The 144,179-nt window shown below is 43.6% G+C and overlaps 1 protein-coding gene across 1 annotated transcript; it reads left to right on the top strand.

The window, feature by feature from the left end:
- Positions 1-9,821: 9,821 nt before the first annotated feature.
- On the top strand, positions 9,822-100,981 carry DHX8 (DEAH-box helicase 8). Its single transcript, XM_073608225.1, has 24 exons — positions 9,822-9,954; positions 13,205-13,337; positions 20,116-20,201; positions 33,350-33,422; positions 34,980-35,062; positions 37,186-37,295; positions 37,494-37,901; positions 38,005-38,149; positions 41,842-42,045; positions 44,532-44,619; positions 49,238-49,335; positions 49,442-49,589; positions 50,570-50,751; positions 54,873-55,067; positions 62,613-62,798; positions 64,171-64,381; positions 65,374-65,555; positions 66,626-66,766; positions 71,639-71,794; positions 82,841-82,978; positions 85,328-85,456; positions 87,510-87,706; positions 95,226-95,405; positions 99,656-100,981. Exons 2-24 carry the CDS (start codon positions 13,229-13,231, stop codon positions 99,873-99,875), a joined length of 3,669 nt encoding a protein of 1,222 aa, XP_073464326.1. The 5' UTR covers positions 9,822-9,954; positions 13,205-13,228; the 3' UTR covers positions 99,876-100,981.
- Positions 100,982-144,179: the final 43,198 nt, after the last annotated feature.

Raw genomic sequence — 144,179 nt, forward strand, 5'->3', positions numbered from 1 at the left:
AATACCTAGGGGCAAGATCAGACTTGCACACCTTTCCCACCGAAAATCCTCTTGGTTACTGGGTCTTGAGGATGAATCACTGGCCAGAGTATGCAATTGAGCTACTGGCTTGTCCTGCATCCAGCGTTCTTTCGGAACGCACATTCAGTGCTGCTGGAGGCTTTGTAACCGATCACAGGGTGCGCTTGTCCACCGAATCGGTCGATCGGCTGACCTTCATAAAAATGAATCAGTCTTGGATCACCAGCTACCAAGCACCTGATGCTGATGTAACCGAATAATTTTTTTTTTAATGTGGGATCCCTTCAAGACTGTCTATGCTGATGCTGAGTGACTATCCTGTTATGCTGAGTGACAATCCTTTTCCCCCTTAATTTTCATGCTGATAGTTTGTAAGAACATTTTTGGTTCTGGGCACCGCCACCAGTGGCTAAGGCCCAATTTTTCTGCCCCTGTTTAACAGGGGCGTGTAATTACAATTTTTGATGCAATTCTTTGCAGCAGGGCTCATTCCTGTGCTCCAACTATAGTATCTGTGAGGGGTTGCAGTGTTGTGGCACCAGCACCAGTGCCCAAGGCCCAATTTTTCAGCCCCTGTTTAACAGGGGTGTGTAATTACAATTTTTGATGCAATACTTTGCAGCAGGGCTCATTCCTGCGCTCCAACTATAGTATCTGTGAAGGGTTGCAGTGTTGAGGCACCAGTGTCTAAGGCCCAATTTTTCTGCCCCTGTTCAACAGGGACATGAAATTACAATTCTTGATCTAATATTTCACAGAAGGACCCATTCCTGCGCCCACCAAGAGTAAATGTGAGGGCTTACAGTGTTGTGGCAACAACACCACCACCACCAAAGGCCCAATTTTTCTGCCCCTGTTCAACAGGGACATGTAATTACAATTCTTGATATAATATTTCACAGCAGGGCCCGTTCAAGCTCCCACCAAGAGTAACTGTGAGGACTTACAGTGTTGTGGCACCAGCACCACCACCACCAAAGTCCCAATTTTTCTACTGCATGCATATAATTATATTTCTACATGGGGATTATTGGTGGAATATTGTTTATAAATAAACATAGCAACATTTTTAACCCATTTATGATGAGAATTTGCATATAATTATATTTCTACATGGGGATCATGGGTGGAATCAGGGGCGTAACTAGAAATAGCAGGACCCCATAGCAAAATGTTGTATGGTGCCCCCCTGCAAACAGCCCCCCCCCCCACAGCTGTCCTAGTGTCAATGCAGCGTGACCTGTGCCACATACAGCGTGACCTGTGCCCAATGCAGCATGACCTGTGCCTAATACAACGTGACCTGTGCCCAATACAGCATGACCTGTGCCCCATACAGCATGACCTGTGCCCAATACAGCCTGGTCTGCCTGTGCCCCATACAGCCCCACCTATGCAGAGGAAGAGGCAAGCCACCCGGATCAGCAGAGAGCGGGATTGCCCGCTGTAATAGCTTTCATTTGAATTTCCTGTCTTCCCGGGGCTCATCGTCACATAGCCCCACCTCTTGGCCCGACGCCTTTGATGACGTCACATGTCCCGCATTGGATCGGCGTTCTGTCTATCAAAGGCACCAGGCCAAAAGGTGGAGCTATGTGACGTGAGCCCCAGGAACACTGAAAGTTCTAATGAAAGCTCTTACATCGGGCAATTCAGCTCTCTGCTGATACGGACAGCTCGCCTCTTTCTTTCCTCTCTCTTCCCCTGGCTGGGAGACTGTGCCGGCGGTGCTCTTATCCTCACTGGGCCCCACTCGGCTGCGGGCCCCATAGCGCCCGCATGGGTCGCTATGGTGGTAGTTACGCCCCTGCTCCGGCAGACAGGTTCCCCGATAATCGTTAGGCGCACATCCTCCATTGCAGATGTCCATCCTGACCTGCAGAGGAGATCAGAGAGGTGCTCGTCTGCTGCTGGCATTATCCGGGCTCTGCACATTGCAGGAGATCCACAGAGCTCAGCATAAGAGAAGGAGCCGTAGGAGGGGAGTACCCACTGAACCTGGAACCTCAGGCAGTGCTCAAGTGGTCAGTCCACAGGCAGGGAAAAACTAGTTGTAGAGAGAGACGGCCCGGGGGACACCAACTGGGGGATATCCCCTCTCATTCCCACACACAAGTCAGGCAAATTAGGCAGCCACGAGGCCCCTGGGAGTGAGAGGCCTAAGGCAACTGCCTAATTTGCCTACTTAGAGACCTGCCTCTGCCGGAGCAGCATTCTCACCAGATGGAGATGGTGAAGAATTGGGAAGCTTCAGTGGAAATCAAGCCAGCATTCCAGCCAGCGGAGGTGACGTTTGCAGCCTTGTGTGTCAAGCTAGGGACAGAGCAGGCCAGCGTGGGTGAAGCTTCTGAGGTATCTTGAGTGCCAAGCTGGGGGCCCAGCAGAGAAGCGGGGATGATGCTTGAGGAAGATACTACAGTGAAGATTTGAGGAGCTCAAGGAATTCGATGGCAGTGAATCAGTGGATCTAGTGAGAGACTGGGAGCTCAGTGAGATGAAGAACTACAAGGAGTGATTGTAGTAAAAGAGAAAGGAACTTTTATGTTTGTGTTAGGAACTGTTAAAGACTGTTGCCATAGGAGACAGCATTCCTGCACATGCAGATGTGGCGTCTTGCTGGGTGCCTTTCCCTGCATGGCTGTCCTCCTATTGAAGTCTCAGAGTCTGCCAATTGATCTTGCAACTACCTAAAGGTGTCCTGGCCCTAACGCTCTTTCCCCCAAAAAGATTGGTAAGATAAATCAACTTTCTTTTGCATTCAAGAAGTGTCTGGCTTCCAATAACTTTAACTACTCTGCACCCACCATGCCTCACAACCCACCACATACAGAAGGATTTCAGCTATCTCTGGCCCTGGAGGTTCTCACTACACCGAAGGACGCCTGGGACATTGCTACATGTGGATAGCGTTTTAGTGGTAAAATGAGGAAGACTAACCTAATTGTGAATTTTTACGATGGATATAATCTGAGGTGTCTTGCAGGGTATATGTATAGATAAAAAAACAAAAAAACACAAGGGTTAAAAGGAGGGTAGTCCTTGCTTGGGGGTTTTGTATAACAATGTCTTGGAACCCCGAAGCTTTCCAGAGAATGGGTCCAAAATATTATAGGCAATGGTTTGAACATCAGGGTTATGCACACCGGTGTTATGGAGCAGTCAGTTTGACCATCGGTATAGACAAGTCTGTTTAAGGTACAAGACTAGGAAGGTGGTATAAATTGCGGGCAAAGTCATGAGAGGATTCTCGGGTCCATGGGTAGATCATTGGCTTTAGGGGGTTGATATGACGAATAGTCCCTAAAATGAGTGGTTCAGTCATACAACTATGACTTGGGTTGTATGTGGGCAATGGGGCATGAGAAGCGGTACTGGGGTAAGGGCGGAACAGGTAAAACAGGTAAGAATGTACTTATCTGGACTCTGGAGCCATCAGTGTGCCTGATCAGCGATCCCAGTGGGCTCTTCGGGTTTGTGGTAATGGTGTAGGGCGGCCACCATGCTGTAGACCCACAGAGGGATGTGACTTCAGAACATGATTGCTGTCGGCGGTATCTTTGCTCCTGGGTTTCCATGGGTTCAATTTTGGGTTGTGCAGGCCTTGTAGAGGGTGGGTGGAATTCCGCATACCCTTCTGGCACTTCCATTAGAGGTACATCTAGGGTTTCACAGAAGTGTCCCAAGTCTTCTGGGACTTTGAGTAGTGCGGTGCGGCCTTGAGAGGAAGCTGACAGGCAGAAGGGGAATTTCCACTTGTAATGGATTCCCCTCGTGCGAAGAACCTCTAGCAGTGGACAGAGTTCCTTGTGTTGCTGGAGTGTGATATGTGAAAGATCTTGAAATAATCGTATCTCACTGCCGTTGAAGGAAAGCTGGGTCTTGTTGTAAGCTTTTCTGAAGATTTCTTCCTTTAGTTTGTGGTCAATTATGCAGCAGACTACTGTACATCTCTGGGTGGATCAGATTCCCTTACTTCTCTTATTTTTAGGTTTTTTTTTTTTTTACATCTTCAAACTAAAAACTAAAACGTATTCTAAAACAATAAGGTACAGTACATGTGTGGCTGCAGGGCAGGGAAAGCCTCCATCGCCTAAATGGCTGTCCATTTGACGGCTTCATGGTGGGATAAACTGGACCTGAACTGTCCCTGATTTCAAGAGAGTATCCCTCATTCGCAAAAAAAGTCCCCCTGTCCCTCTTTCCTCCTCCTTTGTCTCTCATTTTGGTCTGATTTATATAGTTCTATATAAAATGCACTTTTTATCTTTAAAAAGTGTTTCCCAATGCTAAAACTTTCATCCAATGTCTAAATTGCTACCTTTGTAAATTTAAAAAGCCAGTATAAAGGAATAGTAGTGGTAAATAAAAGCACTTGTGGGTTTAACTAATAATTTTTTGGGTTTAATTCTCCTTTAAGGCGGTGTGGCAGGGGGATGTGTCCTATGCCTACATACTTTTGCTAATAGGTGTTCCTTCTTCCCATCTCAAAAAGTTGGGAGGTATGCATAGATGACTAGCAGCCATCTTGGGTCAGGCTGAGCCCATTGAAGGCTGCCAGGCTTGGCGCTCATTTCGCATGTGGGTAGTGTAGGGACAGGTCACCCATCGGACAGGGACAGTGGTTAGCGGCAGGGAGAGGTTCTAGATGAGTAAGGAAAGGACAGGGATACGCCATCCATCCTGAACACCCCCCTATTTGGGTATGAACTGGCCAGGTCACATTCCACCCCTCAAAACAGACGCTGTCGGCACAAAAAGACCTGCTCTGTGTCACTTTGCTACTGCTATCTGTGAGTGTTCCCGGTCGGGTGCCTTCCCGCTGAGCTGCTTATAACTGCTGAACCTCTACATCAATATAAATCCTGTTCTTTGCAACTGCATCCGCACCACGCTGTACCTCCCCACATACACACACTCCACCCTATGCACGTTTCATCCCATCTGTGTTATGCTGATGAGTCTTTTGTAGTGATATTTCCTACAATAATAAATGGTGTATTTAATACCACACTATGAAGTTTTGTGATGTGTTTTCTCCTGAATATTATTGAGCTTTGCAGACCCATATTGGCATCTTTAACCACTTCAATACCGGGCACTTTCACCTCCTTCCTGCCCAGTCCAATTTTCAGCTTTCAGCGCTGTCACACTTTGAATGACAATTGTGCGGTATTGCTACACTATACCCAAATTACATTTTTGTAATTTTTTCACACAAATAGAGATTTTGATTTGTGGTATTTGACCACTTGCCGACCGGCTCACGCCGATATACGTTGGCAGAATGGCATGGCTGCGCAAAACAACATATGGGTATGTTGTTCCTTTTAAGAGCTGACGGAGGCGCGCGCGCCGGCGGCACAGCGGGGGACCAGATGCGTGTGGCCGGCGGGCGCGATCGCCGCCAGCCACGCGCGGGCATGAGAGCCAGTACGGGGATTTGTATGTGTGAACACACAAATCCCTGTTCTGTCAGGGGAGAGGAGACATATTGTGTGTTCCTAGTAAGTAGGAACAACAATATGTCTCCTGCCCCAGTCAATCCTATCCCCATACAGTTACAAACACTAACTAGGGAACACATTTAACCCCTTGATCACCCCCTAGTGTCAACCCCTTCCCTGCCAGTGACATTTAAACAGTAAATAGCACTTATCGCTGTAAAAATGTCAATGGTCCCAAAAATGTGTCAAAAGTGTCCGATCTGTTGCAGTACCACTAAAAATCGCAGATCGCCGCCATTACTAGTAAAAAATAAAAATAAATGCCATAAAAATGCCATAAATCTTTCCCATAATTTGCAGATGCTATAACTTGCGCAAACCAATCAATATACGCTTATTGCGATTTTTTTTTAACCAAAAATATGCAGAAGAATATATATTGGCCTAAACTGAAGAAGAAATTTGTTTTTTAAAAACATTTTTGGGGATATTTATTATAGCAAAAAGTAAAAAAAAAAAAAATATATATATATATATATATATATATATATATATATATATATATATATATATATATATATATATAATTTTAAATTGTTGCTCTTTTTTGTTTATAGCGCAATAACTAAAAACCGCAGAGGTGATCAAATACCACCAAAAGAAAGCTCTATTTGTAGGAAAAAAAGGATGCGGTGCGCCCCCCCCTTACCTCAGAGGTCACGTGTCCTAGTGTGTCCGGGGAGAGTGGGAGGAGCGGCAGTGCAGAGGGCTGGAGAGGCGGAGTTCCGATCTCAGCCGAGAGACAGGGGGAACAGATTTCGACGGGGAAACCATTCTCGGCACAACACCGGCCATATGGCTAGAACCCCCGCCCCTTTCCATAGCAGACTGGCAGCGGGGCGGGGGGTAAGCGGGGCGAGGGACATTTCCCGGGACACCACAAATTCGGGAATGGAGTCCAAGTCCCGGGAATGTCCCAGGAAATCCGGGACAGTTGGCAACTATGGCATGGGTGTGAACACTCAAGCAATGTGATTCAGGTGCGGGGGTAAAAAAGGGTCCTGCACCATTTTGGTGCGAATGTATTGCGATTTTAGCCATACAAAATGTATGGCTGAAATCAAACCGCACAGACATCGCATGTGATGTGCACAGGAATGCACAAAAATTCCTGTGTGAATCACATTCAGTGTTTTCCATGCACCAGTGTGTAAATCTAGGCTGAATGTGGGGTCTATTGCTCTGAAAAGCAGTTCTAGATGCAGGTGGAGGAACAATTAACTAGTTGACCAGCCATCGCAGTTATACTGCGGCAAATTGGCTCAGCTGTGCGAATTGACGTATTTGTGTGTCTTTTCCAGCGCGCACCCGCCACGGAAGCCCGCCCGCGGGTCCGGTGGACTCGATGTCCACTGGCCACCCACAATCACAGGAAAGAGAGCCAGAACGGGGATCTGTCAATGTGAACCCACATCCTCTATAGTGCTCCCCAAAAAGTGTCACTTGGGGTCAGATTTGTCCGCCACAATGTCGCAGTTACGCTAAAATCGCAGATCGCCGCCATTACCAGTGAAAACAATAAAATTTAAAAAAAGTCCCTAAATCTTTCCCCTATTTTGTAGACTCTATAACATTTACGCAAACTAATCAATATACGCTTATTGCGATTTTTTTTTTTTATCAGGAATATGTAGCAGAATATATATTGGCCTGATGAATAAATTTGTTTTTTTTTATATTTTTTTGTTGGATATGTATTATAGCAAAAAGTAAAAAATATTGTTTTATTTTCAAAATTGGCGCTCTTTTTTTGTTTATAGCACAATAAATAAAAAACGCAGAGATACCACCAAAAGAAAGCTCTATTTGTGGGAAAAAAAGGACATCAATTTTGTTTGGGTACAGTGTCACACCACCACGCAATTATTAGTTAAAACTACGCAGTGCCGTATCGCAAAAAATGGCCTGGTCAGGAAGGGGGTAAAATCTTCCAGGGCTGAAGTGGTTAATGGATTATCTTTCACACATCTGAAACATTTCAGACGTGTTGTAAACACCATAGGGGCATTTGTGGTGTGTTTGCAGTGTGTTTATCATCTATGGAAGCACTTGGGGTGTTGTAAAACCTGGTAAATGACACATATCAGGCCAACCATGTGAACAATACTGGGTGCTGATATTTTGACAGGCGATGGTGGAGCTTCAAAAACATTGATGAAAGGCCTGCTTTTCAAGTTAGTGCAGTGGTGGAACTACCAGGGTCACAAAGGTCGCACTTGTGACCAGGCTCTGGTGTTCCGCCACTGTGGGGGGGCCCCAGGATGCAGGGCCAAAACTAGGGAGAGGCACTTAGAGGGACGCCGTGGTCCCCATGATCCAGGGGATCCACGCCCTGTCACCAGGGCCGGTACCAGCATAATCTTGCTTAGTCAGCCAAGACAGTCAGGGGCAGTAAAATCTGAATCCCTCCAACCAAAACTGAGATGTGAGTGTTAGGTGAACAGGAGAAGGAGGAGGCGGGTCCTCTTTCAGGACTGTTGGTGACTGATGAGGGCCCCTCTCCTCTGCTCCATCCTGATCCTCACTACCCCTTTGGTAACCTGAGAGAGCCATGGACTGCAATCCCTGGGGACACATGAAAGCCGACACCTCCCGAGGGTGACATCACAGCCCCTGACCCCCTGGCTAGGTGATCAGTGATATGGGGCACCACCCTTATCCTCTTCTTCCTGAGCTGCTAAATGGGCACCCTTCCAGGGGCCCCTCCTGCCTTCCCTGGGCCCCACCAGGTGAGCCCTACTGCATCACATCACTCCATGTGAGTCCAGAGCTGGGGGAAGAGATTGGGAGGGTGAAAATCGGGATGACAATCTAAAGTGATAGGGAGAAGGAGAGAAGAGAGAGGGAGAGAAGGATCATTATGAGGAGGAGGATGACAGTAAGGAGGATAATGGAGATGATAGAAGGAGAGTAAGAAAGTGATGGTGAGGATGATGATAAGGAAGGGGGTGACAGTGATGGGGATGATAATAATGGATTGTGAGGACAGAGATGACAGGGATCATGTATAGTATTGGGAGACGTGGGAAAAGTGAAGGTGAGGGTGATGATTATGGAAGAAGAGCAAACAATGCGACGATAATGATAATGATGGTGAGGATGGTGATGACAGTAGAGAGGATAATGATGAGGATGATGAGGAAAGGTATGACAATGATAATGTAATGGAAAAAATATTGGTGAGGATGATTGCATAGAAGAAAAATGCTAGGGATGAGTATAATGATGGTGAGGATGACGATGACAGTATACAGGATACAATAAGGATAATAACAATGATGATGGTGATGTCAGTAAAGAGGATAATGATGAGGACAGGGATGACAATGACAATGTAATGGAGAAAGTGATGGTGAGGAGGACGATGGCACAGAAAGTAATGCTAGGGGTGAGTATGATGATGGTGAGGATGATGATGACAGTATACGGGATACAATAAGGATGGTAACAATGATAATGGGAAGGATGATGATGACAGTATACGGGATACAATAAGGATGATAACAATGATGCTGGGAAGGATGATGATGACAGTATACGGGATACAATAAGGATGATAACAATGATGCTGGGAAGGATGATGATGACAGTATACGGGATAGAATAAGGATGATAACAATGATGCTGGGAAGGATGATGATGACAGTATACGGGATACAATAAGGATGATAACAACACCCCCATCTAATCATTCTCTGCAGCTATTACCTTTTGTACCACCCCCTCCCTTTAGAATGTAAGCTCTACGAGCCGGGCCCTCCTGTTCCTTCTGTATTGTACTGTAATTGTGTTTCCCCCTCTACATTGTAAAGTGCTGCGTAAACTGTTGGCGCTATATAAATCGTGAATAATAATAATAATAAATAATAATAACAATGATGATAGAGAGGATGATGATGACAGTAAAGGATAAAAATGAGGATAAATATAATGATGCTGAAGATGATGATGACATTGGATGAGAAAGGGAGGGATGATGATGATGATAATGTTGGTGAAGGTTCTAGGTACTCCTCTGCACTAATACAAGCTTAGCCCACTTCAGTGCAGTGAATGCAGATGACAATGACGTCACACACATCTTTATTATATACATGGTATATGTCTCTCTTCTAGTTGGGTCATTGTTAGTCCGTATATCCCACTCCTATGTCTAATGTTTTATCCTCTCACGTCCACATTTTCTATATGACAAGTACTCTACCTCGAACCACACCCCCGATCTCACAGCCCCTCCCCTCGTTACGCCCACTCCCCCCCTTCCCCAGCGGCTTGGAACGCAACACCCATGGACTCTACGACACTTCCTGCCAGTGAAACGCAGCATCACTTCCGCCGGATGGAGAACGGCTGCCCTGCTGTTGATATACGGGACCTTTTACATCGGGTGGTTCCGGGAAGGAGGGATTTACCGGGGTTTTGTTTCTAGGTATTGTATACAGTTTTTTTTATACGGCTGGTGTATAAGTATCATATAGATCAGTAAGGAAGGATACAGAATATGAGGGTGTTTCATATAGGAGGGGTATGGGGTGTGATATAGGACAGGTGAGAGGAGTACGGGATATGATATAGGAGAGGTGAGAGGAGTATGGGGTGTGATATAGGACAGGTGAGAGGAGTACGGGGTATGGGGTGTGATATAGGACAGGTGAGAGGAGTACGGGGTATGGGGTGTGATATAGGACAGGTGAGAGGAGTACGGGATATGGGGTGTGATATAGGACAGGTGAGAGGAGTACGGGGTATGGGGTGTGATATAGGACAGGTGAGAGGAGTATGGGGTGTGATATAGGACGGGTGAGAGGAGTACGGGATATGGGGTGTGATATAGGACAGGTGAGAGGAGTACGGGGTATGGGGTGTGATATAGGACAGGTGAGAGGAGTATGGGGTGTGATATAGGACGGGTGAGAGGAGTACGGGGTATGGGGTGTGATATAGGACAGGTGAGAGGCGTATGGGGTGTGATATAGGACAGGTGAGAGGCGTATGGGGTGTGATATAGGACAGGTGAGAGGCGTATGGGGTGTGATATAGGACGGGTGAGAGGAGTACGGGGTATGGGGTGTGATATAGGACAGGTGAGAGGAGTATGGGGTGTGATATAGGACGGGTGAGAGGAGTACGGGGTATGGGGTGTGATATAGGACAGGTGAGAGGCGTATGGGGTGTGATATAGGACGGGTGAGAGGAGTATGGGGTGTGATATAGGACGGGTGAGAGGAGTACGGGGTATGGGGTGTGATATAGGACAGGTGAGAGGAGTATGGGGTGTGATATAGGACGGGTGAGAGGAGTACGGGGTATGGGGTGTGATATAGGACGGGTGAGAGGAGTACGGGATATGGAGTGTGATATAGGACAGGTGAAAGGAGTACGGGATATGGGGTGTGATATAGGACGGGTGAGAGGAGTACGGGATATGGAGTGTGATATAGGACAGGTGAAAGGAGTACGGGATATGGGGTGTGATATAGGACGGGTGAGAGGAGTACGGGATATGGAGTGTGATATAGGACAGGTGAGAGGAGTACGGGATATGGAGTGTGATATAGGACAGGTGAGAGGAGTACGGGATATGGAGTGTGATATAGGACAGGTGAGAGGAGTACGGGATATGGGGTGTGATATAGGACAGGTGAGAGGAGTACGGGATATGGAGTGTGATATAGGATGGGTGAGAGGAGTTCCTGTTCACCGTTTCAGGTCCAATTTCAGTCTGAATTTTTGGCTGAATTCGGACTTGAAACGTACCAGAAGACGTACAGGACTCCAGTGCAGTTCACTCCGGAGATGTGTGAATCGGCTCCATAGAGAGACGCTCTCAATCTCCTGACATGTAAATTGGATGCGGAGACACCCGTCTAAAACCCCTTTCACACTGGGGGGCGCTTTTCAGGCGTTTTTGTGCTAAAAATAGTGCCTAAAAAAACGCCTCTCAAGCCTCCCCAGTGTGTACACACCGCTCCTAAACCACCCCTGCCATTGAAATCAATGGGCAGCACTGCCGAAGCACCTGCAAAGCTTGGATTCATTAAATGAGTTTACTAAAAATGTAAATATTGCAGAATATACAGCCTCATGCTACATAACTAAGCTTCATTTCATACTGAATAAACTAAATTATTATTGTATCTTAAATTTTTAATTCCAAAGCATTTTATTGAAATACATTTGATAAAAAAAAAAACTTTTTTTTTTTTTTATTATTTAAAAATAAAAATCCTGGATTTTTATCCACTCTGGATGAAACAAACCATTTAACACTTGCAGGGGAGATTAAAATGATCAACTTTATTTAATCATGCAAAACCTTTATCCCAAAAAAATCCGTTTTCCATAGCTGACTGACTATAAGGTACTAGCTTGAGTTTGGCTTCATTTTGTTAGTGTAATTAAATCTGCTAATGCATCCAACACTCCCATCCCCAAGACTGACAATGCTGCGGTCTGCTGTGCCTCCTATTCTCATTCCTCCAGAGTTGTCTCACTAATGCAGCAGGTTTTTTTACTAGCCAGATCACCAGGTGAAAACAGAGGGGGGGGGGGGGAGGCAAAGAAAACAAATGCAGCCACCTCATCTACTGATTGGTAAGCTGCAATATAAAACATTTTTTGGGTTTAAAGGGAAAGTCTTCCTTTCATAACATGGTACATCCGTATTCAGGGTGTCACATGTTACTAAATCAGCAGCCCCAAAACCCTCCGAGCCCCTGTTGTGACAGCGGATAGAGAATCTTCTCACTGCATCTGCTGTTACAATTTAAAAAAAAATCATGGCTGCGTGGCGCTCCACCCCCAGCCATATCGTTCATTTAGGCCGGGTTCATACTGGTATGACAAATGCTCCAACATTGGGAGCACATGTCACATGACGTGTATAAATCAATGGTTCCCTATGAGAGCCGTCTTAACTGGTCCGACTTTGAAAAAGGTTCCTGTACTACTTTGGTCCGACTTTAGCCCATTGAATATCATTGAAGTCAGATCCTTGTCCTAACCTTCCGACTTGTGACATCCGACATGGTGATTACAGCAGCAGTAAAAGGATTTTCACACTGGGATTGTTTTGATTGGTCAAAGGACAAGTCGGACGATCTCAAAGTCAGAGCAAAATCTTATCTTGTTCATTCAAGTCTGATGGAAGTAGGACCAATATAGGACAGATGTCAGGGCAAAGTAGGATGACAGTTGTATAGGGCTGGGCGATTTTCTGCAATTTAGAAAAAAAAAAAACTTGATTCATGATTCGAATCGAGTTTTTTTTTTTTTGGACACCGCGCCGGTCCTGAGGAGCTGCGGGCAGGAGTTTTTAGGCGAGGCGTCTGGCCTCACGGACTAGGCCGGAGCCGTGGCCTCACCTAAAAACTCCTGCCCGCAGCTCCTCAGGACCGGCGTGGTGTCCAAAAAAAAAAAAAATCTAAAAAAATCGATTTGCTTAAATTTTGAATCGATTTGACCTCTCAACTCGATTCAAGATTTAGGTCGATTTTTTTTTTTTTTTTCCCCAGCCCTAGTGTCGTACTAATGTGAACCCAACCATTGTGGCTGCTGGCTTGTAGTTCTCAATGAACTATGTGGGTGCTGGTGCGCTGATTAACAATATCTTTATTTCTTGTTTACTATTGTAACTATTGTTCTAGTTTTTATAATTGTTATTATTATTACTATTGTAGGACTGTCCTGTCTGAGTAATAAACATGGCAGATGTGGCACTGGAGGAACTGCGAAAACTTGAGTACCTTTCTTTGGTGTCAAAGGTTTGCACGGAGCTGGATAACCATTTAAGCATTAATGACAAAGATTTAGGTAAGCAATGTCAAATATTTATCAGATTGTAGAGAAGCTTAAAGGTAGTATGATGTTTTCTAATGTGGTCTAGTCATGCTTTTGTAATGCTGACATTAAAGGTAAAAAAATATATCCTCCTCCTCCAAAAATAACCCATACACATCCACTACTTAATGGGGCCTGTAATCTATTTTTCTTGAAATGGTTTACTCATTTCTCTTTTGAGATTTTTCCCCACCCCCTCTTCCCTCACTTGTTTGGAACGAGCCGTGCATTGCCCTATTTACACTACACATCCCATAGTACATCTCATGAGTGAGCAAGAGATGGTGGCTACTTTCCTACATACAGTGGGGCCATGGAGAACAAACATAGTCTCCTCCTTCTAATAGGAAATCAGATTATGCCAGCAAAAAGGAGAAAAAAGGGTTTTGGAGGAAGCTGAGTGATAACCAGTTCCTGCCTGGCCTATAGACAACTGACGGCCGGGACATTTTTATGACATCCCACCAGACACAGCGGATGACTGATCAGTGTACAGGTCACTGCTGGTACCATGTGATCTTTGTGACCAGTCACAGCAGATCATATAACAGTTGTACACAATGAATGGCTGTGATTCATGCCGTTCATTGTGTCCAATTGCATTGATGACTGGGATTGGTCACAGTGATCGCATAGTACAGATGTACCAATCCACAGCCCATCTGTACCAAAAAATAATTGCTTAGAACCGTGAAATTCATTTGTATAAGCAATCATGATGTGTGGAGAAAAAAAAAAAATACTGTTCGAAAAAACGAAAGTGAAAAAAAAAAAATAATGCAGATCACCAATTTTTAGATGTGGTGGCTTCATTCGTTTTAATTTTTGTATGTATGTATGTGTATCTATCTATCTATCTATCTATCTATCTATCTATCTATCTATCTATCTATCTATCTATCTATCTATCTATCTATCTATCTCTCTTAATTTTAAGAGGGAGGTTTCAGGGTAAAAAAAAAAAACTTACATTTTGAATAAAGAACTTTGAAGCAAAATAAGGATCAGTGCCCATCTGTAGCTTCACCATTGCCCATCAATGCAGCCTCACCAGTGTACGGAGATTAGATTACACAATGCGTGGATCTCCCATTTACTTGGCGGCCTCTGTAATACGAAGTCCCGGCTCCTATGATGGACAGGACACCGCCGAGTAAATGGGAGATCAAGGTTGTAATCCAGCGGCCTTTCCCTCTCCGAGGCAGTCCAATGGAAATCTCACACACATGATTTGTAACCGATTTCCAGGGGGAAAAAGTGCATGTTATACACCGATAAATACAGTATATATATATTTTTCACCTGGTGATCCAGCTAGTAAGTCTGTTATTTCCACCCCATTTAACAGATGACGTGACAGTTAGAGGGTTAAGACAAACCATTTAAAGCTGAACCAACTAATGTTTTGTAAAACGTTTACATTCAAGGCATGCTTTGAATGATGACCGTTAAAGTTGCTAGGGTGCTTAGGTCAGGTCTTAACCAAGCCATGAAATGGCTGGTGTCATGGCTGATCACATGTGCATCACCCTGGTAATTACAAATCAACCAAGAGTCTAAGATGGCAACTTCTTTTGGCTGTAAAAAATTGGAGGGTTTAGTTCCACCTTAACACTGACAGGAGTGCTTACAATGATTAGCTTTTATTTGTTTGTTTTGTTCCAAAATGAAAAAACTGCAACTGTTTAAAAAGTTTAATTTGTTAGTGAAATCTCTCCCTAGATCGACAATGCTGCTTTCCAAAGGCGTCTCAATTGCCATCCATAGTAGAGATACCCTAGAGCAGGAAGTGCTCTTGCACACAGGTATAAGGGGGGTAGGGGGCAGTAAAAACAGATGGCTAAGCTGAGATTTTATCACCCCCCATCCCCCCAACAAAATCTGCCCACTTGAACGCTAGCATTACAGCCTAACAGGAATGTATACATGCCAAAGCCTTGCCAAACTCTGGTTGCAGAGATCAGTGGGGCCCCCGCTGCAACCGCAATCCAAATGCTTGGCTCGCAGTCGTGGCTTGAGCACATTCAACAAGTACTTTTCCAGACTGCGGAGGACAGATCTGGGTCTTATTTATGGCTTTGTAAAGGGGCAATGCTGTGTTTACCAGATTTTTCCTGAACACTAGGGAGGGTGCCTCTGCCTTCTCCCCCACTAGTAACGCCCAGGCAGGATGATTCATGTAGTCTGGAGGGCTTAGGGTATATGTCTGTGACAGAGCACTGATGCTAGACTTGTGTTGCTAAGAATCACATAGATCAGAAGTACAGCAGCTAGCAATAACAATCAGATTACTTACAGTTAGAGGTCAACCAATATGGTTTTTTCTCTGGCCAATGCCGATATTTAGAAATTGCAGTGGCCGACGACTGATTATATGATGCCGATATTTTTTTTATTTTTTTGGGCTGATATGTTAGGCCGATTTTTCTATTTTTTTAAATTTTTTTTCTTCATCTCATAAAATCTAACAGTTAGACCCCTTTCACACTGGGGCGTTTTTCAGGCGCTTTTGGGCTAAAAATAGCGCCTGTAAAGTGCCTGCAAAACGGCTCCCCTGCAGTCTCAGTGTGATATCCCGAGTGCTTTCACACTGAGGCGATGCGCTGGCAGGATGTAAAAAAAAAGTCCTGCAAGCAGCATCTTTGGAGCGGTGTATACCGCTCCTCCACCACTCCTGCCCATTGAAATGAATGCGCACCGCTGCTGAAGCGCCTGCAAAGCGATTCGGCAGCGGTGCTTCACGGGCGCATATAACCCCTTCCTCAGCCGCTAGCTGGGTTAGTGGCCCTCGCTAGCAGCCGAATAGCTCCGCTAAAATGAAGGTAAAGCACCGCTAAAACTAGCAGCGTTTTACTGTCAATGCCTGCCCGCTCCAGTGTGAAAGCAGCCTTAAGTAATAAGTAAAACAGAAAATTTCTTGCATTTAAACATTTATTGAACAAAACAAACCTCTAATCGGTTCACTTGTATGTATAATTTAGATTAAAAAAAAACAAAAAACTATCTTACATATTAAATACACAAAAACAGGTAATGAAAACTTTTGGACGAAAAAAAAAAATGGGCTAACTTTACTGTTTTTAGTTTTTTTTTTTAATTCATTGGTGTATTTATTTCCAAAAAAATTGCGTTTGAAAGACCTCTGCGCAAATACCATGTGACATAAAATATTGCAACAACCGCTATTTCATTCCCTAGGGTCTCTTTTAAAAAAAAATATATATAATTTTTGGGGGTTCTAAGTGATTTTCTAGCAGAAAATACAGGATTTTTACTTGTAAGCAACAAGTGTCAGAAAAGATTTATTCTTTAAATGGTTAAACTGAGAACTCCTACACAAGGAGTTCAGTCCATTGATAAGTATAAACATTGTATCTCTTTAGCTTCTTTTCTCAGACTTGGCAGGCTGTCTAGAGAGGGGAAACAAGTCATTGATTTCTATTACAGAAGTCATTTGCAAGTCGCGCTGAAGTTATAATCAGCCTTTTTTTATCAGCACAATCGGCCGATCCCGATTAATTAAACGCCAAATATCGGCCGATATATCGGTCGACCTTTTACTTACAGTGCATCCGAAAGTATTCACAACGCTTCACTTTTTCCACATTTTATGTTACAGCCTTATTCCAAAATGGATTTAATTCATATTTTTTATTCAAAGTTCTACAAACCATACCCATAATGACAATTTGAAAGAAGTTTGTTTGAAATATTTGCAAATTTATTAGAAAAAAAAAATCCCATGTACATAAGTATTTACAGCCTTTGCTCAATACTTTGTTGAAGCACCTTTGACACCAATTACAGCCTCAAGTCTTTTTGAGTATGATGCTACAAGCTTGGCGCACCTATTTTTGGGCCTTTTTTCCCATCCTTCTTTGCAGGACCTCTCAAGCTCTATCAGGTTTGATGGGGAGTGTCGGTTCACAGCCATTTTCAGATCTCACCAGAGATGTTCAATCAGATTCAAGTCTGGGCTATGGCTGGGCCAGTCAAGGACATTCACAGAGTTGTCCCGTAGCCACTACTTTGTTATCTTGGCTGTGTGCTTAGGGTCGTTGTCCTGTTGGAAGATAACCCTTTGCCCCAGTCTGAGGTCCAGAGCACTCTGGAGCAGGTTTTCATCAAGGATGTCTTTGTACATTGCTGCGTTCATCTTTCCCTCGATCCTGACTAGTCTCCCAGTGCCTGCTGCTAAAAAACATCTCCACAGCTTGATGCTGCCACCACCATGCTTTAATGTAGGGATGGTATGGGTCAGGTGGTAAGTGGTACTTTGTTTCCTCCAGACATGACGCTTGCCATTCAGGCCAAAGAGTTCAATCTTTGTTTCATCAGACCAGAAAATTTTGTTTTCTCATGGTCTGAGAGTCCTTCAGGTGCCTTTTGGCAAACTCCAGGCAGGCTGCCATGTGCCTTTTACTGAGGAGTGGTTCACCAATCAGGCCTGTATGGTATAGTGGCCAGACGGAAAGTACTGCAGAGATGGTGGTTCTTCTAAAAGGTTCTCCTCTTTCCACAGAGTAATGCTGGAGCTCTGTCAGAGTGACCATCGTGTTCTTGGTCACCTCCCTGACTAAGACCCTTCTCCCCCGATTGCTCAGTATGGCCGGGAGGCCTGCTCTAGGAAGAGTCCTGGTGGTTAAAAACTTCTTCCATTTACGGATGATGGAGGCCACTGTGCTCATTGGGACCTTCAATGCTGTTGAAATGTTTCTGTACCTTTCCCCCGATCTGTGCCTCCATACAATCCTGTCTCTGAGGTCTACAGACAATTCCTTGACCTTTATGGCTTGGTTTGTGCTCTGACATGCACTGTTAACTGTGGGACTTTATATAGACAAGTGTGTGCCTTTCCAAATCATGTCCAATCAACTGAATTTACCACAGGTGGACACCAATCAAAACAATGTAAAGCTGGAAGTGGCCGGCCGGAAATGACATCACCGCCTGTGGTCACCACAGGCGGTGATGTCCTGGAATTTTTGATTTTTATACAATAAATATACAGAATTACGCTATATAGCTTCTTTTCCCATTTGTACCCATCCCTGGAGGTTCATTGAGGACAGCACCTTTTGTAGCTGGAGTTACAGCCTGTGGGATCACAGAGCCCAGCAGTCCTCATAACGTTTGCACACTTCACGGGATTCTGGGATTTCTGATGGCTCAGTGAGGACAACGCAAGCCACAGTGACACTGGGACTACTAAACCCAGCCACCCTCTCAAAGCGCATCCGACTTGTGTTATGGGAGTCCTGGATCTCTGGTGAGTGAGAGGGCACACAGAGGGGAGCACGGATTTTGCACTGATGTTTGTCTTGGCACTTTATACTGCACATCCGATTAAGTTGAAGCTGCACTGGAAAAACCTCCTTGGATTCACAAGAACTTTATATATTTGTGCACTGGAATTTATGGACTTTATATATTTTATATTTGATATGAGTTTTTATGATTTTTATATTTGTAATAAATTTGCAAAGGTTTCAAAATGTCTTTTCACATTGTCATTATGGGGTATTGTTTGTAGAATTTTGAGGAGAATAATGAATTTAATCAGTTTTGGAATAAGGCTGTAACAAAATTGTGAAAAAAAGTGAAGCTCTGTGAATTATTTTCCGGATGCATTGTAATCCTGGAACGTTACATCAGGATTAGGACACTTCTCTGGTAAATAACAGGCGAGGCTGGAGTTGTGTTTTTAGATTATTTTTGTAAGAATCCAGAAAACAATATGGAGAGGGAAGATTCATGATCTGGATGTCAGAAAGTCTGTAACACCAAAGGCTTGGTGTGATCCAAGAGTCTTTTTATGCTTTTGGTGTAATGAGCAGGTGCCACTATCAAGCAGAGTTGTACCTGGATCCAGCTTTCATCAAGAACTGTTATACACGTTTGGGCTTACGGCCCCTGTCACACTGGTGGACCGATCGGGTCCGCCTGTCAGTTTGTCAAGCGGACCCGATTGGATCATCCATAGCTCTCCACGGAGCCGCGGATGTCCACTGACATCCCCACCATATCCGATCAAATCCTGTCTGCTAAAAACAGTTGATCGGATCGAATGACAGTCGAAAGAAAATGAGCAGGCAGTCCATTTCCATCTGACTGCCCCACAGAGAACAGCAGTCTGTGTCTGCTCTGCATAGCGAAGTGGACACAGACCTGTCATCCGCCTGCTTAGCGGGAATCGGCGGAGAGATCCCCCACTAAACAGGTGGATCTGCTTGATGGAGTCCACCCCATCTAAAAGGGGCCTTTACCTGAAGGTTATGCAGGAAGTTGTTCTTCGCTAGTAAGAGATATTGTCTTGCTCTCTAGCTGTTCCTGAGAAATTGGTTGATAACTGGTACTTTTTCAAGGCATTCTTCAGTACAGCTCATATACTGTATACAATTTGTTTGGTTTTGTAGCTTCCATCTCTCACTACTTGGGACCTGAGACATGAAAAGAAGGGATTTTATACTGTTCTCAGTATAGTGTTACCTTTTTTTAGGAAGTAGCTGTCCTTGAAGATTCCTAGCAGGGGTATCCGTAATACAGAAACACACTTTTTATTTTTTATGCTGGTTAAGTTATTGAAATCCATGCATGGCCTCATTTGATTGAATCCAGTACAACAGCTCAGATTTAGATTTTATTTAGTTACACTTTACAATACATCACTATAATTTCTCTGGTCAGCAGAAACTTGTATTTTTTTATTTGTCAAGTTCAAGATTCTTAGCTATAATTTTTTTGCTTGCAGCTGAATTCATCATTGACCTTGCAGAGAAGTTTCCTTCACATGACACTTTTAAATCTGCTCTGGAAAAGAATGGTGCAGAATTTGCAGTAAGTGCTTTGATTACGTTGTCTCTGTCTATCTAACTACCTAATGTAGAACTAAAGGCAAAACTTGTTTTTTTTTTTAGTTTTGATTAGAGTAAGGGAGGGTTATAATCCCTGTCAGTTTTTTATGCCATCTGTGTCCCATTGAGTAGATTTAACTTCACTTCCTGTTCCATAACCAAAACAGGAAGTGAGGAGAAACCCCTTGTGGCCCCCCCAGGTCACCAGAATTAGTGTCCCTATAGGAGATTTCCCCTTTATAACTGTTCTAGGCACAACCCAAAATGTTGTGTTTTTTTTTTTTTTTTCTGTTACTTTTACTTTCAATGATCATGGTAAACGGGATAAATAGAGAGGGTCATTCTCTCTAATAAGGGCACAGGCAGCAATAAAAACTGACGGGGGTTATAATTGCCTATTAAAAAAAAAGAAGCTTTGCCTTTTAGTTAAACTGTAAAATGTATGGAAGACCTAGCAAAGAACGTCTTATTTGCTACATTTTGGTCTCTTAAGGTCTGATTCACACTAATGCGATTTCAGATGTGACTTGAGCTGCTCAGAATCGCATGACAAGGTAAAGCGATTTTGGAAGAGGTTTCTTTACTACTCTGTTGCGATTCCAGTGTGATTTTTGGCACCAAAGAATATGCAAACCTTATCAAGGTTGTATCCAAGTAGCACTACATAATTACAATGAAAGTTGGATCAAAATCGTATTGCAGCAGTGTGAACATAGCCTAAATACAGTATATCTTTGAAAAAGTTGTAAAATTTTGTTTGAAATGTGCAGAAAGATCTTTTGATCCTGCTGAAAATCTTGTGATTTCCTGTACTCTCTGAATGTGCTCTATTCTCAGTTACATTGTTCACAGCTTTATCTCTATGCTATAGAATACCTCTCCCTCTCCTTTTCTCCAAACCATAGGGGGAGGAGTTTTGTAGCCATGTTAGAGTAACAATGCTGCTCCTGCATAGCTACAAGTGAGCGTCCTCACCCTAGGAAAGGAATTGTGTTACTAGCAGGATAACCAGGTGGAGAAAAAAAAAAACCCTGAAAAAGAAACTACTGCAGCCACTTAATCTGCAGTATATAAAATGTTTGTTCTTGGATTCAGAAATACCCTAAAATCATTGTAGGTCATGCTTTTGCTTACATATTATACAAGAGCGTATAGCATCTGTCAGTCACTGGCTCTCTGCCCTGCCCACCAGCTCCCCCCCCCCCCACCGGAGCTCTGAGCTTGGAGGGGGTGGGAGTGGCCGGCTCACGCTCTCAGCAGCTTGATGAGAAGCTGAGGCAGGTGCCGGTCCAGGCATGTGGGTGGATCCCGACCATATGGCTGCTATTTTTTTCTGGCTATGTGATGTCAGCTGTCTGCTGAAAACCGGTCACAGAAGTGCAAAATCTGCACACCTGTGATTCACAGGAGAAGTACAGCCAAATGAGCTTTGGCTGTACTTCTCTAATGCATTCTTTGCATTAAGGTCATAAACCTTCCATGTTTAGCTCCCCTAAGTTCACTTTTTTTTTTCTAAATTTCAGCTTCCCAATGTACCAATAAATGATTAATGTACCCTTTTTTTGAAGAAAAGAAAAAGCTTTCTATAATATCCTTCACCAGCCCTTACTTTTAGCATCCAGATTGTTGTATGATAAACTTCTCAATTACTTCCTGAACTGATCTTAGGGCGTGAAAACTGGTAAGGCTACTTTCACTTGTGTTGGGGGAGTCGGCAGTAAAGCGCCGATATTTTTAGCGGCGCTTTACAGTTGTTTTTGCGGAGGCTTTCGGGCGAAAAAGGGTTAAAACCGCCCGCAAAGTGCCGCTGCAGCGGCGCTATGCCGGCGGTTTGGCGGCGCTGCCCATTGATTTCAATGGGCAGAGGCACTTTAGGAGGGGTGTATACACTGCTCCAAAGATGCGGCTTGCAGGACTTTTTTTACCATCCTGCCAACGCACCGCTCCAGTGTGAAAGTCCTCGGACTTTCACACTGGAGTGAGGGGAAGAGGCTCTTTACATGCACTTTGCAGGTGCTATTTTTAGAGTTCTAGCGCCTGTAAAGCGCCTCAGTGTGAAAGTAGCCACAGGAAGGAGTCGACACACTGACTGCATTAGCACACACCCTGCAGCTGTCCTATTCTTCCAGGAGATTGCTCCCACCCACCTCTGTGCACAGATACAATCAATGTTACGACCCCTTTTACACTGAGGCGTTTTTCAGGCGCTTTAGCTCTAAAAATCGTGCCTGTAAAGCACCTGAAAGAAGCCTCAGCTGCAAACCCAGTGTGAAAGCCTGAGTACTTTCACATTGGAGCGGTGCGCTGGCAGGGCGTCAGAAAAAGTCCTGCAAGCAGCTTCTTTGCAGCGCATTAGGAGCGGTGAACTCACCGCTCCTAAAGCGCCCCTGCCCCTTTGAAAACAATGGGGCAGCGCTGCTATACTGCTGGCAAAACGCCGCTGCAGTGGCGTTTTGCGGGCGGATCCTTTTTGGTCGCTAGCGGGCGTTAAAACCGCCCCACAAGCGGCTGCATAGCGCCGCTAAAATGACGGTAAAGCGGCGCTAAAAATAGCGCCGCTTTACCGCTGATGCCCGGGGCGGCACAGTGTGAAAGGGCTCTTAGGTGCAACATTCTCACTGAATACACAGCCTTAGATCTACCGTCAAGTACGTAGTGCATGGGCCTGCCTGCTTAGATACAGAGTGATTGGATAGATAGGCGTGTCCTCCAATTTATATATTTTTGGAAAATCTAAAAGATTGTACAATCAGATTGTATAGTGTATGGCCATCTTTATACACCTAATTGTTAATGGCACCCCAAACGCAGAAGCAAACACATTTTGGAACATGAAAAAATGAGAGACACATGCAGCAAAACGCACTGTAAAAAGGTGCAAACTGCAACACGCCAAAATTTCCCATGAGCTGAAGTCAATGGGCTGCACTAGGCTCGTTTTTCCCACAACAAGCAAAAAATTGCGAACTCCCACTACGCTAGGTGTGAATGGGGCCTAAAAGTGAAATTGATGTGTTTTACTAGGGCCGAAACAACTAATCGATTAATTGATTTATGAAAATAGTTGTCAACTATTTTCATAATCGATTAATCAGCCAGCATACAGAATGCATTATTTGTTTACATATCAGGAAATACAGTGCAGCACACATACAGCTCATTACACCGTTCATACATGTCAGTAAGTGCCTGAGAACTTGTGAATGTGTGAGGAGCAATGCCTCATGGGACATGTAGTCCTGGGCAGGAAGTGAGTGGTTCTAAAGGCAGAAGTTTTTTTACCTTGCTATAGGGGCATTCTATACTACACAGCTTGCTATTAGGGCACTCTGAAGACAGGAGGAGGTCCCCAGAAGCGTCAGTGGGGGACCCCAGAAGAGGCGAATCAGGGCTGCTCTGTGCAAAACCATTATACAGAGCAGAGAAGTATAACATGTTTGTTTACAAAAAAAAAATCACTTTAACCGCTTCTGCACCAGCTGCCGCTGTTTTACTGCGGCAGGTTGGCTCCCCTGCGTGAAATCACGTTATTGTACATGATCTTGCGGGGCCCGGATAGCAGGTGCTCGTGCACGCACCCACTGCACAGCAGGGGGTGCTGATGCTCGTGGTCACCGGTCGCGATGATCGCTGGACACGACCGATCGTGAGCTGGAGACACAGAACAGGGATGAGTGTGTGTAAACGCACACTTCCCTACCGGCGACCACGAGCATCAGCACCCCCTGCTGTGCAGCAGGTGCGCGCCTGAGCACCTGCTATCCGGGCCCCACGAGATCATGTACAATAACATGATTTCGCGCAGGGGAGCCAACCTGCCGCAGTAAAACAGCGGCAGCTGGTGCAGAAGCGGTTAAAGTGATTTTTTTTTTTTTTTTTTTACACAAACATGTTATACTTCTCTGCTATGTATAATGGTTTTGCACAGAGCAGCCCTGATTCGCCTCTTCTGGGGTCCCCCACTGACGCTTCTGGGGACCTCCTCCTGCCTTCAGAGTGCCCTAATAGCAAGCTGTATAGTATAGTATGCCCCTATAGCAAGGTAAAAAAAACTTCTGCCTTTAGAACCACTCACTTCCTGACAGGAGGGACAGATCGTGTGTTCCTATTAGCTAGGAACCATGATCTGTCACTTCCTGTAGTTAGTCCCTCCCCCTTCATTTAGAATCACCCCCCCAGGTTACACAGTTAACCCCTTCACCGCCCCCTTGCATTAACCCCTTCACTGCCAGTGACATTTTTACAGTAATCAATGCATTTTTAATTGCACTGATCGCTGTATTAATGCCAATGGTTCCAAAAATGTGTAAAAAAGATTGTTGCCATTACAAGTAAAAAAAAATAAATAAATAAATAAAAATGCTATAAATCTATCCCCTATTTTGTAGACGCTATAACTTGCGCTAACCAATCAATATACGCTTATTGCCATTTTTAAATATTTTTGGTAAAAAAAAAAAAAATGTAGAAGAATACATATCAGCCTAAACTGAGGACAAAAAATGTTTTTTTATATATTTTTGGGGGATATTTATTATAGCAAAATGTAAAAAAAAGCTTTTTTTATTTATTTATTTATTTATTTTTCAAAATTGTGCTCCTTCTTTTTTTTTTTTTTTTTTTTTTTTTTTTTATTTATAGAGGTGCAGAGGTGATCAAATACCACCAAAAGAGAGCTCTATTTGTGGGAAAAAAAGGACGTCAATTTTGTTTGGGTACAACGTCGCATGACTGCGCAATTGTCAGTTAAAGCGACGCAGTGCCGAATCACAAAGTGCTCTGGTCAGGAAGGGGGTAAAATCTTTCGGGGCTGAAGTGGTTAAAGATTGTGTGCAGGGAAGATCAGCATCTGCACCCAGAGAAGGTGGAGGCTGATAGACTGGAGGTATTAGAAGGCATTACAATTACATTTAAAGTAAAAGTTTACCACTATTGCACGTTATATTAAAAATGATCATATCCATGGAAAAAAGTCTCAAATATTTTATAATAAAGTAGTACTAAAAGCTATTACTTTTACTGTTTCACTGTATAAATGGACCCCTTACATCAGTGATTATCTGCTCTTTTTGTACTATAAAGGGCTTTTTTTTTTTTTTAACCCCATTATGACAGGTGGTCCAAACAAAAGCATGCTGCTGCTACTAAACATCTTAGACCTTGTTCACACCTATGCGTTTTTAGTGCTTTTTGCAGAAACGCACTAAAGTTCATATACCATGGTTTCCTATGGGACACGTTCACATCTATGCTTTTTTCAGCCGCTGCATATTTGGAAAGGGTGAAGGACATTTCCAATGCAAAACCTGTGCTTTTTTTTTTTTTTTTTTTTTGGTTCAATAGACTTCAATGGAGAAGCTGCAGAAAAGCATGTAGTGCATTTTTGCAGCAGTTTTTTATTTTTTATTCTGCCCAACAACAAGTTGGCCAAAAAAGAAAAGCATAAAAAATGCAAATCGCAGCAAAATCGTGCATGAAAAAAGCACTGTAGAAACGGATCAAAAGCAAACTGCATAGGTGTGAACCGAGCCTTATGCTGGCCATACATGTATCGGTTTTTGGACAAGAATATTCATAGGAAAAATCTTTGTATGTTCGCTGAATGAAAGAATGTAATTTTGAGAATTTCACTTGCTTTTAACCACTTCCCACCCGGCCACTGCACATATACAGCCGGGTGGGCGCTCTCTCCTTCTGAGTGGACGTTCAGGAACGTCCCTCAGAAGGAGTGGGATCGCGCGTGCCCGCGCAGCGGCGCGATCCCGATGCGCTCGTGTCACCCGGACATGGCGCATCTCCGATCGCCAGGAGGGCTCTGCGATTGGCCCTCCTGATCACATGACGGCCGTGTCGAATCACAGCCGTCATGTGATGTAAACACAGAGCCGGTTGCTAGTCAATCTACTCTGCTCTCCTCACACGGAAGTTGTCAGTGAGGAGAGGAGAGCGGATCGCTGCAGCCGGCTGGTGATCAGCGAGTATGAGCTGTTTTTTACAGCTTTTTACTTACTGATCACCAGTCTAGTGACCCCACACGATGTAAAAATACAAAACAAACACTAAGTAAACACACAATGTCCCCAAAACACATGTCCCCACATAAGTCCCAGTAAAATAACATGTCCCAATGATTATCTGCACACATATGTCACCTGCGCACATCTGTACATGATCATTTGCGCACGTGTCCGTGATCACACGAACCAATTATTATACACTTAACGGGATTTTTTTTACCAAAAACATGTAGCAGAATATGTTTTGGCTTAAATTTATGACAAAATTTGATTTTATTGGATTTGTTTTAAAATAGAAGAAAATATTGTTTTTTTTTTTTTTCCAAATTTCCGCTCTTTTTTCGCTTATATCGCAAAAAATAAAAAACAGAGTCGTGAATAAATACCACCAAAAGAAAGCTCTATTTGTGTGAACAAAATGATAAAAATTTAATTTGGGTACAGCGTAGCATGACCGTGCAATTGTCATTGAAAATGTGAGAGCGCTGAAAGCTGAAAATTGGGCTGGGAAGGAGGGGGGCGAAAGTGCCCAGTATTGAGGTGCTTAACATTCCGTTTTAAAATGAATGTAATTTCTGACTGAAAACCACATACACTGTCTGAGAATTCCTTTTGACCAAGAAGTTTTCTTTTCTGCTCCTTCGAATTTTCCCATCGCTGTGGTCAAAAACGTTGATTTGACCCCACTAACAATTAGAAAATCAAACGAACGTTCTTAAAATTACTTTTTTTTTTGAAGGAAGACATTGTTTTTGTATGGCCAGCATATAATATATTACAGTTCTGTATGAAAATCGGCAACAGCCTTTCATTTTTTTTTTTTTTTTTTTCTTTAGATAAAAAAATTTGATCTGAATCTGATATTTACCAGATTCAACCTCTAATAGTATATACATTATATCTCTTCTGTCTGTTATTCTCAGAGTGGTTGCTCCCTAACCATATAGTTGGTTATTTATATTTACCACTGCATATAGACATTTAAAGAGGAAGTAAACCCTGATGGGTTTTACTTCCTCTTTTGCTCGCTGCAAAGCCTGCAAATGAAAAGCATAATGGGCTAGTATGCATCGCATACTAGCCCATTATGTGCCACTTACCTGAAAAAGAATACAGCGATCTCCCCTGTGTAGGCAGCGTCCATCTTCTGGCCCCTCTTCCTTCAGGGCCGCAGACTCCGGCTCTGTGAATCGCCGGAGCCACATGACGTCACTCACGCGCATGCACAAGGGAGCCGCAATTAACGGCACAGGCTAGGCAAGAAACCACACTTAGTTTAGTTTCTTCCCCGCGCATGCGCCGTTGGAATTTTCGGCAGACTACAAGTGAAATATCTCCTAAACGGCACACGTTTAGGAGATTTTTCCACTACCTATAGGTAAGCCTTATTCTAGGCTTAGCTGCAGGTAGAAGTCCAAAAAGTGGGTTTTCAACCACTTTTTAAGAATAAATTGACTTTTTTTTTTTTTTAACTTTTCATATTAACTAAATTATACACTACACTTTTTAAGGTTATTAGTCAAAATAATAATCGGCCAGCTAATCGATTATGAAAATAATCGTTAGTTGCAGCCCTAGTGTTTACACAAGAACAATGAGGCTCCTTTGAAATCTGTGCATTTCAGAACTCATGGCAAGCTGCACAGAAACGCACTGCATTGTGTTGTCAACACATGTTAAAGTTTTATTAAACGCGCAACATTAAAATCAGTCTGTATATGCAGTAAAGCATGCTTGTTATATTCACTGTGGAACCTCAGGGGTTAATCCTCTGCACTGTGTAAAAAGGCTGTTTGATCCTGTCTTCTCTGATCCTCCCCTTCTTCTACTGTCCCTAAACCATTTCCTGATAGTACAGAGCCCTGGGGGCACTCTGCACATGCTCAGTTTGGTGTGTATTGCTAGAGAGTTTATTTTTTTTTCTTGGGAGGGTGCATGTGATTGGCACAGGGCCAATCAGCACTATCTGCACAGAGGGTCAGGAGTCATGCAGCCTCATAGGACAGTCAGAGGAGCATGAAATCTCCTCCTACAAGCTTTAACCAGACCCTGATAGTCACTGAAGAAGACTGTTATATACTGCTAATGAGAAAGGGTATTTACTAAAAGAATAGCATTTCCGTGTTCTGTGGGAGACCAGATTAAGTGAATGCAGGTTCTTGTGCGTGCATTTTCCATGCGACAAACACACAGCACATGCAGCAAAAAGTGGTAAAAACCCACCATGCTCAGCTCCATAAAAAATTCTTGAAATGATTTGGGACAATTGTCACACATGGGGCAGCCCATTCAAGTGATAAAGGAAAATGTTCCAAAGTGCCACAAAAAACGCATGCAGGGATGTGAACAGGGCCTGACAGCTGAGTGTCTCTGTCCTCCTATGTACTTGTATAAAGCTGGCCATGCACTATGCAATCTAATTTTACAATCTCTGTACAATTTCCTTTTAGCTTTACCAGAACTATGGAATAGGAACAATCCATTCAATTTGTATCAAATCAGACAGGCCCTTGCACTACATATTTGATGGGATATCTAAAGGGGATTGTACAATCAGATTGTACAGACACTTGGTAGAAAATGAGAGGTGGTATAGTAATGAGGGAGGTGTGGTCCAGACAGGTGAACATGCCCTCTTCTGTGATGTAGCAGTCATCCAATCAAGCATTTTTGAAACGCTCAAGTTGTAAAGCGCTGTGTAAACTGTTGGCGCTATATATTCTCTCTCGTTTCTGCGGCTGACAGCAAGATCGTGTCCTCTGCCTGTATAATCGTGCAGGAGAAAGTGTTAGTGACTGCACTGATTACTTCCAGGCAAGAAACGCTTAAAATTGAGGAATCCGCTGGGACAGCTGATGAAATGCCTGTCTCCTTTGGTGCACACAGGTTGGAGAAGTCTGTTGGTGTATTCCCTTAACCCCCCATATTTTGATCAATTTAATTAAAAACATTGGGAATGTCTGATGCGTCCTTTTGTGGTTTTGAAGCACTTTGCGGTATGTTACTCCTTTGAGGAAACCCTTTTGAAGAAGTGGGTCCTCCTATTTCGACATTGAATAAAGTAACTACTTCCTTGAACCGCACACTGTATATGTACGGCGGCAAGGTGGCTCTCCTGGGCTGGATCACGTACCTGTACATGATCCTGCACTTCCGGGTCTGGGGCATGCATACTGTGATTGGGAACCAATCAGCGAGTCCGGTGGACACGCTGTCCTCTAGGACCTGCCGATAGTTTAGGACGCAGAACGCCGGTCTGCCTATGTATGTGCCCCACGGCACTCCTGGCTCCTATTCTCAAGTGCCCCCACGGAGAGCCGCATTCCATGAGGCCACTCGTGTGGGTGTGCTCCTGAGTCCTGCTGCATCCATTGACACAGACAACAGGACTCGGGGCGATCATCCCTGTCGCTGGAATGATTGGGCTCAGGTAAGAAAAAGGGCGGCTGCTGCAGCACAGGTTTTTCACCTTAATGCATCGAATGCATTAAGGTGAAAAACCATGAGGTATTGCAGTCCCTTTTTATCCCTTCATCGCCCCTGTTGTTAACCCCTTTCCTATCAGTGTCATTAGTACAGTGACCGTGCATTTTTTTTTTTTTTTTTTTTTTTTTTTTAGCACTGATCACTGTATTGGTGTCACTGGTCCCCAAAAAGTGTCACTTTGTAGATGCTATAACTTTTGCGCAAACCGATCAGTATACAGTTTTTTTTTTTTTTTTTGTTACCCAAAATATGTAGCAGAATACATATTGGTGAAGAAATTTTAGGTATTTATTTATTTTTGATATGTTTTATAGCAGAAAGTTAAAGAATTTTTCAAAATTGTCAGTCTTTTTTTGTTTATAGCGCAAAGACAAACGCGGAGGTGACAAAATACCACCAAAAGAAAGCTCTATTTGTGGGAAAAGGACATACATTTTATTTGGTACAGCGTTGCACGACTGCGCAATTGTCAGTTAAAATAACTCAGTGCCATATTGCAAAAAGTGGCCTGGTCATGAGGGGGGGTAAACCTTCCAGGGCTAAAGAGGTTAAAGATCCTGCGGACCGCAGGGCAGAATCGGCCACAGCTCTGGTGTTTTCAAATGTTTACCAGAAGCCTCCCTTTGAGAGTATTTGGGATTTCCCCTGCCTTCCCTTTCAAAAAGTTGCCTTCTTAAGCTGGTTACACATAATACAATTTTCTTGTACAATTTTCCTTTAGATTTACCAAAACTATATAATTTGAGGTCAAACCTAAATACTTTTTTAAATTGTATGTAATCAGGCAGGCCCATACACTACATAGTTGAAGGTAAATCTAAAGGAAATTGAGCAAAAAAAAAAAGTATAATGTGTAGCTATCTTTAGTCACCATCACTGCTGCGAGTTGAGTGTCTGAGCTGGCGGCTTGACCTTGTAGGTCTTCCTGTTTGGTTCTTCGCAGGGATAAGGTGGTTCTCCATCTGTGTTCTTTCTTCCAAAAGCAGTGTTGAATTTTTCACTTTAATGAGGACATTGTTACTCACCATAAAATCCCCTTTGCTGTGTTAGTTGACAGACAAAGCACCTACCCCTTTGTTCAAGTTTTTACTTCTGACACTACATTGTTACCAACTGGATTGCCTATAGCAGAGGTGGTTTTATACCAGAGGGGACTGCCCATAGGAGGCGCTGTTTTCTCTCTGTCTAGTGTCCTACTCCTGTAGGTGGTGCTATAAAACTTTTTGGTGAAGAATCAGATAAGCTGTGTTTATCAATCAACTCGGAAAAAGGGATTTTATGGTGAGTAACAAAAATCCAGTTGTGTTTTCTCCTGGAGTTTGGCTTTAAAGCGTATTGTAAACCTGTTTTGCTTTCGTGACCAAAAAACTTTTTGCGATACGGCACTGCGTCGCTTTAACTGACAATTGTGTGGTCGTGCGATGTTGTACCCAAACAAAATTGATGTCCCTTTTTTCACACAAATAGAGCTTTCTTTTGGTGGTATTTGATCAGCTCTGCAGTTTTTATTTTTTGCACTATAAACAAAAAAATACTGACAATTTTGAAAAAAAACCCCAATAATATATATATATATATATATATATATATATATATATATATATATATATATATATATATATATATATATATATATAATAATATATTTTTATAATTTTTTTTCTCAGTTTAGGCCGATATGTATTCTTCTACATATTTTTGGTAAAAAATATGTGGCCAGTATATTGATTGGTTTGCGCAAAAGTTATAGCGTCTACAAAATAGGGGATAGCGTTTTTATTAATTTTTTTCTAATTATTATTATTAGTAATGGCGGCGATCTGCGATTTTTGGGGGAAGGGAAAGGGATCACTGCTCCCAGGTGGAAACGTGGATATAGAACTCTCCTCGGAAATGGAACACCAGGTGCTGACTAACCATATAGCAACATAAGGCAAAAAGGAACTTCTGGACAGCCACACTCCGGAATATAGCCTTTATTAGTAAAAAGTCCAACAAATACAAGCCACAGCAAAAAATGGGACAAACGATCTGATGCGTTTCACACTTAACAGTGCTTAGTCACAGCATCTATGACTTTTACGATCTGCGATATTTTTATCGTGACTGCAACATGGTGGACACTTTTGACACCATTTTGTGACTATTGTCATTTATACAGCGATCAGTGCTATAAAAATGCACTGATTACTGTGTAAATTACACTGGCAGGGAAGGGGTTAAACACTAGGGGGCGATCAAGGGCTTAAGTGTGTCCTAGGGAGTGATTCTAACTGTGGGGGGGATGGGCTTCCACTGACATGACAGCGATCACTGCTCCCGATGACAGGGAGCAGTAGATCTCTGTCATGTCACTAGGTAGAACGGCGAAATGCCTTGTTTACAAAGGCATCTCCCCGTTCTTCCACTCTGTGTCACGCGATCACGGGCCTCCGGTGGACATCAAGCCCACAATGCCGCGATTTAAAGGGGACGTACCCATATGCCCATTTGCCCAGCCGTGCCAGTCTGCCGACGTACATCGTCGTGTGCTGGTCGGTTAGTGGTTAAAAAGGTTCTTGCTGTAGAAGTCAAGGGAACCTAGACCTCTGTAGTATATCAATGCTTTTACTAAACAGAAAAGCCGCACATACAACTGCACAAAACACAATTCATAGTTACAAAATATGCCTACAACATGCACAAGCCAATTATCCTTTCTAGCAAAATAAGCATGTACAATATATATGCAATAAGTAAACTAAACGGTTATAACTCAACTTAGAGATGGACTCAAGATGTAATGTCCTTCTCAAAACCTCTGTTTCCTCCAAAGTCTCCAGCACATGTCCTTGTTCTTTGTGTTCAAAATCAACTCTGTTCTTTGTCTCTCCCATGCCTGTTCAAAAGTGCTAGGCTCCTCCCCCATACTTCCTGTAACCTGACTTAAACTAGTTTGACTTCTTCATTTACATATCAGTGGGGAGAGCCTTTGCTTTTAACAACACCTGGTCTTAAAATCCAACTCCATATTAGTGCTATAAAATCACTACAAATAGCCATGGCAACACAAAACCCAACATTGCATATTCCTGATATGTGCCTGCTGTACCATGTACTTGTATGAAAACGTATTCTGTTCTCTTTGTATTGTTTCCTGTTATGTGAAATCCCTGGTTTTCCTGCCAGTCCCTCTGCTTTCTTATTAAAAACTGACCACACTAATCAGTAGAGCACACCTTGGTCGGTTCTCTCGTTATGGTGGGAATTCGTGCTCTCCTCCAATGATCAGACTTGTCCTGAGACCCCCCCTCCCTTCACAGCCTTTCACTGGGAAGATTAGTGTGCTGCAGTTTATCCTCCCCCAGCTCTTATGCAGCTGAGAACAGAGAATATGTGATCACTTCTAAAAAAGGGGGGAAAAGGTATTTATTAGGTTTTTTATATTTATACACAAATGTTTTGCCTTACATTTCTTTTTTCACCTGAAAGGGTTGTTTTACAAGGTGAGGGTTTGCAATCACTGCAAAGACCCACTCAATGGACTTCAATAAAAGATTTTATGCCAAGTACAAAAATCCAATTTTACAGTTCTTAGTAAATTTTATATTACTGATTTGATTGTTCACCAATATCTTTCTTTTGACAGGATTCTCTTATTGGTAATTTACTGAGGTTGATCCAGACAATGAGGTGTCCAACAAAGCCATCTACAAGTAAAGGTGTGTATGACTTCTAATACAAAGATTTAGAATGTGGACGTTTCACTTGTCGCACTCTTACTCTCGTCACCCCCACATGTCACTTTCTTCTGTAGCAAAACCTACTGATGTATCTCTTGTCAAATGATGGCCATCAATTCTGGTTTCTAAATTTAACTTTGGGATGGAAATCATGTTTTAAGGGGCTGTATGAGGTGGGCAAAATTCCATAGAAAAAAAGATTTCCATATGGAAATCCCTAAACATCATAATAAACTAGATTTTTTTTTACAGTAGGACTCCTTTCCCCGTCTTTCCTGCAAAGATATGCCCTAATAATAAAACTTTTTCTTGTGTATGCAATTGCTAGGGCTTGTGATCCAGGCTTTCATTACACTCTTACATGTAAGGCTTCATCATGACACAAGTCTGAGCTTTGTCCTGACGTGTTGTGACCAGCACAAATGAAATGGCACCTTTTAAGAGGGTATTGTGGATTTTTAAATTTTTTTTTTCCTTTGTTTAACATTTATTAGGCGCTAACATTTAAGGTGCAGGTTACCCCACAAAATTAGATGAAATATGTGTTTGTACATACATATAGTGCTCTCCTTCCTTCCTTTCTTTCTTTCTTTTTTTTTTTTTTTTTTTTTTCAATTTAGCCTTGGTAAACCTGGTGATGCTGTTTCAGACTGACCAAGACAAACACAGAAGCAGATCTTTGTTTGACCTTGGCCAAGTATCATCCATGGGAAGACTTCTGGGAGTTACAGGATGCTGTGCCTACACACAGCATACCTATATCTCCTGTTGGTGGTTGTGTGGCCATGCCCCACTCCCAGCTCTTCCTGGAACAGTAAGAGGAAGAGGATGTTTCCCCATCTGTGGCTTACATCACACAGTGGGTGGATAGTTTAGTGTGCAGAAGCCGCGTGGTCAGTTAAACTAAATGAGCCATGTATTTCTATTTGCTAATTAAGATGGCCTTTTAATGCAGTGTGTTCACAAATACTTTAACATGGATTTATTTATATTGTAATATACTTTTGATTATTGGGCAAGATTTATATAGCTCTGTTTGTGCAGTGCTTTAAGAATAAAGAGGCACATACACTTTAGAATACAATTCACGACGGCTCATGAAAACTTAGTCTAAAAGGAATGAGGAAGTAATAACTATGAGAGGATGAGTGATGGAGTAAGTAAAAGTTCCATTTTTAGGAAGAGGTGGGGTTAGGCTTTCTGGAAGAGATGAGTTTTCAGGGATCAGGTAAAGGTGGACAGAGTAGGATATAGCTGGAGAGATTGGGGTAGGAAGTTCATTGAGATGAGGGAGTCTGTAGAGGAGTCCTAGAGGTGAACATGAAAGGAGATGACAAGTCAGCTAAGGAGGAGGTCTTGGGAGAAGCAAAGAGGGTGGTTTGATCGATTTTATTTTTGAGGTTGGTGATGTAGCTCAAGGCAGAGTTGTGGACGGTTTTGCATTATGTTAGTTTTATATAGAAATCTCTAAAAATCTGGAAATTAGGCTTACAATATCTTCTATTGTAGTTAAAATGTTTTTGTTTTTACACACAGACACTGTTAAGGTAAAAAACGAGAAAGAGAAGATAAAAGAATTATTTCCAGCACTTTGCAGACCAGACAATCCAAATGTTCGAGTAAGTAATGACATTTGTGCTTTTGAACTCTAAAACTAGTTCTAATAAATATACTGTATGTGAAACTGGAAACCGGCAAACACAGTTAAAATATAGTACTAAGAATAAATTATATTCATTCTTAGTACTACTTATTATTATTGATTTTTTTTTTTTTTCAATTTTAATTTCAATAGATTTTTATTGAAAAGTTTCTTAAAGAACAGAGTTGCATTCTTTCACTTCGCCCCCCTGCTGGAGGCAATCTATTTCACATACTTTGGGAATGTACTAAAATATCTAGCTTCTGGGTGAATGTCTCCCATATTATTTATGCTGTTACGAATGTGCCTCTATTACTCACTCTGGAACTAGCCATCCTAAACATTGGTGTTGATGATCTTCCTCGCCACTTAGAAAATATTGCCCCCCATATCTTGTTAGCGGCCAGACTTGTAATAATTTGCCACTGGAAATCAAATTAACCTCCTCCTCCAGTAGAAGTGGTCACCCTAACGCACCGCTATGATCATCATGGGAGTTTCCACAACGACTGGAACTTCGGGGAGAGGAGAACAGTGCCACAGCTTGCTGGAGAGACAGGGTGGATTTGATTTAAATCAAGTCGATTTTAATCACGATTTAAATCCCTAGTAAAGAGGCTTGATTTAAATCCACAAGAAAAAAAGGTGTACTATAACAGGGGTGTACTAAACCTAGGTTGGACTTTGAAGGCATAAGAAACAACGAAGAGGCATGAGAATAAACACTATTTATTGAAAAATACACAACATGAATAGAACAGTACAGTAAAAATCACGTATACTTGTACATAATGTGCAGTGAGCCCTTGTGTATCTACGCGTTTCACCGTTAGGCTTCTTCAGGATACAGTCAAGGTTCTACAGATAGCAAATAAAGAGAACAGATCTCACTGTCTGAAAATAGAACATACAGTGGGGACGGAAAGTATTCAGACCCCCTTAAATTTTTCACTCTTTGTTATATTGCTGCCATTTGCTAAAATCATTTAAGTTCATTTTTTTTCCTCATTAATGTACACACAGCACCCCATATTGACAGAAAAACACAGAATTTTTGACATTTTTGCAGATTTATTAAAAAAGAAAAACTGAAATATCACATGGTCCTAAGTCTTCAGACCCTTTACTGTGACACTCATATATTTAACTCAGGTGCTGTCCATTTCTTCTGATCATCCTTGAGATGGTTCTACACCAGTGGTTCTCAACTCCTGTCCTCAGGACCCACTAACAGGCCAGATTTTAAGTATTACCTTGGGGAGATGCAGACTACAATACTGCAATCACTGAGCAGCAAAATGATATCACCTGTGATGTATTTCAGTTATCTTGCAAATCTGGCCTGTTAGTGGGTCCTGAGGACAGCAGTTGAGAACCACTGTTCTACACCTTCATTTGAGTCCAGCTGTGTTTGATTATACTGATTGGACTTGATTAGGAAAGCCACACACCTGTCTATATAAGACCTTACAGCTCACAGTGCATGTCAGAGCAAATGAGAATCATGAGGTCAAAGAAACTGCCTGAAGGTCTGGATGGATGGTGTACTGAGCTGTATGTGTGCTGTATTGTGTATACTGACATGTATGTGTGCTGCACTGTATTTTCTGATATGTAAACATAAAAATAATGCTTTCTGCATGCAGAGCAACTAATCTATTATGAAAATAGTTGACCACTATTTTCATAATCGATTATGTAGATTCGTTTTTTCAGCCCTAGTATTCTTTAATTTACGAGCATGTGTGGTCTTGGTCTTGCGATTTTTTTTTTTTTTTTTTTTTTTTTAATTTTTGTACAAATACCATACTAATTGCACAAAAATCATTTGTTCTGGTAAGGTACGAGAGAACTTTCCGTGTTTGTCCCTTCTGGTATTTTCACATGAACGGTCATGATCGTGTCTCGAAAGCTGTGTACTAACAATCAGATTATCTGACGATTGCTCTGAAAGCTACCTTTTTGTTCCATTTTCTCATTGTGTGTTTTAAGCATTAGTGTAACACTTACAAATCTTTTGGAAGATGGGAACCATTTGATATGTGTTTTCATCTGTGCATTTAACTGATTTACTGGAGTTGTCCTTTTAATGTCTTTTAGACCATGCTTGATCCAGAGGATCTGAAGGTGGCAGCAGATACCTTGAAAGAACTTGAAGCTCTAATGCCTAGTGCAAACCGCCAAGACAAGGAAAAAAGTAGTAAACACAAGTATGTATCACTACTTTAAATATAATTGCATTTACAATATATGAGAAGGCATCTGAGTAATTTTTAGTTTTTTAATGGATCTAAAATACTTTTAATATGACTTTGTACTTCTCAATATGCAGGCTGTGACTTTTTAGTTTTTACCTTTTTGATTTTATGTAATGGTTGCCAGAAACTTTAGTGTTGTGTCATTATTAGAAATAAGAAGAAAAGGAGTCGCAGCCGAGACAGAGGTCGGAAGAGTCGCAGTCGCAGCCGAGACAGAGGTCGGAGGAGTCGTAGCAGAGACAGAAGACGGAAAAGCCGCAGTCACAGTAGAGACAGAGGAAGGAAGAACCGCAGTTGCAGCCGAGACAGAGGTCAGAAAAGAAAAGATAGATCCCTTTCCAGATCCAGAGACAGAAAAAGGGTGAAAAGTCCACACAGGTCAAGGAGTCGAAGCCCCATCAAGAGCCGGGAGCAACACTCTGAAAGGTTTAATGATCGTTGGAGGGAGAAACCTGTGGACAGACCCCCCCCTGAGGAGCCAGCCATTGGTGATATCTACAATGGCAAAGTCACCAGCATTATGCAGTTTGGTTGTTTTGTTCAACTGGAAGGCCTAAGGTAACTGATTATCTGAGCTAGGGCTGTAGCACCTGTTTAGTTTTTGGAAGCTCTTCTAAAGTACTTTTACCTCATGGTTATAATTTTACTGTTTTGTCCACAGAAAACGTTGGGAAGGGTTGGTACACATATCCGAGCTGAGGAGGGAAGGTCGTGTGGCTAATGTTGCTGATGTTGTAAGCAAAGGTCAGAGAGTGAAAGTCAAGGTACTTTCCTTCACTGGATGCAAAACTAGCCTCAGTATGAAGGTATGGCTAAAAATAAACCTCATTGTGTTTTATTGTATTTATAACCCAGACATTGTACTACGCTTTAACTGTTCTATGGATATTGGCCTTGATGAATACTCATTTTCTACTTTATATTACGTAATAAAGATTATTCCTATAGTATCAACAACAGGAGTGTGTGTGCGTGTGTATGTATGTGTGTTTTGAAGGGAAAAAAGTATTTGATCCCCTGCTGATTTTGTACATTTGCCCACTGATAAAGAAATGATCAGTGTATAATTTTAATGGTGGGTTTATCAGAGAGAGACAGAACAAAAATATCCAGAAAAACGCATTTAAAAAAAGTTATAAATTGGTTTGCATTACTTCCTGGTCAGACTATAGATCATGACACAGGAAGGAGTTGATCAGCTGACCTCAGGCCAAAATCACCAGGGTATATAAACTTTTGATCTGAGTCATTTGGGTAGTTTCTGTTGTGATTATGATTGATTTAAAAAGAGTAAAAACAGTTGATTGATAATAAATGGCTTTAGCCAAACACTAACCATGAGTGAAAAATGTTTTTGTGTTATCATTCATATTCACTGAAAAATGGCCACAAAATGGCCACAAAATCATAAATTCTGCCAGGGTATGTAAACTTATGAGCACAGCTGTGTATGTATGATAGATATATATATATATATATATATATATATATATATATATATCTATCTATATATCTATATCTATCCCCCCCCCCCCCCCCCCCATAATGCATAAGTGTTTATGGTGCCAATGGATTGTTTTTCTTAATCTGTGAATACTGTAGAATAAATTCCTTTTCCTGTGCTTTGTTATTATATATGCTCTAAATGAGCCCAGCTTTTGACTAGCAATAAAAATGATAAAGAAACCTCCTCTTGTGGGTTCCCCGCCTGCGCTCTTGGCTCCTCCTCTTCTCAGAGTGCTCCCATAGCTTGCTTCTGAGCCAGGCTTTGTGCGGCTTGCCCCTGCTTTCTTCTCACAGGCATTGACTGCTAGCAGAAGGAGCCAATAGCTCCTACTGCTGCTGAAAAAACCTTCTCTGTGAAGCAGACCCCCACCCCCCCCCCCCAATACTTACCTGAGCCCCATCGTGATCCAGCGATGTGCATGAGAGACTCTGCTCCCCGGGGACTCTCCCTCCTAATTTTCTGAGAGCAACCGGAGCAGCCAGTGAGCCAATGAGGAGAGAGGCGGGGTGGATGAATGGACACGCAGAGGCATGGCTCGGGACCAAGCTTGCTTGGGTGCCCCCATTTGTAAGCAGCTTGCTCTGGGGGCACTGGGCAGGAGGGAGGGGCCAGGAGAACCAGTGGTAAACCTGAGAAGAGGAGGGTCGGGCTGCTCAAAAAAAACAAATTTATCAGTTTAGGCCAATATGTATTCTTCTACATATTTTTGGTATAAAAAAAAAATTGCAATAAGTGTATATTGATTGGTTTGTGCAAAAGTTATAGCGTCTACAAAATAGGGGATAGATTTATGGCATTTTTATTATTATTTTTTATTTTACTAGTAATGGCGGTGATCAGCGATTTTTAGCGGACTGTGACATTGCGTCAGACCGATCGGACACTTGACACTTTTTTGGGACCATTGACATTTATACAGCGATCAGAGCTAAAAAATAACCACTGATTACTGTAAAAATGTCACTGGCAGGGAAGAGGTTAAATGTGTTCCCTGGCAGGTGTTTCTAAGACCCCTTTCACACTGTGCTGTCAGCGGTTTAGCGCTGCTTTTCCGTCGTTTTAGCGGCGCTATTCGGCCAGTTTTAACACCCCCCCCCCCGCTAGCGGCCGAAAAGGGGTTAAATCCACCCGCAAAATGCCGCCGGTATCGCAGCGCTGCCCCATTGATTTCAATGGGGAGCAGCGGTGGAGGAGCGGTGAGTTCACCACTCCAAAGAAGCTGCTGGCAGGACTTTTTCTGACGCCCTGCCAGTACACCGCTTTCACACTGGAGTGAATGGAGCAGCTGTTTTAGGGCGGTTTGCAGGCGCTATTTTTAACGCTATAGCGCCTGCAAAATGCTCCAGTGTGAAAGGGGTGTAACTGTATGGGGGTTGGGCTGCCTGGGATTAGAGAGAGACCGCTGTTCCTAATCTCTAGGAACAGCAGATATCTCTCTACCGTCAGAACGGGGATCTGTCTGTTTACATTGACAGATCCCTGTTCTGGCTCTCTGTGGAGAGATCGCGGGTGGCCGGCAGACATCACGGCCACCAGCCACGCGCATCGGCGCGCACCTGCTGAATATCTAAAGGGCCACCATTACAGCTATGGCGAATTGCCCAGTAGAGCCAACCTGCCATCGTATTATGATGGTGGCTGGTTGGCAAGCAGTTAATGCAGAGAATGCATTATGGCAAAATGTTTTACCTGTACAATGACTTTAAAGTGGTTGTAAACCTTAGATATGATATATGAACAAAGCATATCCTCTTATAGTGTGTACCTGTCTCAATCCAGAGGACGAAGTGTCATTTCTGTCTGCTGCCTTTTTCCTCTATCAGCATGAGTCACTTCTTCTGATAAGTTTTCTTGACACCAAGAGGTAAAAAGGGTGAGGGAGGGAGCTACAGCACACAGCCTGAGATTGACAGCATCAGTTCTGTTCCTGTGTGAAAGGGGGGGGGGGTTGTCCCGTCATTTCCCTTCCCGTTCTGTCCCGTTCCGTCCCGTCCCATCCCTTCCCGTTTCCTTCCCTCCCCCCCCCCTCCCCTTCTCTTCCTTCCAATCAGCTCTCACTGAGTTCCGAAGAGTAACTTCAGCTCCCTACCCCCTACTTTCTGGAAGCTCAGACCAGCTGTATAAATTCTGCACTTTTAAATGGATGTAGATGAGAGAGGGCTGCAGATAAACGGGTACAATTTCTGTAGGATGACTTGTATCACCTGAGGCCAGTTACTTCACTGGGTATATATTTGTAAAGGTTTACAACCACTTTAAGGGACATGAGTCACATCGATCTGTTCCTATGACCCACACTTTTTTTTTTGGTTTTTTACAAACCTGGAGCATGCTGGGAGTAGGAGGGGGTTAAACTAGGTTTTGTTTGCCAGTGTCCAATCTCCTGAAAGCAGCAGTGTAACCCATGGTCTCTGAATTACTTCACCATGCATCCCTTAATGAACTCCAAGAAAAGGATTTTACCAAGTCAAATAGTCAAAAACACTGCTGTTTAATCTGTGAAGCCTCCAGCCTGCAAGTGACATTGGCTATGTCATAGCCAATGGGCATTAGGGGCTTAGGCAGCCTGGAATGAGCCACCGGAAGTGTGAGATTGTTGGTTGGTTGGGGGGGGGGGGTGTATGAGGGGAAAATGGAGGTTTTAAAGGCTTGTGGATATTACTAAAGATTGTATATCTATATGTGGTTTCTATATGATCTGCTCGCTTGGAGGAAATTTGTGCTTTACTTTTAACTATGAAGTCTAGGATTAATAAAAATAAACAATATATTAGCCACAATGATGTGAAAAAAAAAAGACGGGACAAATTTTGATTTTCAAAGTTGATACGACTTCTCTTAAAATAAATTTCGCTGAAGTGGCAAAAAAAAAAAAAAAAAAAAAAGATTGTTGGTTGGAAGGGTTAGACAGACTGAGAAATTTGAGTGCTTTTTGCAGGTCTTTTTTGTTACATATACATCATCCATATTATACTTTCACTTGTAACACAGGATGTGGATCAGGATACAGGGGAAGACTTAAATCCCAACAGACGGAGAAACTTTGTAGGTGAGAACAATGAAGAGGCTTTACTGAGGAATCCAGACAGACCCAGTCACATTTCTTTAGTAAATGCTCCTGAAGTAGAAGATGATACCTTGGAAAGAAAACGTCTCACCAAGATTTCTGACCCAGAAAAGTGGGAAATTAAACAGGTATGCACTTTTCAAAATGACATTCTCTTATTTTTCCCCACCTTGCGGAGGAAACTTTATTGCAACGAATATAGTGTATATACAGAATAATATAGTAGCGCAGCTTGGAAAGTAAACGTACTTTATTATCATATCATATATCGCGTTTGAAAGACAGGATATATTACAGGTTATTCAAGACCTATTAGTATTCAACATGACAGAACTATGGAAGAAAGATTTTTTTTTTTTTTTTGCCAGGGGTTCTGTATTCATCACATCCCCTGGCCTATAAAACACAGGAGTGCAATTCGTTTTGCAATTTCGTGACCCGTTTTCAGCGGAGAGCGGTCTGAAGTCCGATCTCCGCTGACGTCACTGCCATCAGTCGAGGCAGTGCATCGTCCTGACTTCCCAAGTCTGGATCCGCCAGCTGCCTTGATTGATAGCAGTCTCAGTGAGCCGCTGAGACGGCCGCTCCCTGCCCCTCCACAGCTCAGTGCTCCAGTGAGCATGGAGAAGCAGAGAGGAGAGGCGCTTGACTGCAAGTGGCTGTGGGCAATGGCTGCCAGAACTATAATCTTTCTATCTGTACGCTGCCGCCCAAAAATGGGGGAAAAAAAGTTCCAGGGCACAGTGGGCCCCCTTTCCTCAGGGGTGCAATGCACCCTCTGCACACATGGATGATACGTCATTGACAAGGACGAGGAAAGGAGAGAGCACGAGAATGGTAGGAAAGAGAAAAAGGAAACTATGAGAAAAATTAAAAAGGGAAAGCAAGGGGGAAAAAAATAGGGGGGAGGGAAACAAACCTGAAAGATTCTCCAAGTTTTGTCACAATTCTGTGTACATCTTAGAAAAGGTTTGAAACTCAACACTTCATTCAGTAATGGTTTTTGAGGGATACTCCTCCTGATTGGCTGAGACACTGCCGTGGCGCTATTGGCTCCCGATGCTGTCAGTCAGCCAATCTGGAGAAAGAGGGTGGGGCCAGGTCAGTGGTCTGTGTCTGAATGGATACACGGAGCTCTGACTCAAGTCGGGTGCCCCCATAGAAAGCTGCTGGCTGAGGGGGCACTCGATGGGAGGGGGGGCCAGGAGAAGCAAAGAGGGACCCGAGAAGAGGAGGATCAGGGCTGCTCTGTGCCAACTGCACAGAGGAGGTGTATAATAACATGTTTGTTGTTTTAAAAAAAAAAAAAAAAAAAAGACTTTACAATCACTTTAATGTTTTGTCATACCATGAGACAGTATAAAGGGAAAATTAGAACACATTCAACTATGTACAGTTTGAATCTTAGATTATCAATAAGCACTTTCCATTTGTGGTCCTCTTGCTAAGGAGAGAAAAATGCTCCATTGCAAAAATAACCGAGAGCAGGTTATAGAGAGCCACCTACCTCAAATGTTGTATTGGGCTGGGCAACCTCCAAATTCATAAATTACTTTCCTTAGCTTTTAAGGTATTGTTAATTAACTAAAATGCCACTGTGGGAGGGGCGAGCCTGCAGTCAGGTCTAAGTGATGTCTTTTTTGGCTGTATAAAGAGTTTTGAGCCAGAAAACCTTAGTATACCGGTGTTCAGTAATACCCAGTAGGCAGATTTTGGGGCCTAGTCCAACTGGGGAATCACTTGGCTCGTGAAAGAATTCCACTATTTGTTTGCAATATCTGTGGATTTCTGAGCATGCCTGGATTAGACAAGAGAAGGTCCTTGGGAGTTGTTAACACTTGAGGGTTATATTGTGGTTTATACTTGGACTACAGTGAATTGGAGCTAGGCCCCATGTTATCTCTACAATTGAGTAGGCTTATCGGAGCTCTTCAAGGAGTCCAATTTAATAGCTAAAAAAAGCCTCTTCCAAATTATCATCCAAGGGGCCTACATCCATTTTCCAGGAGGTTTTCATAACATATGCTGGCTTTTGCACTTGAGCATCAAGCAGATGCTGGTAAATTTCAGAAAACTGATGGTGAGCCAGGTAGAGAGTTGAAGACTGGGCAATGCAGAAAGTCCCCTAGTGCGCCAAGGAATTGGGTTTGGGCTCTCTGCTCCTCCAGTTCTCATTGGGCAAAAGAGGAGGCAGGCGGTGCTTGGCTACAGCTCTCGGCTGCACGCTGAGTACCAGAGCCAGCCTCAGTCTGGTTGCTAACTTTCTAGAGCCTGGAGTGACTCCCCCACATTAGCTGCTATAGTTTATAATCTTCGGTCAGCTGATTCTGGGTCACAGGAAGTGCACTCCTATGTCCTACAACAGAAGTGTGGCCATAAAACTATTTATAAGCAGATTTTTAAAATTGCTGCCGTTCCTGAAGTGCTTCTTGAACATATTATGTGTCTTTTTGCTCATCTTTGCCTTCTTTCTACAAACTACTGCACCTTAAACTTCTTATGCAAAGCATGCTGCATCAACAACATTTTAACATGTGCAAGTGTTAGAATGATCTAGTCTGTAGCTTCCTTTTTTTTTAGTTCAGTAGTGATCACTTAATTTCTTTTTCTTCAGATGATTGCAGCCAATGTCCTTTCCAAAGAGGAGTTTCCTGATTTTGATGAGGAAACTGGTATCTTGCCCAAGGTGGATGATGAAGAAGGTAAGTCATTGGTAAAAACTTGCCTTAAAGTGGAATTCGAGTGATATAAATAAAAAAAAAAAGCCTTCGCGCTACCAAAGTGTGTCACAAAAAAACTAAATAGATAGTAATAAATGATATGAATATCAAACGTGTAAATAAGGTGAGGTGCAATGTGTATGCTGTCAGCAGCAAAATCTAATAGTGTCACAAACACATATACAAAATGTAGATAAACAGTGATCTCGCACAACAGTCAATTGGTGCTATGTGAATAATAAACAATGTATACCTAAAGCAAATGTGTACCTATAGGTAATGGATAAAAACATAAATAAAAAAGCATAAATGGTGCAATAAACAAAGTAGTGGGACAATGAAATAGTAATAACTAATAAGTTCGTATAGCATGTAAGTCCTCCTCTTATTGGGTAATCAGCTCGTTTGAATAAGTCCCAAAATGCTGTGATGGTTTATATATAATAACCAACAAAATGGAGAAAAGAAGAAAAATATGAGATATCCGCGAATGAGCTCACAGAAATCTCACCTCTAATCCATGGATAATCAGCGTTGAAGTAGGTGGACACTGGTCTGCTATGTGAGATGATCACCAGGGGGTGCTCCGTCTCTGTTTGGCTGATAACCATACAGGTATCTTGTATCTGGATCACTGTCTCCTATGCTGAGCCTCTAAAGTCCAGTTTGTATATACGGGTTCCGGCTTATCTAGCCCCGTACTCCTTTTTTGATGCTATTGCGGATGTGACCCTAGCCAAGTAATTTTTCTATGTTTTCAGAGAATAATCATTGGGTAGCACTCTCTGGTCTGTGTATCAGCTTAGGGGCCATGCTCTCACACCTGTGTGTTTAAGTAATCTTCTCCTTAAACTTAAACTAAAGATTACTTAAACACACAGGTGTGAGAGCATGGTCCCTAAGCTGATACACAGACCAGAGAGTGCTACCCAATGATTATTCTCTGAAAACATAGAAAAATTACTTGGCTAGGGTCACATCCGCAATAGCATCAAAAAAGGAGTACGGGGCTAGATAAGCCGGAACCCGTATATACAAACTGGACTTTAGAGGCTCAGCATAGGAGACAGTGATCCAGATACAAGATACCTGTATGGTTATCAGCCAAACAGAGACGGAGCACCCCCTGGTGATCATCATCTCACATAGCAGACCAGTGTCCACCTACTTCAATGCTGATTATCCATGAATTAGAGGTGAGATTTCTGTGAGCTCATTCGCGGATATCTCATATTTTTCTTCTTTTCTCCATTTTGTTGGTTATTTATATATAAACCATCACCGCATTTTGGGACTTATTCAAGCGAGCTGATTACCCAATAAGAAGAGGACTTACATGCTATATGAACTTTTATTAGTTATCACTATTTCATTGTCCCACTACTTTGTTTATTGCACCATTTATGTTTTTTTATTTATGTTTTTATCCATTACCTATAGGTATAGCACTAATTGACTGTTGCGCGAGATCACTGTTTATCTACAAAGTGGAATTCGAAGCACCACCTAACTAATCTTAAAATCGTCCCCTCCTAACACGTGTTCTGACTAACCTGTATAAGAAAGACCTGTACACTTACCTATTTTCAGGTTGCTATGGTCATGTGATCTCCCCTGTGTCAGCCAGCATGGCTGCAGGGGAGAGTAGAGGTCATTTTAACAACTGCCAATAATGTTCAGAGCGGGGACATCATCCATAGGCTTACTATTGCTCATCATTGCTGGCACTCCCACTCTCCCCTGAAGCTGTGCTAGCTGACACAGGGAAGCTGAATCACGCGACTGATCCAGAGCAGCCTTAAAATAAGTAAGCATAGAGATTTTTAAGATCAGTTAGGTGGTGCCTGGAATTCCACTTTAAGGTGCACTGTTCTAGGGCAAGGGTTGAACCTCTTGCCCACTATGACCAGGTGCTCCAATAAGCACTTACTGCTGGGTTCTTGTGTTGGAATCCTGGTCGCTCTTTTCATGTCTAATGCCGCGTACACACGGTCGGACTTTATGGCAGACTTTGCCCAGCGGACTTTTCGACTGACTTTCTGAATGAACGGACTTGCCTACACACAATCCACCAAAGTTTGTTGAATTCGTACGTGATGACGTACGACCGGACTAAAACAAGGAAGTTCATAGCCAGTAGCCAATAGCTGCCTTAGCGTGGCTTTTTGTCCGTCGAACTAGCATACAGATGAGCGGACTTTTCGACTGGACTCGATTTCGACGGATTGATTTGAAACATGTTTCAAATCTAAGTCCGTCCAACTTTTGAGAAAACAAAGTCCGCTGGAGCCCACACACGATCGAATTGTCCGACGAAATCCCAACCGCCGGGCAAAGTCTGCCGTAAAGTCTGCTTGTGTGTACGCGGCATTATAAGGCTGTTTTATTTTTGGCCAGTGAAGCTCAACCTTCACAGTTATGGGACTTAAAATATATCTAATACCAAAACTGTTTTAGATAGGGTTGTCCCGATACCACTTTTTAAAACCGAGTACAAGTACCGATACTTTTTTTCAAGTACTTGCCAATACCGATACTTTTTTTTTTTTTTTTTTTTTTTAATGTCATGTGACAGTTTTTTTTGTAAATAAGTACTTTTTTTCCTTCACTGATGTGTGCTAATGATACTGCACTGATGGGGCACTGATAGGCTGCACTGAGGTGGCACTGATAGGCTGCACTAATATGCAGCACGGATTGGGTGGCACTGATGAGGCAGCACTGATAAGGAGGCCCTAATATGCGGCACTGTTGGGCACTGATAGGATTAGGTGGCACTGATATGTAGCACTGATAGGTGGCACTGATTAAGCAGCACTGATAGGTGCCACTGACTTATGGGCACTGATAGGTGGCACGCACTGATGGGTGGCACTGACTGGCTGGCACTGAGTGATATGCACTGATAGGTGGCACTGATTATGCAGCACTGATAGGTGGCACACACTGATGGCTGGGCACTGATGGGTTGCACTGACTGTCTGGCACTGACAGATACCACTGAGTGATGAGCACTGATATGTGGCACTGATTATGCAGCACTGATGAGCACTGATAGGTGACACACACTGATGGCTGGTCACTGATACGTGGCACTGACTGATAGGTGGCACGCAATAATGGGCACTGATACGTGGCACGCACTGATGGCTGGCATTGACTGAGGCACACTGATAGATGGCACTGATGAGCAGTGCACTAATAGGTGGCACTGATTATGCAGCACCGATGAGCACTGATAGGAGGCACACACTGTTGGCTGGGCAGTGGCACTGAAAGGTGGCACTGACTGATGGGCACTGATAGGTGGCATGCACCGATAGGTGGCACGCACTAATGGGCACTGATAGGTGGCACGCACTGATAGGTGGCACGCACTGATGGCTGGCAGTGGCACTGGCTGGATGGGCACTAACAGATATCACTGATTGATGGCTGGCACTTATGGGCATGAGAGGATTTACTTTTCTATGCTGCCTCTGCGACGCCTATCTTGGTACACCTTGCACTCGGCCTCAAAAAAGTAGCAGCGGACATCTTGTTACACCCAGCCCATATAGTTAAGCCTGAACTATATGGGCTGGGTGTAACAAGATGTCCGCTGCTGGTAGGGTGTACCAAAATGGGCGTCGGGATTTTTAAGCACTGACGACGGTGTAACGACAACACGGAGCGTCACTTCCATTACCGAATGTGACGGCTCCGGTCGCCGAGCCCTGCACTCTGCACTACCTGCTTGAGGACTCGGAGGACCTGCTCAGCTCTCTGCTCCACCCTCCGCCTGCTGACTCCACCAGCTGAGTTCCTGTCTCTCCCATTCCAAGGTATCGGCTAAGGCATCGGGAGCATTTGTGCGAGTACAAGTACTTGCGCAAATGCTCGGTATCGGGAAAACCCTAGTTATAGATTTGGATAGAGTAGTAAAGACTTAAATACCACCTTGTTTTTTTTTTGTTTTTTTGTTTTTTTTAAGCTGGCTCTGTCACATGAGGTGATGAGAAATCCTCTGTTATCACTAGAACAGGTGTCCCGACTGGAAGATTTAACCTGCCTCATGGTGACAAGCACAACTTTCTGGCCACTAGGATAAGTAGAGACAGTGACCCTTCCCAGCAGGAACACACAGGGTTTTAGCTTTCAAACTGTCCAAAAAAAAAAATCCAATTATGTTAACCTTTATTTTCTTAAATGGTAATTAGATTTGTTAATCATAGTATATATTGTCAGCACACCAACAGATCTTAGAGATATTGTCTGAATGATTATTTAGGTGATCACATCACAGCAAGGTGTAAAGTTTCAGCATGTTCTCGCATCCCTGACAAAAGGGGTAAGGGGTCCTGCTTTGGCCAAGTGTTGCGGCTTAATTATGTGACCATCTAAATGTTTAGACAATTTTCCAAAGATTTGTTGGTGTGCTGGCGATATAAGCTTTGGTCTAAGATGTTACCTGTTGCCACAGCACCTGTTTACTTTTGGCTATTTCCAGGAACCTATGCGATGGGAATATTACACATGATTCATAGATTTCTTAAAATACATATCTTTTACTAAATTCTACCCATACTTTAAGTGTTTGTACCTGTTTTGTGTTGATCAGATGAGGATCTGGAAATTGAATTGGTGGAAGAGGAGCCTCCTTTCCTCAGAGGACATACGAAACAGAGCATGGACATGAGCCCTATCAAAATAGTGAAGGTAAAGATGCATTGGAGAATTTGGAGAAGTATGTTGCCAAATTCACAGGATTACTCACAATACACTAATAAAACCATTTTGTTATTTTTCTGATCTTTTTTTGTAGAACCCTGATGGTTCTCTTTCTCAAGCAGCTATGATGCAGAGTGCTTTAGCTAAAGAAAGAAGAGAAGTCAAACAAGCACAAAGGGAAGCTGAAATGGATTCTATCCCCATGGGACTGAACAAACACTGGGTAGACCCCTTGCCTGATGGTGGGTTTTCTGTTCTGCATGCCTAATTGTGAAATTATAACTTTAACCACTTGCTGACCACCCATCGCAGTTATGGGAACACAGTTAACCCCTTGATTGCCCCTGATGTTAACCCCTTCCCTGCCAGTGTCATTAGTACAATGTCAATGCATATTTTAAGCACTGATTACTGTAGTAATGTCACTGGTTCCCAAAAAAGTGTAAAAAATGCCAGGTGTCCGATCTGTCTGCCGACATGTTGCAGTCCTGCTAAAAATCACCGATCACCGCCATTAATAGTGAAAAATAAAAAAAAATGCCATAAATCTATCTTCTATGTTGTAGACGCTATAACTTTTGCGCAAACCAATCAATATACACTTAATGGGATTTTTTTTTTTACCAAAAATATGTAGCAGAATACATATTGGCCTAAACTGATGAATAAATTTGTTTACATTTTTTTTTTTTTTTTGGAAATGTTTTATAGCAGAAAGTAAATTGTTTTTTTTCCTTTCAAAATTGTCGCTTTTTTTTTTGGTTTATAGCGAAAAAAAATTAAAACCGCAGAGGTGATCAAATACCACCAAAAGAAATCTCTATTTGTGGGGAAAAAGACATAAATTTTGTTTGGGTACAATGTCGCACGACGTCGCAATTGTCAGTTAAAGTGACGCAGTGCCCTATCGCAAAAAATGGCCTGGTCATTAAGGGGGTAAATCCTTCCGGGGCTGAAGTTTTTTTTAAAAAAAAATTATAATTTGAGCAGTGGTCCTCCTTTATGTATCTGGGTTTTCACTTGATGGTAATGACGGTGAAATCTGAAGCGTGATGGTTTCATTACAACTGAAGAGGAACTGTTTATTTGGAAAATGGTAGCGTGAGCCATACTTTGCTTTAGTTTCCCACCTGCTGCTGTACTTTCCCTTAAAAAGTTTGGATTGTGTTTTTAGTTATGTTTTTAATATCTGAGTTTCATACGATTGTGTTTCATTTCACAGTTGATGGCCGACAGATTGCTGCTAACATGAGGGGTATTGGAATGATGCCGAATGATATTCCAGAATGGAAAAAGCATGCATTTGGTGGCAACAAGGCCTCCTATGGAAAGAAGACTCAGATGTCAATTATTGAACAGAGGGAGAGTCTCCCCATTTATAAGCTGAAAGACCAGCTGGTGCAGGTAAAAAGTCATAACAAGCTATAATGTTTCTGTGTTTCTTTCAGGAGTCTGTTTTGGATAAATGATGATCTTGGGGTACAGGGCACTAAACAAGCCCTTTTGTCTGTTAAGACTCTTCCCCCCCACCTTTTTTCCATTTTTTTTTTAGTTCCCTAGTGCTACAGTATTAATGCCCTGCTAGAAGGTAGTCTAGATCTAATTGCTTGAGTTTCCCTACTATATTGCTACGTTAAAATGTATGTAAACCCAAACAATGAATTTTCTTATTTTATGCCATTTTGCCCTGTTAAATATACCATTGGAAATGTTTTGTTATATGTGTTTGAAAAAAAAATGGCAGCTAAATGGGTATTTCTCTCTACTGCACTTTTTTATTTTTTGCCTTGGCATATACTTTCCATTTTTAAAATGACTAAATAAGGTACAAGAGAATATGAAAACACTGCGCTCTAATAGCAAAAATTAAAATATATGTGAGCCAGCAGCTGCATACATTGTGACAAACAATAACTGGTAACTGGGAAAAAAATGCAGTGCTAAGAAGTATTATGAAGTTAAGGTGTAGTGAAACAATTAAGTAAGAGATGCTGTACTAAACAGTAAAGCATATGTGCAAAAACCATAAGTGAAATGAAATGAACAAATACAGTATAAAGTGTCCACATATGGTAAATGGATGATTCCAAACTCAAATTAATAAGAGGAACTGGTATGGACCAAAAAATGATGTGAAACTAGAAAATAAAGTCAATGGTGCACGGTGTGGATCTGTGACTGTGAGTCAACAACGGGGTACAGAACTTCCGTAGCTGTAAACCAACATCTTGATATGGGGCATCAGAATGAAAACATCAGGAAGTAAGATAAGATGGGTACTCTTACCAGATGACGTGGACTCCACTGTCATATGACATGGAGTCAATGGTGCATGGAGCCAAACCTAGGCTGGAAAACGAACCAAAAGGGCGATCTCCCCTTCCTTACGCTGCTTAGATTTTATTTCAATTGTGATCACTTTTATCCATTTTTTGTATGGTATTTTTAGAAATAAAAATCCCTGGTTTACCTGCACTATGCAGAAGCTTTTTATTTTTTATTTGCATATTACCCCGATGCAAGAAACTGCCTTCCAGTAGCCCTACTTCCATCACGGGGTCTGGATCAAATCTGTCCCTGGCTTCTCCTTGGAACACATCCTTAAGGTCTATTGGCTGATATCCAGTTGGCGGCCCTTCCTGATGTTTCTTCACCCCACCAGAGAAGTCGAGAAGTGAGACAGAGGTTCCACCGTTCCGGATATCGTTTTCCAGCCTAGGTTTGGCTCCATGCACCATTGACTCCATGTCATATGACAGTGGAGTCCACGTCATCTGGTAAGAGTACCCATCTTATCTTCCTGATGTTTTCATTCTGATGCCCCATATCAAGATGTTGGTTTACAGCTACGGAAGTTCTGTACCCCGTTGTTGACTCAGTCACAGATCCACACCGTGCACCATTGATTTTATTTTCTAGTTTCACATCATTTTTTGGTCCATACCAGTTCCTCTTATTAATTTGAGTTTGGAATCATCCATTTACCATATGTGGACACTTTATACTGTGTTCGTTCATTTCATTTCACTTATGGTTTTTGCACATATGCTTTACTGTTTAGTACAGCATCTCTTACTTAATTGTTTCACTACACCGTAACTTCCTAATACTTCTTAGTGCTGCATTTTTTTCCCAGTTAAAATGACTAAAGACTAAATGAAACACAATTGTTTTTAGAGTAGAGTTTTTGGCACCCAAAGAGCAGCAGATTTACCAGATTGAAGTCTTTGTTCCAATCAACATCCGGAGATGGCTGTCTCCACAGAATTGGACCAACCTATGAAATGGTCATCCAATTTGTATGCCCTGGTGGTAGCATATACCAATTATTTGGAAGAAACCAGAAGTCTAGCTGTGGCAAGAGAGGTAGATCGGATCCTGTGCAGGGCATAACTTAATGTTTCAGCCTTGTCTTCCATGTGCACTCTAGGTGTGAACAACATACTGGACTGATTTTGTATTTTTTTTTCCAGGTACAGGAGTCCTCTAGCAAAAGCCGTGGATGGCTTTCTGGCTCAGTGTAATCCAAACAACCTGATCAAAGCCTTTCATCCCCAGAAACCTTCTCCCCTGTCTCCCTTCTAGCTTGTCATTCCATTCACCTCTGAGGGATCTAAATCTGGTTCTCTCTGCACTTCATAAACTGCTGCACGTTTATAATCATAAACTGTTTAAAAGATAAATTCACCTTTTGAAGAAAAATAGTAAATTTTGCAGGTGAAAAAATGTGCATTTATAATTTTTTTTTCCCTAAGGGGCCTGCAGAGCATTGCACCTGCAATCAGCAGATCGCGGGTGCAATGTCAGGCACCTGCAGACTCTCAGGATAGCTCTCTGCCATGCCTCCAATTCAGGCAGGCAGTTACCTGAGAGCAGGAAGATCAATGAACTATGAGAGTGCTCACCAGTGTCCTCATAGTTCATTGAGAACTATAAGCCATCAGCTGCAATGGCTGATGATACTTAGTCTATTTATTCACAGGAAACTGTGAATGAATATCACAACCATGGAAGCGGAGCCCCACACAGCCTTGCTATTTTCAAATTGTGACAGAGGATCCCCCACCCACTGTCACAGGGAGAGGAGGATTGGGATGAGGGGTTGCGTGCTGAACATGTTACACCCTAAATACGGGTGTAATGTTTTTAGAAAGGTGAACTTAGCCTTTAAACCCATTAGAGACATTCCTCTCTCTATGCTTGCCTACAAGGTAGTGTTTCTTGCTGCCATCACCTCTGCAAGGGTAGTGTTTGAGCTGGTGGCCTAATTCTGCAAGGAACCCTTTCTGGTTCTGCATAGGGACAAGGTGGTGTTGAAGCCCAGGACTTCCTTGTTGTCAAAGTTTGTTTTCTGCCTCTCACCTCAGTCGGGACCTCATTCTTCCTTTCATTTGTTTGGCTTTAATTCAGCAAAAGGACATTTTATTCCATTACCTGGATCAGCTACTGCTTCTTTCTGGAAGACTTATAACTTTTATGTAATCCCCAATGTACCCTGTAAGGTTGCACCAGCTTCAAATTGCACCATCTCTAGTTGGCTTAGGCAGACCATTATCCAGGCTTATGGTCTATAGCAGAGGTCTCCAAACTATGGCCCTTCAGTTGTTCAGGAACTACAATTCCCATCATGCCTTGTCATGTCTGTGAATGACAGACTTTCCAATGCCTCATGGGATGTGTAGTTCCGCAACAGCTGGAGGGCTGTATTTTGGAGATCCCTGGTCTATAGGATTGGGTTCCAGCTTTTCCTGCTAGATCCTTGAGTGCCTCTTGGACTTTCTAGCATCAAGCAACTATTTTACCAGATTTTCAAAGCTGTCAACTGGCCTTCTGTCCACCCATCCTCTTATCTACCAGGTGGACGTTGCTGCCTTATCTGATGCCAGCTTTAGACATAAGGTCCTTCATGTGGATCTTTGAGCTGAAGGCAGTCCCTGGTTCTGTGTTGTTTCTTTGGCCTGTTAGCGTTTATTTACTGTGTTAGTTAATGGTTAAACCCCCTAGCTGGACTGCTTGTGGCCATGCTCTCAGTACTTTTCTACAAAACTGAGGCATGCTGGTAGTATGTCATGTGTCCTATAATGGACTCCAAGAAAAGAATTACGAAAATACTTTTTTTACTTAACAATGCAGACTGCGTGGAGCTTCAAGTGTCCTATGGAGTTCTTTGTTTAAAGCTGCAATAAACTCTGTGATTTGAAGGAGATATTACTCACATAAGTTTCATATCATATGACCAGACTCTTCCCCTAAACCCCCCCCTGAAATCCTTTGAATCAATGGTGATTCGCTTTGTAGTGCAGATCACAATTGCACACCTAAAATTGCATACGGCTGTGCTTAATAAATGTGTTTTGGTTCATTTTATCCTGTGTTTGGCTTCACCCTCCTTTATGATTTCAGTTCTTGCTTTAGTGATAGGGTTGTCCCCATAGAGAGAGTGTTCCCCTTTTTATGTGGGAAAAAAAAGTTTATTTGTGCAAACATTTTATATCTGCTCTAATATACATTTTTGCTCTTTCCAGGCTGTTCATGACAACCAAATACTGATAGTAATCGGAGAAACTGGCTCTGGAAAAACCACTCAGATCACTCAGTATCTAGCAGAAGCTGGCTACACGACGAGGGGTAAGATCGGCTGTACCCAGCCTAGAAGAGTGGCTGCCATGTCTGTTGCCAAAAGAGTGTCTGAGGAATATGGCTGCTGCTTGGGGCAGGAGGTATGTTCATATTTTTATCTTTCTTTGATAGCATATTACAGCTCCCATCCTCTGTTTCTTGCCTGCATATTGGATCAGACATCAGGGGCTTCTGCAGACACAGAGCTGCTGCTCTACTGACTAGCTATGTCAATTCTACATTCTCACACACACACACACACACACATACACTTCTCCAATCCTCTGTGCCATATACTTTGTCACACCCATCTTCCAACACCCTCTCCAGCTGGTATAACAGTTGTCACTTTAAAACTTCCCTAAACAGCACAAGAAACTGTATAGCAGCTATTGTGCACAACGAGTGCTCAATTGGTCAGCGCTGGCCATGTGACCGTGCTGACCAATGCAAATCAATACTTTCTTTCTCGAACATCACGGGACACAGAGCCACAGTAATTACTGATGGGTTATATAGGTATCACTGGTGATTGGACACTGGCACACCCTATCAGGAAGTTCAACCCCCTATATAATCCCTCCCCCTTGCAGGGATACCTCAGTTTTTACGCCAGTGTCTTAGGTGATGGACGTGTAAAGATGTCCTGTGCTGAGCTCCAAAGGGAATATCTTAAGATCCTATACTGGGGCAAGCCAGGCGAACCGGATCCATTCAAAGTGTCTTTTCATGGCCGAATTGAATGGTACCCGGGCCTCGTGTCCGAAGAAACAAGGTTTTACCCGTAATGCCTCTCTTTTTAGAGAGCTGGACCCCGCAGATCAGAAAATGGCTTTAAACTTCCTAATTTCTGGCGAGGTGCTTTACGGTCCCAGAACTGTTGGATCCCCCTATTCGTAGGGGGCCCCAGTCTCTGACGGTTTTTTCAAACGGAGCCCACCGTGAGAGGTGAAGATTGGGTCTGTGTAAACAGCACCCTGCGGCTGGATAAGGTAAGAGGAGATTCCACAGAATTTTTGAGTTCTAGTGGCTTTTCTCCTTTAAGGTAAATGCATGCTATGCCTATTGTGACCACCGGGGGCTGCCAAGAGCACAAACCTGCACATGCTGACTGTCTGTCTCAGGTGTTTTCATCGCTGATTATATCCCAGCGTCTCAAGCAGGCTGCAAACAGGTAAGATGGAAAGGGGGGATTTCTCATGTTTGAATGTTCCCTCCCAGGCTAGAAAGGGGCCACAGGGGTCTAGAAAGCGGTTATACCACCCGGGCTCTGCGGCCTAATGGCCACCATCTCTGAAGATAGCCGTTCAGGCAGATCTTGTTACCAGCCTCCCTCCCTCCCCCTCCCATCCCCAGCCTTTCTCCATAAGCATGACAGAAGAGTCGGCAGCGCGGGAAGCGCTCGTTTTTTTCAAAACTCGAGAGGGGGGGGCCGTAGAGGAGGGGGCGGGATGTCAGCACAGGTGCTTAGACTCCCACTCAGGCCAGCTGCAGGCTATTAAAGGCACTCTGTACAGGTGCACACAGCCTTCTGAGAGACACAGAGCTGACGGTCGCATGTAAAGTGGGACACAGGCATTCTGCTAGGCAGCATTTACTGAAGTAACACCAGACTGAGCATTGGGTAGCAAGGCTTTTAGCCAGATTACATCGCTCAGCGGGCAGTGTTCATTTGTATACCTCACACCTTGTTGCTTTGCACTATGGGTAGAAGAGGTTCAAGCACCCCAGGAACCAGAGACACTAGGGGATCTCGTTCAGGTTCTGAGGGCCCCCTGTCGGCAGCATCCTCCCCCCCTAAAGATGGGCCAGGGACGGCTAGCCAGGGAGAGCCATCGGGGTCAGGGGCTACACCTGCTTCTGGCACTTCAGCCCCTGTATATATTACACAAGAGGTTTTTTCCTCAACCATTAATGGTCTAGAGGAAAGATTAATGGCCGTGATTACGTCTTCACTCAGTGGAAGAAAACGCACTTACTTTCCTCTGTTCCCCAAGACCCTCAGACAGAGGAGCTCTGGGATAAAGGAGATGAATCCCTTTCAGAGGTTCAGGATGGGACGGATGATTCCTCTTTGGAGGAATCAGGTGGAGAGGGACCCTCTGCGACTTCCCAAGAGGAGAATGTCTTAGTGCAGATCCTTACTGGATTGGTCCGCTCCACATTTAAGTTGCCCATACCTGAAACTGCTAAAGAATCCTCTTCTGTTTTGGGGTCACTGAAACCTTTCCAAGCAGCACATGCTTTTCCTGTTCATACTTTACTTGAAAAGCTCATTTATTCTGAGTGGGATCACCCAGACAAACGTTTTTTTCCGCCGAGAAAGTTTTCAACACTTTATCCGATGGAAGAAAAGTTTATTAAAATGTGGGGAATACCGGCTATTGATGCCGCCATTTCCTCCGTAAATAATAGCCTGACTTGTCTTGTAGACAATGCTCAGATGCTCAGGGATCCTGTAGATAAAAGGATGGAATCCCTATTGAAGGATGTTTTCTCCTTAGCAGGATCAGTGGCCCAACCTGCAGTAGCAGCGATTGGAGTCAGTCAATACTTAAGAGACCATGTTAAGCAGGTCATCAAAGTATTACCTGAACAGCAGGCCCAGGGGTTTGCTAACCTTCCAGCGGCCTTATGCTTTGTGGTTGACGCCATTAGAGATTCTATCGTGCAAACGTCCCGTCTTTCACTGGGGTTGGTGCATATACATAGAATCCTATGGTTGAAAAATTGGTCAGCCGAAGCACCATGTAAGAAGCTACTGGCTGGGTTTCCATTTTGTGGTGCAAGGTTGTTTGGAGAGGACTTGGATAACTATATCAAGAGAATCTCTTGTGGGAAAAGCACTCTCTTACCTGTCAAGAAGAAGAGTAAGTGTCCCTCTTTCAAACGGACTCTTTCCCCAGCGCCGGGGGCAGTCTCGACGGCCGCCTCCATCGGGGTCCAGAGACAAGAGTCAACCCCAGGGACAAAAGAAGTCCTGGGGAAAGAAGCCTACTAGGCAAAACACTAAGACCTCTGCATGAGGGGGCGCCCCCGCTCACTCGAGTGGGGGGAAGACTGCGACAGTTCTCAGAGCTCTGGCAGGAGGACTTCCAGGACAGATGGGTAATCTCCATGGTAACCTTAGGGTACAAGCTGGAGTTTCAGGAATTCCCCTCTCCTCGGTTCCTCAGATCAAATGTTCCCAGAGACCCAGAGAAGAAGCAGTCGCTCCTTCTAGCGTTAGAGCGACTTTTGTCGCAGGAGGTCATTATGATAGTTCCCGCAAAGGACCAGGGATTGGGCTTCTATTCCAACCTTTTTACGGTCCAAAAGCCAAATGGGGATGTCAGGCCCATTCTGGACTTAAGGGATCTGAACCGATTCCTAAGGATTCAATCCTTCCGCATGGAATCAATTCGAACAGTAGTTCCCACCCTGCAGGGAGGAGAATTTCTGGCATCAATAGACATCAGAGATGCATATCTGCATGTGCCCATTTTTCCTGCTCATCAGAAGTTTCTGCGCTTCGAGGTAGGAGGGCGCCATTTCCAGTTTGTGGCTCTGCCTTTTGGGATAGCCACTGCACCTCGAGTGTTCCCAAAGATCTTGGCTCCTCCTCTGGCCAGATTAAGGGCTCAAGGTATAGCTGTAATAGCATACCTAGACGACCTGCTCTTGATAGACCGGTCGGTAGCCTCTTTGAATGGAAACTTGAGGACCACAGTCAGGTATCTAGAACACCTGGGTTGGATCCTCAACTTAGAAAAGTCTTTCCTAAAACCAGTAAGAAGACTGGAGTATTTAGGTCTGATTATAGATACAGGCCAGGAGAAAATATTTCTACCCCAGGCAAAGATCGCTGCTTTGAGAGAGCTGATTCTGACAGTAAGGACCAAGAAGGGTCCCTCAGTCCGCCTTTGTATGAGGCTACTAGGGAAGATGGCGTCTTCATTCGAAGCAGTTCCCTATGCTCAGTTTCACTCAAGAATGCTGCAACACAGTATTCTGTCGACCTGGAACAAGAAGGTTCAGGCATTAGACTTTCCGATGCACCTGTCGCATGCGGTGCGTCAGAGCCTCAATTGGTGGCTCATACCCGAAAACCTGCAGAAGGGGAAATCCTTTCTACCGGTTACCTGGACGGTGGTAACAACAGATGCCAGTCTGTCAGGTTGGGGAGCAGTTCTGGAACAGGCTGCGGTCCAAGGGGTATGGTCCAAGACAGAGAGGACCTTACCCATCAACATTCTGGAGATCCGGGCGATACATCTAGCTCTAAAGGCCTGGACTATCAGGCTACAGGGTTGTCCGGTCAGGATCCAGTCCGACAATGCCACAGCAGTGGCTTATGTCAATCATCAGGGAGGCACCCGGAGCCGAGCTGCTCAAAGAGAGGTGAACCAGATCTTAGTCTGGGCAGAGATGCATGTGCCATGCATATCGGCAGTTTTCATCCCGGGAATAGAGAATTGGCAGGCGGACTATCTAAGTCGCCAGCAGTTACTTCCAGGGGAATGGTCTCTGCATCCCGATGTCTTTTGGGCCATATGCCAAAGATGGGGGGTTCCAGATGTAGATCTCTTTGCATCCCGATTCAACAAAAAGATAGACAGATTTGTGGCAAGGACAAAAGATCCTCTTGCATGCGGGACGGATGCGTTGGTGATTCCGTGGCATCGGTTCTCACTGATTTACGCATTCCCGCCTATTCTGCTACTACCACGACTCCTTCGCAGGATCAGGCAGGAAAGGAAGTTGGTACTTCTGGTGGCCCCCGCTTGGCCCAGAAGGACTTGGTATGCAGAAATAGTAAGGATGACGGTAGGTTCCCCGTGGACCCTACCGGTACGCCCAGACCTGTTATCTCAAGGTCCAGTGTTCCATCCTGCCTTACAAACGCTAAATTTGACGGTTTGGCTATTGAGACCCATGTTCTGAAGAGTCGTGGGCTCTCAGGTCCTGTCATATCTACCTTGATTAATGCAAGGAAGCCAGCCTCCAGGATGATTTATCATAGAGTCTGGAAGGCTTATATAACCTGGTGTGAATCCAGAGGTTGGCATCCCAGGAAATATGTCATAGGTAGAATCCTTGATTTTCTACAGATGGGATTAGAGATGAAGCTGGCCTTGAGTACCATCAAGGGCCAGGTCTCTGCTTTATCAGTATTATTTCAGCGGCCACTTGCTTCGCATTCTTTGGTCTGAAACTTTATGCAGGGGGTGATGCGTCTTAATCCTCCGGTTAAAGCGCCCCTAAACCCCTGGGACTTGAACTTGGTCCTGGCTGTGTTACAGAAACAGCCTTTTGAACCAATAAGTCAGATTCCTTTGGTCTTGTTGACAAGGAAATTTAATTTTTCTGGTGACCATCTCTTCTGCTAGAAGAGTATCAGAATTAGCAGCTCTTTCCTGTAAGGAGCCTTATTTGATTATACACAAGGATTGAGTGGTACTACGCCCTCATCCTAGTTTTTTACCGAAGGTGGTTTCTGATTTTCATTTAAACCAAGACATTGTTCTACCTTCCTTTTTTCCAGATCCCTGTTCTCCGGAAGAGAGATCTCTACATTCGTTGGATGTAGTAAGAGCAGTTAAGGCCTATCTAGGGGCAACTGCTCAGATCCGCAAGACGGATGTTTTGTTTGTGCTGCCAGAGGGTCCCAATAGAGGACAGGCAGCGTCAAAAGCTACCATTTCTAAATGGATTCGACACTTTGTCATTCAAGCTTACGGTTTTGAAACAGAAGATTCCTCCGTTTCAGATCAGGGCACATTCCACAAGGGCTATTGGTGCTTCTTGGGCAGTGCATCACCAGGCCTCTATGGCTCAAATCTGCAAGGCCGCAACCTGGTCTTCAGTTCATACATTCACCAGATTCTATCAGGTGGATGTGAGAAGGCATGAGGATATCGCCTTTGGGCGTAGTGTGCTGCAGGCAGCGGTACAGGGTCCTCAGGTCTGATTGCACCCTACTTGGTCGTGGTTCCCCCCCCTCAGGTAGCATTGCTCTGGGACATCCCATCAGTAATTACTGTGGCTCTGTGTCCCGTGATGTTCGAGAAAGAAAATAGGATTTTTTAAAACAGCTTACCTGTAAAATCCTTTTCTTTCGAAGGACATCACGGGACACAGAGGTCCCGCCCCTCTTCTAATACACTATATTGCTTGGCTACAAAACTGAGGTATCCCTGCAAGGGGGAGGCATTATATAGGGGGTTGAACTTCCTGATTAGGGTGTGACCAGTGTCCAATCACCAGTGATACCTATATAACCCATCAGTAATTACTGTGGCTCTGTGTCCCGTGATGTCCTTCAAAAGAAAAGGATTTTACAGGTAAGCTGTTTTAAAAAATCCTATTTTTTTGTTCCATGGTGCTGTCAGGGAAGAAAGGAGCCTCAAAAGGTTTCTCATTGGCCAGTGCAGTCACAAATCCAGAGCTGACCCAATGAGCGCCCGTCAATGCTCGCATTATGTTGTGTGTTTATGTACAAAGGTGGCGGTCCATTATACAAGTTGGAGAGGGCATTGAATAATGGGAATCGCATAAGGTCCATGCAGCTAGGACAGGAGGGATGGGGAGGTTGTAGCGAGATAGTATACCTTTTCTTTTCTTTTTCTTTTTTTTTTTTTTTTTTTTTGTGGAAAGGTGAGCTAACCCTTTAAGGGTAAGTTTGTTTACATTTGAATGTATGTACTTATGCCGTAGTCAGTCTGGGATTGAGGAATGCAATATTCAGTCTTAGCTGGGAGAACACAGGTTATTTCTAGAGGGTCCAGGATCAAGTGATTAGTAGTTCAGCTCTTACTAAGAATTGGTGAAGTTCCTAATGTAGAAAAGATTTATGGGTGGTTCTGTGCAAATGGCTGAATATTCCAGGAACTGCTGCCCCTTCAGATACCTGAGTAGAGTATAGGATGTGATTGCAAATAGGTGTAGGTGTGGTGCTGTTCTCCTGTTCCAAAGTGTGTGTGATCTCAATTAATTTGCTGTTTTATGTGTAACCAAACTTGAGTGCAATGGTATTACTGCATGTGCAACCAATAATCTTGAATAAATTAACAACTATAAATAAATGTAGGTGCCAAATTTAATAATAGCTGAATTGATCAATAAATTACTTAAATACAAAGTGACCAGTGCTCATTAATCATGTGTGACTACAGTTTGTATTATGTGGCTAGTACATTTTGGATTTTAACACTGTAGTCACACAAGATTAATGAGCACCTTTTTGCAGTCGCATCCGAAGTTAGGTAAAGATTATGTATAGATAATCTTTCTAATATATCTATATATTATACTATCTATCTAATTATATATATATATATATATATATATATATATATATATATATATATATATATATATATATATATATATATATATATATATATATATATACATTATAATTATATCTCATAAGAGCATACACAGATGTTGCCATGTCAGAACAGTCTGATCCAGAGAGCGAGCTGAAGCTGCAAAAAATAGTTTGTTTTTTTTCCTGTAAAAGTTGTTTGGCACTTATCTCTTGCAGCTTCTTATTAGGGAGGTGGTCCGCTATATTGAATTGCCCTTAATTGTAAAATAACCAACCTGCAGATATTCAATCCATATAAACAAACCTTTAAAAAATGTGTGTATTTGTTTTCTAGGTTGGTTATACAATTCGATTTGAAGATTGCACAAGCCCAGAGACTGTCATCAAATACATGACAGATGGTATGTTGCTAAGAGAGTGCCTTATTGACCCAGATTTGACCCAGTACGCCATTATCATGCTTGACGAAGCACACGAAAGGACCATCCACACAGATGTTCTGTTTGGGCTTTTAAAAAAGGTACACACGATAATTACATGATATTTAAATTGAAAATGTTTTTTGTTGACCCATTCCATGTGCTTGGGTTTTTTTTTTTTTTTGTTTTTGTTTTTTTATGTGAACCTACGGTTTAAAAATTGATTAACTTCTTTCTGCCCATGCCATAGCCGAAAGACTGTTTCAGTGTGGCTCTCAAGTTCTGGGAGGGTGCATAGGGAAGTGACTGTGATCTCTGTGTGCATTGGAAGACAGCTGGTCTCGGATCAAGGTAGAGGGCTAATCACAGTGGGCGTTTACCATGTGATCAGCTGTCTCCTGTCATAAATGTAAACAGACTTTGCTGGTTATCGGCTCTTCTTTCCTCACACAAAGTGCCCAGTATTGAAGTGGGTAAAGGAATACCATTCAATGCTGTGTCCCGTAGTGACATAGGTGCTAGGGCATGGAACCCAAATGCATGGTGGGGGGGACACATACTTACAGTTATGTAAGCCCAGGTATCTGCACCGTAGCCCTTTGTTTTTAGTTTGGCTTTAAGCATACAAGTTTTCTTGTTTAACACTTGGCTCTGGCCTCTTTCTTTTTGTGACATGCCGAAAGATTTAGTAAAGAGTCTGAGGGCGTGATCACTGAGGAATTTCCATACCCTCTGCCTGCAGCAAACTCAGATTCATTATCTATTGACATTGTAGCTATAGCAGATAAATTACAAAGTGTGATTGACAGCATCAACAATTTATAATATATAGCGGTAAAGCTGTGTTGGAGTGAATTACTTCCAATTACCTGCACATTGTTCTAGCTTTCTTTTAGGTTCGGTTCACACCTAAACCGGCCGCAGATCGCACAGCAACGCTGTCCGTCCCTGTTCTCCGTTTCAGGGATGAATCAGGGCAGAATTTTTGCCTGAATTTGGCCCTGAAACAGAGGCAAAGACGCACAGCGTTTCTTTGCACTGCCGCCCCAGAGACATGTGAACCAGCTCCAAAGAGAGCCGGTCATATTCTCCTGCTATGCGAATTGGATGCGGAGAAAGCCGCATCCAATTTGCATAGTTGTGAACCCAGCCTGAAAGCTTCGTTCTATAAATGCCTACCAATGTCCCATGAGTGTGGTGGCAACCTCACTGTCGAAAGTGCCAGCTTCTTAGTTGAAATCGATATTTGGATAACAGAAGTCTCGGATTTCTGTTCTAGAAAATTGTTGAAACTATGTGTGCCTGAAAGTGCTTGCTTTTACTTACAAGTTATTACAAACAATCATTTTAATACAAGGTTCTCTTTAAGAATCAATATATTTTAAGGAGGTAGTTTTGGCATTTTTAATTTGTTTTTTTTTTTTTTTTTGTTTTTTTTAAATATTAATAAACCTTTTTTGTTTTCTTTTGAAGACGGTGCAAAAACGTCCAGATATGAAACTTATTGTTACGTCGGCAACACTAGATGCCGTGAAGTTCTCCCAGTATTTCTACGAAGCTCCAATTTTCACCATCCCTGGTCGGACATACCCTGTAGAGATTCTTTACACTAAGGAACCTGAGACAGACTACCTGGATGCCAGCCTTATCACAGTTATGCAGATACATCTTACAGAGCCACCAGGTTTGTATGATTGTAGCATAAGGGTGTTTGGTGCTTGGTTTGCTGTTTGAAAAAAGTTTAGGAATTGGAGTTAAATACCCCAGTTGCAGACTGAGTAAGCAAAGATTAAAACCTGGAAGGTTTTCCTGCTATCCCTGTACTAATTTCCCCACTTTTCATTTTGATACCTGTTTTCCCTTAACGCATGACATGCAAAACGTAGTTATGTACAAGACGTACGGCGAGCCTAAAAAAGAAAGTTCAATAGTCATGGAAGTTCAATAGTCATGCGCCATCCTTTGGGCTCCTTCTGCTAATGTTGTGTTTGGTGAGCATTTATTCCGAGCATGCGTGAACTTTTGTGCGACGGACTTGTGTACACACGATTGGAAAGTTTTCTTGGTGGAAAATTTGAGAACCTGCTAGCTAACATTTGTTGGCGGAAAGTCCGCCAACAAATGTTCGATGGAGCATACACACGGTCGGACTTTCAGCCAACAAGCTCGCATCCAACATTTCCCGTCGAAAAATCCGATCGTGTGTACGCGGCATTAGGAGAAATGTTGGTTATTGCTGTCTTGGGACCAAGACAGCAATAACCTGACAGAGGTTTAACCAATTCCCACGTGATCCAAAGGAAAAAAAGTTTGCGCTAGGTTTGTACTATAGGAAAATTGCACTTTAAAACAAAATGCACTTCTGCTTTTTGCTCTTTTCTTGACCTAAATAGCTCAACCTCTCCCTTACTAAATACATACTTCCTGGATCTGATGGCCATGGCCTCTAGTAATAGTTTTTACATCCAATACCAATGGACCAGTGCATGGGCCACACCTGCACAGTAGATCCAAATAGACTTTTATGTGACTAACTCCCTAGCATCTTCAGCCTGGGGATACAGACTCATATGTTGCAAAGTATATTTTATATTGTATCATATTTCTCAGCTAGCCTTCTTTTAAATATGTATCTAGTTATTAAAGAAAATAAAAAAAATTTCCCCCTCTGCATAGGTGACATCTTGGTTTTTCTGACTGGTCAGGAAGAAATTGACACGGCTTGTGAAATCCTGTATGAAAGAATGAAGTCTCTTGGTCCTGATGTGCCTGAACTGATCATTCTTCCTGTGTATTCTGCTTTGCCCAGTGAGATGCAGACAAGAATCTTCGATCCAGCACCCCCAGGAAGCAGAAAGGTACATTGTATACACATCTTTTTCACTTCTTGCCCGAAGGCAGGCTTTGGAGCCCATTGATGGATTTCAATTTGAGGCTCCATTCACATTTTGGCGTTTTGGGATCTCTAATCGCACTACAATTGCAAAACACATGTTTGGGTGCCATTTGTTTTCAATGGCACCTAAAACATGGTGCGATTTTGCTACGATTATCGCAACAAACCACAATGTGCAAAGTCTGCTGCCCAAATAAAGCTCCTGCTCCTTTTTGGGCGACAAGCTTCACGCGTTGTGGCTTGATGCAATTGCCACACGATTTATCGTGCAATAATCATGGCAAAACCGCACCGTGTTTTAGGTGCCATTGAATGATTGGCATTCGAACATGTGTTTTGCGATTGTAGTGCGATTTGAGATTGTGGGCAGAATCGCAGCAATTCTGCCCAAGATCCCAAAACATCAAATGTGAATGGAGCATAAATGTTCTATGTTTGTCTGCTGCCCCACACCTCTTAATGTTGGGTGTTCACTGAACTGCCACTTGCTCTCTTTTCTTGAGCTCTTACAAAACCTCTACTGTGGTGGAGTGGGGCCGGGTTCAGTCAATCTGAGGGTCTTTATAGCCGTTAGGTTCCAGAGTTGAGGAAACTCTCCCTATCACTTGTTCAGCTGTAACAGACTGAGCTTAGCTTTGTAGACATGTTTCCAGTATTACCTTGTGATACAAGTTATGAAGAGTCCTCTGTAGGACTATAGATACAGAAATTTTGTATTGTGTACCGTCCAGTAGACTCTCTCTCAATAATGGGAAATTCAGTATTCACTTGGGCTTGTGCTGTTTGAAGCTACATTCAAAAGCCCAAGGCATCCCTGTCAGTCATGCAGTCAGATTTTTGTACAGATCGCTGTAAAGACCTGGTGGGGTATCAAACTTCTGTCACGCTCCACCCAAACCAGAAGTGTCTAATGTGGGTGTTTGGGAGGAGCCTGCCTTTTAAAAATATAATTTTCTTTGGTTCAATAACACTGAATGCTATATCAGATACATATATCTATAGATATATATTTTTATGATTTTATTTTGGTAGGTTGTCATTGCAACCAATATTGCTGAGACATCACTAACCATTGATGGCATCTACTATGTGGTGGACCCTGGCTTTGTAAAGCAGAAAGTTTACAACTCCAAAACTGGCATTGATCAGCTTGTCGTTACACCCATCTCACAGGTGAGTTAACCAGAAGGAATTTTTGCAATATAATTTTTTTTCTACAATATCTAGCAATAATTTTATTTGGGATAAAATCAGTCATGAGCAATTTAAAGCCAGCAATGGCCACAACATGTGTAGCTAGGAATACTGGGTAAAACCAACTAAGATCGCATATATTGGCAGATTCCCCTAAGCAGGAGATTTTAAATTCTTTTCCTACCTTGATCTCTGCAGTTGCTTATATTGCAGATGCCTCGGCTGAAGCAATTAAAATGTCAGCTAGATCAGCAGCCCTGATAAATGCTGCAAGACGAGCTTTATGGCTAAAGACCTGGCCAGGTGATACAGCGACAAAAAGCAAGCTTTGTGGAATTCCCTTTTCGGGTGACCTTCTTTTTGGCCCTTATTAGATAGTATCCTAGACAGAACTGACGATTTTAAAAAGAAGTCCTTCCTGGTCAAAAAGAAAAAGCAGGTCCCAAAACGTCTCTTTCAACCTCAAAAAGCTCAGGAGCAAGACAGCAAGTTTCAGGGGAGAAGGAAAAATTGGTCCTCACAAAAAGCGAAAGGTAAAGGAGAAATTCTCTTCCGTCGTCTTACACAGGCCGAGAAATCACAATGACTCGTCCCTGCGGGAGGGCAGAAGATTACGAAAGTTTCTTCCGCAGTGGTCAGGGATAACTTCAAATCTGTTTATTCTGACTACTCTCTCGCAGGGCTACACTCTCAAGGTTACCAAAAGCCCCCCTAAAAAGGTTTTGGATAACAAATACCCCACGAGATCCAGTAAGGGCCCTGGCCATGAAGTCCTCTCCAGAGGAATTGATGAAGCAGGGTGTAGTAATCCAATTGCCACTAAAAGAACGGCAGGAGGGGTTCTATTCTCATGTCTTCCTGGTAAAGAAAGCAACAGGTTTTAAATGATTCTCAATCTAAAACCTCTAAACAAATCCATCAAATACGGAAAGTTCAAGATGGACTCAATTTTTGTCAGTCAGAAATCTACTGACGCCAGGTTGTTTCATGGCGTCAATAGATTTAAAGGATGCATACCTGCATATTCCGATCTCACCCCTGTCCCAGAGGTATCTCAGGTTGGCGGTAAGGATGGAAGGCATGATTCATCCTCTCCAATTCAGGGCCTTACCCTTCGGTCTATCATCCTCACCGCAATTTTTTTACCAAGGCGATGGCAGAAGCGTTGGCTACGCTTCTTCAAGGAATTGCAGTAATTCCTTATTTAGATGATCTGCTATTTTTCGCCCCCTCAAGGGAGGAATTGCAGAGCAATTTAGGCAGAGCACGCAGCCATTTGGAGTCTCTGGGATGGATTCTAAACCTCCAAAAATCTTCCCTAGACCCATCTCAGGATATTCGGTTTCTTGGGTATGTATCAAAAGATCTTTCTTCCTTTAGAGATGAAGGACAAAATTCACAATACAGTGTCAAGACTGCAGACCAACCAACGATAAGACAAGTCATGTCAGCTTTGGGTGTTCTGACTTCATCAGTGTCGGCCATTCAGTGGGCAAGGCTACACTTCAGGTTTTTCTTCTGAGATCATGGGATCACAAATTTGGAATCCCTAGAAACAGAGGTAAAAATTCAAACTCAGGTGAAGAGGTAACTATGCTGGTGGAAGAGGCAAGATGTCCTATCACAGGGGTTAGTCTGGGCCTTTCTGGTCGAGAAAAGACTGACAAACGATGCCAGTTCCTGGGGTTGGGGGGACCCACCTAGGAAAGAGTTTCACTCAGGGAAGCTGGTCCAAGAAAGGGGCAACAAGGTCCTCAAACTAGAGAGAGCTCAAGGCGATCGACTTAGCTCAGAAGTCATTCGCTCAGGATCTTCACTCGCAGCATGTTCAGATTCTAACCGACAATGCCACGGCTGTGGCTTATATAAACAAACAAGGGGGTACAAGGAGCAAGTTGCCGCAAGTACTAGCCATGGATATTCTTCGGTGGGCAGAGGGACACTTGCTGTCTCTATCAGCAGTCCATCTAAAGGGGACTCTGAACAGGGTGGCGGATTTCCTGAGCGGGAACCCCATTCAGGAAGCAGAATGGTCACTGAACCCAGAGGTTTTCACTATGATTGCCGAAAAATGAGGGCTGCCAGAGGTGGACCTGTCCGCCTCAAAAGAGAATGCCCTGGTTCCTCCAATTCTTTTCCCTGAACAATCAAGACTAGTCACTAGGGACAGATGCTTTGGCATATTCATGGAAGTTCCATCTTTTCTACGCCTCCCCCCCCCATTCCAGTTAATTCCGTTAATCTTAAGGAAGATTCAGAAGGAAATGGTACCAACCATCCTAATCACGCCCTTTTGGCCAAAAAGAACCTGGTTTTCAACCGTTCTGAGAATGGCGGTCAAACCTTGTTTGCATCTGCCCCTCAGGCAAGAATTGTTGTTACAAGGCCCGGTAAATCATCCAGAGGTGGCCATTCTGGTGCTCACAGCCTGGTATCTGAGGAGCAGCTCCTAAGAAGCAAGGGCTTCTCCAACCAGTTGATTGCAACTCTAATATCAAGTAGGAAAAAGGTGACAAGGAACATTTATTCTAAGGTCTGGAAAGTTTACAATACTTGGTGTAATTCATCTGCTCAGGACGCAGGGAGCTTTGTTTCCATTCTAGAATTCTTACAAGATGGAGCAGACTAGGGGCTAGTGGTTAGTACCCTTAAAGTGCAGGCTGCTGCGCTAACAGTTTTCTTAGAAAAGTCTGTGGCCTCGTATGCGCTGGTAATCAGAATTTTTAAAGTTCTTACGAGCTCTAGACCAGTACCACTTAGGGCTTTCCCTAAAAGGGATCTGTCGGTAGTCCTGCAGTTTCTAACAAAGAGTCCTTTTGAGCCTTTGGAAGAAGCGCCTCTCAGATATCTCACTTTTAAAACTGTGTTCCTGATTGCCATTGTCTCTGCACGCAGGATCAGTGAGCTAAATGCTCTTTCAATTACGGAACCTTATTTGTCTATTTTTGCAGATATTTATACTAAGGACAGACCCAAAATTTTTACCGAAGGTAGCTTCAGTGCAGAATCGTGCTCAAGATATTGTACTTCCAACCTTGTGCGCTAACCCAGCAGGGGAGAAGGAGACTTTTTTCCACATGTTGGATGTCAGGAGGACTCTGTTGTTACTTAGAAAGGACAAAGCCCTTTAGCAATTCAGATTCGCTATTTGTGCTTTTTTCGGGCAACAAAAAGGATTGCCAGGCTTCTAAAGTTTCTTTAGCGAGATGGCTGAAATGATCCATTTCAGAGGCTTATTCGCATGCAGGCTTGTTTCCACCAGCAGGAATTTGTGCACACTCAACCAGAGCACTGGCGGCCACTTGGGCAGAAAGAGCTGGTGCCACCCCTGAACAGATTTGAAGGCGGCAACATGGTCGAGTTTTCACACATTGGTGAAACATTACAGGCTGGACTTCATATCTGCCAGCAATCAGGCGTTTGGCAGAAAGGTTCTGCAAGCTATTGTCCCGCCCTAAGGGGGTAAGTCTCTGTTATCCTCTCAGGTGCTGTCCTAAAAGACGCCTTGGGAAAAAACAAGTTAGACTTACCGGTAACTTGTTTTCCAGAAGTCTTTCAGGACAGCAGCATCCCGCCCTATTGTATTTTGATATACTATGCTGTGACTAACGTATGTGTTCCAGCCGGGGCCAGAGGTTCTCTTCTACAACTGAGGTATGGTAGGGAGGTGCCTCCCTTTAAAGTTCTGGAGGAAGAAGGTGTTTCCTATGGTTCGGTGGGAGGAGTCACTATCTCTCAGGTGCTGTCCTGAAAGACTTCTGGAAAACAAGTTACCGGTAAGTCTAATTTTTTTTCCACAAAATTTTACGTTTTTTTTTTATTTATAGCACAAAGAATAAAAACCCACCAGTGATTAGAAAAAAGAAAGCTCTATTTGTGTGAAAAAAGGACGCAAATTTCATATGGGTACAGTGTTGCATGACTGAGTAATTGTCATTCAAAGTGTGAGGGCACCGAAAACTGAAAATTGGTCTGGACAGGAAGGGGGTGTAAGTGACCTGTATTGAGGTGGTTAAAGTGGTTGTGAAGTCTATGCATGAAGGTAAAAAACCTTCTGTATGCAGCAGCCCCTTCCCTGATACTTACCTGAGCCCCATCTCAATCCAATGATGTGCAGGAGAGCCTTGGCTGTCCCAAGTCTCTCCCTACTCATTGGCAGAGACTATTGGCCATTGGATCCTGCTACTGTCAGTCACAGCCAGTGAGAAGAGGGCGGATGTGAGCTGCGCTTTCTGTGAGAACAGGCACACGGAGCAGCGGCTTGGGTGCCCCCATAGCAAGCTGCTTGCTATGGGGGCAGGAGGGAGGGGTCAGGAGCATCGGCGCTGGAAGAGGCGGATCGGGACTGCTCTGTGCAAAGTCGCTGCACAGAGCAGGTAAGTATAACATGTTAAAAAAAAAAAAAATAATAATAATAAAAATCTGAACCTTTAACCACTTCCTACCCAGACAATTACCTGTGGTTAGAGACGATGATCACTTCTTGACTCAACCACAACTGTCCACTTCCACCTGTACATCCAATCACAGGAATCCACTGGATTCTTGTCACGCCTAGAGCATTTTGCCATGTGAATGAGACTGTTTGTTTGTTTTTTATGATCTGACCAATCAAACAGACCAAATTGGTGACAGACTGTTGTCATCCACAATGTCATCCCAGAAGGTAAAGACCATTAGAAAACACAGCTTGACTTAGAACGCAATAAAACCATGTCCAAATGGTTCCGAAATTTGAACTCCATTCTGTTTAAAAAAAATAAAAAATAAATTGCTGTGACGTTTTAGTTAGGTGTTTTTGATAGCTGATCAGAAATGTGATTGTTTAAAGGCCCTCGATTTGTTTTCCAGGCACAAGCCAAGCAACGTGCAGGCAGGGCAGGAAGAACAGGCCCTGGGAAGTGCTACAGACTTTACACTGAGCGAGCCTATCGTGATGAAATGCTTACTACCAATGTACCTGAGATCCAGAGAACAAATTTGGCTAGCACTGTGCTATCACTTAAGGTAAGAATTTGTAATCTGTGTATGCATAATTATGTGTGAGCATGCATATGTAGTCCTACATGTACTATTGCCACATATCCACTTGGGGTTCCATTTATAATTAAGAGCGGAAACCACTATCCAGAGGACATTGCAGTAAACGATAAATTCCACGTTATGCCATCCTTTTAGGTTTCATTCATAAAATGCAGAGGTACTGTGGAGACAGTAGTGTGCTTTAAATTAGGCCACAGAAAATGCAGAGTGATAGGGGAAGAGCACGGATCACGTGACCTGTTTAGGTCCTATATTACTCCGCTGCATGTGCCTGTCTTTAGAAATGGCCATGACATTATGAATAATCACAAAAATCCAATACAAGTTCCACAAAGACTTTTGCACATTTTTCTGTATGAGTTCAACTGGAAAAATGTGTGAATCCTGGCTGAAAGTAGTGTGAAAAACATTTTTGAAATGGACTCCAAGTCCAAATAGTGAAATATTTTTAGGGCTTGTGTCAATAGGCAAATAATGTTCTTGCTGGTACATGCAGTCTGTGCTTTTTTTTTAGTTTTGGGATGCTTCTGAAATCAGAGTTAATTGAAATGAAAGGTTATATGCATTTTTTGTGGCCTTGACATGTCCTGCAGCGCTGTGTAAAGGGCACTAGGATACTGTCATCAGTATCTGCACCACAGGGACTTGTACTCTGGTGTCCCCACCACGGTCGCACACTATTGTGCATTTGTGGTGTATTCCACAGTTCTGTGCAGGACTGGGCTGTTCACATCAGCCTCTGCATCAGGTGAGCTTGCAGTCTGGTGTCCCACAGGAGTTGCACCCTTTGTAAGGTTCTTTGTTAGATGGCTTGTTGGGGATGATGCCTCCTATGGTACTATTATAGGTAAAGCAAAATTCCACCTTTTAATGCAGTTCTAGTGGCACCACAGGAGTTGCACACTATTATTAGAAAATAAACTGTTTATTGACATGTGCGTTTTACCTGCATTTGACCTCCTCCTAAGCTGTATCAACCTGCTTCAGGCTATTTGTGTGCCCATTCACTTGTTTGCAAAGAGAAACAGTTTTGTATGTTAACCAAAGTCCCTAAGGTCCTTAAAGCGTAGGTCCGCTGAAAAAAAATATTAAAAGCCAGCAGCTACAAATGCTGCAGCTGCTGACTTTAAATATATGGACACTTACCTGTCCAGGGAGCCCGCGATGTCGGCAGCCGAAGTCTACCTGCTCGTCGGCTCTCGACTGCTGCCGCCGCCATCCTCGGTAAGGTAATCGGGAAGTGAAGGCTTCACTTCCTGGTTCCCTACTGCACATGCGCGAGTCGCGCTGCGTATCCTCACTGGTCCCTGCTGTGTTCTGGGACCTGTGTGCCTCCCAGAATACAGTGGGGGAGGACAGAGTAGGTGCCGTGGTGATCTATGCCAGGAAGTGGGAGCAAATACCTGTTTTAGACAGGTATCTGCTTTTTCCTCCCCCCTGAAAGGTGCCAAATGTGATACCGGATGGAGGGAGAAGTCCAAAAAGTGCAAGTTCCATTTTTGGGTGGAACTCCACTTTAAAGTGTACTTCCATTTTTGCAGTTAAATTTGAGAAAACCCCATTATGTTTTGTGAGCACAGCATACCTAAAAATAAATAATTAAAAAGAAATCCTTACCTTTTTAGGCTATATTTACATGGACATAAATACAGTACTGTATTATGGACAGAAATACACCTCAGCTTGGGCTCCTGGGCGCTGTAGATGTATTTTATGCTGTCTAGACTTGCCTTCCTGCATATAGTATGTGCAGAATAACAATCATCCATCTGCTTCAGGCTGTAATAGATATTGTAGACCTGCTATCCACCAGGGACCCTCCAGTCCCCACTTCTGATCTCAATCTTAGTGGTTCTCTTCCCATTAAGGTCTCAAATGCTCATGTAGATTTATGCATGTGGGAAAGAAAGTTATAAAAAGATAGCATCAGGTTTCCCTGATCAAGTCACGTGACTGTGATGTAATGCGTAGGGCGTGGTGGAGGCAGTCCTGGACCAGAAGTGGCCATGCTTCCCTTGCACCAGAACAGGACCTGATTTTAACACCGGTCTTTGCATCTGACTCTAGTTCTAAGTGGCCTACCTGACAAAGGCAGATTTTTCTGCTACTGTGTCACAATTTTTCAGATAATTAATGGATTTAATACAGACATATCTCTCCAGGACTCCAAATCGCCAAGCTCCTTCTCCAGCTCTTCCTTCACTACCTGACTTGGATCCTGATATATCCAGCCTAGAAGAGGTGGACATAGAAGGAAATGAAGAGGACCCGAAGGCAGTGTTTTAGAGGCGGCTACAGCTGCACCTTCTCACCATACCCCTGTGGGTACAAAAAGACACACAATCTAAAATGACATGTCCCCGTTCACAGAGTGCGCATTCTATGACTTTTGCGGCAATCCAGAAAAGTGGTCTGTTCTGGTAGCTGATCTTGCTGTCTCAGTCTTGAACAAAGCTCTCACTGTACCTATTACGCTGCATTCACTCCTGAGCGTTTTCAGCTTGTAAAACGCCTGAGAAACACCCAACAAGCAAAATCCCATTCATTTCAATGGCACCTGTTCACATCTGAGTGTTTTGTCACCTGAAGTAAAACGCCTGAAAAACGCCTTAAGCTCAAAGAACATGAGCTTCTTTTGGGGCAGATAACAGGTGTTTTTCTGCTTTTTACACTGGTGACCTGTACAAAATTGAGGCAAAAACACGGTAAAAATCGCTCAGGTGTGAATGCAGCCTCAAAGATTTTCCTTCATTCAAAGTTTCTGCAGATAGGAAGTTAGAGACACTCTTGAAGGCTCTCTTTACACTTGCAGGCCTGGCTGTGCAGCTAGCTATTGCTATGATTGATTTCTATGAAACTGGAGCTAAATGGTTTAGGGCAATGAACAGCCAACATGAGCCTGTATTCCAGGACCATGCCTTAACTGAGCAATTGCAGCGATTGCCTTCTGCTCTGCTCTTTTGTGTAGATACCCTAGAACAAGTAATGAAACACATTTCTAGAATGGCTCTAATCTCCATTCACATGCGCAGAATGTTGTGACTCAAAGCCTGGAAGCTGAACCTGCCTGTATAAGAAACCTCGCACACATATGCCCTTTTGAAGAAAGATGTATTTTTTGAGGAGGCACTTGACAAATTTACAAAAGATGTCATAGGAGGGAAGGTTTTATTTCCACAGCAGAAGACTCGGCACCTCCCCCCAGGATCCTCCACCTCTTCAAAATGCAGAGCACCTGATCTCTCTTCCCAAGCTTTAACTTCAAAAGGTAAGTTCAGCCCTTCCTTTCGGCGTAAGATAAAGCCCAGCAGGTCGGGAATGGGCGTGACCGGAGGCTGAGGGGAGGGGGAGGGCGTTGAGAACCTGGACTCAGCTGCTTCTCCCTACGCCCGCTGCCTGCAGCCCATGCTGGAAGCCGAGGATGCCATATCGGCGTGTCCGAGCCACTGACGATCGGAGGACGGGGGAGACAGGGAACGAGCAGCCGGCTCATAGATCGGGCTGACACCGTCTCCTTGGCGATCCCGGGGGCGGAGGACTGCACTACACCGGACCCCTTAGAAGAACGCTTATGCCGGCCAGCTGGTCGTCAGGCAGGTGGAAGCTGCTGACCGGAGCTGTGGATTAAAGGACGGGGGGAAGGAGGGGAGAGGAGGAAGGGATCACCCAGGTACACTGCGCATTGTGTACCTTAAGGTAACCTACTTGTGTCTTTTCCTGCATAATGAAAATCTGGGGAACCCCCCGAAGAGCCATCTCTTGGTGAGTCCATGTTTTCATGTGTAAGAGGGGGCATATTTAAATCTGGAGAAGACACTGTGATATTTCCCCCAGTATTTACAATTCAGGGGTTGTGAGTCCTTTAGGAGACGGCTTCTCTTTTTTTTCTGAATCAGCAGATTTACGCACCACGCAAAAATTGGTACAACTCTTCCTACTTTTGGTAATTCCAAGGTGTGAGGAAAGTCAAGATGACCAGAAAGAAGGGGTCGGAGGAGGCTACAGCACAGGAAGGAGCTGGGGCGCACAATTTGCGAGGTCCTAAGGATAAAGTTGTTCAGGGGGCTGCCGCAAAACTGGAGCGCTTTGCCCATACGCCAAATTGCACGCCAAAAAAGGGGAATCAGGCGGGGGGTGCGCAAGCTCAAGGGGCGCAGGGTAGTAACCCTGGGGGGAGAAAAAGCCAGGGACCAGCTGAAATCTGTGTGCCCGCAGTAATAGACTCAGCATCACAGACGCATCTGGAAAAGGAGAGCGTTTTGAGTGACCCGGGTAATGGGGCACTAAATGATAAGGAGGCACAAGAGCAGGGACCATCCTTGCAGGACATTCTCTTGGCAATAAATGTTTGTAAGACCACGTTGTCGGATCTATCAGATCAACTTAAGGGTATTAGAGCTGACTTGGCCATGATGAAGAGGGATATGCAGGAGGTGTGTGCTCGAACTACCGTTCTAGAAGAGAGACTTGGCCAGTTGGAGGATGATGTGAACCCACTGAGGCAAGAGGTTAAGAGGATGAAGGAACAACTAAATACATGCCTTCAAAAAATGGATGACTTTGAGAACAGGGCACGGAGGAAGAATGTGAGGGTTCTAGGCCTCCCTGAGAAAAGTGAAGGGAATAAGCCTGTAGAGTTCATGGAGGGGTGGTTCAGAGACATGTTTGGTAAAGATGCATTTTCCGGCTTGTTCGCTATTGAGCGGGCACATAGAATTGCCCCGAGGGTCCCACACTCAGGGGGTCAGCCAAGGCCCCTTATAGTCAAATTGCTGTTTTTCAGGGACAAGGTTACTATTCTTCAGAGAGCAAGAGAGATGAAGCATGTTATATACAATGGCGCAAGAATATCCCTGTATCCGGACTTTTCCCCTGAACTGCAGAGACAGAGAGCAAAATTTATAGAATGCAAACGAAGTTTACAGCAGCGTGGACTTAACTACGCGTTGCTGTATCCAGCCCGTTTACGGGTGATAGCAAATGGAGAGGTGAAATTATTCAATAGCCCTGCGGAGGTGTTGTCTTGGTTGGAAAGGGATGGGGGTGGGTTGCGGCCGGGCACACAGTCTCGGAGGGAGAGGGGGAAGGAGTAGGAGGTTAGAGTAGATGGTTGTTTCGCCTTTTTTTTTTTTTTTTGCCTCTCCTCTCCTTCTCCCTCTCCCCTTGTGCTTTGTTTTCTTCCCGCCCCTTTCCTAAGGGCACATTTTTCAAAAGGTGTGGGTGTAGGGAGATAGTAGTTATAAAAACTATACACGTATTAAGTATGTTGGGGGTAATCCCCCTCTGATAAAAGGGTTTAGGTTGCAATGCAAAAGGAGGAAGGAGGTATACCCAGGTTGAAAGGGTTAAACACGGTCACTTTAGAGGCTCGGTGGGATAGGCCCAGGTTGGGGCAGTTGGGGCAGGGGGGGGGGTTGGGAGGGGACGGAGGGTGGGGGGGGGGATTTGGGGGTGAGGATGTGTGGAAGGGGCTATGGGGAGGGGGAGGGGAGTAGAAAGTTAGAATGGTGGGATAGAGATAATGTAGTGGTTACACAAAAAGTAAAGGCACTAGAATATCAAAAATCAATCACAAAAGTTTCGAGAATTAAGTGTTATTTTGAGTTAAGGTATAGGTATAAGAAATGATAGGCACAAAAATAGGTAAATTTAAGTGTATGAAGATATGTTCATGGAATGTAAGGGGAGTGAAAGAAGTCTGTAAGAAACAAGCAATCTTCTCTATGGCCAGAACAAGGGATGTTAGGATACTCTGCCTTCAGGAGACCCATCTAGAAAAGGGCTCAGTGAATACACTAAGGAATAGGAGTTACCAAGAGCAGTATCACTCAACTCACACATCGTATTCGAGGGGAGTGAGTGTATTGATAAACACTGGTTTGGTTTTCTCCTGTAGGCAGAGTAGATTGGATGAGTATGGTCGGTATGTCTTTCTCTATTGTAATATTGAGGGACGGGACTGTGTTCTTGCTGGTGTATATATACCTCCTCCATTCAAAACTGAGGTACTCAACAAATTAATAAGTTTTATAGCAGATAAACCTGGGGTGCCAGTTATAGTGATGGGGGATTTTAATATGGCCATGAACAACTGCTTGGATAGATTTCCGGCAGGGTCTTCTCCTGGAGGGGCACCTAGGACCCCGCTCCTCCAATTTTGTGAGGAAGTAGGGTGGGTAGATATCTGGAGGAGGTGGCATCCAGGGGAGAGGCAATATTCATGCCACTCAAGGACACATGCCACTCTGTCTAGGATAGACCTGGTGTTTTGTAATGAGGAGGCTTTGAAAGTGATGGTTGGGATCGAGTACGATCCAAGGGGGCTCTCGGACCACTCACCTGTGATTTTTTCAATCAAAACGGGGGGGTGCGTTGGTCGGAGGGAGTGGAAATTGAATCCCTTTTGGCTTGAGGTGGTTGAGGATGATGGGGGGATTGTGAGCAATTTGAAAGAGTTTATAACCCTGAATCAAGGATCTGCCCCGGTAGGCATAACCTGGGATGCCCTGAAGGCCTACCTTAGAGGAGTTCTTATACAGAAAATCTCCTATGTTAAAAGGAAAGCACAAACTAAAGAACATAAAGCTAGGGTGAAGGTAAAGGAGGTAGAAGATAGATATTTAGAGGAGCCAACTACAGTTAGGCACGAGGCCTGGGTCAAGGGCCAGGAGGAATACAGAAAGATAGCCCTGGAAAAAGAGGAAAAGAGAAAAATGTTTCAGAAACAAAGTTTTTTTTTTGTGAAGGGGAATCGGTGGGCAGGACCTTGGCATTAATAGCTAGGGCTAATGGCTCTCCATCTACTATACCTGCAGTGTGGGATAGGAACGGGAACATTATAAGACACACTTCTGGTATGGTGAAGGTGTTCAAAGAATATTATGAAGATTTGTACAAAGCCCCACAAGCAGATGTAAAAGGGGAGATGCGGGAGTTTTTTGGAAAATTAAGAATAACTTCGCTATCTAGTGAGGAAAGGGAGGCCCTGGAAGCCCCGCTGACATTGATGGAGCTACAAGGAGTGGTAAAGGAAATGGTGAATCAAAAAGCACCAGGACCTGACGGATTACCGGCAGAACTGTATAAAAAATACGGAGAAGTCCTGCTCCCAAAATTGTTAGAAACGTTGAACGGAGCCATGGGGGAAGGTAGTTTACCCATATCTATGACAGAAGCTACAATCATAATTCTTTTGAAAGAGGGGAAGAACCCGCTGGACCCTGCATCATATAGACCAATCTCACTATTATGTACAGACGTTAAGATCTTGGCCAAAGCCCTAGCAAATAGGTTAAAAAAAATAATTTCTAGAGTAGTACACACGGATCAAACCGGTTTTATACCGGGGAGATCAGTGAGTATGAACATTAGGAGAGTGTATGGCAACATACAAGTTCCTACGGAGAGGGGAGGTAACAGGGCGATTTTATCATTAGATGCAGCCAAGGCATTTGATAGCCTTGAGTGGCACTACTTGTGGAAGGTATTGGCAGAGTTTAAATTTGGCCCAAACTTTGTGAATTGGCTGAGGCTTCTATATGACAAACCAAAAGCAAGAGTCAGGGTAAATGGGGAGTGTTCCGAGTGGTTCCAGTTGGGGAGGGGGACGAGACAGGGGTGTCCGTTGTCGCCCCTGCTTTTCGCCCTCGCACTGGAGCCCTTGGCAACGGCTCTGAGGAAATTACAAGAAATACAGGGCTTCAAAAATAGGGGAGTAGAAGAGAAAATCGCAATGTATGCAGATGACATCCTGTTATTTCTGGAAGATACACAAACCTCCCTACTAGCAGCCGTGAAATTAATTAAAGAATTCGGACACTTTTCAGGTTTAAAGATCAATTGGGATAAATCAGCCCTGTTGCCGGTAGACCCCCTAGTGAACTCTCTCTCAAGTCAGGTGAACTCTATAAAAATTGTAGATCAAATGAGATATTTGGGGGTAAACATAACCAGAGATCAAGGGCAGTATATAACAGGGAATGTAGTACCACTAATGGTTAAACTGAAACAGAAGAGCCGGGTGTGGGGTGGCCTTCCTCTCTCGGTCGCCGGTAGATGCAATCTTATCAAAATTATATGGATGCCACAAATCCTTTTTATTCTCCACAATTCCCCTGTCTGCATTCCAGGGCATTGGTTTAGGAAGCTGGACAGCTTATTTAGGGAGTTAATTTGGAAAAGTGGAGTGGCCAGGATGGGATTGAGGGCACTGCGGCGGCCGAGGGAGGCGGGAGGCCTGGCACTACCGGACCCCTGGTGCTATTTTTTAGCAGCTCAAATGCAGTTTATGAGGGGCAGCAACGCGTCTGAAGAAAGGGTGGGAAGAAATAGTTTATGGGTCAGTAACAATAGTCAGAAAACAGAGGTGGAGGCAGTGGAGGCAGAACACTTTGGATATAGTTGCCCCACAACCCAGTTAAAGATCAGATGTTGGAAGACGGTAAAAAAGATATTGGGATATGTGGGGTTTTCTGAGTTCTCCCCGCTATGGAACAACAAGAACCTAAAGGAGTTTAGTGCGGTGGGGAAAATAGAAGAATGGGAGAGGAAGGGTATACACTGCTTGATGCAACTGTACAAAGCAGGGAGGTTGAAATCATTTCAAGAGCTAAGAGAAGAGTTTGAACTACCAAATAGATCATTTTTTGGTTATTTGCAGGTGAAGCACGCTCTGGAGGCACAATTTAAGGGCAAGGAGATAGAGTGGTGCGAAATGCCCGTGTTAAGAAAACTGGTAAATAGTACGGAATCCAGAGGGGGGATCTCAGAAATGTATAAGAGCATATCCGAGGCGGGGCAGGTAGGGGAGGTGGAGCCCAGGAGGAGAATTAAATGGGAGGAAGAGGTTGGCTTAATAACGGTGGAACAGTGGAAATTCAACCTAGCATTGGGATCAAGAATATCTCTTTCACCATCACAAGGGATCTCCCATTTATATTTAATTTATAGACTCTATTATACACCAGCAAGATTATTCAGGTTCGGAAAAAGGCAGGATGCGAAATGTTAGCGTTGTGGGGATAAAAGAGGGGATTTGTTACATATGTTTTGGCGTTGCCCCAAGCTATATAGATACTGGGAAAACCTAGTGGAGGAAATTAACACAGTATTCGGATCCTCATTGGTAATGGAGGCTCGAACCTGCCTTCTGAGCCTATTTGAGGTAAATGGCATGTTGAAGGACACCCAGACAGCAATCATAAGATGCCTGTTTCAGGGCAGGAAAATTATAGCACGGAAATGGCAGAAAAAAGATCCCCCAACGATAGGTGAATGGAGAAGAGAGGTCCAGGATACGATCATTAAGGAGGAATTCTGGTATAGAAGGAGAGGTAGCCTAAAAAAGTATAAGAGTGTATGGAAATTATGGCTGGAGTATGAAAGGGATAGATAGAATGTAGTGTACTAGGTGTTTAGGGGATGTGTATTTGGGAGAGGGAGGGGGGGGGGTGTGGAGTGCTGGGGGGGGGGGGGGGAGAATTGGAGGCTTATAGATGCTACTGTAAAAGATATGCCCACTGTCTAAAATATTTGTTCGGTTGAAGAACTGTGGTCTTCAGTCCTTTTTTTTTTTTTTTAAGTCAGAAGTTATTTTTTGAGTAAATGAAAATAAAGCAAAATTAAAGAGCGGCCACAATGATGTGAATTAAAGAGATGGGATAGTTTTTGATTTTGGAAGTCGAAACAATGTCTCTTAAAAAAGGATTCTCTGATGTGGCAAAAAAAAAAAAAAGCCCAGCAGGTCTTCCCCCAAATTCTTCTTCCCAATGAAAAGCTGCCCTCACTCCTGTGAGCCCAGTGGGGGTGTGCACCCTATCATGGCCCTAAAATACCTTTTCCATGCCAAAATTGTGCACAGAATCCTCAGCATCAGATATTGCATCTGAGAAAAGGGGGATTCATGGCATCCGCACACATCCATGATACCCATCTGCATATTCCCATTTATGCAGTGATTTCTCAGCAGTGTTTTCTGCTCTTAGCAACAGCAGATGGTCATTTTCAGGTTGTCACGCTGCCTTTTGGCCTATCCACTGCTCCCACAGTATTCACAAAGGTCCTAGCATCTCTTCTTGCCCTTCTCAGAACCCAGGTCACAAGTTATCTGGATGCCCTTTTCCTTAAGGACTTCCAGTTGTCGGCAAACATCCACAGTACAGTTTAGGTAAATCCAGCCTTTTGGTAGGGTGATCCAATTTAAAAAAATCTGCTCTCCAGCCCCTTCACCTGGAATACTTGGGTCTGGTTTTTTTACACATCATAAGCAAAGGTTTTCCTTCTTGTTCCTTCTTGAGAATTTGAGGTCCAAGACATCCAACAATGAAATGCTACATAAGAGTTTTAGGCCCCACGATGGCCTCCTGTTGAGGCTGTGCAATTCACCCAATTTCATTCGAGATCTCTCGAACACAACATTTTGTCAACTTGGAAAAAGCATGCTACTGTCCAGCCAAGCAAGAAGGAACAGGAAAATACAAGGATATAATGCAGGAGAATAATGTCTGGTCTCAAGAAGACTCAGTGAAGGAACTGTGACTTTGACCTATTACACTGCATGATGGCTTAGGAAGAGGTATTTTGAATGAAATGTAAGGTAATTGATGTACAATGCTCCATTTAAATTTTATTTTTGTCTGGCGTTGGGCTTTAATTTGTGCAATGTGACTGGGAACAGGTAACAAATATAAAGTAGATGTTTTCCCAATTTGTCTCCAAAAAGTGGATATATATTTTTAATGTTATTGTTTTTTTCTCTTTTGGGCTTCCTTGCATAGAGAGGGGATCATTTTAGGACTTCCAAGTTTCTGGTACCCTAGTAGATACATTTCCATACCTTCCATGTGACTATAATTTCCAGTTTCAAAATTTATATTATAGGATTACAAGGTTGGGAAAGTAACTTTCCAAACTATTTCTTTTATGAGTAATTCACTGAGCTGTATTGTTTAAAATATTTCTTAGCTTGTCTCTTGCAAGTATAAGTTCATACTAGTCTGTCTTTATTTTAAGGCTATGGGGATCAATGATTTGCTGTCTTTCGACTTCATGGATGCTCCACCTATGGAAACTCTCATCACAGCTATGGAACAGTTATATACACTTGGAGCACTAGATGATGAAGGCCTGCTTACACGTCTAGGGCGAAGAGTAAGTATTTTTGGTGGTAATTTTTTTTCCTGACAATCGCTCTTTCAACTGCTATTGGGTGGCCTAAAGCAGGATGTTCTTCAGACATAAAAAAATATTTCTAAATGTGTATAATACGACTGAGCCGCAGTACGTACACATTTCTGCACAGATCCAAATGGCAGCTCTAGAAAGTTATTGGTTGATAATACTGCCAACGTAGCAGGTTTCACTAGTTAGTATAGGGGAAGGCATCACATACTTTACCCATTCATTTAATTAATTGTTTAAGCTCTTAAAGAGGAAGTAAAGCCTCTTTAAAAAAAAAAAAATACACCCTGCAAGGCAAAGGCATAATGAGCTAGTATGCATAGCATACTAGCTCATTATGAATTACCTGAGATCGAAGCCCCGGCATCGGCGCTTGTTAGCCTCCTCCGACGCCATCTATTCCGGAGTGACTTCTGGGTATCGCGGCTCCGGCGCTGTGACTGGCCTGAGCCGCGATGACGTCACTCCCGCACATGTGTGCTGGTGCCACCACTAACGGCATGATCACCATTAGAAACGGCACGCTCAGTGCGCCTGCGCCCGATGTCTACGGTGCATACGGTGGTTTCGCAGGGACAGAAAGTGAAAGCTGTCCCTTTAAAACCTTAAAGGGACATTACAAGGTTTGCAAACTTTTCCTTCCAACTGTATGTAAGCAGGAATTCTGTTTTAGAGCATTTTAAAGCGGGGGTGCCCAACCTTTTGAAGAGCGAGGGCAGTTGCGACTTGGTAACCGGTTGTGGGCCAAAATGAGCGGAGTGGGTGGATGACAGGTCAGTGTCCACGCTGCATATGCAGTGCGGACATGGACACAGCCCACTCTACTCTACTCTATAGGCCCTTCGTTCCGAGATCCCAGACGGAAGGAAAGGGACCCCCTTCTGGTGTATGTGTGTGTTTTTTTTTTTTTTTTTTGCGTATCGGATTGGAGGTAGGCGGGTGTAAATGGATACAAGTCCATTTACATCTGGCGCTCCATAGAGGTGAATTGAGGCTCCAATTGGGTCAGAACGATCGTGTGAAACAGGCCTAAGGCTTTCACATTGATGCACTGCATTTTACTTGCACCAGGGGTGCAGCACAGTTCACCTGTGGCTTTCCTGCAGGTTACCTGCACTTTGCCATAGACTTCTATTATATCCTGTAGGTGTTGTGCAATTTCTGAAAGGGCACCAAGCCCACAGGTAATAACAGAAGTCTATGGCAACGTGCAGGTAACCCGAAGGTGCACCGCGCTGCACCTGGGAATCAGTTTGAAAGCAGCCCAGTAACCACTGCAGAACAGATATGCTTTATATATATATATATATATATATATATATATATATATATATATATATATATATATATATATATATATATATATATATATATATATATATATATATATATATATATATATATATTTAGTAATAAACTTACCTTTAATAACAGTCTTCCATTCAGGTATCGCCAGCTTTTGCTGTCCCATGCAGAGTGCGTTTGGTATCACTACACTTGTGACAGGAGCCGGTGCTATACAGGAAGCATCGGTTTATGCAGTGCTGCTCCGCAGCCGCTTGCTTCCTCTACCCCTGACTTCATTCACAACACTGATGCTCTGGGATGGGGGGTCGGCAACCTACGATCTGGGCTTGCCAACCTGCTAACCCAGAGCGGGAGGTCGCGACAACTGAGGGCTCCATGGGCCACTGGATTGGGCACCCCTGATTTAAAGGATAAGTTCACCTTTAACTTGTTCGTTCCACCTGATTTTAGGGTGGAACATTTAACGGATTCCCAGTGCTGCAGCTGCTGCCCCGCCCTCCTCCTCCGTGTGGCAGCAGTATGGGGAGAAGTTCCCTGTACCAGCTCTCACTGTTTAAAAACAGCGCAGCCATGCGGGGTTCCCCCCACACAGCCACGTCGCTCATACACACAGCTCTGTGTGTAAGTGAACTACAAGCCCTGACATCCTTAGTTGGCTGTAGGCTTGTAGTTCTCAATGAACTACCAGGGCACTGTGGTAGTTCATGGAGTTTTCCTGTCAGTGAGTACACTGACAGTGTGCAGGAGACCTGCATGGCATTAGCGATCTGCAGATCTCTGGTGCAATGCTTTACAGGCTCCTACTACAAAAAATAATAAATGCACATTTTTTTTTTTACCTGCAAAAAGATGTGCATTTATTATTTTTTGTAGAAAGGTGAACTTATCCTTTGTGCTGTTTTGACTTCAAAAGAAAATACTCATTCATACACCCGCTACCTAACACCCAAGGTCTCAACTGGTTCATCTTCTGCTTTTATGTTTTAATTGTTGTATTTGTGTCCTTTTCAGATGGCAGAGTTTCCCCTGGAGCCCATGCTGTGTAAGATGCTCATCATGTCTGTACATCTTGGCTGCAGTGAAGAGATGCTGACCATTGTGTCTATGCTCTCTGTTCAGAATGTGTTCTACAGACCCAAGGTACAAAGCACGCTTCAGTGTTTAATTATGCATGTAACACTATTAAAGCAGTTCTCCAACCTCCCTGCCCCTCCCATTTTTTTCATTTTTATTTATTTTTTTTACACCCCTGCTTACCTTGTGGTGGGTACTGAATTTTTTAGATGCTTAACCACCCATGGATCCAGCGGTGTCTTGCAGAATCCTGTCAGAATTCTGCCCCCGTTGGGTCCCGCACAGCCATCTTTTGTGTGACGTTATCCTGAGGCCCACCGGCTCTTTTGGGTTTTTCCGATGGACCTCGATGACGTGCCACTAAGGCCCATCCCCTCCTCCTTTCTCTATGAAGCACTATACCTCCTAGGATATGTGACGTGCATATCCCAGGAGCCATAGCAGGCATAATGCCTGTCATTCACCTAGACCAGTGATGGCAAACTTTGGCACCCCAGATGGTTTGGAACTACATTTCCCATGATGCTCATACACTCTGCAGTGTAGGTGAGCATCATGGGAAATGTAGTTCCAAAACATCTGGGGTGCCAAAGTTCGCCATCACTGACCTAGGCAAATGACCGGCATTAGGAGAAAAAAAATAGAAGTATGCTTTATTTTAGGGAGGAGTGGAGAGGATATAACTTTACAAATAAGGGTAAAGTTCTGCTTTAAGTTGATGCAAACAGAAACAAAGTCCTTCAGATTGATGGCATATTTCCAGACTTAAAGTGGCCAGCCTATGGACAGTCTTATTCTTAATAAGTAGATGTGCTTCAAAACAAGCCTTCAGTGGCCTCTGTAGCTGCATACGGTATATATGGTGTAATTAATCCTCAAGCTTTATAACGATGCAATAGATTCAGCAGCTCAGCTCACCCTCCCAGCAGTGACTCCGGCACCTTATCTCTAATGTAAACACAAATTGGCAGAAATAGCTGAATTTATAACTTCTGTGTTGGGAACTTTGAGGATTGATTGCTTCAAGGGTCAGTAGGGGCATATTTTAAAGCTTGTTTAAATATTGAAATAATTAAAGGATGTATAAAACATAAGTGTATTGTTTTGCAGCTTACCAGTTCTTAGATGTGGTTGCTGAAATAGTTGTTTTTTTGGGCTAAGAACTAGACATGTGCAATTCGTTTAGTTCCGTATTTTTTCTTTAACAAATTTTGACAAATTAGTTAATTTCCGAAATTTTTGAATTTCCGAAAAAAGCAAAAAGACGAATGAAACTAAAACAAACACATTTTTTGTCTGTGCACATGTCTACTAAGAACATTTCTAGAAAGTACTGCAAAGAGCAGTTGGTCTTGCCAGAAATGTCCTTGTCACTTCATGTGAGCTGAACTGAAAACACAATCTTATCTGCCTTGCAAGCTGTCTTCTGTAAGCTACCAGTTCTCCTCCCCCATGTAATGAAGATGAAGAGAAGAAAACCTCTTTGTAGTCTAAATTAGGAGAGCAACCTACGTGACAATCATGACTCTCTCTGTAGAGTGTGTTGACTAGTAGATACAATGGTGGAGCTAGTGTAGCCAACCAGGGACAGTGTTGTTCACAAGATCACCAGGTAGAAAAAAAGAAAACGAATGCAGCCACAACATCTAAGGGCAGTTAAGCAGCAATATATTAAAAGTTGGGTTTAGATGCACATTAAATGTCTGTAGCCCACAAGTTCATTTTATTGTTTTGAAACTATTTCTAAATTGATCAAATGATCATTCAGTTTGCTATTGCACAACAGTGCTGGATTTAGCCATGCTGAAAATGAAAGTTAAGGGCTGCTTTAGTACAATTGTGTTTTTTACTAGTATAACATAAGTCTTAAAGGGGTGTTCAGCCGCCTTCTTAGCCCTTTTCCTCATACGTAATCCTACTGCTGATTACAGTCATTTGATGAACAGAAATATTTCCGAATTAATATCCACGTATAGCTCAACTGAAGCATAATAATGCTGTGTTTTTAATAGCAAATTGTGCTGGCAAAAGTGAGGCTTTGTGAAAAGAGGTTCCAATGTGTTTAAAATATGTACCAGTTGTAAGAAGAACAGATTCATGGTTGCCCTCTAACTTATAGGACAAACAAGCACTTGCAGACCAGAAGAAGGCAAAGTTTCACCAGACAGAAGGAGACCACCTGACATTGCTGGCTGTGTACAACTCTTGGAAGAACAACAAGTTTTCCAACCCATGGTGCTACGAGAACTTTATTCAAGCTCGTTCACTGAGGCGTTCTCAAGATATTCGCAAACAAATGTTGGGCATAATGGACAGGTATGTTGACTGAATTCAAACCTGAATGTGTGACACCAATGTTTTTGTTAAGTAGAGGCAATTAAAAAGTCTGAAGTGTTACGAGAATCATATTTTCAAGTGTAGGAATTATTGTACATAATAAAATGATATACCATAACATTATTTTACATAACATCCTATTACATAGCGTTATTGTACATACAGTGCATTCGGAAAGTATTCAGAGTGCTTCACTTTTTCCACATTTTGTTATGTTACAGCCTTATTCCAAAATGGATTAAATTCATTATTTTCCTCAAAATTTTACAAACCATACCCCATAATGACAATGCGAAAAGAAGTTTATTTGAAATATTTGCAATTTTAATAAAAATCAAAAAACTCCCATGTACATAAGTATTCACAGCTTTTGCTCAATACATTGTTGAAGCACCTTTGACACCAATTACAGCCTCAAGTCTTTTTGAGTATGATGCTACAAGCTTGGCACACCTATTTTTGGGCAGTTTCTCCCTTTCTTCTTTGCAGGACCTCTCAAGTGCCATCAGGTTGGATGGGGAGCGTCAGTGCACAGCCATTTTTTCCAGAGATGTTAAATCGGGTTCAAGTCTGGGCTCTGGCTGGGCCACTCAAGGACATTCACAGAGGTGTCCTGTGGCCACTCCTTTGTTATCTTGGCTGTGTGCTTAGGGTCATTGTCCTGTTGGAAGATGAACCTTCGCCCCAGTCTGAGGTCCAGAGCGCTCTGAAGCAGGTTTTCATAGAGGATGTCTCTATACATTGCTGCATTCATCTTTCCCTCAATTCTGACTAGTCTCCCAGTTCCTGCTGCTGAAAAACCTCCCCACAGCATGATGCTGCCACCGCCATGCTTCACTGTAGGGATGGAATTGGCCAGGTGATGAGCAGTGCCTGGTTTCCGCCAGACATGACGTTTGCCATTCAGGCCAAAGAGTTCAATCTTTTTTTCATCAAACCAGACAATTTTTTGTTTCTCATGGCCTTCAGGTGCCTTTTGGCAAACTCCAGGTGGGCTGTCATGTACCTTTTACTAAAGAGTGGCTTTCGTCTGGCCACTCTACCACCATACAGGCCTGATTGGTGGAGTGCTACAGGAGATGGTTGTCCTTCTGGAAGGTTCTCTCTCCACAGAGAAACGCTGGAGCTCTGTCGGAGTGACCATCGGGTTCTTGGTCACCTCCCTGACTAAGACCCTTCTCCCCCGATCACAGGCCCGCTCTAGGTAGAGTCCTGGTGGTTCCAAACCTCTTCCATCTATGGATGATAAAGGCTACTGTGCTCATTGGGGCCTTTAATGCTGCAGAAATGTGTCTGTTCCCTTCCCCAGATCTGTGCCTCGATACAACCCTGTTTCGGAGGTCTACAGACAATTCCTTGGACTTCATTGCTTGGTTTGTGCTCTGACGTGCACTGTTAACAGTGGGACCTTATATAGACAGGTGTGTGCATTTCCAGATCATGTCCAATCAACTTAACACAGCCACAGGTGGACTCCAAGTTTTAGAAACATCTCAAGGATGATCAGTGGAAACAGGATGCACCTGAGCTCAATTTTGAGTATCATGTCAAAGGCTGTAAATACTTATGTACATGTGATTTATTTATTTATTTATTTTTTTTTGTAATAAATTTGCAAAGATTTTAAACAAACTTCTTTCACGTAGTCATTATGGGGTATTGTTTGTAGAATTTTGAGTAAAATAATGAATTTAATCCATTTTGGAATAAGGCTGTAATATAACAAAATGTGGAAAAAATTGAAGCACTATGAATATATTCCCGATGCACCGTATCATATTCTAACACCCGTTGCTGCCTTTGTATTGGTTGTAAAGTCACTTTTATTCTGAAATTGTTAGAGTAGTGGGGTTAAGGTCTGGGCTCTGACTAGGCCATTCCAAAAGGTGCATTCTCTGTTTCTGAAGCCAGCCTATGGTGGCTTTACTGTGATGCTTAAGGGCTTTGTCCTGCTGCATCACCCAAAACTTGAATTCATTTTCCCCTCGATTTTGATAGCAAGTGGTCCAGGTCCTGAGGCAGTGAAGCAAGCCCAAATCATGATGTTCCCTCCACTATACTTCACACTTGGGATAATGTTTTGATGTTGGTAAGCTGTGCCCTTTTTGTGGCATACATGGTGCTGAGTATTCTTCCTGAACAATTCAACTTTTGCTTCATCAGTCCACAAAACATTTTATCAGTAGCGTTGTGATTTGCCAAGGTGCTCTTTGGCAAACGTCGGGCACGCAACAATTTTTTTATTTTTTTTGGGAGAGCAGCGGCTTCCTCTGGTGTTCTGCCATGGACACTCTGCCTGTCAGACTTGCGTATGGTAGACTCATGAACAGGGATGTTTTCCAGTTCCAGGGATGTCTTCAATCCTTTAGCTGTTGCATGTGGGTTCTTCTTTACCTCATTGAGGATTTTGTGTTGCGCCTTGAGAGTAATCTTGGCTGGGCACCCACTTCTAGGAAGAGTTGCCACAGTACTACAACAGTCTCTATAGACAGTTTGTCTAACTGTCCACTGATGGATGCCTAAACACCTTGAGATTGCTTTGTATCCCTTTCCAGCCTTTTGTAGATAAATTACTTTTGATCATGTGTCTTCAGAGAGCTACTTTTTGCGATGCATGGTTCACATCCGCTGATGCTTCTTATAAACGGCAATTATATAATGTGAGTTTTTTTTTTTTTTTTTTTGTTTTTTTTTTATAAATCAAAGTAGCTTTAAACCAAACCTCCAAACTCATTTCATTAGCTGTACTCCATGTGTGCAAACTACCGACTCCAATTAGCATTTGTACGTACTTTATCCTCCAGCACTGTAAATGTTTATTGGTGTGTTCAGTAAAGAAAGAAATTAGAATTGAGTGTTTCTTCAGCTTAAGCACGTTGTGTTTGTCTATTGTTGCGACTTAGATGAGGATCAGATCACATTTTATGGCAAAATACTGCAGAAAACCAGTTAATTCCAAGGGGTTCACAAAATTTTTCTTGCCACTGTATGTAGTCCATACTGAGCCGTAAGCAAAACTTATACTCAGAAAAACTATGATAAAAGGGTTTCCATTATCTTTAAAAGAAAGGGAGACATAATGTGAATGTTGGGGCAGGAAAAATGGCAGTCAGGAGAATATCCTGCCTCCACTCAGACCTGTGTGTCAGATAGGTGCCATCTGTGGTTGTATTATCCTGACTGAGTGTCATATGATGTCCAGCAGGATAGGCCGCTAGTACACGCCCGCGGCGATCGGTAGTGTCAGTCTGACACACCGCATCTCTGATTCCTGTAGAGAGCCTATGACGTAGGCTCTTTACCATGTGATCAGCTGTGTCCAATCACAGCTCATCACATGGTAACCAAGAAGTGCCTTTTATCTGCTTTTCCTCTACTCGCACTGTCAAGGCACAAGTAGAGGAGAGCAGATTGGCTGCTCTCCTGACAGGGGGAGTCTTTGTTCATAATCAGCGCATTGATTATCAATGCATTGACCATCAGTGCCGCCTCATCAGTGAAGAAGAAAACTTACTTATTTACAAAGTTTTATAACAGAAAATGAAAAAAAAAAAAGTTTTTCTTCGTTTCAGTCTTTTTACTTTTTAGCGCAAAAAAAAAACTCCCAGTGGTGAGCAAATGGGGAAAAAATTATAAACATTTTGTTTAAGTACAGTGTTGCATGACCACGCAATTTGTGCAAAATGCGACAGCACTGAAAGCTGAAAATTGGGCAGGAAGGGGGCGAAAGTGCCCTGTACTGAAGTGGTTAATGTAGAGATTTAAATAAATGAATTAGAAGTAAAGGATATCACACTGGTAGCCATGAGTGTTGACGGGTTAATATCACCCAGACCAGCAACCAAACCGACATAGAGAGGCGCCAGTAACCATGCTGTGGGGGGATGGAAGCCTGTTCGGGTTTGGAAACCTGTAGACCGGTAAAATGAAGCTGTGACACGTTTCGCGTGAACCTACCAGAAACAGTCGAGCTTGCGCTCCACGGGCATTCACCTTCCTTCTACAATTCCTGCTGTCGCTGCAGAGTAATGTCATCCATGTGCGCTGGCCTTCACCAGGTTGGCCCTCCGGTCCATTCCACAGCATTTGCTACTGGATTGCAGTGACTCTTCCAGCTGGTGCCTCAGGTTTCCATCCCCGAACAGGCTTCTGTCCCCCCCACAGCATGGGTATTGGCTTCTCCATGTTTGTTTGGCTGCTGGTCTGGATGGTGTTACCCTTCAACTAGTGTAGTTTTATTTTGCTTATGCAATTATTTTATTCTCTCTACATTAAGGACAATAAACAGTATTGCCTTATTCATGGTTTAGTCTACTCCTAATGCTTCCATGCCTCTGGTTATCCAGGCTGCTGAGCGCTGTTTACAGGTTTAGTTCTAGCAAAAACTATAAATCTGCTGTGGGGTTAGAACTGTAGATGGATATGGTGAAGTGTGTGGGAAGGGGCTATATATATGAAAATTTTCTGTGATGAGAAGTGCAAATGGTAAACCAGAGCTGCGTTGTTATTGGTTGCTAATTTCTTAGCTCTAGATTTGGGGATATCTTTTTAGATCCGGCTCATGTATAGTTTGCTTTTATATAAAGTTTTCAACATACGGTGGATATAAAAAGTCTACACACCCCTGTTAAAATGTCAGGTTTCTGTGATGTAAAAAATGAGACAAAGATAAATCATTTTAGAACTTTTTTCACCTTTTAATGTGACCTATAAACTTTACAACTCAGTTGACCAACAAACTAAAATCTTTTAGGTGGAGGGAAGTAAAAATAAAAAACTAAAGATATATGGTTGCAAAAGTGTGCACACCCTTACACTAATACTTTGTTGAAGCACGTTTTGTTTTTATTACAGCACTCAGTCTTTTTGTATATGAGTCTATCAGCATGGCACATCTTGACCTGGCAATATTTGCCCACTCTTCTTTGCAAAACACTCCAAATCTGTCAGATTGCGAGGGCATCTCCTGTGCACAGCCCTCTTCAGATCACCCCACAGATTTTCAATGGGGTTCAGGTCTGGGCTCTGGCTGGGCCATTCCAAAACTTTTTAATCTTCTTTTAGAGATGCCATTCCTTTGTTGATTTTAGATGTATGCTTTGGGTCATTGCCCTGCTGAAAGATGGAATTCCTTTTCATGTTCAGCTTTCTAGCAGAAGCCTGAAAGTTTTGTGCCAATATTGACTGGTATTTCGTACTGTTCATAATTCCCTCTACCTTGACTAAGGCCCCTGTTCCAGCTGAAGAAAAATGACTCCAAAGCATGATGCTGCCACCCCCATACTTCACTGTGGGTATGGTGTTATTTTGGTGATGTGCAGTGTAGTTTTTGTGCCAAACCTATCTTTTGGAATTATGGCCAAAAAGTTCAACCTTGGTTTCATCAGACCATAACACATGTTCCCACATGGTTTTGGGAGACTTCAGATGTATTTTTGCAAAATTTATCCGGGCTTGGATGTTTTTCTTCATAAGAAAAGGCTTTCCGTCTTGCCACTCCACCCCATAGCCCAGACATATGAAGAATACGGGAGATCGCTGTCACATGTACCACACAGCCAGTACTTGCCAGATATTTAAGGTTGCTGTAGGCCTCTTGGCAGCCTCCCTGATCAGTTTTCTTCTCGTCATTTCATCAATTTTGTTTAGTTCTTGGTAATGTCACTGCTGTGCCATATTTTTACACTTGATGATGACTGTCTTCTCTGTGTTCCATGGCATATCTAATGCCTTGGAAATTCTTTTGTACCCTTCTCCTGACTGATACCTTTTAACAATGAGATCCCTCTGATGCTTTGGAAGCTCTCTGCGGACCATGGCTTTTGCTGTGACTAAGAAAAGGTCAGGAAAGACCTAATAGAACAGCTCAACTTTATTTGGGGTTAATCAGTGGCGCTTTAAATGATGACAGGTGTGTACTGACTTCTATTTAACATGAGTTTAAATGTGATTGCTTAATTCTGAACACAGCTACATCCACAGTTAAGAGGGTGTGCAAACTTATGCAACTTATTTGTGTAGACTTTTTATATCCACTGTAGATGGTGACAAAAAAAAATACAACTTAAAGTGTAAGTTCACCTTTACAGAAAATCTGTAAGGTGACCTTACACTGGAGCCCCAACCCCCCCCAGTCCTGCTGTACCGAAGATCTGCTATCCTCCTCTGTCAGATGTCAACATGCTGCTTCACTGGTCCGGGGAAGCAGAAATCCCCCACGGCTTTCTCTCCTCACAGTGCTGACAGGACGGGCTAGATGGATTCTGATTGGTCAGCGCCATCAATGTGAAGGTGCTGACCAATCTAGAATTACTCTGGTCTGTACTGGTTAAGCAGTATGGATAGAAGATTAAGTTGCAGGGATTTCAAATCCTTGGACCGGTGAAGTGGCATGCCAGCGTCAGACAGCGGAGGATTGTGGGACTCCAGTACAGTGCGACCAGGGGAGATGGGGGATATCCAATGGTAAGGTCACCTTACAGATTTTCTCTAAAGGTGAATTTACACTTTAAAGACAGACACAATATTAACGGGTCATGATGGTAAAAAGGTTGTTTGCTTCGAAGACTTTATAGTCTAGATAAAAATGATTCCATTGTGTACAGTGAGATCATTTATATTAACAAACAATTCCAGGCAGGAAGAAAATAGTTTTAGATGTGTCCAGGAATCTTTGCAACGGTGCTAAAGTCAGTCCAGTTTACCTTTTTAATCTGAGTTTTATATTGTTGATTGCAGTCCTGATTCTTTAAGACCGCAAAAAGCATATAGTGTGAGAAATGTGAAACATCTGCTTTGCACATTCCTGTGGTTTAGGTACTGGTGCTAACAAGACACCAGATAACTGCTGAAAAGACAAAACAGCTTGGTAAGCTTTAGTTATGCCTGGATTAAAAAACAAAGCCCTAGGCAGCAAGACTGTTCTTCATGCATGCAGTTCAAGTTTTAAAGGAAACCTGCTAGTAAAATATTGCAGGCTTCCATTGCTGACCTCGTCTTCTGAAAAGGTTACTTGGCTTGTTACCCCACTGATTACCCCACTGACTTCAATACTTTCAGAGTCACCCACAAGAGTCAGAACAAGTATGCCGAAAATGACTTCTGACAACAATCTACATTCTTATTCCAGTTTAGTGACTCAGGAAATACTGAGGCCAGTGGGTCATATAACAGCTTTTCCATTATATTCAGAAGAAGGATAGCAATGGCACCCACATATACTACTTAGTACCGGTGTTCTGTAGTTGTATACTTTGCTTGGATTGTAAATTTTTATAGTGTAAAAAAGATGTGTTTTTCAACACTTTCGCTGCCGTCTCTTTATATGTTTCTTATTTCAAGATGTTCTATTTGTTTCAGTTAAAATGTAATGATATTCTGATCCTTGAAAATTGTTGCTCTTGCCCATAATGCATAGTGTCATGTAAACATCCATCATCTGGTGTCATTTCAGCTGCGGATATATTTGCATTGATTTTATGTTAATATCTTTTTACAGACATAAACTGGATGTTGTGTCCTGTGGTAAAGCGACAGTAAGAGTACAGAAAGCTATATGCAGTGGTTTCTTCCGAAATGCGGCCAAGAAGGACCCTCAGGAAGGCTATAGGACTCTCATAGACCAGCAAGTGGTCTATATTCACCCATCCAGTGCTCTATTCAACAGACAGCCAGAGTGGTAAGAAAGCTACAATTTTTTTGTTTTCTTTTCTTTGGTAATTTGATCAGTACAGTTTTCTTTATATTCCAATAGATGTCAAGGTGTAAATTTGAGAATGTCATTGTAAATCATAATCGATAATAAATATATGCTAATTTCATAATTACAATTTTATAAATGGTATTCTGTAAAAAATGTTTAGAGTTCAGTTATTCCAAACAGTGAGGCCCCTGTAGCAAAATCATAGTAAAAACACCTACGTTTCCCTGCGATTCTGGTGTGTTTTTGGGCCACCTGCACCTGTGAAGAATGGACATGTGACTCAAAAACACAAATCGCGGGTGCGTTGTTACCACGATTTTGGTGCGATTTCCATTCATTTTAATGGGAAGCTACGTTTTTGGTGTGGTTTTCAAAACTACACCAAAGATGCAGCATGCAAGACTTTTCAAAACGCACCGCACCCACAGTGCAGTGGTGTGAGGATTTAAAGGGAAACCTTTTTCCTGCTTTTCCTTGCAAGGTAAAAACTAGGGTTGTCCGATAACACTTTAAGGCCGAGTACAAGTACCGATACTTTTTAAAAAATTTTTTAAAATTTTGGCATTGGCTTTGCGCTCCTTGAATGGGCCGATCGGCTGAGCACTGAGAGCTACCTCATTATTTGCACCACCAGGTACCTTTTTACATTTCCTGTATTCTGGTGATTTTACAGCATAAGGGGTCAGTGCACCAAGACTGAGCGCTAACATCTGCTGAGTGGCTTATCTGTTCAGCGCTCTTTTACATCCATTGGCTTTGGGGAAGCATTGTCCCACTGCTTCTTTTACTTTGCAAAGTTCTACATGGCCAGTCCATTGACATTGGTAATCTCCATTCATCCAACCTTCACTGGCTACCAACTGTTTGACCTTTGCGAGTACCCTGAGCCCTTGCCTCGTACTTGGACTTTGATTGCATCACTGGCACAGTCATCACATGTCTATATCAAAACACAGAAGGGACGTGCTCACTGTAATGGGTAATCCCAGCTCACACTCCACTAATGGCCTTGGAAACATGACCCCAGCTTACACTTTGCTAATTGTTCTAGCGTTTGCACTGTGCCCTGATAGTTGTAGGGTTTACCTGATCAGATGATTTTTGAGGAATTACAGTCTTCTGTTTCTGCCCCTGTTGAGTTAGTATGTACTTCTCTGCATCTGCAGGATTTCTTTTTCCAGTCTTGGGTCTTGCAGTGGTCCTACAACTGCAAAGACCTTCCTATTACACCTATTCTTCGAAGTTATTCCTCTGTGAACTTTGGAAGCACCCCCAGGGGTCCTGGCTTTCCCCATGTGCTTGCTGGAGCTGTTTCTATTTGGGAGGAATTTGTAAAACAGAGGTTTATACCCATTGTGGATCTGTCGGTTACCCTCCTTAACAGAGAAACCATTAGGCCGGTAGAGAGCATTGTTATCTTCAATGATTCTACTGACAAACAACTCGAATCCCACTTTAAAACCCTAGTCTCTCTAGTGGATCCTGCCTTTTGGCGGATTAAGGTCACAACTAGAAAAGGGCATGCTGTGGCGGAATGGACTACATCCTTCAAAAGAGATCACTCCCCTGCGGCAGTGGACCCATTCTTGACAGTGTTTAGATCAGATATCAGGGGCCCTTATGCTTCAGCTGTGTTGGCCAGATAAAAGCATCTAGGCATGTGTCTTGTATGAATACAATGGCCATACAAATGCACAGAGGACTATATCAGCAGTGCTATATCCAAAGAGAGCCTTGCTTGCTTGGTCTTTGAGCGTAGACATCTCTTTGGACCTACCCATGATATTATCATTAAGGATATCATTGGTGGTTGGAGCATTCACCTACCTCAGCGCAATAAATCAAAATCACTTCCCTCCTTCACCTACTTCTAGAGAGGGGAAAAAGATTTTCATGAGGGGTGTACATGGTCAGCAACAATGTTTTTAGGTAGGTGGTAAGTGTCAAGTAACAGCCACATGAATGGCAGGACCCAAGATTTCCCAGCAGAACATTGTGCAAAGCATCACGCTGCCTCCGTAGGCTTACTTCTTCCCAAATGGCATCCTAGTGCCATCTCTTCCCCAAGTTAGTAACACACATGCACCCTGCCGTCCACATGATGTAAAAAAGAAAAACGATTACTCAGACCAGGTCACCTTCTTCCATTGCTCCATGGTCCAGTTGTGATGCTCAAGTGCCTGATGTAGGCACATTCTCCCACCGCCTTCTGCTGGCTCTCCCGTCCCACCGGGACAGCTGGCACTTCTGCTGGCTGATCAAAGAGGTGGCAGTGGTGGAACCCACTGCAGAACATGCCAGGAACAGATTGGGGAGCCTGGCTCCCCAGTGTACTACTCATCCCTGAACCTGAGGCAGGACTCAAGCAGGGGGTGTGGCCAGCCTTGGAGGGGATCACACCTTGCCACAGGTGTGCTGTTGTAAGAGAAGGCTGTGTAGTTGCTACTGAGTGGAGAGATGGTGATCGGGAAACGCATGCTAACCCTTTCATTGCTTGCAGATGAGATCCCAGTTGGACGTGCATGATTAAGCCTTTCAGATCTGTGTTTGAAGTGTATTATTAACTATTTCATTGCTAGCAGATCCCTGGTGGAAATATGCATTTCCATTAGGGATCTGCTAGCAGTGAAATGTTTTACTTCAATACAGGGCACTTACACCCCCTTCCTGCCCAGGCCATTTTTCAGCTTTCAGCGCTGACGCACTTTGAATGACAATTTTGCAGTTGTGCTACACTGTAACCATGTGAAATGGTTATCATTTTCTTCACACAAATAGAGCTTTCTTTTAGTGGTATTTAATCACTTCTGGGTTTTTAATTTTTTCCTAAAAAAAAAAGAAAGACTGAAAATTTTGAAAAAAATGAACGTTTTTCTTAGTTTCTATCAATAAATTTTGTAAATAAGTAATTTTTCTCCTTCACTGATGGGCGCTGATGAGGCGGCACAGATGGGCTGTACTGATGGGCACTAATGAGGCGACACTGATTAGGTGGCACTGATGAGGCATGAATATGCTGCACTGGTGGGTGGCACTGATGGGCAGCAGTGATAGCCAGCACTGACTGGCATCACTAATGGGTACTCACTGCTGGCACAGTGGGCATTTTATTGTAATCAGGGCACTGATTATCAGTGCCCTGATTGTATGCCTAGATGTCCTCTGTGAGAAGATGTTGCTGATTGGCTCTCCTCTCCTCACACTGTCAGACGTGATTGGATACAGACGATCACATGGTTTACAGAGATCGTGGTCGCGCCGTGTCCTAACACAGCGTGAGAGAGAGGGGCCGTTGTGGGCACCGTCATATGACGTCCAGAACGAGAGCCGCACCGCCCCGTCGTCGTTTGATGGTGGGCGAGTGGCAAGTGGATAATCATACTCTTCCAACACAGATCTGAAATGGTTAATCATGCACATCCAACTGCGTTCTCATCTGCCAGCAATGAAAGGGTTAATTGTGTCTAGTGACGCTGTGTGAAATGCGTCTGTTTGCCTGTCCTGTGGTGTTATCCAGGTTAGAGATTTTATAATAAAGAGATTCATCACTACCTCGGTGTGCAGCCATCCATTCTTTTTTTTTTTATCCAATCGTGTCTAGTAACCAGGGATCTTCTAGCAATGAAGCTTTCATTGCTAGAAGATCCTTGGTGACTGGACACGATTAACAAAATGGTGGAAAAGTCACACTTGCGATCAGGCCATGGCGTTCCGCCACCATGGGAGTGCCCCAAGACGACAGGAAAGGGTCCCGCTGCAGGACCATAATAAAGGGCCTTGGGCCTAGTGGCTTGGGCCCCGGGACCAATGGAAAGGACATGGGGGCCTTGAAGGTTCTAGTTATGTCTCTGAGAGGCAGGCAAAGACCAGGAACCACTCTGTCCGCCTCTATGTTATAGGAAATTAAAAGTGATGAGCATAAATTTTAAATGGGCGCCAATTTTAAAAATGGAGATCATTTGATCACACCTCTGAACATTGTGTGCACTTCTAATTAAGTAGGTGTGGATGAGGGAAACTCCCAATGCGTATTTGAATCCTTCCTTAGGGGAAAGGGACTGTGTAGTGTTACTTTTTTTTTCTTCTAAATCAATTGAACTAATGGGCATTACGAGTTATGCTGTAGTCATTAAGTGGATAACCATATCTACAAAGATTTTCTTCCTTACCTAGATAAGTAAAGGTTCTTGATGTATTGTTTTTTTTTTGTTTTTTTTTTTTAATAGGGTTGTATACCATGAGCTTGTCTTAACCACTAAGGAATACATGCGGGAAGTGACCACTATAGACCCCCGATGGCTAGTGGAGTTTGCGCCAGCTTTCTTCAAAGTCTCTGACCCGACCAAGCTCAGCAAACAGAAGAAACAGCAGCGGCTGGAGCCCCTGTACAATCGCTATGAGGAGCCCAATGCCTGGAGAATTTCCCGCGCCTTCAGACGGCGGTGATGTGTTTTCAGGCAGAGACTATTTCTGGACAATTGCAGGTGTACATTGTGGACTTTTCTTTCAAAGCAGATCTTGTCTCATTCAAAGTCTAATTCCTGTTAAGACAACTATGCTCAGATGCCTCTGTATGTTTCCCCGGTCAGCTCCAATAAATGCTACCAGGTGCAGGTCCGCCATAAGACCTTGTCTGAGTTGATTTCCCTACTCAGTGTAGAAAGTGGGGTCACACACTGTTTATGGAAACCACGGTAGTAAGAACCTGTGAACTTCAGCTCAATCTCCTCCTAGACTTAAACCCTATTCAGGTGATGTGTTCTACCAGCCAATGATGTTACTTGCTAAGGACACATCAGGCACCCGCACAGCTTTCTGTGTTGCCCACAGGAGTACTGACAGCGGCAGAGGGGGGTACGGAATGTGCTGTTTCCCTCCTTTCAGGGTTGCTCTCAGATTGGACTATACAGAGTTCGATTACTGCCTCATCTCCTCAGACGAGTTGGGGGTGGTAATCCAACCCTGGACAGTCCCGATCTATGAGCGTTCTGTCTCATTTTCTGTATACAGACAGGAGGGAGAGTAGCTGGAGGAAGGGGGGGTGGGAGAGGAGCGCACAGCTCACACTTCCTCCTGGCTCTCTCCTCTCCGCTGCTGTTACTACTCGTGTAGCCAGTTCCCACCTGTAAGTGTTTTGTTTTTTTGGGAGGCGGGGGTTTGGGTGGTTGTATTTCGGGACACAACAAGGGAAGGGTAACAATTGTGCTTTGGATGAGAGGTTTTGTGTTTGTGGGGAGAGAAAATTTGCGCTGGAAGTTGAGGGATTTGTGCTAGTAGGCTCACACCAGGTGAAGTGTGGTAACGTGTGTAAAGTTGTGCGTTTTCCTGCTCCACACAAACATGCGCTTCCTTTTGCAATCGTGTGGGTGCCATTATTTCCTAATGGTACCCCCACACATCTAGCAAATGCACATGCGTTTGTCTCTGCTTAATGTATGGTACTGCACTAACATGCGTTTTGGTGCGCCACGATTTTAAAAATCATGCTGCCACTATTTTTCTGTGTTTCACATACATGGAGTGACCCGTTAAAAAAAAAAAAAAATTGAAAATGCAGTGCAGGGGAATGCGCAAAAAGGTGCACACACTCAGGTGCTCCCCCTGGTGTGAATGAGCCCTCAGAGTGGTGTTCCCCGAGATTTTGTACAATTCTAAAGGATTCCTTGACTTAAAATAGGTTGAGAAACACTGGTTTACAAAAACAGTGTGCGCCCTTGCTTTCTACACTTTAAATCTTTTAATTCCTGTGTTATAAAAGTTACTGCCTAACCTTGAGGTTTGACTGCAAGCATGTTTTTAAAAGAATATGATTACTTCATCTCCAACATTGGGGAGTACAACAAAAAACAATATTGGGACACAATAATGGGATGCAAAGGATAGCCATGATGAATGTTTTTTTGGAGTCCTCCAGAATTTCAGATTACTATTGAAACAAGTGGACTGAGTCGCTGAACATTTGCATTTTTGTGGGGGTACAGGAACAGCAGATGGCAGATACTGCCAATGTACAGCTGATTCTTCTATCCCACCTTTGCAATATCTGAATATAATTATTATATGAATCAGCTGTGCTCCATCTTATTGGAATTCTTTTTTTTTTTTTGGTGTTACTGGGACAGGTTCTCCACTTCTTCCTGATTTTGATTGGCTACAACAGCTATTTGCCTTGTTTTCATGTTGTCTGTTATGGTTCATCAAAAACAAAGGAATGACAAAATACAGTGGGGTGCTGTCTATCATTTACCCATCAGAAATGGCTGTCAAGATTTGCAGTTTTTAAGGATCAGGTTAGTGAGAGACGATGGAAGATGCTTGCAGCAGGAAATTTATACTCCATTTTAGGCTAGAAAACTTGGGGGGAAAAAAATTAAAATACAACATCCCGATTTAATATGAATGCCTCCTAGGAGTTTAATGTTAATTGACATTAATGTTTAACTTGGTTCTTTTATATGTTAATACTGTTGAGGTGTTGTGTGATAATTTTCCTACAGGACAGAATTTATTTGTATTATAAACTTGCTTTTTTTATATTTGAAGTTTGTTTTTCTTCTGTATACCTTTTGTGCCTTTTATCCAAAGATGTAAAGTGTTTTTTTTTTTTTTGTTTTTTTTTTTTTAAATTGTCACTTGTATAACTGCATGACAGTTATAGCTTACCTCAGAAAATACAACCGAAAAGTACAGATCGTACATGTAGTACCATACAAAGGTTTATAGACACTGAAATGCTGTAAAGCAGGTGTGATTTAAAAAATTAAGCCAGGAATAGTTTTCATTAATCAAGAAACACAAAAAAGTCTTCAACTAAAAAACCTGCCCTTTTGTTAGAACCAGATATTTCAAATGTTGACCAAAAAATTCAGAACACCTGCTGCTATTTCTCTGCATCCAGCCCCTGTGGTTTGGTGTTTAGGTGAGTCCTTTGGCTTTGGTCACAACTCTTTTAGAAAGACCTCTTCTGATGAGACATCTACGCACTAAATAAATATAAATAAGCAGCGCTGTGTCAAACACCTATTGCATATGTGTATAAAGCCCCATTCACACATGCTGTCCGATCAGGTCCGCCTGTCCCATTTTTATGGCAGACCTGATCAGACGCTCCAGTCACCTCCTTTGGAGCGATGTATGTCCGCGGTGACATGTCCACTGACATCCGCCGCTATCCGGTCCGCTAAATCCAGATGAATGGAGAACCTATTTTCCATCCGTCTGGCGGATTGGATCTGATGAAAACGGACAGGCGGATCTGTTTTTCATCCAATCTCTCAGGACAGCGGGCCTCTGATAGGTCCGTCTCAGCACAGTGAGCGGAGACGGACCTGTCATCTGCCTGCTCAACAGATCGATCCCACGCTGAAACAATTGCTGCTAAACATCAATAGTGTTGTTCACCACACCATGTGTGCCTATAGACTCAAACAATGTAGAGCAAAAAAACATTAACAAAACAAAAATTGGCCAACATTGTCCAAATGTCACAATCCTTCCTTGATATCAAAATAGTGTACAATCTTCTAAAATCTTCCAGTGCTTCTTATGCTCTAAGCAATATACACTATATTACCAAAAGTATTGTGACACCTGCCTGTACACGCACATAAACTTTAATGGCATCCCAGTCTTAGTCCGTAGGGTTCAATATTGAGTTGGCCCACTCTTTGCAGCTATAACAGCTTTAACTCTTCTGGGAATGCTGTGCACAATGTTTAGGAGTGTGTCTATGGGAATGTTTGACCATTCTTCCAGAAGCTCATTTGTGAGGTCAGGCACTGATGTGGATGAGAAGGCCTGGCTCGCAGTCTCCGCTCTAATTTATCCCAAAGGTGTTCTATCGGGTTGAGGTCAGGACTCTGTGCAGGCCAGTCAAGTGCCTCCACCCTAAACTCACTCATACATGTCTTTGGACCTTGCTTTTTGTACTTGTGCGCAGTCATGTTGGAACAGGAAGGTCAGTTTGGGGTGGAGGAACTTGACTGGCCTGCAGGCAGTTTAAAGTATCTCATCACTATAATGGTTGAGTGCCTCGTAGCTGCTCACCTCCTTAAGTGGACCCCAAAAGATATATTCTCTCCAGGTCACACAGACTTATAGGGTTTGATCCACCTTCTTTCAGCCACAACTTGACAATTATATATCCAGCCATATGCAAATAGAAATGGGACCAATAATGCATACCACTAAAAGTGCAAACCACTTTTTTAACCACTTGACCACTGGGCACTTAAACCCCCTTAAAAACCAGACCAATTTTGAGCTTTCAGTGCTCTCACAATTTGAATGACAATTACTGCAACACTGTACCCATATGAAATTTTCATCCTTTTTTTTCACACAAATAGAGCTTTCTTTTGGTGGCATTTGATCACCTCTGTGTTTTTTATTTTTTGTGCTATAAATGAAAAAAGGCCGAAAATTTTGTAAAAAAATGCATTTTTCTTCATTTCTATTAAAAATTTTTGCAGATAAGTAATTTTTCTTCATAAATTTGGCCAAAAAATGTATATTGCTACATATCTTTGGTAAAAATAACCCAAATTTAGTGGATATTATTTAGTCTGTGTGAAAGTTATAAGGTCTACAAGCTATGGTGCCAATCACTGAAAATGTGTCAATTTGATCACACCTGATGTCTCATTTCTTGAGACCCTAACAAGCCAGTAAAGTACAAATACCCCCCAAATGACCCCTTTTTGGAAAGTAGACATTCCAAAGTAGTTAGTACGAGGCACAGTTAGTTTTTTGAAGTTGTCATTTTTTCCCACAATTCTTTGCAAAATGAAGATTTTTTTAAATTTTTTTTCACACCAAATTGTCAATATAACAGGGTATTTCTCTCACATGGCATGTACATTCCACAAATGAAACCCCAAAATATATTCTGCTGCTCCTCCTGAGTATGGCGATGCCACATGTGTGAGACTTTTACACAGCCTGGCCACATAAAGAGGCCCAACATTGAAGTAGCCCCTTAAGGCCTTATAGGAGCATAAACTACACATCTCATTTCTCAACCACCTATTACAATTTTGAAGGCCCTGGAGCACCAGGACAATAGAAACGCCCATAAAGTCACCCCATTTTGGAAAGCAAACACCCCAACGTATAATCTATGAGGCATAATGAGTGTTTTGAACGGTTTATTTTTTCCAGAAGTTTTTGGAAAATGTGGAAAAAAAATGAAAACGCATTTTTTTTTTTTTTTTACACAAAGTTGTCCATTTATAAGATATTTCCAACACACAGCAAAAATGACACCCCAAAATATATTCTGATATTCCTCCTGAGTATGGCGATACCACATGTGTGACACTTTTACACAGCCTGGCCACATAGAGGCCCAACATCCAAGAAGCACATCAGGTGTTCTAGGGACATAAATTACTCATCCAATTTACTTACAATCACATTTTTGAGGGCCCTTCATATTTCTAACACAGCATGTACATACCAAGAATTACACCCTAAAATACATTCTGCTGAGTAAAGGGTAAACAAAAGATTACCTGTGGTTTTAGTAGTGGAATTGTCCACAGGAGGAGCGCCCTGATCCAGGCAGCAGGCAGGGACGTGGTCAGCGACAGTGAATGGAATTGTCCAGGTAGTAGGCAGGAATATTGTCCATAGTCAGTACAGGCAGGGATACTGTCCATATACAGTCCAGGGTCAGTGCAAGTAGAGACATTGCCAGCAGTGGCAAAATATTGGTCCTGGTAGTAAGCAGGCCAGGAAAGAATGGGGACAGGGGTAGAGGCTTCTCCCACCTAAATCTCTTTGAAGCCTCAGAGTCTCCAGACCCTAATCTGGGAATGAGAAAACTAAAAAATTAGTTTTCTTCATCCAGAAAAACAATTCTGGAGCCCCTCACATATGTGAGACCCCTGTGTTCCCACTAGCATAGCAGGGTAAAAGATCAATCCAAGAGGCAAGCAAAAAATGTGGTCAAACAGTCCAGGGTCAGTTCTAGAGCAGGCAGAGGTAGCTACAGTTTAGCGTTAGGCAGAAGCGTGGTCGTATAACAGGCCAGGGTCGGTTCCAGAGAAGGCAGAGGTATGTTTAGTGTTAGGCAGAAGCTTGGTCGTATAACAGGCCAGGGTCAGTTCCGGAGAAGGCAGAGGTATGTACAGTTCAGTGCAGTGGCATAAGGGGTGTGGAGGGGAATGACAGGAAATGAGAATTACATTTACCATACTTCCCTAATAATGTAGAGAAGTATGGTAACGGCGGCAACATTCACCTATACAGAGGCCTGGTTGGGAAGGACAATCGGGACAATAATACGTGGTGTCTCTTCTAATTCCTTCTCTGGAGCACACCCGGCATTTCTTTTAACGTCTGTGGCCTGTTTCACGGGGAGGGATTTTGTCAGGAAAGTGGCGCTCGTGGAGTCTGCTCAAGAAATCAGAGCGAATAGTTGCTGGTGGGCTTTCAGGGTACAAAAGGGCGGAAATAACTTCTTCTTGGTAGTGCAGATAGGATACGGGGATCTCTGTAGATTTTTGGTAAATAACATAAGTGTTATACATGGCCAAACTGAAAAAATAAATGGACATTTTTAAACCAGTGGCGGGATTCTCTTGTGGGAAGGTAGGGTTCAATCATCTGATCGTTGAAGTCCACTTCCCCCATAAACAAATTATAGTCATAAACACAAGCTGGTTTCTGGACTGGGCCATTTCTTCTGGAGACTTCCACGTAAGTGTCATTATGAATTGTCGTCAGCATGTGGACGTTTCGTCTGTCCCTCCACTTGGCAGCCAGTAGCTCCTGGTTCCGCAAAGATGCCGTCTCCCCTCCTCATAGCCTTTCATTGGCGAGTTTTTGCGGGAAGCCCTTTCTATCGGCTCTTACGGTACCACATGTTGCGGAAGAGGGGCAAGCTAGTATAAAAATTATCCACATAAAGATTGTATCCCTTTCCAAGGAGTGGATAGACAAGCTCCCAGACCACTCTTCCGCTGGCTCCGATGTACTCTGGGCATTCAGGGGGATGTAGTTGGGAGTCCTTCCCTTCATACACCAGGAAGCCGTAGATTTTCCCCAATGGCTCGGTCACAAAGTTTATACAATTTAACCCCATATCGGATCCTTTTGCTGGGGATAAACTGTTTGATGCCCAGCCTGCCTGAGGATTTTATCCACGGAAATATTCTGTTTGTGGGTATATAACTGGGGACATTTTTCAGAGAGATAATTTAGGAGTGGCCGAATTTTAAATAGTTTGTCAAAAGCTGGGTCATTTTGGGGAGGGCACTTGGTGTTGTCATTGTAATGGAGGAACCGCATAATCATTAGGTATCTGGATCTTGGCATAAGGGATGAGAAGAGTGGTATGTGGTGGATGGGTTTGGTAGACCAATAGGAGTACAATTTGTTTTTTTTGTGAGTCCCATAGCAAAATTTAGGCCTAAGAAAATTTTGAATTCCTCTACGGTTAGTTCTCCCCACTCAAAGGGACGGGCGTAACTAGAGCCAGGGTTACTTACTATGTGCTGCTGTGCGTAGAGGTTGCACTGGGCCACAATGGACGATAGTAAGTCTTCGGTGAAAATCAAATGAAAAAAATCAAGCATGGCAAAATCATTGGTGTTCACCTGGACACCTGGCTGGGCAGTGAAAGTGGGGATATTTGCTGCTCTGGAATTAGGGGGAAGCCACAGGGGGTTTTGAAGGGCATAGGGAAGGCTGGCATGGCCCCTATCCCTTTGGGGCTGAGATGACACCCTACTGGTGCCTGGCCTTTGTTGTAGTGGCACTCTCGAGGTGGACAGCACTGCGCTGCTGGTAGTAGGCTGCTGCTCCACGCCAGAACACCTTCTTTTCACAGGCACACATTCCTCTTCCGATTCTGTATCAGACACGCTGCTTGTAACGGGTTCATAGGCTGAATCGGACTGAGACTCAGAGAGCTTCCCGCTGCTCTCATCCGTCATGCTTAGACACTGGTAGGCCTCCTCGCTAGTAAAATATTTTTTTTGCCATACTGGTGGCTGGTGAGGCTGCACTGCAGAGCACTGTGGTGGCACTGGTGGGCACAGGCAGGACTGATGTGGCACTGGTGTGCACTGTAGTGGCACTGGCATGGCTCTGGTGGCACTGATTAGCACACAGGCGGCACAGGTGGCACTGCAGTTGGGCAGATGAGCACTGATGGGCACTGGTGTGGCACAGATGGCACTGTTGTGGCACTATTGGGCACTGCTAAATAAAAGGAAACTCACAGTTTGGCACACGATCGCTCTCCTCTCACGCTGCATCGGTGTAAGGAGAGGAGAGCGATAAACTTCTGATGACCCTGCATCACTGTTTTTGTTGACATTTGTGATCGCTCCGTCATTGGACGGAGTGATCACGTGGTAAAGGGCCGCTGTCATTGGCCCTTTACCGCGATCTGTGTTGGGCCGGGTCCGAGCACGGATGTTCCCATGTGTGCGCCCCGGGGGGGGGGCGCGCGGGAATGATTCTCCGGGAGGACGTCACCGTACGCCCTCCCAGAGTTAACAAACTGCCCTGTAGCCATCATTCGGCTATGGGTCGGTTACTAAGTGGTTAAAAACCTCCTAAGATACTCCACTCACATTAAAAGAGCATCAACAGTGCTATATTATGCACATAAACAGAACATATCAATATGGCCAAACGTGTATAATCAGGACACATTAATATTACGACTCCTTGCAGTGTGCCTCTGACCCTCCCTCACCGGATGCAAGTATACCCTGGGGTGGTTTGCCCTCTGGAGTTCTCCTCCTCCCCTCCAGATCTGTGTCTCATACTACCCCCTCTCTCTGCTAATATATCTTCTGGGGTGAATTGGTGTGGGGTTGACTACCCTGTTGCCCTAGTCTCCTCAGGCTCCAAGTGTCACAGGGTGTAGCTGATGAGACTATGGGTTGTATGTGCTTGGCTGCTGTTTCCCCTCACTGGTGGCTCTTACCTGTATCACCAGATGCGTGACCCCCCGGCCTAGGGGGTCTGCTGGTCAGCACTGCTGCATGGGTCCCTTCCTCTGTTGATTTGAGAACCTAGAGGCTGTGTGTGCCATGCGGGGAAAGTATTGAAACCCAGCACCCTTTGAATGGGCTTGGGTTAATCAATGGTAGGGGATGGAGATGTTTCTCTTATTAATGTGGGGTGCACCACTCAGAAGTAAAAGGCTGATCCTCTAGTTTCAATCATTGTTGTTTCCAGTTTTGAGTCCTTTAGAACCACTAAGGTCACAAAACCTTTCCCATTGTAACTGCTGCTCCAATCCTTTCTATGAAGATTTGAAACACCCTAATATGCTGCTATGCTGCTTTTTTTTAGCCTCGTAACCAGAGAAGATTTTGTACAAAAGATGTCTACTTCGACTGTATGCTCAGCAGTGTATCTTAGCAAAGTGAAGCATGCACCTCTTTTTTTAAAAGGATAGTTCACCTTTACAAAAAACCTGCCTATGTAGGTAAGGGATCTTTGTAGATTAAAACAAACTGTGCAGCTCTGACTAAAGATGAATAATACCCTTACGATAGGTGTAGGCCATTTACATACCTTATAAAGCCTGACTGGAATACTCTCGGGATGTTGCTATGTGAGGCCTAGTCGTCACTGCTCACCTCCACCATCAAAGGAGTGAGCTCTTTCTCTGATTTAAACCCCCTCACATGCTCTTTCTCTCCCCTGATGCAGTAGCTCTGAGCTCAGCATTTGAGAGCTCATTGATGGTAAAGGTGAGCAATGACGACTAGGCCTCACGTAGCAATGTCCTGGGAGTACTTAGCAACATCCTGGGAGTATTCTAGTCAGACTTCATAAGGTATGTAAATAGCCTACACCTATAGCAAGGGCTTTATTCATCTTCAGTCAGAGCTGCACAGTTTGTTTTTTTATCTACAAATGCCCTTTATCTGCATAGGCGGTTTTGTGGTAAAAGGTGAACTAACCCTTTAAGGACCCAGCCAAAAAGAAGGAAGCCTACTCTAGAACTGTTTGTGCTGGCGAGACTTGCTTTTCACCCCTAAGACACCTTAAAGAAAGGTCTGTTGGGGAGGGTTCTTGACTTCTCACATATGCAGGTCCTGTCAGTATACATGTGTAGGACACTTTGGTTAGTGCTCGGCTACGGAACACTTCTATAACAAGGCCTGATCCCTATGGTTTCCTCAAGAAAATGTTGCTGGATCTGCTCTAATCTACTACTTGATACCATTTTCCAGAATGCGCATGGTGGCAAAAGCACCTTGGCAGAAGTCGTCTTAGGAATTGACATCTCCCTTTTTATTTGTTATTGCCTCGTCTTACCCCAAAGCTTGTTTATCAGTCCACCTGCAAGATCTGGGGCTCAAACTGCCAAATCCTCAGCCTTCTTTAGCTTAAAGGTCCACCCCTGCTTTCCAGTGCAGAAGTCTGGTGCGATTCTCTTCACAAGTTCAGGTGCAAGTTTTTACCTAAAATCGCACCTGAACCGGACTCAAAAACGCACAGGACCCTTTTTAAAACTGCACCGCTGCCGCCCGCACATGTATGAACCGGCTCAATTGAAAGCCGGTCAGATTAACATGTTTATGCGAATTGGATGCCATTAAAAACGCATCCAATTTGCATATATGTGAATCAAGCCTTACAGTTGGAACCTGCTTTGTCAGACAATGTGGCTTTGACTGCCCGGACGTTACCATTGTTCTGATGGGATCTTGAATGTTCAGTAATTGGAGCTGGAACTAACTCATCTATTGGCGTATCTGGGTCAAACTCCAGACTTAGCTCAGCCAAGAGTTACTTCCACATGAGAAACTTCAGACCCTTCAATCACAGATTTGAGATCTGCATTCAAGGAGTTGTGCAACATCTACAATGCAACATTCTGTTGTTTTGGGATATGTCAATCAAGTCCTTGGACAGACAGGTTTGTTTTGCACTGAGGATAAGGTTGTCTGAACCTGGTGATTCAAGAATTTTGCTCTGGAACTGGGGAAGTCTGGGCAGGGGGCTTGATTGTCATAGAACTATCATCTTCTGATCAACATCTTGGAAATGATGGTGATTTGGCTGGCTCAGCTCTCGCCTGAAACTTCTCTCTTGCCTGCTTTGCTATAGTGAGATGTGATCTGTGTTGTGGAGTGATCCAAGAGGATGTGGCATGCCAATCTAGTAAGAATCTGACATACTCCTTGGACTCTTCCAGATTGTCAAAACATTTGTGGTTTTATTTACTAAAGGCAAATCCCATTTGCACTACAAGTACATTTGGAAGTAAAGTCGCTGTAGATATGAGGGGGACATGCAAGGAAAATAAAAAACAGCATTTTTGCCTGCACATGATTGGATGATGGAAATCATCAGAGCTTCCACTCATTTCAGACCTATAGCGACTGCTCTTCCAAGTGCACTTGCAGTGCAGAGTGGATTTGGCTTTAGTAAATAAACCCCATTGTCTCAAAGACCAATTTTACCATCCTGCTTCACAGTTACCGGCTTTAATGCTGTGGATGGTAAATCTGAGATTTTGAGAGATGGGCCTTCCTATGGTGCTGAGAGCTAAGAAGGCTACTTCCTGCAAAGGCCCATCAGCAGACATACTTGGTGTGAGTCACAAGCTTCCTAGGATTTTCTCAGTGGGACGTTTGTCACCATGCAGCTATTACTACTTAGCCTAATATAAAGCAAGCTAGCACAAATTTGTCATTCACCCACAAAAAGTACAGGTACTAATATACTTAAACGTGCAACGCTTAAATTACGAACACGCACAACTTGCATTCTTCTACTGGTGTAATAATAAATTAACCCACTTAATATGCACACAAATGAAAAACAGTTGTAATACACATTTAAAAAAAAAAAAAGACCTATATTTGTGTGACAAATGTCAAGCATTAAAGTGGTTGTAAACTCAAATGCCCAAAATTGATTCAACCTCAATGCTTTTGCTCCTTTACCATTGGCGCGTGTTTTTTAAAATTTTTTTTTCCCTAATTGTAAATACCTTTTTTCTGTGCTCTGTTTTGTGGTCATGTTTCCTCCCTCCGCTCTCACGATCTAGGGGAGCTAGGCGGGAGAAGCGTTTCCCTTCTGAAGTATGTAAGAATACGTCAGAAGAGGAATCTGTGCTCTCTGACCTTGTGTCCACACAGGGCTGATTGATACCGTGCCAGTCCCATGTCTATAAAAAAAAAAAAAAAAAAAATTAATCAAAATGAAGTAGAAACAGCTTATATATGTTTTTAATGTAACACTACACATACATATGTTTTTCAACCTATATGTTGATTAACCACTTGCTTACTGGGCACATATACCCCCTTCCTGCCCAGGCCAATTTTCAGCTTTCAGCGCTGTCACTCTTTGAATGACAATTGCGCAGTCGTGCAACACTGTACTCATATGATATTTTTATCATTTTTTTTTCACACAAATAGAGCTTTTTTTGGTGGTATTTAACCACTTCAGCCCCGGAAGAATTTACCCCCCTTACTGACCAGAGCACTTTTTGCGATTCGGCACTGCGCCACTTTAACTGACAATTGCGCGGCCGTGCGACGTTGCACCCAAACAAAATTGGGGTCCTTTATTTCCCACAAATAGAGCTTTCTTTTGGTGGTATTTGATCACCTCTGCAATTTAATTTTTTTGCGCTATAAACAAAAAAAGAGCGCCAATTTTGAAAAAAAAACAGCAATATTTTTTTACTTTTTGCTATAATAAATATCCCCAAAAAATATATAAAAAACCAAATTTCTTTCTCAGTTTAGGCCGATACGTATTCTTCTACATATTTTTGGTAAAAAAAATCGCAATAAGCGTATATTGATTGGTTTGCGAAAAAGTTACAGCTTCTACAAAATAGGGGATAGTTTTATGGCATTTTTATTTTCTTTTTGCTTTTTTTTTTATTAGTAATGGCGGCAATCAGCGACTTTTATCGCGATCGTGTCATTAAGGTGGACACATCGGACACTTAGACGCTATTTTGGGACCATTGAGATTTATACAGCGATCGTTGCTATAAAAATGCACTGATTACTGTGTAAATGACACTGACAGGGAAGGGGTTAAACACTAGGGGGCGATGAAGGGGTTAAGTGTGTCCTAGGGAGTGATTCTAACCGTGGGGGGGCTGGGCTACAAGTGACACAACGGTGATCACTGCTCCCGATGACAGGGAACAGTAGATCACTGTCCTTTCACTAGGCAGAACAGGGAAATGCCTTGTTTACATAGGCATCTCCCTGTTCTGAAGCTCTGTGACACAATCACGGACACCAGCGGACATCGAGTCCGCGGGTCCTGCAGGCGCGCGTGCCCGCAAGTTCAAAGCAACTTACAGGTACGCTGCTTTGCGCAGCTGTGCCATTCTGCCAACGTATGTCGTCGTTAGACTGTCAGCAAGTGACTGATAAGCACTAACCAGGTGGCACTGATTATTTGTACTGATGGCCACTGGTTAGCAGCACTGGTGGTCAGTTTATGGGACCGATGTCCATTTTACAGAAGCTGGTAATTGGCTGTCAGTGTAAGGGGAAAAAAAAAAAAAAAAAAAGCTGATTACCAGCTTCTGTTTACATCATGTGATCAGCTGTCATTGTCTGACAGCTGATCAAGTGGCAAAGGGCTGAGTCCCAAGGAGTCAGTGATCACAGAGCACGCTGCAGGGCCCGCGCGAGCACAGGAGGCTGTCCATGTATGCCCTCCTGGCAATTTAACCTCACGATGTAGCCATCTTTCGGCTATAGCACAGGTACCAAGTGGTTAATCAGGGAAACAGTATATAGTCAATGAAGGCGGGAGGAGGGGATCATGTTCTCACACAGACTGCAGCACTGAGAGGGAGATGCAGAGATGCACAGGGGAGAGCTGGAATGATGGAGGAACGTAACCTGACCATGCTTTCAAGGCTCAGCAGCCATGATAAACGTGGTCAGTTAACAGGGGAGGACAGGATCAACCAGGTACTGTAGAAGAAAGAAATGAACAATTGAAAAGGCAAGAGCACTATCCTATAGCAGGGGTTTGGGGGGTTACAACCACTTAAGTCTCAAGGTGTACTTCATATGCAAATCCAACAAACTTCAATAATGCTTAATATGCATATTGTGTTAACACTCCCCTTCACAGGTACTGTGATAAAGGAAAAACCTTCTCCACACGCAACACCTCCAAACATGCTTTCCTATTTATATGCTCACCCAATTATAGACCTCTAAGCTTAACCTCCCTGGCGGTTTTCCCGAGTGTGGTTCGGGGTTAAATTTCAGCACCATTAGCAGTAACCCCGAGCCACACTTGGGATTACATTGCAGGATCCTGGTGCAGTATACTTACCTTGTTCCCAGGATCCTGCGATGTCCCCCCCGCTGTGTCCGTGGGCTCTGTCCTCCACCCGATGCCTCTCTGTGCCAGGCTCCGTTCCCTGCGAGCATCGCGAAGCACGGGGGCGGAGCCCGGCCGAAAATTCAAAAAAGTGAAAAATCATAATACATACAGTATGTTGTAATCTTACAGATTACATTACTGTATGAAATTATTTCACATCCCTTTTGTCCCCAGTGCTTTGTCCAATGCCCTTCATGCAGTTTTATATGATATATACTGTTCTTTCTGCCTGGAAACTGGAGATTGTCCATAGCAACCAAAAAGTGTCTCTTTACATCAAAAGTGGTTTTAGACCAGCTAGAAAACAGCGATAGTAAATTAGAACACTTGCAGAATTGAGCGATAGTGAATCGTGGGGAAATGTATTATATTATTATTATTATTTATCTACTAGACTCTTGGTGGACAGATTTAAGTGTGTTATTGCTAAGAACTACAGGCCTAAAATATAAAACGCCAGATTTCTATGCAAAATAACTGTACCGCTTTGAGACGCAAAAATCTGACATAATCATACTGCCAGGGAGGTTACAGCAGGTCAAAAAGCCTGCTGGAGATTTTCAAACAGGACTCCTCATCCACATGCAATCTTTATCCTTTGGAGGCTGGCATAGTCTTCTATAAATGGGTTCACAAACACCTTAATAAAATACATTTGTAGAGAGCACTAGATGTTTTCACTTCCTTGTTTACTGAAGGGAATTTTATTAAACAATAAAACAGTGAATATACTCACAAAGTGACAAGACTCCAGCGCTCACATGGTTAATCACAAGCCTTTCAATGTAAACCAGCAACAGAGGTAACACTGCCGTTGATTACCAGACTTCCAGCAGCTAAGCTTAGAACGACATTATGTAGCGTGATGACGTTGTTGGGTGGGTTTCACCATCCATATGTGTTACATCCCAGGGTTGGACTTCATCAGAGGTGGGAACCCATTTTAAGGTGGCACTTATCCGCTTGCTGACTGCCTCACTTACAAGTATGGCGGCAAACCGGGCGCTGGATCATGCATCTGATACATGATCCTGCACTTCCGGGGTGAACCCGCAGCCCCGGCTGTGCTGTAATTAGTCACAGCACAAACCGTCAGCGGGTGATTGGCTCTGTTGTTCAGGAAAAGGGAGCTCTGTGTTGTTTACAACACAGAGCTCTGAACAGTGATAGGCGATCTTGCTGTTCTTGTAAAGCAGGGAAAAAAAACAGCAAGATCACTTAGTAAAAGCAGCACATAACACACACATTACACATAGGCACATATTTAACCCCCTGGGCCATCATAAATAAAAAATTGTTACAGAATTGAATGAGTTTGAAAAAAAATGTTTTTCCTACAGAATTCTGAGTTTAAATTTTTTTTATTTTGTTTTAGAAAATTGAATTTGAAAGACAGAATTCTGAGATTAAAAGTCAGAATTGTATGTTTAATTTTTTTTTTTTTTTTTACAGAATTCTGAGATTAAAAGTCAGAATTCTGAGATTCATAGTTAGAATTCTGAGATCAAAAGTCAGAATTCTGAGATCCAAAGTAGAATTCTGAGATCCAAAGTCAAAATTCTGAGATCCAAAGTCAAAATTCTGAGATTATAAATAGAGTAGTCTCTATTAGGAGGATTTTAGGACCAATAAGCAATAATGTAGTAACACCCACAGACCATCATTCTGCAGACATACATGAGCTCTGCTCTGTATATGGATATGTAAATCTATCTTAGTTACAGCACACAGTATGGGGGAGCAGGCAGTGCTGGATTCTCTGGTTCTCTACTGTATTAATAGTTCCTCAGTTTGCTGTCTTATCCTCCTTCTCTGTCATCTACTCCAACATAAAGAGCCATGCTGAAAACCATTGGCGTAACTAGAACCTTCAGGGCCCCGATGCAAGAAACCATGGAGGGCCCCCCTGACCCCCTGACAGAGCCCTTTCCTCCAAGCCTAATGGTGGAACAACAGGGCCCGGTCACAAGTGGATGGCTGCATATAAAGGAACCGATTTCTCCATTTCCCCCCGCTTCTCCTCCTCTCCCTCCCACAGGCATTCAGCGGCTGCAGGAGGAAAATAGAGAGATGGGTTCCTCTATGTCGGTGTTTCTCAATCTTTTTCCAGTCAGGGCACCCTTGAAGTATACCCCTAGGTCAGTGATGGCGAACCTTGGCACTCCAGAAGTTTTGGAACTACATTTCCCATGATGCTCAACTACACTGTAGAGTGCAAGAGCATCATGGGAAATGTAGTTCCAAAACATCTGGGGTGCCAAGGTTCGCCATCACTGCCCTAGGTGAATGGGGCTGCACTTCAACCACTCCACAACTGTGTGCATTGCATGGGACAGCAGGCAGGAAATATTGCCTAAAACTTAATTAATAAAAAAATACCAGCAGACAAGCTTTGGATAAAAAAGGCCGCGGTTGTTTATTATTGGTTTCAAAAGTTTTTTATAAATAAATTCATACTTTCAAATATCATAAATAAGCTTTAAGCTAACCTAGCCACTACGGCTCAGGCTGCAAAACACAAATCCCAACTTTTAATAAATTAAAAACTTTATTCAACAAGAAACATATCAATAACTCGTCCCCTTTGTTTATTTATTTTTTTTTAACAAAGGTGACCCTACCACATAACAACAGCCACGATAAATAAAATAATAAAAAAGGGTGGGGGGGGGGACACCACAGCTCCTCTTCTGAGGCGAATGAGCCCACTAGCTACAGAACCCCTTTTTATATCCCTAACTAGCCTAACTCTATCCAGTTTAAACTAGATTTTCCCAGGCTTTTACCTATGACTCATGAGAGGTCACCTGTTCCCCTCTCTAAGCCATGTGAGCCACCTGTGTTTCCCCTGAGAACGGCAGGCTCCCAGGGGGAACTAAAAACTGCCATTCCTGCCGCTCTCCCATGAGGAAAAGGGGTGGCAAGAAACTGCCTTCCCCCTTTTCCTATCATGGGACAGCAGGCGGGAAATATTGCCTAAAACTTAATTAATAAGTAAATAAATACCAGCAGACAAGCTTTGGATAAAAAATGCCACAGTTGTTTATTATTGGTTTCAAACGTTTTTTATAAATAAATTAATTCATACTTTCAAATATCATAAATAAGCTTTAACCACTTGACCACTGGGCACTTAAACCCCCTTCCTAACCAGACCAATTTTCAGCTTTCGGTGCTCTCACATTTTGAATGACAATTACTCAGTCATACAACACTGTACCCATATGAAATTTTTGTCCTTTTTTTCACACAAATAGAGCTTTCTTTTGGTGGTATTTAATCACCGTTGAGTTTTTTATTTTTTGCGCTATAAAAGAAAAAAAGACTGAAAATTTGGTTAAAAAAATGAATTTTTCTTTGTTTCTGTTATAAAATTTAGCAAATTAGTAATTTTTCTTCGTAAATTTTGGCCAAAATGTATACTGCTACACGTCTTTGGTAAAAATAAGTACAACTTGGTGTATATTATTTGGTCTTTGTGAATGTTAGAGAGTCCAAAAGCTATGGTGCCAATATCTGAAAATTGATCACACCTGAAGTACTGACGGCCTATCTCATTTCTTGAGACCCTAACGTGCCAGAAAAGTACAAATACCCCCCAAATGACCCCTTTTTGGAAAGAAGACATTCCAAGGTATTTGAAAAGATGCATGGTGAGTTTTTTTGAAATTGTCATCTTTTCCCACAATTCTTTGCAAAATCAAGATTTTTTTTTTTTCTTTTTTCACAAAATTGTCATATTAGAAGGTTATTTCTCACACACCGCATATGCATACCACAAATTACACCCCAAAACACATTCTGCTATTACTCCCGAGTACGGTGATACCACATGTGTGAGACTTTTACACAGCGTGGCCACATACAGAGACCCAACATGCACGGAGCACCTCCAGGCGTTTTGGAGCACCCAGGCCAATTCTTATATTTCTCTCCTACATGTAAAAATAATCATTTATTTGCTAGAAAATTACATAGAACCCCAAAACATTATATATATATATATATATATATATATATATATATATATATATATATATATATATTTTTAGCAAAGACCCTAGAGAATACAATGGCGGTTGTTGCAACTTTTTATCTCGTACGGTATTTGCGCAGCAATTTTTCGAACGCGTTTTTTTGGGAAAAAAAAACAGTTTTGTGCTTTAAAAAAAACAAAACAGTAAAGTTAGCCCAATGTTTTTGCATAATGTGAAAGATGAAGTTACGCCGAGTAAATAGATACCTAACATGTCACCCTTCAAAATTGCACACGCTCGTGGAATGGTGCCAAACTTCGCTACTTAAAAATCTCCATAGGTGACGCTTTAAAATTTTTTACTGGTTACATGTTTTGAGTTACAGAGGAGGTCTAGGGCCAAAATTATTGCTCTCGCTCCAACGTTCGCAGTGATACCTCACATGTGTGGTTTGAACACCGTTTTCATATGTGGGCGGGACTTACGTATGTGTTCGCTTCTGCATGCGAGCACGCGGACAGGGGCGCTTTAAAATTTTTTTTTTTTTTTATTGTTCATTTTACTTTATTTATTTTAGTTTGACACTTTTTTCCCCCCAAAAAAATTTTTGATCACTTTTATTTCTATTACAAGGAATGTAAACATCCTTGTAATAGGAATATGGCATGACAGGTCCCCTTTACAGTGAGATATGGGGGTCAATAAGACCCCACATCTCACCTCTAGGCTGGGAATCATGAAATAAAAAATAAAAACGATCCTGGCTTCGATCGTAGCGGTGAGTCGGTAGAAGCACCGGAGGGTGGCGGGAAGGGGGGTCGTCCCCTCTCGCCTCCCATAAGAACGATCAAGCAGTGGAACAGCCGCTATGATTGTTCTTATGGTGTAGGGAATCGCTGGCTGAAAAAGCTGATATCTGAATGATGCCTGCAGCTACACACAAAGTCAAGGACGTCATATGACGGCGGGCAGGAACTGGTTAAAAATTGCGGAGTATTGCGGGGTGTATTGCAGAGTATATTGCAGAGTATTGCTGGGCATATTGCAGAGTATTGCTGGGTATATTGCAAAGTATTGCTGGGTGTATTGCAGGGTATATTGCAGAGTATTGCAGGGTATATTGCAGAGTATTGCCGGGTATATTGCAGAGTATTGCTGGGTATATTGCAGAGTATTGCCGGGTATATTGCAGAGTATTGCCGGGTATATTGCAGAGTATTGCAGGGTATACTGCAGAGTAGTGCAGGGTATATTGCAGAGTATTGCAGGGTATATTGCAGAGTATTGCCGGGTATATTGCAGAGTATTGCAGGGTATATTGCAGAGTATTGCCGGGTATATTGCAGAGTAGTGCAGGGTATATTGCAGAGTAGTGCAGGGTATATTGCAGAGTATTGCAGGGTATATTGCAGAGTATTGCAGAGTAGTGCAGGGTATATTGCAGAGTAGTGCAGGGTGTATTGCAGAGTCTTGCAGGTTATATTGCACAGTAGTGCAGGGTATATTGCAGAGTATTGCAGGGTATATTGCAGAGTAGTGCAGGGTATATTGCAGAGTAGTGCAGGGTATATTGCAGAGTATTGCAGGGTATATTGCAGAGTAGTGCAGGGTATATTGCAGAGTATTGCTGGGTATATTGCAGAGTAGTGCAGGGTATATTGCAGAGTAGTGCAGGGTATATTGCAGAGTAGTGCAGGGTATATTGCAGAGTATTGCAGGGTATATTGCAGAGTAGTGCAGGGTATATTGCAGAGTAGTGCAGAGTATGTTGCAGAGTATTGCTGGGTATATTGCAGAGTATTGCAGGGTATATTGCAGGGATGGCTGAGCATGGAGGGATAGATGGATGTGACTGCAATTGTCACTGAGCACCGCTGTGGGCACTACACATGCAGCCCACAGCAGTGCTGCCATCCGATCCCTCCCCCTCTCCCCTCGCACTGTACATTTGACGGAGCGATCACATGGTAAACGGCCGTTTACCGTGATGCGCTGGGTCCTCTGGACCCGGCGGTCACGGAAGATCTCGGGTGCGCGCCCAGGGGGCGCGCGAGAGCAGGATTCTGGGATGACGTCCCACGGACGTCCACCCAGAACTAGCCGACCGCGCTGCAGCCGTCTTTCGGCTATGGCCCGGTCGGCAAGTGGCTAAGCTAACCTAGCCACTACGGCTCAGGCTGCAAAACACAAATCCCAAAAGGCAGGTGGACCTAAGAACACCTGACCACAAAACCCCAACCCGCGGCCATCTCCACACAGGTGCTCAATTCTGCGTTAAAAATATACAAACCAATTTCAGATAAATGCACTCCGTCTGACCTATAGACTCTCGATATCACCCTCCAGCTCCGTGTGCCTAAAAGATAAAATGCCTAGGTTTGACAGGAGTTTTGACACTGCCCTATTAACCCTTTTTCTGATTTTTTCAAAGGGGCGCACAGAGGGAGGAGAAAGCCACCCCAATCTTTGCACAATCTCCGAAAAAATTACCCTAGTGTTGGGAAAAGTTAATTGAATTTTTTTCAAGTCGTCCCTAATTTGAAATATAATATCCAACGTTTTTCTTTTGCCAATATCATTTGCCCCAAGATGAATGATTAAAACATCTGGTGGGGGAAAATGAAGAAGTAGTTGCGACATCACTAAATTTAAATCAGACCATAACATACCTCTTTTCCCACTCCAAAAAACCTTAAATTTATTTACATCCAAACCTAGATTAACACTATAAATTCTGTGCTGCGCTCTGCGCTGTGCCCAATAGATGAACAAATGTCCAACAATCCAAACAATGCAGATTTTACCTGAAATTAATCAAAAATTTTTGTTAGGGTGAATATATAACAAATATCTATCCGATTTCCATCTACCAAGCTTTTTTATTAAGTTAACATCTGGTCCTAATCTTGCAGCTTCAGTAGCAGCTCCAATCCTAAATGAATGAGACGTGAGCTGATCCTGATCTAAATTCAAAATTTTTAAACATTTCTTTAAAACACATATGAACTGATATTTAGTAAGGGGTAAACCCAATTCATGTATGAAATTTTTTTTTACCCCATGCAGGCCTAACCAAAGCATATTGGTTAACTAAGTAAACTGGACAAATGTGCCAACTCACGCAATTCTCTAACTGTATCCAAGAACCCCTGCCCAATTGGTCCGTTTTCGATTTATTGATCAATATCCTAAGTGAATTTTTAAAAATAAGAATATCTGAAGTTTGTATAGAGACCAGCTCAGACACTCTAAGCGCGACAAAAAATATGATTGAAAAAACAGCTTGAAATAACTTTGATTCAAATGCCGAAAAACAAACTTTTCCCGTAACTGAGCAAAGTTCGCCCAAGACTTTCGGGGTAATCGTTTTGCGTGAATCACTCCTAAAATTGTCTCTCTTATAACCTTTTAAAGCCTGCTTAACTGAAAAATATTGCATACATGACAGCATATTATTCATTTTCAAGAAAAAAGAAATACCAGATAAGGTCTTTTGCACATAAGACCAAGAGTAACGTTGGGCAAATAGGAAATTGTAATATTAAACTTTCGGAAAAAGAACCCATCGGTTCATGAATCAAATTTAAAAATTTTAAATAAAGAAACCAGGCCGATTTATACCCAGCCCAAGTTGAAGGTGCTACTGAATTAATGATGTAATCAGATATGGGCTTCAAACCAGGTCCCATAAATTGGGTGGACATGTCAGTCCCACTCAGTCCACCTCCGAGAATAACTGGAAGAAACGATCCATCTGTAGGCGAGATAATGCATCTGCCAAATCATTGTCCTTACCTGGTACGTGAACAGCTTTCATCCAAATGTTAAGGCTTAAACATTTAAAAATCATATGCCTTAAAAGAATGATGACTGGAGGAGATTTTGATGTTAAGCAGTTGATGGCATACATAACTCCTTTTTTGTCTGTTCTTATCAAAATGCTCTTATTTCTGAAAAAAGATCCCCAAATTTCGATGGCTACAATAATGGGAAATAATTCCAATAGAACTATGTTTTTTAAATATCCTTTACTTGCCAAGTTGGATTCCAATGTCCCGCGCACCAAAGGTTCCGCCAAATAGCAGCAAAACCAACAGATCCTGCGGCATCCGTAAATAGCAAGAAATTTTTATCTAAAATGAATTCCTCCTGCCACATAGCTCTACCATTGAAGTGATAAAGGAACTGCAGCCAAACTATTAGGTCTTCTTTCATATCATGAGATAACCGGATATGGGAAAATGGTGATTTCAAACCAGAGATTGAAATATAAAGTCTTCTGGAAAAATTTTCCCCACCAGCATAATTCTGGTAGCAAATGCTAACAGACCTAAAAGACTGCATCTCCTTTAAACATACTTTCTTTTTTCTAATTAAAATTAACAGTAACGTTCTAAGTTTTTCAACTTTAGAATCAGGAAGTCTAAATTCCATTAAATTTGTATCAATAACTATACCTAAAAACTCCAAACAGGTTGAAGGCCAAATCGTTTTTTCTTTTGCCAAAGGGATACTAAAATGACTACATATTTGAAAAAAGTTACCGTATTTATCGGCATATAACATGCACTTTTTTCCCCTGAAAATCAGGGGAAAATCGTGGGTGCGTGTTATAAGCCGATCTCCGCCAATTTTATGTGATCGGAGCGATCACGGCGATTGCCGCCGATATACACAGCCGTGTGTAAATTCAAATATGGCGCCGAGTCTGCAGGGACTCGGCGGAGCCGAGATACACATACCCGAGAGTCCTCGGCTTTTCTTGGCGCCGCTTACAGTCCCGCCCAGTCCCGCCATTGGACCTGTGTGATGTCCATCATAGGGCGGGACTGGGCGGGACTGTAAGCGGCGCCGAGAAAAGCAGAGGACTCTCGGGTATGTGTATCTCGGCTCCGCCGAGTCTCTGCACTCTATTTGAATTTACACACGGCTGTGTATGTCGGCAGGGATCGATTTGCGGCGATCACACAAGGCTGCACTGGGGCAAGGCTGCACTGGGGCCAGGCTGCAATGGGGCAAAGCTGCACTGGGGCAAGGCTGCACTGACATGGCTGCAATGGACACTGGGGCAAGGCTGCACTGGGGCAAAGCTGCACTGACAAGGCTGCAATGGACACTGGGGCAAGGCTGCACTGACAATTCTGCACTGGGGCAAAGCTGCACTGACAATTCTGCACTGGGGCAAAGCTGCACTGACAAGGCTGCACTGACAATTCTGCACTGGGGCAAAGCTGCACTGACAAGGCTGCACTGACAATTCTGCACTGGGGCAAAGCTGCACTGACAAGGCTGCAATAGACACTGGAGCAAGGCTGCACTGACACTGACAAGGCTGCAGATGGACACCAATAACGCTGCATTGATGGGCATTTTAAAAAAGTTTTTCTTCCTTAAACTTTACTCCTAAAAGTTTTTTTCCTTAAAATTCCCTCCTAAACTTGGGGTGCGTGTTATACGCCGGCGCGTGTTATATGCCGATAAATACGGTATTTAATAAATTACAACAATCAGGAGAACTAGGGGGGCCTAAAAATAAAAAACTGTCTAAATAATGAATCAAAAACTCTGAACTAGATATAAACGAAACTACCCATTCTATAAAGGAAGAAAAAGATTTGAAATAAAAACAAGACAGAGAGCAACCCATTGGCAGACATTTATCAAAATAAAATTTACCATTAAAGAAAAAACCTAGGGAATTGAAACATAATGGGTTAAATGGGAGAAGGCGAAAAGCTGATTTAACATCTGATTTTGCCATCATAGCCCCCTTACCTAAACATCTAAGCTTCTTAAGGACATCTTCAAAAGAAGCATAAGAAACCGATGATAAACTATCATCAATTTGATCATTGAGGGAAATACCTTTGGGGAATGATAGATGGTGAATTAACCACTTGACGACCGCCTCACGCCGATGTACGTCGGCAAGGCGGCACGGACAGGCAAAATCACGTACATGTACGTGATTTGCCTTCCGCGGGTGGGGGGTCCGATCGGACCCCCCCCCCCGGTGCCCGAGGCGGTCGACTTTTGTCCCACGGCGATCGGAGGTGAGGGGGAGGCCATCCGTTCGTGGCCCCCCCCTCGCGATCGCCGCCAGCCAATCGAATCATTCCTTTGCTGCTGTATGCTAAACAGCAGCAAAGGAAATGATGTCATCTCTCCTCGGCTCGGTAATTTCCGTTCCGGCCCGAGGAGAAAAGACAGGTATGTGAGTGCACAACACTACACACACACAGTAGAACATGCCAGGCACACAAAACACCCCGATCGCCCCCCTGTCACAAACTGACACCAGCAGTTTTTTTTTTTTTCTGATTACTGCATTGGTGTCAGTTTGTGACAGTTACAGTGTTGGGACAGTTAGTATTAGCCCCCTGTAGGTCTAGGATACCCCCCTAACCCCCCCTAATAAAGTTTTAACCCCTTGATCACCCCCTGTCACCAGTGTCGCTAAACGATCATTTTTCTGATCGCTGTATTAGTGTCGCTGGTGACGCTAGTTAGGGACGTAAATATTTAGGTTCGCCGTCAGCGTTTTATAGCGACAGGGACCCCCATATAATACCGAATAAATGTTTTAACCCCTTGATGGCCCCCTAGTTAACCCTTTCACCACTGATCACCGTATAACTGTTACGGGTGACGCTGGTTAGTTTGTTTATTTTTTATAGTGTCAGGGCACCCGCCGTTTATTACCGAATAAAGGTTTAGCCCCCTGATCGCCCGGCGGTGATATGCGTCGCCCCAGGCAGCGTCAGATTAGCGCCAGTACCGCTAACACCCACGCACGCAGCATACGCCTCCCTTAGTGGTATAGTATCTGATCGGATCAATATCTGATCCGATCAGATCTATACTAGCGTCCCCAGCAGTTTAGGGTTCCCAAAAACGCAGTGTTAGCGGGATCAGCCCAGATACCTGCTAGCACCTGCGTTTTGCCCCTCCGCCCAGCCCACCCAAGTGCAGTATCGATCGATCACTGTCACTTACAAAACACTAAACGCATAACTGCAGCGTTCGCAGAGTCAGGCCTGATCCCTGCGATCGCTAACAGTTTTTTTGGTAGCATTTTGGTGAACTGGCAAGCACCAGCCCCAGGCAGCGTCAGGTTAGCGCCAGTAGCGCTAACACCCACGCACGCACCGTACACCTCCCTTAGTGGTATAGTATCTGAACGGATCAATATCTGGTCCGATCAGATCTATACTAGCGTCCCCAGCAGTTTAGGGTTCCCAAAAATGCAGTGTTAGCGGGATCAGCCCAGATACCTGCTAGCACCTGCGTTTTGCCCCTCCGCCCGGCCCAGCTCAGCCCACCCAAGTGCAGTATCGATCGATCACTGTCACTTACAAAACACTTAACGCAAAACTGCAGCGTTCGCAGAGTCAGGCCTGATCCCTGCGATCGCTAACAGTTTTTTTGGTAGCTTTTTATTGAACTGGCAAGCGCCAGCGGCCTAGTACACCCCGGTCGTAGTCAAACCAGCACTGCAGTAACACTTGGTGACGTGGCGAGTCCCATAACTGCAGTTCAAGCTGGTGAGGTGGCAAGCACAAGTAGTGTCGCGCTGCCACCAAGAAGACAAACACAGGCCCGTCGTGCCCATAATGCCCTTCCTGCTGCATTCACCAATCCTAATTGGGAACCCACCGCTTCTGCAGCGCCCGTACTTCCCCCATTCACATCCCCAACCAAATGCAGTCGGCTGCATGAGAGGCATTTTCTTGATGTCCTCCCGAGTACCCCTACCCAACGAACCCCCCAAAAAAGATGTTGTGTCTGCAGCAAGCGCGGATATAGGCGTGACACCCGCTATTATTGTCCCTCCTGTCCTGACAATGCTGGTCTTTGCATTGGTGAATGTTTTGAGCGCTACCATTCAATAGTTGAGTATTAGCGTAGGGTACAGCATTGCACAGACTAGGCACACTTTCACAGGGTCTCCCAAGATGCCATCGCATTTTGAGAGACCCGAACCTGGAACCGGTTACCGTTATAAAAGTTAGTTACAAAAAAGTGTAAAAAAAAAAAATATATATATATAAAATAAAAAAAAATAGTTGTCGTTTCATTGTTCTCTCTCTCTCTATTCTCTCTCTCTATTGTTCTGCTCTTTTTTACTGTATTCTATTCTGAATGTTTTATTGTTATTATGTTTTATCATGTTTGCTTTTCAGGTATGCAATTTTTTATACTTTACCGTTTACTGTGCTTTATTGTTAACCATTTTTTTGTCTTCAGGTACGCCATTCACGACTTTGAATGGTTATACCAGAATGATGCCTGCAGGTTTAGGTATCATCTTGGTATCATTCTTTTCAGCCAGCGGTCGGCTTTCATGTAAAAGCAATCCTAGCGGCTAATTAGCCTCTAGACTGCTTTTACAAGCCGTGGGAGGGCGAATGCCCCCACCGTCTTCCGTGTTTTTCTCTGGCTCTCCTGTCTCAACAGGGAACCTGAGAATGCAGCCGGTGATTCAGCCAGTTGACCATAGAGCTGATCAGAGACCAGAGTGGCTCCAAACATCTCTATGGCCTAAGAAACCGGAAGCTACGAGCATTTTATGACTTAGATTTCGCCGGATGTAAACAGCGCCATTGGGAAATTGGGGAAGCATTTTATCACACCGATCTTGGTGTCGTCAGATGCTTTGAGGGCAGAGGAGAGATCTAGGGTCTAATAGACCTCAATTTTTTCAAAAAAGAGTACCTGTCACTACCTATTGCTATCATAGGGGATATTTACATTCCCCGAGATAACAATAAAAATGATTAAAAAAAAAAAAAAAAAAAAAATGAAAGGAACAGTTTTAAAAATAAGATAAAAAAGCAAAAAAATAATAAAATAAGAAAATAAGAAAAAAAAAAAAAAAAAAACGCACGCCCCTGGTTGCCCCCTGCTCTCGCGCTAAGGCGAACGCAAGTGGCGGTCTGTCGTCAAACGTAAACAGCAATTGCACCATGCATGTGAGGTATCGCCGCGAAGGTCAGATTGAGGGCAGTAATTGTTTGCAGTAGACCTCCTCTGTAAATCTAAAGTGGTAACCTGTAAAGGCTTTTAAAGTCTTTTAAAAATGTATTTATTTTGTTGCCACTGCACGTTTGTGCGCAATTTTAAAGCATGTCATGTTTGGCATCCATGTACTCGGGCTAAGATCATCTTTTTTTATTTCATCAAACATTTGGGCAATATAGTGTGTTTTAGTGCATTAAAATTTTAAAAAGTGTGTTTTTTCCCCAAAAAATGCGTTTGAAAAATCGCTGCGGCAAATACTGTGTGAAAAAAAAAAAATGAAACACCCACCATTTTAATCTGTAGGGCATTTGCTTTAAAAAAATATATAATGTTTGGGGGTTCAAAGTAATTTTTTTGCAAAAAAAAAATAACTTTTTCATGTAAACAATGAGTGTCAGAAAGGGGCTTTGTCTTCAAGTGGTTAGAAGAGTGGATGATTGTGTGACATAAGCTTCTAAATGTTGTGCATAAAATGCCAGGGACAGTTCAAAACCCCCCCAAATGACCCCATTTTGGAAAGTAGACACCCCAAGCTATTTGCTGAGAGGCATGTCGAGTCCATGGAATATTTTATATTGCGACACAAGTTGCGGGAAAAGAGACAATTTTTTTTTTTTTTTTTGCACAAAGTTGTCACTAAATGATATATTGCTCAAACATGCCATGGGAATATGTGAAATTACACCCCAAAAATACATTCTGCTGCTTCTCCTAAGTACGGGGATACCACATGTGTGAGACTTCTTTTGGTAGCCTAGCCAGCGGTACGGGACCCCGAAAACCAAGCACCAGGCCTTCCAGGCGCTTTCTAAAGGGGCGTGAATTTTTGATTTCACTCTTCACTGCCTATCACAGTTTCGGAGGCCATGGAAAGCCCAGGTGGCAGCAAAACCCCCCCCAGAATGACCCCATTTTGGAAAGTAGACACCCAAAGCTATTTTGCTGAAGAGGTATAGTGAGTATTTTGCAGACCTCACTTTTTGTCACAAAGTTTTGAAAATTGAAAAAAAGAAAAAAAAAAATGTTTTTTTCTTGTCTTTCTTCATTTTCAAAAACAAATGAGAGCTGCAAAATACTCACCATGCCTCTCAGCAAATAGCTGCTAAATGTATTTTTATGTATTGTCTATTAAATGTATTTTGGGGTGCCTCTCAGCATTTCCTTGGGGGTGTCTAATTTCCAAAATGGGGTCATTTGGGGGGGTTTTGTACTGCCCTGCCATTTTAGCACCTCAAGAAATGGCATAGGCAGTCATAAACTAAAAGCTGTGTAAATTCCAGAAAATGTACCCTAGTTTGTAGACGCTATAACTTTTGCGCAAACCAATAAATATACGCTTATTGACATTTTTTTTACCAAAGACATGTGGCCGAATACATTTTGGCCCTAAATGTATGACTAAAATTTAGTTTATTGGATTTTTTTTATAACAAAAAGTAGAAAATATCATTTTTTTTCCAAATTTTCGGTCTTTTTCCGTTTATAGCGCAAAAAAATAAAAACTGCAGAGGTGATCAAATACCATCAAAAGAAAGCTCTATTTGTGGGAAGAAAAGGACGCAAATTTCGTTTGGGTACAGCATTGCATGACCGCGCAATTAGCAGTTAAAGCGACGCAGTGCCAAATTGGAAAAAGACCTCTGGTCCTTAGGCAGCATAATGGTCCGGGGCTCAAGTGGTTAATCTAAATGATTTTTTTTTTTCTTCTTTTGGAACAATGCCTAACGGAGAAGAATTCTAAAAATCTTTAAAAGGAGGGGAACTAACCAGACCTTCTACTCTACCTTCTAGAATTTCAGTATTCATTTTTGATAATACTATGTTGGGAAATTCATCTACTGATTTTAAATTATTAACTAGACTGCAACCTTGACCCGAAAATATAGGTAATAAAAAAACATCCCTAAAGCCTTCAATGAGAAGTTGAGCCTTCAACTGATCTGGATACATTTTGAGCCATGGGAGCATATTTGGAAGCATCACTGGTGTTGCTGCTTTTTGAAAACTCCCTGACTGTTTGATTTGCTGCTGACATTTTTTTTAAAAAACATTTGGATACTGAATGGGTACTGGCGCAGAAAGCACACTCATGTCTGTATTTGCATGAATTTGGCCATCTACACTGGCTGTCATTAAGTTCAAGCATATTCCTTTTTTAAAACCGGAATTGCTTGACATTTGAGTATTTGTGATCTGCTTAGGATATGAAGGTCTTTGGGGCAGAAAAAGATTCAGCCAAAGGCCTACATCCTTAACTCGCCATTTTAAATTAGGGTGAACGGATAATTTTTGACGAAATGCTTCATCGTAATTATACCATGAAGTTCCACCAAAATTTCTGAAAGCTTCGATAATGATATCCAGGTGTTGGAATAAACCAGCACTTTTTTCGGGAGATTTTTCACATAAAACTCCTGAAAAAATACTCAAAAGGCCTGCAATTAATTATTAAAAGATTTTTGTACAGGTCTACGTCTATCATCGTCATCATCAAGTCTTTAGCGGATGGAAGTAAAGACAAAATGTCAATAAATTCCCCCCGCCAAATTTTTTCTTTAGTTAGATTCGATAAATGATAACCTAAGGGAATAACCTCACATGACATAGACTCTTTTTAAACAAGTTTCAGGCAAATCTGTGATTTAGCAGACTGATAAGAAGAAACCTATATCTGTATTAATTAGAGGATTTTGATCGCCATTAGCAGATGTACCACTAGATGGCGACCAAAACACCCACAGCTGACAGATCATTATTTACTATAGCACCAGCTCTTTCTCAGTCTGAGTGTTCATTGTATAACATTATGCAATTCCTTGCTAACTAGATAACATTTCAGCTATGTTGGATACAAAAGGTTAAATGATGGCTCACTCATACCTTGCTGATAAGGAATAACATCTGTCGAATCATTCGCCGGAGATTACTGAAGCAGGCCTATGTGAAGGCCCTGCTTCGCTTGCTTCTACCGCTGTTTGTTGCCATGGAGACTGGCTGTGCTTGCTGTGAAGAAGCCCCGATCCCCCGATTCGATGCCGCTGACTGTCCCGCCTTCGGATCCGCCTCTTAACACGCCCACCCGAATTGCCTCTCGACGCTTCATCTGTTTCGCTGGGCTTGCTGTGTCTGTTATTCGACACTCCCCTAGCCTCCGCCCGATGCTCCTCTGCCACGATCCTGAGAAGGACCAGCTCTTTTTGCAGCAGCAGAGCGAGGCGGAGAGGGGGAGTATCCACGGCGAGGGATCGCCGTCTCTTTAAGGGCTCACTCACGGGGGTGGTGCCTCCTCTTCGGCGCCGCCCTGAGATCTTCCTCTTCGTTCTCTTGCCTAACTTCTTCCTGGTGCTGTGCGGGCTCCCGGACTCTTTCGTCTAGTCGCACTTCCGCAGCCAACACCAATTAGGATCCATCGCTGAATGTTGCGGCTCCCACCGAGAGCCTCTTTGACTCGAAAGAGCGAGGTAGGTCTAAGCACTGGCGAATCTGGGCTTCTCCGCCGTCTCTCACCAGCCGCTCAATTAGCCGCCGCAGGAGACTCATCTTCCGGCCTCAGAAAGACGCTGTTTGTTCAGGGAGATAACCCCCAGGGAGAAAACCACAGCTCCTCTTCTGAGGCGAATGAGCCCGCTAGCTACAGAACCCCTTTTTATATCCCTAACTAGCCTAAATCTATCCAGTTTAAACTAGATTTTCCCAGGCTTTTACCTATGACTCATGAGAGGTCACCTGTTCCCCTCTCTAAGACCATGTGAAGCCACCTGTGTTTCCCCTGAGAACGGCAGGCTCCCAGGGGGAACTAAAACTGCCATTCCTGCCGCTCTTCCCATGAGGAAAAGGGGTGGCAAGAAACTGCCTTCCCCCTTTTCCTATCATGCAGTTGCAATATAGTGATGATGCGTTTAAGGGGTTAAAACAGGCGGTCAGTAGGCAACATATTGCCTCTTTACTGGCTGTCAAATGCCTCTGAAAAGCGATCTGAGCAAGGATCGCTTTTCAGAGGAACAGCATTTTTTTTTGCTGGTACTTATGAACAAAAAAAAAATTAAAAAATTGGTTCTGATTGTACAGGTATTAGGGGGTCAGGATTAAAAGTGTATACCTAAAATGTGCATACATACATGTAAACACACACACACACACACATGTATAAAAAACACACACACACACACACACACACACACATATATTTATATATATATTATATATATATAATATATATATACTATATATATATAAATGCACTAATGCACGCTCATATAAACCAGTGGCGGCTGGTGCTCAAAATTTTAGGGGGGCACAAGCAAACTGAAAAATTCAGAAAAAAAAAGATCAATTGCAGCCACCGTGCCCATCAATTGCTGCCACTGTGCCCATTAAACGCCGCCACTGTGCCATCAAACGCTACCACTGTGCCCATCAAATGCCGCCACTGTGCCATCAAAATGTCGCCACTGTGCCCATCAAAATGCTCCCACTGTGCCATCAAACTCTGCCGCTGTGCCATCAAATTCTGCCAGTGTGCCCATCAAACGCTGCCACTGTGCCATCAAATGCCCGCCACTGTGCCCATCCAAATGCTGCCAGTGTGTCATTAAATGCTGCAACTGTGCAATCGAATGATGCCAGTGTGCCCATTAAATGCTTGCCAGTGTGCCATCAAATGCTGCAACTGTGAATCCCCCGCCCCCCCCGCTGTCTGCCCTGCACTTACCCTGTCTCGGTGGTGTAGCGGGGTCCTCCATGCGTCTCCTGCTGTCCTCATCTCCAGTCCTTTCCTTTTGATAGACGTCCAATAGCCATGCCTATCGTTTCAGCCAATCAGGTGACAGGTAACAGACCCGCACACCTGATTGGTGGAGAGGCGGTTCAGAGTTAGGAAAGTGAATATTAATTTGCTTTTCTAACACACCTGGGTGGACTGTGAGCGCCAAGCATGGCACTCGCAGTTCACCTATTTTGAAGCCTATTAGAGCCTATGGTGCTTCAAAAACACACACCCCCGCTGTAATTCAGGCGCCCTAAAAGGGGATGGACACCTAAATATGTGGGTGGCAGCGGTGACCATGGATAGATTCATGCTATGCATGAATCTAACCATTGGTCAGAGAGGGGGGCGGCGCTCGTGTGCCCTTATGGATGCACCGTCACTGATAAACACATGCACATACACATACATACACACTCATATACATACATACATCCATGAACACACACATACATATGCACACACACATGCATACATGCACACACACATACAGTAGATAGATATTCTTATAAAAAAAGGCAGACCTTTACCTTAGCTCTTCCTGCCGGGTACTGCACTGTAGGGGTAGACAAAGAGCACAGCACACACTGCTTTCACTTTGATGGGCTCCCTGCACAGTCAGTGCTGATTACAGTTCGGCTGACAAAAGAGGAGCTCAGTCTCAGCCCCCCCTGCTGTTCCTCCTATCGAAGAGTACAGGGGCCCGGTCGCCATGGCGATATCAGCGACCCCTATAATTCTGCCACTGCTGAAAACGTGTGTATTGTGTGTGCGTGGGGGGAGGGGGGCACAGCTTCCATAGATAACAGAACACAATGGCCAGCACAGCTCTGCACCCCAACTTGTAGGAAACATTGCACTGTTGACAGCAGGCTCACGGACACCCGCGAGGGCGGCACAATCTCCTGGCTTTCGACCGCAGCAGCCATGAGCCGCCCCTCCTCTGGGCCAGGGGTGGCAGTGGCATTGCTATGGGGATCGATTGTACGAAAGCAGGTGCAGCACGGGACTTCTTATGTGTCTCAGACTGTTATTCCACCCTCCTCTCGTAACCCTCAGCTCCCCCAATCACTGAGCGCCCGCCCTCTGCCTGTCCAGCTCAGAGAGAGTTAGGAAGCCGGGGCAGCCAATGGGAGGTGGGCAGCAGCTGTGTGGAGGGAGCTTGTGTCAGACTCAAACGGAGGGAGTCCAGGAACGAGTGAGAGAAAGCTGGCGAGTGCGAGGATGGCATTTATTACTGTTATGCACTGCTGTTATTCTCTGGCAGTACTGTGTTCTGGGCTGGCTCTCTGTGTGCTTCCACACAAAGCCTGGTGATCGTGCAGGCAGCCCCTGAATGGTGTGCACACATGGCGGGAGCTATAGAGGAGTGCTGGAATCTGGGAGGCAGGTGAAAAAATTTGGGGGGAAATTCTGACTGGTCAATTATTCTCCCAGGTGACCTTGTCTGTCGGCAGGGAGAAGCTGATCAAATGGGGAGTACAAATTTCAGGTGATTTCCCTATTTCTCTGTATGCATCCAGATCACACTGACCCTCCCCAATGTCTGTTGGCAGGTTGGCTGAGTCCATTTGCTGTGTTTCCGCAGCCCTGATGTAAAGGGGAACTCTTCAGACTCTGATGGTATGGGGTGGGGGTGGTTGCGCGGTGCGCCGCCACTTTCCTGAAATGGGTTTGCCACCTCCCTGAAATTAGTTTTTGCAGGTTGGGATGTCTGGCAATGTAAATTTATATAGTGTCATTAAAGGAAGCTGTATAAAATGCAATTGCCTAGCAGTGAGCAGTGTTTCGTGACAAGGAACAGTATTTAAAGAGGTTGTAAAGGTTTGATTATTATTTTTAAAAAATAACAAACATGTCATACTTACCTCCACTGTGCAGTTCGTTTTGCACAGAGTGGCCCCGATCCTCCTCTTCTGGGGTCCCTCGGCGGCTCTCTCGGCTCCTCCCTGCTTCAAATAACCCCCTTGGGAAGCGCTCTCCCAAGGGAGTTACCTTGCAGGCACGCTCCCGAGTCCTGCATTCAGCGTCCATACCCGCCAATTGCAGGACTCGGGCCCGGCGCCCGCGTCATAGGATTTGATAGACAGCAGCGCGAGCCAATGGCTGCGCTGCTTTTAATCTATCCAATGAAGAGCCGAGAAGAGCCGAGAAGCCCGGGCAACGATCAGTGTTCGCAACGCAGGACCTTCCAGGGCTCAGGTAAGTAAAACGAGGGGCTGGGGAGGGGGCGGTAATCGTCGGATGTTTTTTCACCTTAATGCATAGAATGCATTAAAGTGGAAAAACATGAACCTTTACAACCCCTTTAATTTGCAGTGAGCAGTGGAAGTAGATTTGGAGGAGGCTGCAAGCAACAGAAAGAACTTTTTGGTTAAAAGTTTGAGCCATCCTAAAATTTATTAAACAAAATTCTGAGATTCAAAGTCAGAATTCTGAGATTACACGATATAAAAGGAGTGTTACAGGAGACTAAGCCCAGTTAAGGTTTCTTTAGCTTCAGTGGCTGTCAGTGAAGCATGGTAAATAGAGAAGAAATTCTGTTTTAAACTTGGATTTAATAATAAGGAAATACTTGCAGTTTTAGCCAGCCATAACGTTAGTTATCGAACACGGAAGAGAATCTGCAGCAAAATGAGTCTTTACAGAAAGAAGAACTTTTCCTACTTGCCTGAAGTTTTTAGCTTTTTACAAGCTGAAATTTTAAAATCTGGGCAAATGCAGGGATATAGATGGCTACATCTAAGGGCACTTCAAAAAGGATTTCTTGTTACTAGGGATGAGCTTCGAGTTCAAGTCGAACTCATGTTCGACTCGTACATCTCATGTTTGACCGTTCGTCGAATTGCGATTGATATGGGCCGTTCGTGCCAAATTCGAGTGGCGCGTCATGGCCCATAATTCACTGCGGCATCGCAGTGCACTACTGGCTGATGATTGGCCGAGCATGCACTATGACCCGCATGCTTGGCCAATCACAGCACTGTCTGTAGAGAGAGCCGTAATTGGCCAAAGCCACGGTGGCTTTGTCCAATTATGGCTCAGGGGGTTTAGTACACGCCCCACACTATATAAGGCCACCTGCACGTCGGCCCTGTGTAGTGTGTCCCGGCGTTGAGAGAGAGAGAGAGAGAGACAGTGTCATTTGATTTAAGTTAGAGTAGGCAGGTGAGTCAGCTGCACTTACAGTGTATTGTGTATATATATATGCATCTTAGGTGTTGTGTGTATGTATGTATATATATATATATACACTGTATTCAGTTTAGCTAGATCCATTCCTGTTATTCACTGCCTAATGACAGGCAGGCAGGTGTTTTTACAGTATTTACAGCTACCTGAAGAAAATTGCTGGTGTTCTTCTGATCCTATTAGTCCTATTAGCTACAGTATTTACAGTTAGTGTACTGCGTCCTCTGCACAGTGTGCACCTAAAGCTACCTGAAGAAAATTGGTGGTGTTCTTCTGATCCTATTAGTACTGGAGGCAGCTGCAGTATTTACAAGTTAGTGTAGTGCGTCCTCTGCACAGTGTGCACCTAAAGCTACCTGAAGAAAATTAGTGGTGTTCTTCTGATCATATTAGTACCGCAGGCAGCAGCAGTATTTACAAGTTAGTGTAGTGCATCCTCTGCACAGTGTGCACCTAAATCTACCTGAAGAAAATTGGTGGTGTTCTTTTGATCCTATTAGTACCGCAGGCAGCTGCAGTATTGACAAGTTAGTGTAGTGCGTCCTCTGCACAGTGTGCACCTAAAGCTACCTGAAGAAAATTGGTGGTGTTCTTCTGATCCTATTAGCACCGCAGGCAGCTGCAGTATTTACAAGTTAGTGCAGTGCTTCCTCTGCACAGTGTGCACCTAAAGCAACCTGAAGAAAATTGGTGGTGTTCTTCTGATCCTATTAGTACCACAGGCAGCTGCAATATTTACAAGTTAGTGTAGTGCGTCATCTGCACAGTGTGCACCTAAAGCTACCTGAAGAAAATTGGTGGTGTTCTTCTGATCCTATTACTATCGCAGGCAGCTGCAGTATTTACAGTTAGTGTAGTGCGTCCTCTGCACAGTGTGCACCTAAAGCTACCTGAAGACAATTTCTGTTGTTCTGATCCTATTAATACCACAGGCAGGCAGCTGCAGTATTTACAGTTAGTGTACTGTGTCCTCTGCACAGTGTGCACCTAAAGCTACCTGAAGAAAATTGGTGGTGTTCTTCTGATCCATTAGTACCACGGGCAGGCAGCTGCAGTATTTACAGTTAGCGTACTGTGTCCTCTGCACAGTGTGCACCTAAAGCTACCTGAAGACAATTGCTGGTGTTCTCATACTAATAATACTACAGGCAGGCAGTTGATTCTGCTAGCTGCACTATCAGTATATATATACATCCCAGCTTTGTGCAGCTACATCTCACTGCAGGCCATTAGTATGTCTGGAAGGCCAACAAGGAGAGGCAGACAGTCACAAGCCAATAAAAGAGGGAAAGCAGGCTCTGTGTCTAGAGGCAACAGTGCTGGTCGTGAAGACGGTGCATCCTCATCAGCACGTGGCTGCGGGACACGCTTGTCCTTTTTTTCGGCAGCTGGCCTTGTTGAGCAGCAACATGCAGAAGATTTGGTAGAGTGGATGACCAAGCCGTCCTTATCCTCTCTCACCCAGGCTCAGGGTACTTTGGCAAAGCAACTGCCAACGTGGCCTCTTCCCTCGGCTCAATGGCATCAGTCACTCCTTCCCTAGCCCCACCATGTCCTCCTGAGGAGTTCCCCGAACTGTTTGACCACAGTGTTGGGTACATGCTCCAGGAAGATGCCCAGCGTTTTGAAGGCTCCAATGATGGTACCCAGCTAGAGGAAGGCAGTAATGTGAGCCCAGAGAGAGGGGGTGCCCAAGAAGGACAGCAATCTGGCAGTCATGTTCCCCCAGCTGCAGCATAATGCCAGCTTTGCTCCAGTGATGAGGGAGGGGATGATGAGGTCACTGACTCCACATGGGTGCCTGATAGGAGAGAGGAGGAGGAGGAGGCACATCTCCAACGAGGCAGGATGCCCTCCAGGGGCCAGCTTAAAGGTAGCACACTGACTGCATCACACTGCAGAGCTCCGCATGTGCAGGGCGCTGCTGTCTCTGCACGTTATTCCAAAAGTTCTTTGGTGTGGGCCTTTTTTGAGATGAGTGCTTTAGATCCCACCGCTGCTATTTGCAACATATGTCTCAAGCGTATCTTGCGTGGCCAAAACATCACCCGCTTGGGCACCACATGCTTGATCAGACATACGTCAGCCTGCCATGGAGTTCATTGACAAGTGTACCTAAAAGACCCACACCAAAGAACAAAGCGGACCTCTCCTTGCTCCTCATCAGCTAGGATCTCCAACCTCACTATACTGGCAATCTGCTATCGGTACACCGACGTTAGATTGTACCAGGCAAATTTCCCTGCCCCAGCTGCTGCACCGCCGAAAAAAGTTCGCTCCCAGCCATCCACATGCCCAGCGGTTGAATGCTAGCTTGGCTAAATTGCTAGCACTTCAACTGCTGCCTTTTCAGTTGGTAGACTCTGCCTCCTTCCATGAGTTAATGGAATGTGCGATTCCTCAGTGGCAGGTTCCCAAACGCCACTTTTTCTCACGGAAGGCGATTCCGGCTCTCTACCAGCATGTGGAAGGCCTCACTGGACAGGGCGGTCAGCAGTAAGGTGCATATTACCGCTGACTCATGGTCCAGCAAGCATGGACAGGGACGTTACCTATCTTTCACTGTGCACTGGGTGACTCTTCTGGCAGCTGGGAAGGATGCAGGTCAGGGTGCAGTAGTGTTGGAGGTTGTTCCACCACCACGCCTCCAAAATTCTACTAGTGGTGATTCTGCCACACCTCTCTCCTCCACCCCCTCCTTTTCTTCTTCCTCTATGGCCTCTTCCTGTGCTGATTTGTCCTCGGAACCAGCGGTGCTCCGTAGGCGTTCAAGGGGCTACGCAAGCACGCAGGCAAAAGGATGCCATGCGGTGCTTGAGCTGGTGTGCTTGGGGGACAGGAGCCACACTGGGGCAGAGATTCTGTCAGCTCTGCAGGGGCAGGTTCAGAGGTGGTTGATGCCACGCCAGCTTAAGCCAGGTATGGTGGTTTGCGACAATGGCACCAACCTCCTCTCCGCCCTCCGACAGGGACAACTGACCCATGTGCACTGTTTGGCTCACGTCTTTAACTTGGTGGTGCAGCGGTTCTTGGGCAGGTACCCAGGCTTACAGGATGTCCTGAGGCAGGCCAGGAAAGTCTGTGTGCAGTTCCGCAGGTCATATAATGCCAGTGCTCGGCTGGCTGACCTCCAAAAGGAATTTAACCTGCCCAAGAACCACCTAATCTGTGACATGCCCACCAGGTGGAACTCAACATTGGCCATGCTGCAGCGGCTGCACACGCAGCATAGGGCCATCAATGAGTACCTATGCGACCATGGCACCAGGACAGGGTCAGGGGACCTTGTTTTTTTTCCCCACACCAGTGGGCTATGATCAGGGATGCATGCACTGTCCTGTCACCATTCCAGGAGGCCACAAGGATGGTGAGCAGTGACAGTGCATGCATCAGTGACACTGTCCCCCTTGTCCACCTGTTGGAGCACACGCTGCGTGGAATAATGGACAGGGCACCTGAGGCAGAACAGAGGGAGGAAGAGGAGGACTTCCTTACCTTTCAAGGCCCCCTTTATCCAGACGGTGTTCCTGCGTGCCCGCCGATCACACAGGAAGAGGACGAGGAGAAGGAGGAGGAGGATTGTGTCAGCATGGAGGTGGAGTCTGGCACTCAGCATTAGCAGCAGTCTTCAAGGGATCATTTACAGTCCGAAGAAACCCATGGACTTGTACGTGGCTGGGAGGAGGTGGCTGCGGATCATGTCGTCCTTAGTGACCCAGAGGACTCTGGGCCGAATGCCTCAGCAAACCTACGCTGCATGGCCTCCCTGATCCTGCAAAGCCTGCGGAAGGATCCTCGTATTCGTGGTATCAAGGGGAGGGATGATTACTGGCTGACAACCCTCCTTGATCCACGTTACAAGGGTAAGGTTGCGGACCTTATCTTGCCATCGCAGAGGGAGCAGAGGATGAAACATCTTCGGGAGGCCTTGCAGAAAGGTTTGTGCAACGCATTTCCAGAGCCTGGGAGGTTACATATTCCTGGTCCTCCTGGACAACGTGTTGCTGAGGCTTCGGTCAGTCACAGAAGGAACGGTGGAGAAGGTGACCGTCTGACAGATGCGTTCAGACAATTTTTTAGTCCGCAGCCCTAAGGTCTGATCAGTTCCAACAACCATCGCCAGCGTCTGATTCACATGGTGCAGGATTACCTAGGGGCAAGATCAGATTTGTACACCTTTCCACCGAAAATCCTCTGGGTTACTGGGTCTTGAGGATGGATCACTGGCCAGAGCTTGCACAGTATGCAATTGAGCTACTGGCCTGTCCTGCATCCAGCGTTCTTTCGGAACGCACATTCAGTGCGGAGGCTTTGTAACCGATCACAGGGTGCACCTGTCCACCGAATCGGTCGATCGGCTGACCTTCATAAAAATGAATCAGTCTTGGATCACCAGCTACCAAGCACCTGATGCTGATGTAACTGATTGATTTTTTTTTAATGTGAGATCCCTTCAAGACTGCCTATGCTGATGCTGAGTGACTATCCTGTTATGCTGAGTGACAATCCTCTTCCTCCTCAATTTTCATGCTGATAGCTTGTAAGAAAATTTTTGGTTCTGGGCACCGCCACCAGTGGCCAAGGCCCAATTTTTCTGACCCTGTTTAACAGGGGCGTGTATTTACAATTTTTGATGCAATACTTTGCAGCAGGGCTTATTCCTGTGCTCCAACTATAGTATCTGTGAGGGGTTGCAGTGTTGTGGCACCAGCACCAGTGCCCAAGGCCGAATTTTTCAGCCCCTGTTTAACAGTGGAGTATAATTACAATTTATGATGCAATACTTTGCAGCAGGGCTCATTCCTGCGCTCCAACTATAGCATCTGTGAGGGGTTGCAGTGTTGTGGCAATTTTTCTTCCCCTATTTAACAGGGGAGTGTAATTACAATTTTTGATGCAATACTTTGCAGCAGGGCTTATTCCTGCGCTCCAACTAGAGTATTTGTGAGGGGTTGCAGTGTTGTGGCACCAGCATCAGTGCCCAAGGCCCAAATTTTCAGCCCCTGTTTAACAGGGGTGAATAATTACAATTTGTGATGCAATACTTTGCAGCAGGGCTCATTCCTGCGCTCCAACTATAGCATCTGTGAGGGGTTGCAGTGTTGTGGCACCAGTGCCTAAGGCCCAATTTTTCTGCCCCTGTTCAACAGGGACATGTAATTACAATTCTTGATCTAATATTTCACAGCAGGGCCCATTCCTGCGCCCACCAAGAGTAACTGTGAGGGCTTACAGTGTTGTGGCAACACCACCACCATCACCATCAAAGGCCCAATTTTTCTGCCCCTGTTCAACAGGTGCATGTAATTACAATTCTTGATCTAATATTTCACAGCACGGCCCGTTCCAAGACTGTGAGGGCTTACGGTGTTGTGGCAACACCAACACCTAAGGCCCCAATTTCTGCAGATTTTATAGGGCAGGCCCCTACTTTAAAACATCCAACTTACAAACGACTCCTACTTGCAAACGGAAGGAAACAACAGGAAGTGAGATGAAATCTACCCCTAGGAAGGGAAATTCTCTCCTGTAAGATATAATATATGGGAAAAACGTGTCTCCTCTTCACTGATGCTTTATCACCAATCCTTGTTTCACTAAAAACCCCAAATTTTCAAAAATCATTTGTCATTGGGACAGAAAGTGAGTTGAAATCTTCTGAAGAGGTGCACAGACAGCAAAACAAATGTTACAGGGGTGATAACCCTTCCCCATGTTTTCCAAAAAGCTTAAAAATAGATTTTTTGGCTGGAGCAACACTTTATACTGCTGTTCAGAGTATATAGGGCCTGGGGGCCCCACGCCTTTCCTTTTTTTAATTTGGGTGCGGGGTTCCCCTTAATATCCATACAAGACCCAAAGGGCCTGGTAATGGACTGGGGGTGGGGGGGTACCCATGCCGTTTGTCTCACTGATTTTCATCCATATTGCCGGGACCCGACATTACATTAAAGACGCAAGCAGTTTTAAATGACTTTTATTCCTTTAAAAATGTGCAGGGACTGTTCTAAGCACGGGAAACGCGCCACTTTACAGGCATACCATAGACACCCCCCAGGCACGATATTTAAAGGAATATTTCACTTTTTTTTTCACTTTAACCAGTTGCCGACTGGCGCACGCCGATGTACGTCCGCACAATGGCACGGGCAGGCATAAGGGCTTACCTGTACGTACCTGTACGATTCATGTCAGGAGCGATCTGAGGTGAGGGGGAGGCCACTGATTCATGGCCACCCCCTCATGATCCCTCCTGGCAAATGACAGGCTTCCTCTGCTGCTGTAATGTAAACAGCGGCAGAGGAAGTGATGTCATCTCTCCTTGGGAAGCCTTTTTGTTCCGGTGTCTTGCCGAGAAAGTTCCATCGGCGGATAAGTTCCCCCCTGTACTGCGCAGGCGCAGCGCCTGCGCAGTACGAACTACTGTCAGCCGCCGGAGATAGCCGAAGCTCAAACTTTTCAATCAGCTGTACACGGCGCCTGCGCCCTAGGTCCAGGTTCCTTCCCCACCCTCCAAGTGGACCTAGAGGGGGAATCAAAAAGAGCCGAGCGAAGCGAGGCCGTGCCCGAAGCGTGGTTGCCCCCTAGTTAACCCTTTCACCAGTGATCACCGTATAACTGTTACAGGTGACGCTGGTTAGTTAGTTTGTTTATTATAGTTTCAGGGCACCTGCCGTTTATTACCTAATAAAGGTTTAACCCCCTAATCACCCGGCAGTGATATAAGTTAAGTTTTAGGGTCAGATAGGGTCTGCGTCGCCCCAGGCAGCGTCAGGTTAGTTCCAGTACCGCTAACACCCACGCACGCAGCATACACCTCCCTTAGTGGTATAGTATCTGAACGGATCAATATCTGAACCAATCAGATCTATACTAGCGTCCCCAGCAGTTTAGGGTTCCCAAAAACGCAGTGTTAGCGGGATCAGCCCAGATACCTGCTAGCACCTGCGTTTTGCCCCTCCGTCCAGCCCAGCCCACCCAAGTGCAGTATTGATCGATCACTGTCACTTACAAAACACTACACACATAACTGCAGCGTTTGCAGAGTCAGGCCTGATCCCTGCGATCGCTAACAGTTTTTTGGTAGCGTTTTGATACAGTCGCTAACAGTCAGGAGCTTTTTTGCCTGTGAGTCTCACTAGTGTACTACTAAATTTAGAGCCCAAATGGCAAATCGAAGGTACACTAATGAAGAGGTCTACACGTTTCTGAGCATGACAGATAGTGAAGAGGAAGTCACTCATCTGTCAGATTCAGGCTCAGAATACGAACCTGTAGACAGCAGCGGCTCCATGACAGATAGCTCTGATGACGGAGTTGTGGTCCCTGCCAAGGTCAGGCGTACCAGACCCTAATCTTCTTCTTCTGCTGTTGAGGTGCAAGAACCGCAGGGCACTCGTATGGAGCAGAGAAGTACTAGCGCCGCTATTCCTTCTGGTGAACTGGCAAGCACCAGCGGCCTAGTACACCCTGGTCGTACATACAGCACTGCAGTAACACTTGGTGACGTGGCGAGTCCCATAAGTGAAGTTCAAGCTGGCGAGGTGGCAAGCACAAGTAGTGTCCCGCTGCCACCAAGAAGACGAACACAGGCCCGTCGTGCCCATAGTGCCCTTCCTGCTGCATTCGCCAATCCTAATTGGGAACCCACCACTTCTGCAGCAATCGTACTTCCCCCATTCACTGGCCAACCCGGCATTCAGGTGGAAACAGTTGATTTTACGCCACTTGATTTTTATTCGCTGTTTTTCACCGAAGATCTCTATAGATCTATTGTGGACCAAAGCAATTTGTATGCTGGTCAACACATCGCCACTATTCCCCAGGCCTCGGGTGGCTAGGAACTGCGCTACAAACAAATAAGTTATAAGTGATTCAATGAGAGATCACATAAATAATAAAGAAAAAAACAAAGCATAATCATGTGACAATTAGAAATAACACATCAGTGAGAAAATGAAGTCCAAATCTGTGAATTCAAAAAAATGTCCAATATAGTGCCATAAAGTACAGCAGCAAGCTATGAAACAGCTTGTAAATAACCAAACTCCCAATTGTAATACCGTCCTATTACGATCGACAATATGGGGGGAGGATAGCCAGGATAGCCAGGCAGATCAGGCAGAACAGGGTAACTCCGTCCAAAGGGTCAATATGCAGGCAGCAGGGAGGACCCAAAAAGAATAAAAACACGGCTCTCCATAGTGCAAATCAGTAAGTATGAACAATTTAATAAGTAAAGTAGTGCACTTACATAAGAAGCAGGGTATAAAAACACAGGTATAAAATTAGCAGCAGCCGTCCCCTAGACGACATCTTTCTAAGACTAAACGTGCGTCGGAAGGTTGACGCCCTGTGTGTCTTGTCCTGAACGGGTGTTCACTGGCCGGCCGGCTGCTACTAATTTTATACCTGTGTTTTTATAACCTGCTTCTTATGTAAGTGCAATACTTTACTTATTAAATTGTTCATACTTACTGATTTGCGCTATGGAGAGCCATGTTTTTATTCTTTTTGGGTTTTGGGTCCTCCCTGCTGCCTGCATATTGACCTTTTGGACGGAGTTACCCTGTTCTGCCTGATCTGCCTGGCTATCCTGGCCATCCTCCCCCCATATTGTCGATCGTAACAGGACGGTTTTACAATTGGGAGTTTGGTTATTTACAAGCTGTTTCATAGCTTGCCGCTGGTAAGCATTCAATTTATCCGGTGGTGGATTTTTTTCACATGGTGTTACTGGAAAGAATTACTACTTTATGGCACTATATTGGACATTTTTTTAATTCACGATTCAAAAAAATATTTGGACTTCATTTTCTCACTGATGTGTTATTTCTAATTGTCACATGATTATGCTTAGTTTTTTCTTTATTATTTATGTGATCTCTCATTGAATCACTTATAACTTATTTGTTTGTAGCGCGGTTTCTACCCACCCATTGTTTTATTTGATTGTGCAAATCCCACAATTTTAGAACTGCTGCTATTATTTTATATTTTTTATTTTGGTTTTTCATTTTTGTGTTAGCGCTGTAATTTTTCTTTTCTATCTATGCTATGCTATTCCCCAGTCCTCTCCAGAGATTGGAGACCAATTACGGTTTCCGAATTTAAGCTCTTTCTGGGCCTTTCCCTCAACATGAGCATAACTAAAAAGAGTGAGTTGCGGTCATATTGGTCCACTGACCCAATTCACCATATGCCCTTGTTCTCTGCCTCCATGACCAGGGCACGATACGTGCAGATCTTGCAGTTCATGCACTTCAACAACAATGAACTCTGTCGTCCTTGTGGAGACCCTGGATACGATTGGCTCTACAAAATTTGGCCCCTCGTAAATCACTTCAACCAACGTTTTGCAGACTTGTTTACTCCCCATCAAGTTGTCTGCGTTGATGAGTCAATGATTAAGTTTTCTGGCCACTTGTTATTCAA

Source organism: Aquarana catesbeiana, linkage group LG12 (genome assembly GCF_042186555.1).
Source record: "Aquarana catesbeiana isolate 2022-GZ linkage group LG12, ASM4218655v1, whole genome shotgun sequence".
In the NCBI taxonomy this organism is placed as follows: Eukaryota; Metazoa; Chordata; class Amphibia; order Anura; family Ranidae; genus Aquarana; species Aquarana catesbeiana.

Bases quoted from the DNA above. Each gene is read 5' to 3' on its own strand.
- DHX8 (XM_073608225.1), top strand. From the start codon at position 13,229: ATGGCAGATGTGGCACTGGAGGAACTGCGAAAACTTGAGTACCTTTCT. The intron at 55,068-62,612 runs GTATGTTCATAT...TTTGTTTTCTAG, and splicing joins GCTGCTGCTTGGGGCAGGAG to GTTGGTTATACAATTCGATT. The intron at 85,457-87,509 runs GTACAAAGCACG...TCTAACTTATAG, and splicing joins ATGTGTTCTACAGACCCAAG to GACAAACAAGCACTTGCAGA.